General features: G+C 41.2%; 4 protein-coding genes across 8 annotated transcripts; 2 read left to right on the plus strand and 2 right to left on the minus strand.

Annotated features, from left to right (window-relative positions):
- The first annotated feature begins 1,079 nt into the window (after positions 1 to 1,079).
- On the plus strand, positions 1,080 to 19,803 carry LOC111251908 (E3 ubiquitin-protein ligase TRIM71-like). 2 transcript variants are annotated; one of them, XM_086990530.1, is made up of 11 exons: positions 1,080 to 1,463; positions 2,554 to 3,492; positions 4,300 to 4,731; positions 4,930 to 5,228; positions 6,796 to 7,028; positions 8,525 to 8,673; positions 8,920 to 9,167; positions 9,536 to 9,683; positions 11,031 to 11,171; positions 11,404 to 11,644; positions 13,236 to 19,803. In XM_086990530.1, exons 3-11 carry the CDS (start codon positions 4,309 to 4,311, stop codon positions 13,565 to 13,567), a joined length of 2,214 nt encoding a protein of 737 aa, XP_086846656.1. In that variant the 5' UTR covers positions 1,080 to 1,463; positions 2,554 to 3,492; positions 4,300 to 4,308; the 3' UTR covers positions 13,568 to 19,803. The 2 variants fall into 2 exon arrangements, with proteins under 2 accessions (XP_086846656.1, XP_022664754.1); XM_022809019.2 differs by lacking the exon at positions 2,554 to 3,492 and having other exon boundaries at positions 1,081 to 1,463.
- A 5,489-nt stretch (positions 19,804 to 25,292) lies between these two features.
- Positions 25,293 to 26,894, minus strand: LOC111251096 (uncharacterized). Its single transcript, XM_022807385.2, has 2 exons — positions 26,636 to 26,894; positions 25,293 to 26,176 (listed from the first exon to the last, which is right to left on the minus strand). Exons 1-2 carry the CDS (start codon positions 26,878 to 26,880, stop codon positions 25,657 to 25,659), a joined length of 765 nt encoding a protein of 254 aa, XP_022663120.1. The 5' UTR covers positions 26,881 to 26,894; the 3' UTR covers positions 25,293 to 25,656.
- A 14,569-nt stretch (positions 26,895 to 41,463) lies between these two features.
- LOC111252066 (protein Skeletor, isoforms B/C-like) lies at positions 41,464 to 121,594 on the plus strand. 4 transcript variants are annotated; one of them, XM_022809431.2, is made up of 14 exons: positions 41,467 to 41,887; positions 43,070 to 43,108; positions 109,088 to 109,301; positions 109,580 to 109,848; positions 111,383 to 111,625; positions 115,365 to 115,505; positions 115,785 to 116,132; positions 116,246 to 116,605; positions 116,889 to 117,155; positions 117,533 to 117,643; positions 117,931 to 118,107; positions 118,370 to 118,566; positions 118,849 to 119,070; positions 119,269 to 121,594. In XM_022809431.2, the coding sequence occupies exons 1-14, from the start codon at positions 41,731 to 41,733 to the stop codon at positions 119,395 to 119,397; spliced, it is 2,874 nt and encodes a 957-aa protein (XP_022665166.1). In that variant the 5' UTR covers positions 41,467 to 41,730; the 3' UTR covers positions 119,398 to 121,594. The 4 variants fall into 4 exon arrangements, with proteins under 4 accessions (XP_022665168.1, XP_022665166.1, XP_022665167.1 ...); XM_022809432.2 differs by lacking the exon at positions 43,070 to 43,108; XM_086991668.1 differs by lacking the exons at positions 41,467 to 41,887; positions 43,070 to 43,108 and adding an exon at positions 107,391 to 107,555.
- LOC111252068 (uncharacterized) lies at positions 88,085 to 88,961 on the minus strand. Its single transcript, XM_022809436.2, has 2 exons — positions 88,691 to 88,961; positions 88,085 to 88,457 (listed from the first exon to the last, which is right to left on the minus strand). The coding sequence occupies exons 1-2, from the start codon at positions 88,699 to 88,701 to the stop codon at positions 88,175 to 88,177; spliced, it is 294 nt and encodes a 97-aa protein (XP_022665171.2). The 5' UTR covers positions 88,702 to 88,961; the 3' UTR covers positions 88,085 to 88,174.
- Positions 121,595 to 122,198: the final 604 nt, after the last annotated feature.

The raw sequence follows: 122,198 nt of genomic DNA on the forward strand, positions 1-122,198 counted from the left end.
GCATAAAATTAGCAGCCGGTTTGAGTGTAAGATTTCATAGAAGTTGTCATGAAATAAGGTAAGTAGTTCAAAAATGCCATAGCAATATCCAGTGGAGTATCCTACAATAGTCTGAATCTAATAAAATTAAATACGTTTCTGGGATTGGGTTAGTAAACATAAATTGAGCAAGAAGTACAAAGTAGATACAAAGAAATGGATTCATGAATTTGAATATGGCAACACAGATTAAGGATGGAATCAAGGTTTATCTATTGCTTGTAACAAACAGGTTTAAAGTACCTTCTAAGCTACAGGATCTATTAGACTCTAATTAGAATCGTGAATGGTAGTAGTAAATTTGTGTATTCAATAATCACTCTGCCAAGCTTTTAATCGCAAAATTAGTAGGTAGATAAAAAAAAATGGTTTCAATTAAATATCATAAAAAGAAAAATAGGATACGCGGGCTATCGTTAAGAGCAGACGACCTACTCCTTTGGAAAGAGGAGTGAACTACACCAAGTTCGGCGGGAAGAATTCGACAAAGTTAGACTAAGGACCACAAAAAATAGCAGCAAAACCGTTTACTGATATAGCAAGCGTTTCGACACACCAATCTACCTATACAAACATTTTTTACAACCATACCTATTCTTTATAGGCTATTCTTCAACGTTTTGGGACGGCACGTCCAACGCAACCGTATATAACCATGTCCATTTTTGCCGTTGTCCCCCCCCCCCCCAACCTCTGTTTCTATCGGCAGCAGCAGCATCCCCGACAAGCAGTGAACTCCACCCTCACCACCCCACGCTCGCAGCGCCCCCAAGCATAAGAAGCAGCAGGAGCAAGTCGGTTCACATAAAAACTATCAACTCTCCCTCTTGCTCTTCCATCCGCTCCTCCACTTTGACAGAGGCGGCTTTGGCCGATTGAGCCCGCGCGGGCTCCTCGCCGAATCCTCCTCTCCTACTGAAACTACCGTCCTAGCACTGGCACAAGCAGCTGCTGTAAGCCTATAGTAGTCGGGTCGGACCGGTTTTCGACGGGTACGACGACGGTCGCAGCGGCGGCAGCCATCTTTATTTTGCTATTTTTTGGGTGAGCTGTCAGCGGCACACTCTCTCGTTACAGGCAGAGGAGCAGACTCTCCCAGACGAGGAGAGCAAAGGACCTATAGTCCTCACCGTAGACTCGCAGTAGACAGAACAAGCAGAGTGTAGCAGTTAGCTCAAGTCAGCGCAACACTTCAGTCGGTGGTGGTGCGAGCCACGGAGAGCGAGTCGTCCGCGTAGTGTAGCCGGACAGTGAAGTGCGCGCACTTCACTGTCGGCTACTTTACTGGACGGTCGATGAACATGTTGGAACTTCGTTAGCGTACGCATTTGCGTTAGCAGGTGATACGAAGACTGAGCAAGACAAGACGATTCGGATGAGATCCGATTGCGATCGGATCCGTCGGAGCCTCCGCAGTGCAAGCCGTAAGTAAAGTACTCGAGTACTAACCATTCAGTATTGGCAGTTGTACATCTGTCACTTTGATACATAGTATGAACATCGTGTATTTAAACTCGAACGCTCTGACGACGGAGGCTTTAGACTGCTCTAGTGCTCTGTAGCCTCGATAATGAAAGGATAGGAACACCCCGCGCGGACGTTCGTTTCGCGCGGCCATTTCGCGCTATTCGAGATTAGTCCAGAGCTTAAATTCCTGCAGAACGCGACATAATACAAGTTTCGCGTCATGACGGGCGTTCGAGTTGTGTTTCATACCTAGTATAGCCCAGTATTAAACGAAAATTATTACTTATTCGTTCGTTTTGGTGCCTTGGAACTAGAGCAGTACGGCGATAGGTAATGAAATGCTCGTTTCTAATAAAAAAAAAAATAGTGGACCATCCACATTTTCTATTGAGGAGCAAAGTTAGTTGTGTGTTACCAAGTGGGTGAACGAGCAAGCGTGGAGTGTCATCGTAGCGGTGACTGTATTAAAGGCGGTGGCGCCGCTGCCGGTGGCGGAGGAGTAGACCTGAGTCATCAGAGCTCGCCTACTCCCTTGTCGCCCCCAAACCCCCAGTCCTAGTTGACCCCCGCATGTTTCTCTGCCCTGGGTTTTCGCCACTCCGACGCTTATAGAGAATCTACAATAGATTCGCAGTGACTGATAAAGCAAGTAGAGCTGTGCTTTGACTTGCTCTATTCGAATCTCTGTTCCATTTCTGGTACTGAACCTATGACGTTCAGAACTACACCGGTGCGCAACGAGTACAATCTGCTATTGGAACTGCAGCTTTCGATGGCATCATTAGTACCTTGAATATACAACGGAGGACTATATAGTGCAATAGATGTGCGCTATGTCCGTGTGTGTGTGTGTGTGTTTGACTGTCTTTCCCCGTCGTTTGCCGGTTGAGCTCCCGGTCGGTCTTCCTTTGCCGGTCGCTCAGTGGGGACTGGGGGGTGATTTCGCACACGCTTTCGCCTCCCACTCAACTGCACTATGAACACAGTGTACTGGAGACGGATACAGAACATAGATCTACTTGGCTATTTCTTCTGTATGACCTGCAGTCTCGCGACCCCCGCGCAACAGAGAGGCTCAGAGACACTCTCGCCTATTAGCCATCATCAGCATCGCCATCATCATCATCATCACCACCACCAGCACCATCAACCGAATCGCCTACAGAAACGCTTGAGCTTTGCATTACAGTATCATAGTAAGGACTGTGCACTAGTGAGGACACTGAGGTTTGTAGACAAGCATACATACATGCAGACCCAAAGGCAGCATCTTTCTCTCCCTCGTTTTCTCTGTCCTTCCACCCTCGATGTTTATCGCAGTAGACAGCAACTGTTAAATTTGTCCCTCATAAACGTATCGGGTCCTTAGTCCTTTCAGGTCCTTAGTTTAACGGGCTTTTGGCGGTCGTTTCCTCTGCTATCATTTACATTGTTCTGCCTACAAGGCTCGTCGTTTACATGCGACATTCTTTTCTATGTCGCGCATGCCAGTCCTCATCGTGCATGCGACAGGAGCCCGTGGCACATATCCTACCCGCCTACAATTCCGTTAAAGCGACGGCAAAAACAATAGTTGGCCGCAGCGACCTTGATCTGCGTCACTCGTGCTAGTCTCCTATATCGTCACTACCGGTGCGATCTGCCATCATCTACGCGTGGAAACGGTGCAAGCGGCGATGGTTCTCTCGGGATCCCGGATTGTTGCCGAAATTCAAGGCTGAAAGGGGTGGAGGCGTCCTCAAGGCTAACTCGACGGTTGACGCCTGTCAACACACTCTATACATCTGTAACATATGTATTCGATACAACTAACAGTTCTATTCGTTGAACGCGTCGCATGTGGGGGAGTGTGATGCTGTGTGGGGAAGGAAAGGTTGAGGGTCGTCACCGCAAAATTCGAGAGGCCCGACTTGGCGCAGACCCGCGGCAGGCATCTCAAGTTCGACGCTTCGGGAGTGCTTTCGATTCGCCGCCAAACAGAGAAAGGTAAGCTGAGACAGCGAGAGAAATCGAAAAATTAGTGCGATCGAACTTGACCTGATTTGCCTGCGTACATCGCGACACTGGGTCACAGCCGATTAAAGAGCCTTTGGTCTGGACAATATAAGAGACAAGCTTTCCTTGGTCCTAAGAAGAAGTTGACCTATATTTGGCTGGCACAGAACACTACAGTAGTATAGTGCACAGACTGGAAGAGATATCACTCAGCGGTCAGGGTCTTAATAAAGGGTCGTAGAAGCCGTCTGGAGCGAAAGGTAACTAACGTTTTGGTGTGCTTTAGAACGACTTCAAACTTTGTAGCAACTGTCTTTCGTGCGCGTTGGTATTAGGCTATGCCTTCAATTATACTGCGAGTGATTGTCAAGCGTTTCCAGATGAAGAATAGCGGTTCTTCTTCTAGGCTTTTTGAATGTGTAAGATACTGCTCAATTTGTTGTAGTTGTAGTAGGCAGAATATAGGACCAAATGACTGTAATAAACAAAATTGGAGTAAATAAACGGTCGTCCACTTTATACCGATTGTTGTTTATTTCCAGTAATCGCATTCATTAGGTTCAATGCCACATCATTTACCAACAGAACGATAAATGCAATCTACCAATCAATCGTGCCGATGTTTTGCCATGAACTATATGAATCGATTATCCTATTAAGGGTTTGTATACGAGCGTTCACATTTTCGTAGGACTGTCAAGCAGACCACATAAAGACTATTTGATTGTTGGATCGAGCTATTTGTCCTAAGCGATGTACTAAACTAAAATTTTCATATTTATGTTTTGTTCATTGCAGAGTTGCAGGATGTCGCTCCCGTTACACGTCGACTTATTGCCATCGTTAGGACAGCTTGGCAGTCCTCTCCATTCATTACGGGTAGGGACTAGCTTTTTGACATGCTCGTCGTGCTTTGATAGCAACTTGGGAGGTCTTCCCAAGGTGCTGCCATGTTCGCATACCGTTTGCGCAAAATGTTTGGTGGAAAGCGGGCCCTTCCAATGTCCGCAGTGCAGCAAGCTCGACTTAGCCGGATGTTTGAATTTGGCAAGTCTCCGTCTAAACGATGTATTGCCTTTGTGCTCATCATGCGATGATCGGAACCATGCCAAAGGAAGATGTCGAGACTGCAACAACGAGTTATTGTGTGAGAATTGTATCAACGCTCATCAGAGAGTTCGTCTTACTCGAGATCACACTATTCTACGGTTTGCACCATCACCCTCACTTGTAAGTGTTACAGCGATCGGTAGTCCAGCATACCCAATCACGTCCGCTGAGATTATAACCAAACAGATTATCCTTGCCTATTTATCCTATTAAGCGTATGTATACACCTGTGTGCAAACGATAATCGTGTTCTATTTTTCTAACTCAGAAAAACGGAACAACATTGGTGCCTATGAGTAATACCAGATTCGATTTCAGGATCTTAAACAGTACCATCCTCGAGCATGCGTCGAACACAATGACAGCCTTTACATCTATTGCGACAACTGTGACAAGCCTTTGTGTGGAAAATGTACCACAGCCCACAAAGGGCACAGTCTACAATATGTACGAGAGGCAATAGATAATGGACGAAGCTTTGTTGAACGTTCCCTCAAGGAGACCGAAACAAAACTCAAGGTATTGCAGGAAGGCCTCGTGAATAATCAGGCCATGGCCAAGCGGGTCGAACAGAAGACGCATGATGTTGCATCGCAGATCCGTGGGGCTATACGCAGGTACAGTTGCTCAATTATTATTATTACTATTACTAAATTCACTTGTGGTTTAAATCGAAGACAGGTGCATCAAGATAAGACAGAGAGCACTGGCTGAACTTTATATTCATGTACGTTTAGAATTCTAGGTTCGATACTGTCATGAACCACTGCTTCAGAAAGCATTTTTCGTAGTAGAAGGATTATTTAGAAGGAAAGTTTCGATCGAAGTTAGCTGTGTTTCTTATGTAGATACTATGGGGATCTTGTCTCCTGTCAGGAGTAGAGGGCTCATTTTGCATCGTTTACGTTAAGCTTTCCCTGCTAGCGGTTGAGGTTCGTTAACATTTCGTTGCACCTTCTAGTTGAACAATCTGAAAATGACATCTGTTTCTGGCAGAAGTTGAAGGTTCTTATACGGGTAGGCGTGATTTAATGGGCAACTTTTTAGCGACCTGGCCGCGTTCACAAACACAGCACTGGCGCTGTCAGTGGTCCACTCGTGATTTTCTTGGGCACTGCAGTTCACTCGTCTCAGTTATTAAAAAGCTTTTAGCGTATGGCCTTATGCAGGTACGCGTTAAGATCTGGCTAGCCTGATAAGGCACGTGGTCCTAAAAGCGTGTACATCAATTTAATCTTTTTTTTTTTTTTATGAGCAGTTGCTTTACACATATCTGCATTTGGATATGTGCAATAATATAACGGTTGTGACAGTGTCGTTTTCACGACGATGAAATTGACGATGTAGACCTTCATCATCGATGGTTGGGGATTGCCGACTCATTTCCTCGGTGGACGTTACAGCTTTTGTTTTCTCGTGTCATACCTCTTTGCACACGACGTTGTTGGCATTATTATTGACCAATGGAGGCAAATACTCTATACAGCAAAGCCGGTGTTTGTTCTGTTGTTCGTATCGTATTTATATGCATACGTGATCGCCTAGGTAATAGTAGTAAGTAAATTACACGCATGTTGTGTACTGTAACTTAAAGCCACGTATTCCTGTCAGGTTTTCAAACCTTAGCGCCAGATTTGCCTTATATTGATTAGGGCGCTTTTTGAGCTCTTTTTGCTTTATTTTTGTTAGTAGGCTGAAGGCTAATGTTGAGGCGAAACCGGTAACCGATGCGCTACGAGGTCCATTACTTGTGGTAATATCTTAGAAATCTTAAAGTTGACTATCCTACGTTCGTATTAAGCTAAGTTTTCGAGCTGTGGTCTTAGAAAGTTGACTACTAAGTGCATACCTTCTTTTATATCAGTTCATATGCACCGATCATGTACTCGTGCATAAGTCTTCTGCGTCGTTTCTTCATTTCTAGATACTATAATTAGCTATTTAATGTTCTAATAGTCAAATTCATAAAAAAAACCCCAGTAGTAGACAATTACTATTGGTTGGCACATAACAGCTAAGGAAGATGTCTTAAAAGATGTATTGGTACCTCAATCGATCGAACAATATTTACGAAATTCACCGTTGAATAATCAATCAGTGGCGTGTTTCAGACCTATACAGAAAATAAACGTATTCACTACAAGATAAAAAGTTATAGAAAGAGAAAAATCTTAATGGTTTCAGACAACTCTCCTCTCTTGAGGAGCGAGAGAAAGAGTTACTATCAAAGGTGGAGTCAATCCGGCTGCTCAAGGGCAAATTACTTAAGGCGCAGCAAGAACAGATTGAACAGGCGACTCTCGAATTGGGGAAGCACGCGCGTGCCCTCCGTGACTTTCTTGCATCCGCTAGTGAACTCGACTTCGTCAAGGCCACAAAGGTGCTGCCACAACTCAGTGCCGCTGCAACCCAGGCTGGTTAGTAATGTACACATATGTAAAGTGAAGATATTTGGAGTTCTAAGTGTTATTTAGCGTTACAGCCTTCTCCCGAACGTCGGCACGTTCTGAGGTCACCATGGTGGTGCTGTGAACATGGGTAGATACTTGTACCTAGAAGTTGACTGATTAGCATCCCCACTTTGCGTTCGATCACAAACGTCGTTAGATTGACTTGATGTATTAAATTTGGTTTAATCATGTGTAACGCGCTATTATTCGCTGATTTTTGGCTTGAGCTATTTTCATTGTTTTGTGGATATGTGTCATGACAGTAGTTCAACGCTTTTTCTGAACTGCTTTCCGTTCAGATATCACGGCACACGCCCTTACACAGTGTTTATTTGGCTAATGTGTGACCAGCTTACCGAACCCCGACATATATTCTCCATTCTTCAATTTTTCTCTCCATTGTTACTAGGTTATCTATTTTTACATACATATAAGTACCCCCCGGCGGCGTAGCAGTAGAGGTAGTTGCCAATAAAGACGGATGAAATGTCCTTTCTTTACCGGAATGGGTGGTTTGAGAGCGAGCGGTTCTTAGCAGACAAAATGAGTGACCGATCTGAACCGAAGCAGGCCCATCTTTGATGACTCGACTCGACGTGAACTCTCGTCTGGCAGACTTTTGAGACCACTCCCGTAGTTACTGCTGGCGCTAGCATTGCTGTTCTTACTATGCCATGTTGCCCGTTTCTATTCGTTGAACTAGACCTAATTCAGGCTAATTTAGCGAGGTCTACAAACGCCTGACAGCTAGCTCCTCCACATGCAGTCTAAGTACAAGCATTCGCCTACGGTGGCCGAGTACGACCTGGTCGAGTTCACACTAAACCGGCAAGTAAATTTGATTTGAGCTCGGCATGACTCTTAGTGTGTGAGGCTAATGGATCAAAATTAGCGATGGAAAGAAGCGGAGAGGAAAAGAGAGCTCGCTTAACTTCTGCGCATTGTCTCTTACTCTTTTGAGACGTTGATGGGAGCAGGGAAGATCTGTACAGGCCGTCGACAGTTCCGCATGACCAAGCTCTTCTAATAGCCCTGAGAAAAACTCCGAGAAGCATCTACAGATATTTTTCAACAAAAAATGGAAAAACCCCCGGCCAACATACAGGATAGTATTTCTCGCATGTCTAACCCGAGCTCGATTTCTAAAGTAGGAAAAGCATGTTTTTGTATCCGTACCTAAAACTAGTAATTGAAATAAATGGCCGATCTTGACTGAGCAAATTCATTATTGTACTTATGAGGTACAATTATTTTATGTTATGAAAAAACTTCACATTAAATATTTGTCTATTGAATTGAAAGACTATTGATCTTGTTTAGTTGGAGCATACAATAGCGCAAATATCAAGTGAACACATCCAAGAGAGAGAAAAGGCGATCTGTGCTCAGCTCTTAGTTAGACCTGCCCTCGATGCAGCGGTCTCTGACGCGGGACCCTTTTTCTTATTTTATTGGCGTTTCAGTTCTGTCAACACCATACGAAGACGATCGTATTGATTTCACGATAGCAGATATACCATTACTTAGTAACCTCGGTTATATCTCAACTGCGAGCTTTCCCATGCATTGCAAAGTATTTGGGGAAGCTCTCAAGGGTGCCGTTGTCGGGCAGGTAAGCGCTGCATATTGTATATTCTCAGATTGGTTAGGTTAAACAAAGTCTATAGTAGAGAAAATCGCTGTTGAAATGTCAGGTTTTTAGTTTCGACAATAGCTATCATTTTACTGTTTACGCAGAAGATCTTTTCCTGACATGTCAGATTTCTAAATGCCTATAGCAAAACAACAAACAAAGTGGCCATTTCTTTGTATGGCAATTTATTTTTCTACAACGTTACCTTATCACTTGTATGAGCAGACTGCAACGTTTAAGGTTGAAGCCTACAATCACCTGTCAGAGAAGACGATAGTCGGGGGTGAACACTTCATCGCGGCAATCACGACTCCACAAGGCTTCACCCAACGGGTCGACGCCAGCGACCATCGTGATGGAAGTTATTCATTCAGTTATAGACCGTGTATCGAAGGTCTGCACCATATGGTTGTAACGCTTCGGGGTGCTCCAGTTGCGCAATCCCCATACAGTATCAACGTACGTTTAGGCAGGTGTGTATTGCCGCATAAAGACGGCTATTGAACGGCACGTTAAATACCCGTCTTTATGCGGCTTTAAGCGTGTTCTGTGGCTTCGTTACTGTTCGAACTAGAAGAAACATTACGCGGCGTTTACGGCAGGGTCTGTGTGGTTGAATGACACGAAGAGTGAAAATCAAACTTCACTGCAGATGCAATAACTTCGCTCGCCGATGATCCTTTACTTGTCGTTTATACAAAGCTGATTATATAGAGTAATGTGTTTCAAGTATAGCGATCAACTCGTAAGTTAACTCAAATGTTTCGAATTTTTCTTTTCTATATATTGTATAATACTTGTTTGTATTATGCAATTGCTGATTATACCGTTACTGTTCTAGGTCATATGAGAATCTTCCGAGTGAACGACCGATTGTGGTGTTTGGGGGTGAGGGTGAGAGAGAAGGTAAATTGTGTCGACCATGGGGAGTCTGCGTTGATCATCAGGGTCGCATCGTCGTTGCTGACAGATCTAATAACCGGATGCAGGTGAGGAGAATGCAAAAAAATCACGTCTTTTTTTTTTTATCAAGAATACCGACGGTAAAAAGCCAAACAGGAAGATAAAGGACACGAATGCACATATCGAAAAGGGCTTGCCCCTGACGTAGTACGTATGATAAATGGTGCATAACAGCACATTGCCAGCAATCGTCACTGACTCAATAACCGCTTTGGCAAATATAAACATCTTTAAAATGAAACTTAAGCGACATTTGTCCAGCATTGTGCTACAAAAAAACTACACTATCTACTGCGGCAAATCGATTGTATTGTGCCAAAGTATCATACGTAAATAGATTTCCAAAAGGTTTAGGGCGTCACATCGTATCTAGCCAGTGGAATGCGTCTAAGACGAAGGACAATAACACAGGCGGTCGTGATTATTTCAAATAACTTCCGAATCAAGGGTGCTCTTGTTGCGTTGAACTCAGGATTTTTTTTCTCTAAACAAAAAAGTTTGACCGTACTAAACAAAGCTCTGTGATACATGTCGGCAGCGTGAAACGTACGAAGTGCTTAAAGTATATTTCTTAGGTATCGAAACGGAGCATATATTAATGCGGTGAAGTCCATTCGAACATGAGAAAATTTAGTATCTCAGCAGCGTACAAAAAGAACAAGTCTACAAAAGGTATCAACGAACTTTGCTTCATCGATCGCAACTGGGTCCTTTTACAGCTTAACTTCGTGGTGACGAACTGACGCGCTTTGTAGACAATGCTGACCTCCCAATGATTTCTCCCAGAACTCAGACTCACGTTGCTTGTCTCGTTAGTGGTACCACACTCATGAGCTGCGCTCTCCTCTTCTATCTGTTGAGGTCAGAGAACGAGTGCATGGGTTATCCTCGCTCACAGATGCTATGTTATGATCAACGGAGCGGACCAGGTCACATCCCACACCCCCGAGGAAACTGACGAGCAGCTTGACCTCAAACTAGAACCTAACCGTATTAACGGCTCTGCGCCTATATATCTGATGCTTGCTATCGTTTGTGCAGGAAGGGACTGAAAAAAAGGCTGTTGTTGATATAGACGAATCAAACAATCCTGTCCCATTGAAACGGTACATAACCACTGACATATAGTCTAGTTACCCTTAAGTAAAATGCTCAGTTTATGTGTCGAATATTAACCGTGTCATATTGAAATATCTGGTTCTCTCCAGAATTCCGAATAGTGTATCTGTAGTGATGATTATTACTAGCAGCATTCTATAGAATCATCGTAGGGATTGCCTGCACGTTACTCAACGTCTACTGGTTACATCACATGAAATAGATTAGGCTCTGTTGTCTGAGACAGCTATGAGTGACTTGCGCATTTGTTGCAGATTTTTAACCCGGACGGTTCTTTCCACCTGAGTTTTGGGACTCCGGGCTCTCAGGCGGGCCAGTTTGATAGGCCAGCTGGGGTAACTATTGACTCTTCAGGGCGAATTATTGTTGCTGATAAGGACAACCACCGCATACAAGTAAGACATACGTCGTGTAGTTTCGGCTTTACTTCGATTTACCTTTAGTTATATGCTTCCTACTGACTATAAAATGTTTTCTGGTAGAGAAGCTGTTTTTACATTTAGTTGGTATAAAAGAAGCTGCCTAGGACTTCGACGCTGCTCCTGCCAAAATGGATATCCTCCTCCTCCTCCTCCTTTTATACTAAAGAAAACCTGATGGCCGTTTCAAATCATGTATTTGTTTCAGATATTTTCGGGTAGAGGAGACTTCATAACCAAGTTCGGCGAACGAGGTTCGAAGCTCGGCCAGTTCAATTATCCATGGGACGTTGCGGTAAATGCCGATAATCAAATACTGGTGTCGGACACACGAAATCATCGAGTGCAGCTTTTCTCACCAGAGGGCGCCTTCATCAATAAGTACGGTTTCGAGGGAGCACTCTGGAAACAGTTTGACTCGCCTAGAGGAGTCGCCTTCGATCTTCAGGGTATGAGGCAAACGAACCAAACAATAGTAAAATCGATAATCTCTCGATCGCGTATTTTCCACCAATAACTCCTACGGAGAATAAACAAGTAGAAAATATCGCGCAGTTGTTGTTATTGCCTGTAGGGTGTCTAGAGACAGTCGGAAGACATTCTATATCATTATTTTAAGTGAACACGAAAATGAAGTTAGACTTCTACATTTTTTATCTCTTATATCATTTAACAATCACCTCTTAACGAGCTGAAATCAAGGATTTTCTGTTATCCTAGTTTCTGAACCAACCAGGTGGTTGTCTTCTATTATTTCCAAGTGCATTTCACGATAGTTGCTGCTGCTGCTGCTGCTGTAAATCGCCGCACGATGTACCCAAATTAATTACACTTAACGAAGCCATTATATTTCGGTTATGGCTTCACGTAAAGGGCGCTTTCTCTCGCTGGCACTTTAGTTGTCGTGGGTCCGGCAAAGATCATACTAGAAGCTTCCGTTGGCGCTATGGCTGTACATGTTTCTCATAAGCTAACAATACCAGCCGTTCATTTTTAAAACTTCAAGAATCTTTTATGTACGCAGTACATATATAAAATAAGAGACTGGCCTTGAAATTGCTTATAGCACAAGTGGGAAGGTCGACGTCGCTGGTCCATAGGTGAATTTACTCATCAGAAAGGACAATAGCTGTTCCAGCAGCTTCTGTTTACTAGAACGTCGCTAATCAGGCCCATTACGGAACGCGATAACGACAGAGAGAAGGGCTCCAGAGAGTCATGAAGTTCGGCAGAAACAGCTGGCCAACATTTTCATTTATGATGATAGAAACTTTTTTAAAGGCCGAATTGTCCATTTCACGGGAATCGCACAGAATCCGTAGACGGTCGTCGTTGACCGTTTGTAGTTAGTGGCCACTTTAGCGTCGCGTGTTTAGTTGCTAGCTACATTAGTGGTAATTTGTGACAAAGCGGAAAATCGAACATAACGAATTACGGCCACTGCTTTAATGTTTTGTGAATTTTTCTTAAAAAGAAAATGCCCAATAATTTAGACAGATTGAAAGTGACCTGATTTGGAGCCCAGTTTTGTAGCTTTCTGATGTGATTACAACAGGATTCATACAGTAGCCGAACATTTAGATATCTAACCAAGTTTTTAGCTAAAAGAGCTGAAATCTCATCGTACCAAACCTGGTCAATACAACGTGGGCCGCATCACAATGAGACTAAATTTCCCTGCAAAAGCGCCTTAATTATAATCACACAGGTTAATCGCAGTTCTGGGGGTAGTTCTGAAATGTTTTTGGGACAAATTTAGAACTTAACGGTTTTAGAGCTTTACTTCAACAACCAAATAACCATTCTGTTATAGAACATTGACCGGAAAGTGAACGTTTGACAGGGAATGAATAGAACGTTCTATTCATTCCCTGTCAAACCTTTGGACCGTCATGGCTATTTGAAAGTCTGATAGCTATGAGCAATTGTACTTTTCATAACTGTATTTAGCTCTACCTAGATGCGACTATTTGAATAATTTTTCACAATAATAATATTGTAATTAATCTTAGATCGTCTAACAATAACAATCCTTCCCAGGTAACATGGTCGTCACGGACTTCAACAATCACAGGATTGTCGTCATCCGAAATGATTTTCGATCGGCGCAATTTCTTGGCTTTGAGGGTTCGGGTAGTGGTGAGTTCACGAGACCGCAGGGCATTGCAGTCGATTCTGAGGGCCATATCATCGTTTGCGACTCGCGTAACAACAGAGTCCAGGTTTTTCGGCCAGATGGCACATTTCTGTGTTCCTTCGGACAACCGGGAAGCGACTGCGGTCAAATGGATCGACCCTCAGGAGTAGCCATATCACCTGAAGGTCGTATAGTTATTGTCGATTTTGGAAACCATCGAGTGCAAATTTTCTAACGAAAAATGTTTTTGAAGAACGCATGAGACAGATTTGGCTAAGAAACTTCACTTGTTGCAAAAATTGGCTCGTATCAATTTGTCTCGGAGAAAATCAGTATCGAAAACAGTGATGATAAATCATACGAATCATATCCGAAGTATAGTAATCCCAAACAAAGTTATTTTATCCTAAAATTGTACATGTAGAAGTACTTGGTGGATAGATATTTGCGCTTTTTTTTTCTCTATTAGTTTATATAACACAGTTTATTGCCTATTTAGATATCTCAATTTGGAGATAAAATATAAAATGCTTTTTTGCCTTGCCATCATGCTGCTACAGGTCGGTGTATATTTAATATGCACAATTACGATGACAAAGACTAATAAGTCTATCAACCTAAATGAAGTGTCGAGTAACGTTACAGAATTGCAATTAAGGCTCAATGTGTCGTATAGAACTCAATAATCTCATTATCAATACGGAGGTTCTAGAAAGCCTTAACCGTTCAGTAATAGATATCACAATGAACAACTCTAGGTGAGTCACAGACTATTTGCTTACTTGCGCCCCACCAAAAAGGGGCATCTGATAAATTGCCTAGGAGGCCGACATTTGACTACTTCTGCAAGCATTACATTTTTGCAAACGGAATAGTTTGATAAGTGGAGGGTTCCTTCAAAAACGCAAAATCGGCGAACAGAAAATCTTTTAATGGTTTCGAGAAAAAGCGTTAGAAAATACACGATAACTCTAAAAGCAAAGCATATGCCTATATCAAGGTTTTTGCTACATGATATAATAACATTATTATTATTATTATGAACCTTCAAAGAGACCACCCTTGATGTCTCGAAGAAGTGGTGAGGGAATATGTCTCAGTCGTTGCCACAATTACTGATTCAGGTATGAATCGAAAAGCGGGTGTTGGAACAAGTGACATGAAACAACTTTTATATTATAATAATTAACAAGCTAGACTAAATAGCGGAGTGTCGACTAGTCATACTAAGAAGGTTTATAGTCGAATTCTTAATTAGGACATTAAGCGGTTATCGGCGAAGAACTTTAGAGTAACGAAAGATGATATATATATATATATATATATATATATATATATATATATATATATATAGTAAACTTAACGTTATTAGATTTTGCCCAAAAGTGTTTCCATCGACTATGCGTCCAATCAAAAACTAGTAACCAAAAAAAACACTCGAAAATAACATTGTCCTCTTGGAAAACTGATAGCCGTTTTTCCTCATCATCAGTGAGGTTAAATCGGTAGAACAGCATCTAAGTAACGGCGATTCCTATTGTACATACATATGGCATATAGCGCCGATTCTTGATCGTACAACGCGAATGAATGGTACGTCGCATCCATCTACACGGGAATAATTAACGTTGTTAGTACATCACTGTTTTTAATTAAAAATGGTGACGGTAATTCATTTATAAGATGATTGGAGTAGTGGAAGGCTGCAGTCAGGATCTGCAGTTGCGTGTCTTGTCCACATTTTGCACGTTAGCCCCTTTCACTACTTGACCATCTACCTTGTCCAGACCTTACGCCGTAGCATATACAACCAATGATCTCAAGTTGCATCAGAGTAGATCGGAGTTCCGGTAAATCTGAACCCCTCTGTCTAATTTACTTTCAGAAGCTGCAAAAACCTAACAGATGACCGACCCTTAGGAGGTTGATATAATCTGGCGTGTGTGATCTCTAGTCATGCCCAACAATGTAATGATAGCCCTAGTAATTCCATATATAATATGTAGATGTTTAAGACAAAAAGAAAGTATAGGTGAAGGAGAAAAGTTGATGCTGAAGGAGGCTCGGGGTGCTTATGACGGTACCCAGTGCAAAACCGACTCGGTCACAAAGTTCCTACGAACGAAAGTTCCTATTAGGTAGAATGATTTCGGCACGAACAAGCTGATGGTTAATGAAACACGTACAGCCGTTTTGCGGCTTTGAACGCTTTAGTTAATAGGTATACTACTATAATATTATATAATATAATAATGAAAGCTGCTAGAACAACTTAGTTATTGTACTTTACATTATATATTTAGATATATAAATCTGTATAAAAGGTCGCGGTAAGATGATTCGTTGTATAGTGACATCTGTCAAGAGATAAATACTAGTGAATACAAAATACATAGGTCTTGTGTATAGTAAGATTATTATTGCTGGAAGTAACGACAACTTTACTCCTAAATAAAAATTGGCTTCAAGCGTAAGTGAAGGAACTATTTACATCTCGATAGGGAAAACAGTAGCTGAACAGTGATAAGTATGAACTTGACGATGCCACAGAAGGTTTCTACAGCAACTACCAAAGATGGAGAAACAACAAAGTGACAAGACGAAGAATAGGTCCTGCATAGATTTTCTGGCAACTAAATCGAGAAGAGCATTGTCACTTTTCAACCATAACATTAATACTGCTAATGCTAAATAATGAAAATAGTTGTAAATTAGTTCAAGTTCCTACGCTGGTGACGACGGTGATGCTGCCAATGGCCGCAAAATCGCCGGAAATCTAATTTATTGGAAAATTTAACGAATGTAAAAGAGAAAAGAAGAGAGAAGTGTTAAAACGTATGGTTTAGTATCATCCGTCGCCAAAGGAGCAGACTATACAAAATGGCTACCTCATTATCAAAATATTACACCTTTTACATACTTCACAAGCTATCTTTCATCTTTTCCGACTCAGATTTAGCTTCCCTGTTTCTAAGCAACCCCCCCCCCCCCCGCCCTTCCATTCGCAGTCTGTTGACTGAGTTCCTATATTTATAGTATGTAGACAGAGATATATATATATATATATATATATATATATATATATATACGTGTGTAGTAAGTAGAGATCTCCTTTTTGTCCTGTGCGAGTCTGTATGTATATGTCATATTCCATGATGCGTGTATTACACTACAGTGATATATAGGCGTAAGAATTGCATACCTGTTCCGTGTGCATGTAAGTGGCGTGTATGCCTGAATCATGTATGTGTCTCGCATCATAAAAGTAACATACATTACTCTAATGAAAAAAAAAAAGCTAAGGATGGTTACTGTTAAAAAAAAACTGAGTGAATGGTTGGCAGCCAAACATCGCTTAACACTAAAGCTTTAACAATACCAGGTGTTATTGCTTGTGAAGATGAAATGACAAAAAAAGATAAAATGTAACAGAGCATATTTTTTGCTCATTCAAAATCAAACGGCTTTGTCTACCTAATCAAGTCACTGACTAACCAATCAAGTGCCGATGTTCATTTTAGAATGACGATAATCACGCATGATTCTACGATAGCGCCAAGACTAACAAGTATTCAAAAGTACCCAAATGAAAGAGTATCTGTTTCCTTTGATAGGGAGAGCCCTACTATTGTATCTTGATCCGTCGGCGTAAATCGAGTCTATCGTATACGATAGGCGTCGATCTGTAGGTAGACTGACGTAAGTACTGTGCCTTTCAGTACATTGAGTTGATATAATTTTTCAGTGGAAAGAGATTGAGATAGCCTGGTGCAGCGCTTCCTATCCCATAATATCGTACTGTGCTAAGCTGTCGGGACGTTCTGGAGATGAGTTCGTATGTGCCATATATATATATATATATATATATATATATATATATATATATATATATATATATATATATATAGCTATCATTCATGCAGGACACGTCTCCCGACAGATATCAACCGCACAGGTGCTAGATTTTGGCCGCTAAAAATCTGACACAAGTACGAATCTCTCGAAGTATGATAGCCGGCTAGCAGAAGGTGACGTAACAGGTAGAACATAAGTCACAGAAAACGTACAGGCAACCCTAACTACAACAATAATTTTAACCACAGCGGCGACAGCAAAAGGTACATTGCGAGATTTTTCCTTTGCGTGATCTACCGACAATACGCGCTCTATATTTCTACGAAGCTCTCACCCACAATGGGTGTCTAATCTACATTTATACATGTACTAAAAACATAATATATATAATGAAATGGATTGACTGGATGCGTGATTTCCAGATGAGTGATTTCAGGATTCGCCAAACTATCGGATCTGTGAATAGTTTTGCTTGAATCAGTGTTCTGCAATTATGGAGAGGGAACCACGACCTCCCGTATAATTTTTAATGGAAGTAGGTGCCGAAGGTAGCAACGGAACGGCAGACGAAAATTTCCTTAATATACATTTTTAAAACAATAACTAATGCTCAGGAAAGTAATACTTCTTTTTTAAAAATACATTATTTAAACTAAGCTCCTGATCTGCCGTGGTCTACCGCAGTAGCATGTGTCGATTATGAGGCCGTGCTTATCTTTTCTCGACAAGGTTTACCTCGTATGAATGGCGTTTACGTTTTTTTCTTTCTATCCCGCTGAAGCACTAGGTAATATGAAGCAAGTGGCAAGAGGAGCTGGATTAGGTTCTTCCGTCTTAAAAATACTTATTCCATTGCAAGCGAGACCGTAGTCAGCTGTCAGTTTATGTACACTTTGAGATCTGGGAAAGACGTTGCAACGACGCATAAATGAATGCAGAAGGCATCATGAGCGCCATGCAGTGTCACCGGACAATGGAAATCGGAGATGAACGGTCCATTTTTCTTTTAACTAACTCGTCTTAGGAGCTCAAGAAGCTCAACAGAAAACAAGCAACAACCTTGAGACCACAACGCTGTATAGGCAAATGACATATATGTCTATTGATCTTAATGTTATTCTCATGGTAATTTACGAGCACCTTATACAGATGGAACGTGTGAAAAAATTTTCTTACCATACCTTAGAAGCAGAAAGGTAGAAAACGATTGGTTCCGTAGTGATATTTTACGCTTGGTATGGATGCCATCTAATGATAACTGTAGCATGATCTCTTATAATATCACCGACGTAAATGAATTTTCACTGATTTTATACCTATTAGTTGGGTCGATCGCTATGTGCGATGCGGCGACACGAATGCGATCCGCCTTGATCTTGTCTTGGTGTAGAGGTTTGCAGCTCTTCTTTCCCTTCACTCATGTTGTTCATTCATGTTGTTTTTTGCACATACTTACCATATTCCGATAAAAACTTAATTCGTTTGTCAATAATTACAAAATTTCCTTAAGTATCTTTTATATATAATAAGGCTGCAACTACTCATTAAGCACGAATTAACTGATTTTTAGGGGTCGAGTTAAGTTTCCACTTGCCCAATTTGTGCACACACATCTATGTGACGGGGTGTAACCAATGGTATCTTATATAATACATAATTATAGTTTACATGAAAGTGGAGTACCAATCGATATTAACAGAAAAGCTCGCAAACTATAGTATGGAAATGAGAACTACACGGATGATTTCTAACGAGAGGCACTTCAAGACAAGGCTTCTCCAACAAACGATGTCCAATTCAACATAAACTTGCCCTTATTAAATATGGAAAACTACCCTCTAAAATAAACTTAACGCTACACGTTTGAGCGGCTAAAAAAAGCATATCTTATAATATTATCAACATAGTTTCACGCCTGATATATACATTGATAGTCACAATTTCACCATATCTGGGCGCTGACTTGACGCCTCAATATTCCGTAATGTATGTTCACTTTATTTGTTAAAGCTAGACCGTTTTGTGCGATAAGGTTTAATTATTGGATTGAACTGGGTTAGCCCAGGAGCTCTCCTTTCGCCGTCTTTTTTGTTCTAGCTCATCATTTCAGTCCGGCATACTTTGGGCTGTGGATGTGGAACTCTTTGATTGAACTAACCATTTAACCAATACACAAGCGTGGACATAGATACTTTGCTAGTATTACCTCGAATGAGTATAGTCATAATATAATATATAACATGATATATATAATAATAATAATATGTTGAGCGTTCACCTAAGAATGGCGCTGAACTTAAAATGGTCCCCTAGTGACCGAACGGAACCTGCGCCCACCTTGTAAATGGTGGTTAAATAGCACCTGAGTGACTGAATGAACGAATATACTTACAAATTGCGCACCTGTGAAAACACAGTGCACTACAGAATATGAGCAGAAAACAAAATACACAAAAACAGAATCTATTTAAAAATACAAAGAAAATCAACGTATCTATTAAAAAAATGCGCGTAATAAATGTAACAAACGATACGCGAGCGTATATGTGAAATAAACAAACAAAAAAAACTGATATGAATGAAATAAATGCCAAAAATACGTATTGTGGTAATTAACGATTAAGTGTTATTTACTGAAGAAAAAATTATGTATGAAGATATGTGCTTGCCATTAAAGATATATCTATGCATAAAATTTCTAGCAATTGAAATAGTAATTGTGAATCTTATGCGATTCGAAGCGTTTAATGAACTGCTGAGATATATCTCTCTCTTTTCGATTATTCAGCGATTTCTAACAGCTTTTTTTTTTTCGCATGCAATGTTTTGTTTTGATCGCACTATTCACCTTCTCACTAGGCGTCCTATTCGAGACAAGATGTCACAAGTTGCTTTCATAACTTCTTGAGATCATGTGTGGAACAAAGAGTCCTTCTGTAGTTTTCAACACATCGTGAAAGAAAAATTAGGCGCTAGAGGTAAAAAAACAAAAGCTGAAATAATAATTGATTAACCTCATTTTATGCAAACATTCCTTTCTGAGAACCCGAATTTTCCATCCGTTTTTTTTTTCGTTTTAATGATTCAAAATAGCTTTTGCGAGATTTACACCTAGATTGCTTTCCTGTGTCGAAAACCGATATTCTCGATAAATACGGAAAAAGTCCATAAAGGGATAATAGAGTGGAATTGAAAAATACGAGAAGAGCGTATACATATAAAGTATGACCGCAACCAAGAAATACTTAAATAAAAAACATGGGCCAACCCCACTGTAGTTATCTCCCAAAACAATGCGTCTTACTATATGCTACTATACTAATATATATAAAGAAAGCTGGAGAAAAAATAAGTAAAACCATAGGACTTCGTAATAGCAGGATATAATAGAAAACACCTTTCTTCTAAAAATTGTTGAGGTTCCCGTGGCCGTTGCTACAATAATATTCCGTATATATACTCAGCTTAATCAATTCCATGTGAACTTATTAAAAAATGAGTTATTGTACTTTTAAGGTAATTCTAATGATATTCAAACATATTTAGCATTACGTTAAGCTTACAAAAACTTTTATTTGTTCTTCTCTTGACAGACATATGTGGAATATTTAAACTGTTAGGTGGAACTTGGGAATGTCTTTTAGAGGCCGATTTTGAAAAATTTAAACTGACTTTATTAACAGCGGTAGCACCTTTTACCATGTAAGAAAACATTGACCAACAGCAGCTCACTTACATAGACGCAGCGAGTTATATATTAGCTTAACTTAACGCCAAAGTCTTTTGCTACAGAAAGAAATGTTCCGGCAGAGCTCGTTCATTGAATGTAAGACGCTTTTAATGTGTCCAGTGAAGCTGTTGCGCTATGCAACAATGGGTGCTAACGATCAAAAGTAAGGCTGGAATAACTTAGCGGGTCGAAAAGTTCGAGTTGCTTTTGAATTACGCATCGTTAGCAGACGAAATTTTTGTAAATATTTACATTGGGATTCTGGCTATGAGTAAAAATTGAGCAAAGGGGTCTTCACTTAAACAATACTTTGTTTGCATCCATTTTAAGAACGTCGATTAGAATGTTGAAGAACACAAACGAGGCGACCACATTTAAGGACTTCGAGCGGAAAAACGACCTGGTTTGCTCTCGAAAATTGTTGAGTTGGCATGGTTGATGCGTTACTTATCAAATTATTATAGTACGTCTTGAATTGCATGTTATGAAAGGCTAAGAAGAAGAGATGTTATGAAAGATAAATAAGAAGAGTACAAAATAGATTTGTTATGTGTAATGTTATTATTATTATATTGTTATATTAGCTACCACAAGCAAAATGCCCCCCTTTGGAATGCCATTGCTGTAAACAAGAAATTTGCGTCATCAGAGCATCTTGTCCTTCCTGGGATTAGTATATCCTTTCCGTGCTTTTTAGTTTTTCAATTTGATTACACCAGCAGTGAACTGTCCTTTCGCTAAAGGCCGCTTTCCCCATGTTCCTCCTAACTTTTGGCGAGTGTAACCAGCGCTCTCAGCATTGAAAAGTGCCAAATTTATCATTATGCATTGATTTTTGCTATTAAACAGTATCTCTGCTCCTAAACTCATTATTCTCTAATGAGACTGAATCAGTTTGTAGCCAAGGATAACCAATAACCTGAAGTAAATATTGGATGATCGAAAACAGATTGACGGTTTTTAAGCCAAAATTTAGATAGATATGGTTTATGTATTTCAAAGCAATAAGTTTGCCATTTTAACCGAGATCTATCTGCCATTTTTTTAAGTAATAAATATCACTTTATTTATGTGGTTCTTGGGAAAAAAATTGTAGCAAATAATTTTTGCGTTCCCTCGTTGAAACTAGATTAACGCGATCAGGAGAGTGCTGCAAAGACCAAAGCAGAATAAACGATGAATACATCAAAATTTCCTATCGAACTTCTTTTAGTTTTTTTTTTTACAGGTAGCTGAAGACGTATATGATTTGGCATATTTATAGTAACTACGACCCTTTTATTTTATCGATGTTCCAGTCGATATTATTTTTCTATTAGCGTATTATATAGTAGAGATCCGAATCGATGGTTCCTCCAGGCGGCAGCGATTTATAATGTGCTATATAAATGAAACGATTCCATCCATGTCCTATCAAACACTTAGCATCGTCTGCTTTGGCGTCAGTCCTGAGCTTACAAACATCCTTCATCGTGTGGAAAAGCGTTTCGGTATGGAACAATCACTTCGTATAACAGTAAAACAGACGGGCTGTCGAAACACGGACTAGACATAGGAAAATATTTAAACGGATAATTAGAACTAGCATTAGCCTACTAAATGCTTATTGTACAACGACTCGAATGAACAGACGTTATTCGAAATCACAAAATTGAGAAACACTCGTTACCAACTTCAGAAATTGGTACTTCATTGTTAACTCATTGCAAATCAAGCGAAACCGGCGAAGGGGTGTTTGTAAGCGGTTTTCTCAATCGGATTTTTTTTACATAAAAGACATTTGTCCAGACAGTCCATATTATACAAACGTTATAGTAACCATCGTAGTCATATGTAGCTTTAGTCATATAAGTTCATTCTTTTTAACGGAATGAGATCAAAAACACGCTGGACCTGAAGCTGCAGGTGTAATCTATTAGAATCCCGGCTTCGCAAAACAGTCGTCAGACTGGAGGCGTCTGTTTTAAAAAAATATTAGTGCATGGCGGGAAGTTTTCAAAAGATACTATAAATACTCGCAATATAGCATTAGCGTTTGCATAGTACTTCATGCATGTTAACAAAAAAGTGTCTTTCGTTCTTTCAGCGTGTAATACAGGATAAGGATCATGATGCTTTTTTTTTGACAATATGATGCCTTTATAGTTGTATTGAGTAGTTTATGATTTAAAAATAATAAGTAATCTATAATTGGCATTCACTGATTTGAAAGAGACACGCGTCTGCAGAAAGACAGCAAAATCAGAGGTTCTAATCAACTTAATTCGTCGTTCCGGTGTCGTGGGAGCTAGTGGTCGTACTTGCGATTGCATACGTTTAATTCTTTCACAACTGATGACTAATCTTATCTTTTTATTTCATTTATTTCCGAGCTTACAAAGCCCTGCTTCTATATTAAGTAGAAAGAGTTTTTAGAAATAGATGTAGACTCTTGCTATGTCATCTGCGCATAGTTTTTTAGGGATGAAAAATAGTGTTTGCGGTGGACGTCTAGAGAAGCTAGTCTGTTAGCAGAACCTCGACGAACGTCATAAGGCAACCATAAACCATTAGGAATGAGCCTGCTAAAATGTATGTTTAACGAATGTTTTGAACGTCCATCGAGTAACGTGAATCAGTGATTTCCATACATCTCGATTTCTTGTCCCACGTTAAGGACCCCAGGTAAGTAACAAACTCGAAAGCACCTCCAAGAGCGCGTTCTCTTTGTTGATATCCTTCGCCATTATCTTCGAACAAGCCACTAGTGTATTTTTAATGTCTTTCCCAAGCTAAGAGGCAAATCTAGTGCTCATATATTATTATTATTATATGTTAATCGTATTTGAAAAGGACTCAGAACAGGTTTAGGTGAGGAGAACAGCTGCAGTCAATGGGACAAGTTGTCCTACATGAGCTAACTTCACATGCTAGATTTTTCTAATATGGTGTTTAACCTACAATACACTATTTAAACGATATTTTTGCCTATAAAGTACGATTTCATTCGGTTGAATCTTTCAAAAAATAACTAACCTAAAAATTCGAACAGGCGACAAATTCCGAAAAGGTGGATATGGTTTATAACACGGTAGTTACTACTCTATGATAACTACAAAAGAAGAAAAAGACAATAATCGTAAAGGAGAGAAGTTTATGATGATGAAGGCTTGGGGTGCTTTTGACGATAGACCATGTAAAAGTGATCCGATCATAAAGTTTCTATTATATTAGGAATCGTAGCTGAGTCTACCTTTCTGTTTCAAGTTTTACGTCCGATATCGCCATTAACCATTCCACCAGACGGCCGGCTGGCTCCCAATGCGAAATGAAGAATTAGAAATGAAGGATAGAACCTAGATCACAACGTGACTGGCAGGCAATAGTGTCAGATTAACAATTTTTTTAAATTAGCGCTCAGACACTGTTTCTTCGTCGGCTGATACGTGGCCGTTTATGTATTTTGGAAATGAGAATCAAAATCACAAAATGGATGTACGTGTAGATCATAAGATAACCCGTATAGCACAAATATAAACAAACAGGAGATCATATGGTAACAATATCTGTCTACGAAAACCGAAGAAAAAAATATAGAATTACAGATAAAAAAAAAATCAATGATACTCAATTGTAATTGTCGAAGACAGGTTTCGAGGATGAAGGGGTCAGTTTTACTAAAACACACTACACCACCATCAAGGATCGCATTATTTTAACGATAATAATACTAATCCCTTCCATAATGGGAGTTTTGACGAAAATCATTTTTTGTTTCTGTTGCGGTATTTTCTCCAGGAAACGGCATAGTTGTGAATTGCTTAGTTGTGAAGTTCTTCTGGCAGTTAAGAAAAAGATAAAAGCTTGAAAGTTAAGGTAGGTTTTAATTTGACATGCAGAAGTAGCTCAAGATAATGGGTCAGGAATAACTATGTCTAGGAGCACGCGGTACCTTGCACAGAATAAAGCATTTACATTTACGCAGAATTTTTGAGCAAATCTTTTGAGTTCTATGCTCGTATTGCTTCAGATGACGGGCTTCCAACACGAAATATTTCGTCGTCTTATGGAGTGATTAGCTGTAATGGAACACGAAGGAATGCGATTGGGGTACGTGGAGTGCGACAGGGAATGTTCGATTTGATCATCCTAACGAGTGCACTGATGCTACCTAAATTCGACCTGCTACCAAATATACAGGGAAACTGGAACCTTTAAGATGTGTGCGCACCACAAAGTACCCGGATTTTGGTCCTGTCTAATGGAGCAATTCGTAGAGTGAGGTTTTGAATACAAATTTCCAGCTTTAGCAGCAAATGTAGTAGACAGCAAACATGGCTGTCAATCATGGATACCTGGAACTGTTAAATCTAGAGCAATAGAAAACTAAGCATCGTTAAAATGTGATTTGAAAAAGAATTTAGAATAGATTTATTACAACCAGCGAGCTTCTTTCAAACATCATAAGAATTCGGGGATAGCACGAGTTTGATACTTCTTCGATAGAGTACTGAAGCGCTATTGAACTTCACCAAATCATTTGTCTCAAACCCGATCGGCCTGTTTCAAATCATACAACGTCCGCTTCAGAAAGTACACAGGCGCGTTTAGGCAATTGCTATGTACCTCACGTAAAAGTCTACCTTCCTTTTACCAGTCTTACGACCCTAAGGGGCGCCTGGTCGCGCTGAAATGGCGGCGTGTATCTATGCGAAAACTATGCAATAGACTTTCGTTAACTGGCTTCGCCTAACCGTGTTTTAGAAGCAATCATATTCATCATCATTTATATTTATGGCAGGAGTTTGAAAGCGAAGTTCATCCCTTGATGGTTCGATAAATTCGAGTGGAACAGGCATATACGGAAATCTGGGAAACAGTATTCTTTGCAGATATAGTGCTTTGAAATCTATTCCAACAAAGAAAACATGCCTTTTCATAGGGCTTTGTCCCGGTCGCTGGACGCCTAAACGGAACATCGGATCGACCCGAAGTGTCCAATACATGAAGTCTTTGGCTGCATCGCTAACGTCCTTAAAATAATCCTGCGAAAAACCATCTCCTATGGTCTGCCGTAGCTTTTCTTCGTTATACCTCGAATGCATAACCTGGAGAGGTGACTTACCATAGAGAAGTGCATGGGTCGTTATGCCCACCGTCCACCAGTCTACTTCTTTGCCGTAATACTTTCTGCACATAATTTCAGGAGCCATATAGTACAGGGTGCCGCGAAAGGTTCTAGTTCTGCCGTTCGCGCATTCATCCAGACATTTTGCTGCACTAAAATTAGCCAGTTTGATATAGCCGTTACACTGTATCCACATATTGCCTAGTCTGATGTCCCGGTGAATGATATTAGCAGCGTGGAGATATTCGACAACTAATACGAGTTGAGCTATCCAAAAAACTGTAAGATCTTCTCCTACGTGTTTGCAATTTGTGTAGGCAAGCAAAGTTCCGCAGGGTGAAAGTTCCATCATAAAGTAGATATACGCATTGTCGTAGAAAGTTTCATATAACGTTAAGATAAAAGGGTAGTCAACAGCTAAAAGAATATGCTTTTCACGCATTGCTGCTTTGCCATGATTCTGTTCCTTTTTAACTCTTCGTAAAGCGTATGACACGCCATTTTTGTCTCGTTTATCTATACATTGAAGTATTGTAGTGTGTCCGCTAAAACCTAGTACCGCTATGAAATCAAATTCGTTACGGTGAAATTGTCCGGACGGTGGTGCTAACCTTGGTGCTCGCGTCAGCTGCCGGTAACGGGCCGTGAACTCTGCTACCTTGGCCTTTTGGTCATCTTCAAACGGACAGTCATAAATCGACGTACTTCGCTCTCCCACTCCTGGCGAAGGTGTAGCCCATAGACATCCTTTATACCAACCAATATTATCGTTACCCACAAAATCCAACACAAGCGCATTTTTCCAGCCTCTTACTATGGAGAAAATTGTTTTGAATTTTGACACTCTTTCTCCCATCTTTGTGTGCCCGCTATTGGTACTGTTGGTGACAATGATCAATAGACTGGTCGAACGACATACGGATGCTGACGAACTTCCGGTGTGACTGACAGCAGGGTACGACGATGGAATCTCTGGGACATAATTTTAGGTGGGTCTTAAACAACCTCGTCATGATCTTTCCCTCATCATCGTTTCTCTCAGTCAATGGTGACTAGTTAAAGACAGGCGTTGTGTTTCAACAATATAATTGACGACTGTCTCAGCATCACTATCCGTCCTGATAAGTAAAACAACGCGACTATCTATAGTATGCGCGAAGCCCTTCTAACGTAAAAAAGCTTTTAACATCAAGAGTCGTCACCTGTGTATTTTATCTACATTAAAACACAGAATAGCCATGGCAAGTATTTATAGCCAAATAGTACACTCTCTAATCGCTTGACGAAATTGAAGCATTTTGTCTTTAACCTGCAGCACTACATAGCTTTAGCCATTGACGTTTCTCTAAACGTTACTACGGGGGTTGTGAGATGCGGGCTAGACTCCGTAGCCGCGCCATGTACGCGGCCCACTCGTTATTGAAAAACAACTTTTTGGTAACAATAAATGAAAACAGTTGTCCCTAAGACAAAACCACTAAACTACAATGGAGTCATATATGATTGTCAGCCTTTGTATATAGGCCCCTTTTTTATTCAGTCTGTATCTCTATCAGTCTATGGATCCGAAAATACAACGAGTATTCCTCGTACCTAATTAGAATAGCTCACGCTGACTTCATTCGAAGTATCACAAATACAAGTAGAAGACGTATTCCATAGTAGCTGAATATTATCTGAGGCATGTGTTACCTCTGGTGAAATAATTGCAAAGATAATCATAATATATTTAGAAATTCCATATAGTGCATAGGGAGGAGACAACCTACGTGACGAAAAACGGCGAAAAATGTTTAAAAAATCACAATCGCATTTACTAGAAGTACTATTAATAATGATAGTCCCGCCCTTTTTAAGATAATGATATGGATCTTCCTTACCACGGTAGGGGGGTTACCTAGCTAACCTTCACCCATAGATGTACAAACCATAGGTACTTAACTTGTATGTTCGAGAATGAATATAAATAAAATAAGTTATAAAACACAATGCTAACTGTTTATAGAAATGAGTTACAAACATGTTTAGCATTGCTCTAGAAATTGCACTGAACTTACAACGTCTGCTAGTGACCGAAGAAAGGTTGCATTTACCCCCTATACTATACTGAAATTTTGCTTGGATGGCTAAATCTCTGATTGAACATTGATAAATGAGCCATCAAGAAAACAGAAAGGAAACTTAATACAAGAATCTACCCAGAAAAGACAAACGCTAAACCAATTAAAGGAAGAGGACCACAGGCTAAGTAGTAAATGACAGTCGAACGCACACATATTTCGAACAAGGATTCAAATAATAAATCTATTCCATTCTAACATACAGGCGACAAGGGGCCATGTTGAAGGGCATCATTTCGATGATAGCTTGTACTACTGATATTAACAATCCTATCTTTTCAAACCAAGAATTTGCAGACAGATTGCGGAACCTTTCAAAAACAGCGTCAGTGCTTGCTATGGTCGCTTCTGTGTGTAGAATTGGATTGACAAAAAAAACAGTTGCGAAAACTGCATGCCTGGAAAAAAATACAAACGTGGAATAATCCTATAAATAAATGCCATATTTAACTGTGCAGAGCAAAATAAGTAGGGTTGATTTTTCCCTTTGAAAATCCACGGTCTCGATTGTTTCCTGATAAAAATAATCAAACCTTCTTCCAAGGTCTAATTGTATGCCTATTGGATTGCCGTCAAAAAACTAGATGGTCTAAACTGGATCGGATATCTCACATTTGCTTAGAAGAGCTATTAAGCTTTCCCCCCGCTTACACTAGGGTATATTACGGGATTTTTTGTACCTTGTTTGTTTTTTGGAACAGAAGACTAAGTTTACGCTGCAGATATTGCAGTGTTATCATCAATCTTTTTCGTCAAACAAAGTCCACACATAAAACAATCATGAGAGCTGTTAAAGCCATTTCCGAGATCTCGGTCCAGATGTACATATAATAACGCCAATTTATTTTCCGCCTCACAAAAAATACAGCGTTTTACTTACCTTTTAGCAACAGATGTATTTATTGTATATTTAAATTTCTTCCACCTTTCAACCAACTTGCTTGTTCTATAAATCCCATTAACATTCTCAAATCTAAGGTTAATGAACTCATTGTGATAAGATCCTTTCATAATAAAACATTCTACTTTATTTGTCCGTGCATGGGAAATGTGTTGATCTGATGCTAAAAAAAGTTCACACTCCGGCTCTCGCAAGGGCACTTTATAACATTTTCTATGGCTAGTGTGGCATTGTGATGGAGAAAGATGACACTATCTCATCTTGCAGGTCTTTCCTGTTAGACAGTTTTGTTTGCCCGATGAGAGTTAGCCATATCGAGCTGTCAGTTAAGCCTAAAGACGCAGATAGTAGCCTTTCTTGGATGAAGATCTGGCTTAATTCTAGGCTTAAGTAGGCGTACGCTTCGAGGCGATTCATTACCTTCTTTGCTTCATATTAAAACGTAGACAGAGTACTTCTCGTTACCTGTAGCGACTCTGCACAGGATCGTGGTACTATAATGTTAAAGGATAACGGAGAGCTTATTGTTCCTGTTCTTAACACAGTTTACGAGGCACTCAAACTTATAGGTCAATCTCTTTAAGGGAAAACTGTTGATGATAGCCGCATTTCACCTTTTTGGCCAATTCACGAGTTGTCTTCCTTTAAAAGTTCGTTAGGCGATCCCCATCAGTTTCGGATGGTTGACTAGAAGTACATCCTAAAGGTTCAAGACAGTATTTCTGGACTTGAAACACCGCATTTGAATAACCCTTTAGGCAAGGTACCCGTATCATAGACCGAACAAACATTTGGCAGCTTCTTGCTCCAGAAGCGCCCAGTCTAACGCTTAGTCTGAGACAAAACTAACTGTTGAACTAACGTGCTAACGTTACCACCGACCTATGAATTAAGGTGGCTACTCGACTTGTTACGTTCAAATGCGACATTTTAACCCCAAAAAAACACTCTCCCCTGGGCTCACAATGAAACAAACTGTCATCGTTTGCAATTCATACAAGAGTGTCTTAGATAAAGCTAACGTAAGTTTTCCAGAGAGTCTCAGAGTGGGTTTCTATTGCACTGCTCAAAAGGCCAATGAGAAAGTTAGGCGACCTCATAAGATTGAGCCGCCTTTTAGACTTAGCAATATTTTTTGGAATGCCATAGGGTCACGCAATTCTGTGGACGACCGGTGCTCGAAATTTAAGTTCTTCTTTTATCAGTTTCATTCTGAATACGTTATTGTCAGTCGATCAAAAAACGTCTTGTAATATTACATAGGGATAGAAATAGTAAAAGTTAACAGTTTAGCTGTTTGTAAATCTGAAATTCAGTTACTTCAGCGAGAAAACTTTATATGTCATCAAAAGCAATCTGGGTTACGTAAAAACCCGGGCCTGATACGTTTGGAAAGCAATATATTGCTAGCCTATTAAAAGAACTATATAATTCTAATCAAATAGAAAATGATGAAAATTTTACAACTAGGTGTACATATTGTATTAAAAAGTTGTAGGGTGATTTTGACCCGTTTTAGAGATCTTTATACTCGTCTTCGTTCTCTGGAGGGGTAGCTTCAAAGGTAAGATAATGCGCTGTGAATTTCTTTAATTGGCGCAGTGTAGGCACGTAAAGGTGAGAGGTCGGAGGATTGACTCGATATGGATATAACTGTCTGAAATAAATTTTATTAAAAAAATGTACCTTGTTTTACCGTGCTCACGCCAGGCCGCCGGAGAGCTAGAAGAAACATATGACCAACCATCCGGTATATGAAGCCTTCGCTAGTCGCAAAAAAATCGTTTTTTGAAAAATTATTTCTTACTAGCTTTTTAACGCCTGCTTCAGTATAGAGCCTGGGCATAATGTGGAGGGGCAACTTGATATAAGAAAAAGGAATAGGTGGTTATGCTTATGGTTCACTAATTCACTTTCGCGCCATAAGAATTTCTGCAAATGACCTGATCTGGCGCCGTATGTCGTTCTGTAGGAAAAAAGAAGCTGGTCTTCTTTAGCCATTGGTCTAGGCATATTGCCGTATCAAAATCTGCCAAGTTTATATAGCTCTCAGTGCAGATCCAGATATTATCCGGTTTAACGCACCTCAGCAGGGTGCCAGCTGCGTGATAAAATAGATAAACATTTCTTCGAAAAGCCTCATAAAGCTTTATTATGTAGTAAAGCAGTAGCTGAAAGGATAGTTTTTGCACCATAAGGTTTTTGCATGTTCACCGTTTGCAAGGCATGTTGCTTAGAAAACTTGGAACACCTTTACCCACTAAAACAATGCTGAGATCGAAATCAGTACGAAAGAGTTCGGGCGATGGTTGTATTTGCCCCGGTCTTTTTACCGAGCGGTTAACTGGGCTCTTTTGGCTATTTGATAACCATCTTCATGTAGATAGTTGTCAATCGATCCATCTTGCTACCTTATGGGCAAAATTCTATTTTTCCTACTATTCCTGATAGCAAGGTCAGTCTTATACTTTTTTATTTCCAATAAGGGGATTTTTCTTACTGATTTCAACACTTGTTCCTATGTATGCTCACGCGCTACAGATACATGTTATAGTCGCTCCTTATGCCGCTGCTTATCCACAAGGCTGACTGAGCAGGTCATAATAATTAGGAAATGATGATGGGATTACAGATTGGCAGAGTTTGGATACAATAGAAAAACCACAGGGAAAAAGTTTCCAGTATGGTTCTTGGGAGATGTAAGCTTAAATCACCGTTTCTATCATCAGTGACTATCATGATACAAACGCATTACTGCAGCCCGAAGAATCAGTTCCATGTTCCGGTCTTCGGAGATTTTGCTTCAGCTCGTCTAGAGTTGATGGTAGGGTACGTTTATACTAAACGAGTAATGTGGGCCGATTAGAATCCTATGACACGGGACGATAAACGGAACGCACTTGCGGCTATGTGGCTTGACAAATGTCTCACTACGAACGCGGGCGTCGACGGTCTAGTATAAATTCAACAATGTTTGCTCGTCTGCGCTCTATTTAGATGACCCGTTCGCTGTAAACGATTTCCTCGAAAACACTGGAATGAATTAGTACAGATGTTTTCCTTGCACGAAGGGATAATTTTCGAACATTTCTAAAAACAGACTCCCTAAACCATCACAAAGATTGCGCTTAAGTTATGAGATTGTGCTCGTTAAGGCGCCAATATGCTTTAGCGCACCTAAGTCAAGATTGAGCGATTGTGCCTTCAGTTCAAAGCAGATTCAGTTTGCCTAGGAGCTTTATGTTTTACAACGACGGACGCTTAAACTGTTTAAAATAGTGTTGTTGTCCTACCTGCTAAGTCTTGAATGCATGGTAACGATTAATGCCAGAGATGTATTTCTTAACTATAAAAAGAGCAAGCTAAAACACTTATTTATATCCTTCTCGGGCATTATCCGTACTAGACAGACGCACCGCGCGCCATGCAAATGTTACTCTATACCTGTCCTGCTCTAGCCTAAAGAGCGTTAAGGCTCGCTCTGTCTGAATATGAATTCTGAACCCAACTTTGTTGCTGCTCTGTTGCATTAAGCTCACTGTCCCGCCTTGTTGTAGTCCTTACCGTACTATTTAATTACATTACTTCAGCTACTGCGTTACCTTGCTCCAATTGCCCAGTTCCAAACCAAGACCTAAGCATGCGGGGCCGAGAATTTAATGGGTCAGAGTCTCACAGTGTCACACAAATGCTTTAACAGTGATGTCTGGTGTGCATAATCCCTGAGGAGTGTCGTACCCCTCTCTTTAATTATCTCACAACCCTACCGTATCCCAAGTTATTGTTGCGCTAGCCTTGATTTGTTCTTCATTCGCACCATTTTCTTCTTCAAAACCGAAGCTTCTACAAAACGCCATATGAATATTAAGCGCTTGAGAAATGAGCAAGTAGATGATGTTTTTCTTTTTTTTGTGAGGCTATTTTTCTAAAGTTCTCAATTGTTTCTTAATGAAAATAATAAAATCTTCTGCCAAAGTCTATTTGTATGCCTATTGGACCGCCGTCGAAGAACTAGAATGCTTAAACCCGATCGGATATGGTGCGAATTCTCGTTTTTAAGAAAACCGCACCAAAAAGGTTACTTGCTTCTATTTATATAAGTAAATGGGGAAATCATAGGTGCTACTTAGTGTGGAACTGTTGCTTCAGAACTACCATCAAATAAATCTATAAACAGCCATCAACAAATAGTGTCAAAGTCGCTTTCACACATAGCTATGTGTGTACCGATATACCTTACTAACGGCCTGAAAGGTGGTACGATATATCCACATTAGGCTATTATAGGAAGGGGACCAGGCGAGATAATTGTAAACGAGAAGATACACAAAGCTTGTAGTACTAGTTATTGAAGATTGGCATTGTTATGAGTCGAAGAAGAACACTTCTTAATAGCATAGGTTTATTATCTTCTCCTATTTATATTTACAGAAATGACTGGTAGGTAGAGTAGATGTTGAAATTATGTCTTATAGTGCATTTTTCATTAGCGAACACGAATTAATTTACTATGTACCTTCAGTAATATAAAGATAATTTGTTTCGCTCTATATATAAGCTTTCCTTACTCACATAAATCAACCAGCCATTATATTTACAGAAATTTTGGGAAAATATAAGCCTACAAAATGTATTTTAGACAGTTCTTTGTGCAGAACAGAATGCACTCAGAGCCCAAACAATTATTTCTCTACATGCTCAAGTCATGATTTTTTATTTTAGAATATCTTTATTGCATCTTCTGACACGCTATATAATTTCAGATTGAAGATTTTTTATCTTTCCTTTTTCTATAACAAATAGTTACATATTTAACTAAATGTATTGTCCTTAATAATTTCATAGGTTTCGATTGATGTATTAATTGAATTTCTGGCTCGATACCAATAATTAAATATCCTTATATTTTCATTTTATTCTCTTTATAAATTGATTGAATGCCACCAGAACTCATGTATTACATTGTTTTATACTTATAACTCATATATTTTTCACGACGTTTTAGGTTTTCCTGAGAGAAATATCCTGCACGAGAATCAATTTCAAATTTGCCGCCTTGACCTTCCAATTGATGTTTATTAGAAAGTCGCTCAGAACGCATTTTCACACCATTGTTATTTACAATTTCAGCTAAAACTATCAATGATTTTTAGGTTCATCGTTCAGATTTATCGATTGTCGTCAAGGGAGACTTCTCTTGTGTAAAGAATCATATCAAATTTTTACCTTTCGGGCCGAAAGCTTATAATTAGACAGATGAACGTATATGCGGTCCAATTCAACCCATCGAAAGCTTTCGATTGGTACCAGCGAAATATTCCTTTTCATAGACTCCGATGTAAAGATATTTCAGCCCGATGTTACCTAGACGAATAATTCAGTAAAAATTCGGCTTTTGGCCTTTTTCACTTCATATTTACTTTTATTTCTAAGAGAAAGTATTACATTTCCGCTAGGCTCGTCAAAATCTATTAGATGAAGTAAATTACCGACTTTAACAAAATGGTACTTTGTGAAGCAATAGAATATTTCATTTCGTATTTCCCTCTAAAAACTTTTGACAACAACCTGCTTACTTAAACTATTCATAATATTGACAATTTCTACAACTTCCCAATTGAAACTGATCAGACAGTGACTCAAAACAGCATTAAAAATGGGCATTGCCACGTGGGCGAGACGAAACCCTCAGTGGACTTTTAACCCTTTTCCCACCGAAGTATCCCTTTCAGGCACAGAAATGTGCATTGTGTTTATATTCACTTCGCGAAATCCATTGATCAGCGTCACAACATAGAACACCATGTTTTCACCCTTCAGGGGATATTTTCAACCTGGAAACGGACACTGAGTTATGTTGGATACGCATATATTGGAAGATGTAGTTCATTTTGGTTCCGTTCGGCAAATGATCTTGATCGGTATCAAGAGCGACCTCTTTGCATACACCTACATGTAAGTACTCAGCTACCGTTCTGTCAGTGGAAAAATATTTGTCCTGTATAAGAATGGAAAGTATTTCTTCTTCTATAAGAGTATAAAATATTTTGTCTTGTGTAGCACATGTATAAAACGATGTGCAAAAAAAATATCGCCAGAAAAGGACAAACATTATTAAAAACGACCACTGGACATTGCCCAGATGAAGATTAAGGTCTACGGCGCGACAAACAAATTGCCCCTAGGAAAAAATTATCCAATCGACTGCATTTTACGCGCATCCGTAATCGGGTTGACACTCTAGCGATCTGCCACAAAAAACCCAATCCGATTATTCTAAGGGTTGATTTCGGTCGGAAAAATAGACAAAGAAACACAAAATTTTACTGATATATAGATAAATAACGCTTGGTGAATGCTATATTGTCGAACATCTGTGCTGACACTCCAATAGGAATGCTCATCAATGCTACTTGCGCATGCGCTCCGCTATCTGGAAGATACATCCTATATTAACTATAGTCCACTTTTTTTTGTACCTGTTACGTTGGAGCCGGCGTCACTCTGTATTTATACATACATACATAAGCAAGTTGACGTTCGTCACGTATAAAGTTACTATTTATAGGAATTTCCTAACGACAAAAAACGTTATATTCATATTACGACGACAATTTATTATCAACGAATGTACATCGGCGTTATTCCGTCACACTCGATGTAAAAACACATCATATCGACACAAAAACATATCAACACAAATTTCGACCTTAAGGACAGTCGATGTGTCTTCAGGTGCGCAAATAGCTAATTTTAGGGTTCATACTTAACCTTGGCTTTACTACAATCATTTTTTCATCGTATGCATACAAGATAAACTCAATTATTTCAAAGGACAGGTAGCCTTTCAAATGTCCGAACACTCTATTTTCGCATAAACTTGTAATTATTAATAATAGTTGAAAAATCTAAAACCTAAATTTAATGCTATTTTCGCCGAAATAGCCGAATTATAAAAAATGCCAGTTTTTAGCAGAACCTCTTGTTACCAATCTAACCCTTTTCATCTAAAAAAGATATCGTATTTGGCCTATTCAGGCAAAGTGTGATAATGACATTGTTAAACAAGTTCCACAAACTGGTGTTATTAATCACTCGCTTACTGTAAATGATATATTAGAATGACTGGTGACCTCTCAATACTATTAAGTTTCTTGATGTTTACCTGATCTTGCGCAACATAGTTTGACCTCTCCGTTTGTATACAATTATTGCAAATCGTACAGGATATTATTGTAAAAAAACTATTTGTCCACCAAGAATACTCTTTCTACAGACTAGACCATGGATTTTTATTATTATTATCGGATGAAAATAATAGGTATATATGGTGTCTTTTTACGAGCGTATCGTATAGTAGCTTTAAGTGTTCATTGCCGGCCTGGGTCTAAGCTTACTTAAATGGGCGTCCTGATATTCACCACTACTTGTTCTAGCAAATACAATATCTTAAATGTGCTGATAACTACAAGATGTCCTAAATTACTTTATTAGTCATTATTAGTTCTTTCAGACAGTGTTTTAAAGACAGCATGTGACTATAGTCCTAAGGCTGTTGTTGCCGTGCAGGGTTCAGCCTACCTAAAGGAAACGATTGATAGCGTGGCGCTCTTCATGCTTCGTGTCGACAGAAATTCAAATGTTCATATGACCGCAAACCTGACGGTTAATGTATCTGTCATACAATCAGTCGAACTTTGATGCTTACTCATAAATATTATTTTTCGATGTTTTCTGATTAAGGATTTCGAGGCGTATGTATGTTTGTTGATTCTTTGATAGTTTCCAAACTGATTTGTTTATTCTCTGTATGAAGGCCACAATTAAATAAACATATTAATATTTCTTCGTGGCCGACGCTCGCGATCTCGCAACTTCACACCGTCGAATTTCTCTGAACACTATTATAAAAATCATGGGGTGCGCGAGTTCGGTTTCGTAATTACGCGGCTTCCGTCTGTGTACGTCTCCGGTTTCCTGTCACCCTCTCCCTATTATAGAAAAAGCTTCCTATGAAGAGTATCTTCTTAGAAATGTCTACCTGGGCAATAAACACATCGACTCAGGCAAGTGCAAGGCAATTGTTGTCTGCGTAGCAGAAGGAATAAACTTCTTTACACCGTGGCAGAAGAAATTTCTATTTCAACAAAAAAAACATAGGTGGATGACCTCCGCCTGTGCAGCAACTGGTTGAAGTGGCCATCCCCAAATTGTATACAAGGTCATGGAGACATCAACCAGCAGCCGACAGAAGTATACCGAGCGCCGCAAAAATTCCGAAAAGCCTGTGTAGCAAAAGAATTAGTAACGTACTTCAAGTGCCTAGGCTTAGCAAACGTGGTTTGGACCTACCGAAACGATGAAACCTTATCGAACTATGAGCTTGAAATGCACTTCCGTCAGACGTAAATTACACGAATTGACGAAGATGCCACAATGGAAGATGATGATGCTGGTGATAACGTTTCACATCTCAAGTTCATACTAAAGTACCACGAAGCACTAAAACAAGTTTGAAAATTGCAAAGTATTAAGTTACTGTGGCGGAGTATAAGGAGGAAAACAAGTGAAGTTGAGCTATAAACATTATTCCTCGTTCATATTTCACAGGTTGGAATTAGAGAAATATATTAACGCATCCATTATGGGCAACAGAACGCAGATTGTACCCAGTGCGTCCTGTCTCCAAATTGGCTAACACTACCGGAATCTCAAGGGCCACCAGATATCATTTGGATTTATAATTTAGTGAAACATTTGTAAGAATAACTTTATTCGCACAGACTGTAGTATTCCCCGTTGGCGGCTCTTGAAGCAGCGACCCCCTTTCGACCAAAGACTTGGTCGCTTAAACCATTGCATCGATTTTTCTAAATGCGTTGACCTTTCATGCTGGAATTAGCACGGAGAAACCTTTATTTGCCTATTTATAAAAGAAGAATAAATATGCAGCACGCTCGTGCCCTCCTTTTGCACCTGAGTGTGTTAATGGCCTCGCATCCTCGTTGCGACAGTTCCAACCTCACCTCGTAGTGCGTAGCCTCAGTTTTCTAACGGCCTTAGAGCCCCCAAATTTCTATTCATCATCGTATTGCACTTTCTCTTTCTGGGGCTTTTGCTGACCCGATTCGGGAGCTTTGTGTAGTATATCGCCGCCTATCCACCGTACGGCGTACAGCTGGTCTCCTTTCTCCGTCAAGCTTCCGTTCCTTTCTACTACTCCTTTGCAGCCGAGCTTTTTGCGTCGTTTGCTTCAACACCCATGACCCCATAAATCATCACCTGACGTCGCTATGAATACAAACGATTGTCCTCTCTAACATATATCTCTATAATCAAACGAAAGTCGGTTGAACGGATAGCTGGCCGCTTTCCAGGCCTCGTGACTCTGTCGCTTCCACTGATTTTGTCAGGTATGGGTTTCGTTTCTGGCGTCACTGAATAAAAGATGTCTGCCCAACGAGCTGAGTCATTTCGAGTGCGGGGCTTTCTTGAACCATGCAAAAATAAGACCCTGGTCTTTTATGCTGTCAACATTTATCTCAACGCGTTACACCTGTCAACAAGTCAATAAGATGTTCAATTACTGTTTTCTTTTCAATAACTAAGTGTGATATGGTACTTCTTTCATATTATTTAGATAATGGATTGTCATTTGTCCTAAGAACTTATTCGATGGTGTACTTACTACTTTAGTTAATAACAACCGCCCTGCTGGAAAATGTGTAGGTTCATACAGGTGAGTGAGTGTCAAAATGTGGTGAATCTAAACGAGCCGCTAAAGAAGATATTATCTAACACAGGTATTTTATACAGCGCAAGATCCACATCTTATTCAAGCATTGATGGACTGCGATCGATCATTATACATATTGTTTATTTAAAAGCGCAGTCCTTTGTTGGAGCTATTAAAAAATAACATGGGATATTGAGGCAACTTCAGTGAATACGAAGTAGCGAAACAAATGTCGTGGTTTTGGAAGAATTTTATATAGATTTTACATTAATTAGTAGAATGTCAAATGACTACAGAAGAACCTACCCTAAAAAGAGCACATATAAACAATTCAACTGGCGAAACTGGTCTGTATATTTGGCTTCTCGACTTGGAATCTCACTGTATATCAAGGTGCAATAGATGAGTGAGCTCGGAGTGCATTTTTTGAAAGATTGATGGTCCCCGTGTTGGTCTAATGGGTGATATGTATGCGTGCTAGGCTGAAGCGATACGTGGTGACCCATCATATTTCAACTTTTGCCGAAATCAGCGGTTTGGTGGAATGAACCGGACGTAGTGCTCGATGCCAACAGTGATGACCTTCACTTATGCTGCTCCGACGTAACATGCAGAAAGCACAATTGGTCTTCCAATACATTCCTTGTAAATACAACTAAATTACACGAACGTGCGGTAACACTAACAGTGAATGCATGTCTTAATTTTTCATAGTTTCTATTAATATTTTCGTTTCTTAAGGCTTTTTACACGTCCACACATCAACGCTGCGGAGAAGTCTGTAAATCTTTCTCTATAATGACTGCGGGTCTGTCCATCGCCAGGACAAATTTATTCGTGTTCATCAATTGGAAAATAATAATATCACTATCGATGCTTGATTGGACAGAGAATTCCTCCAAAAAAGCCCCATGTAAATATAATTTAAGGCATGGTTTTTCTATGGATAGTCGAACGATCATATGGAGGAAATTTCCGTTTTATAGATGAAGAGAAAAACATCATATTTTAGGATCAACGTATCCGTCATTTTGTCGTGCACGCCGTTATTGGCACAATGAATCGTGCGATGGTTAAATGTAAGCAACCAGTGCTGCATCCTGTTAATGTTGTGACCCGCCTTAACTTACAGTTTAACTGGTCTGTTAATTACTGGAAAATAGCAGGCCATAATATAATAGTACGAATAATAATAACCATAATAGATTACATTGACATTCTCAGTATTAACCTAAAACTAGCATTGATCTAAAAGGAAATAACATATATAAAACCCGATTTTTACCCAGCAGCTATACTTAGGAAAAACCAATAAGGCATTAGCGTTTTTGGCTGCTTACTAAAAACCGTTGCCAACTGAGCAACCTTGGAACATGACGGAATAACAATTACAACATATTTACATGTCGTACAGATACGAATGGCCCGTTTCTACATGTGACGTCAAACAAGGCCACCTCGAACGCCTCTTGCCGCTTTGTCGTGCTGCGAAGAGACATTTCCACGGTTCCTTTGGCGGGCTTTTCCGACGCTTTGTTTTTCTTACCGCCACGAACGTTGCTGTTGCTAAATGGTTCCATTGCCACGTCATATATTATTTTTCTCTCTATCACGATGAGCTGTTCCTGGCTACTCAATATCAGAAGGCGTCGTGCATCAGATTGTCTGACTTAAATTGACGGAGGAGACGCGGCAAACATACTAGAAGGTGAATAATCTGGAGGCGCCCGATTAAAACGACGCGATATTACTTCTAAATATTTCTAGGAAAAGACTGATTTGAATGAGCGTTCATGCCTTTGAAGAGAACAGTTGAAACTGTGAGAAAGATTTTATTTAAATAGCTAGTTCCGACGTCTACGATATACTAGACGCAGGCACTTTACAAATCAATAATAATCTAGAAAATGTTCTAGCTGAATCATCTGGACGAGCTTATGACGGTAGCTGGAAGAGCAACGTGTACTTAGTTAATAAGCGCTATTCCGGAATACAAGAAAAACGTACATTGTAATCAATTGATTAAGTAAATTTATTAAAGAACCGAAACCTTTCAGGACCCATTTCCGGCTAAGCCCACTGCGGCAGTGTATACAGGTACACCACGAGAAGGAAACTTCAAAAAATTACTGCGACCTTTATGCTTCGTACTACTTTTGGCAACTACTAGTCTTGGCCGTACCGCTCTTGGCAACAGTATCATGGTCAACATAATTTCGAGTTGGGAAGGTACCACTTATACTATGGTGTGGTATAGCAGGACGATCTTAAAATGCGTCTTGAGCCCTATGAATCGTACCATTATCTCGAACACAAACAACCTACTTTGCCTACCCGATACAATACCTATATATTCAATAATACATGATATTTTTCATATGTGAAACTACTTATGTTGATTGGCTACTATCTCTTGGCTAGCAGTAGTAAATATGTTTAATTACTAAATGCTTTGATTTCAATAAAACGATTTTACTTGTTAATCATCCCTAGTGGGTATTACAACATAATCTTAGCCTATCAAGTACTGTGCCGTCGTTTCTTTTATGCTCCCGCCTGTTTTCTGTCTCTTGGCGCCCATGTGGGGAACTTGCCAGGGTAGTTCTGTATTCTGCGTGCGTTCCCTCTCCCACATGAGAGAGGGAGTCGACTGCCGACTGGCGTTGGCGAAGCAGTCAACTTTACGAAGCTGGTAGTGCGCGATCGACGATTCAGATGGGTCTAGCACAGTGACGGGTGATGATCGTCCGTGAAAAAGCATCCCGTAAAATGAAACCCTACTGAATGGAGAGTTACGCTGTGCCAATCATCAGCGTCTTCGTCTAGTTACGTTCATTCGTCTTCATTGCTTTTTCCCATATGGCCCATCGGAGAGGTTTCGAGTGAAAGAAGTTTTCTGGTAGACTCAACAGCATTCGCCGACGGTAAAAACGTAGAGAAACATCATATATGCTACGCGCGCTGTGCATTTTTGCGGCGTGGAGTACAGACGTGAACTGGTCTAACTATACATTGAAAGCGGTGCCTAAAAAAACTCAACAGTGTCAATTATTGAAAATGATTCGGATTACACTCCTCATACTCGTGCTCAGCGTTGTCCTACAAGGTATGATTGAGTCAGCGTAGAAATAACGGAAATTATTTAAGCGTTCATTGTTCTTGATTTAGACAGGCGGGCGGGCGGGCGAGCGGGCGGGCGGGCAGGCAGGCAGGCAGGCAAGCAAGCAGGCAAGAGTGGGTTTTATCTGACAAGTTGTTCTATGCGTCACGCATGACTCCTCTGGGGTAGGGTGAAGCACAGGACCCGTTGACACTTCCAAAATACAGGGTCATTATGTATGAGAGAACAGAATAATAACAGTGTACCTGATTCTCTAAGATTTGCACGCCTTCATATCTATACCGTGTCCAAAATCGCTGCTTTGCCATCATACTTTACGATGTTTTTTTGAGAGTAACCGGCACATTACGCTAGAATTTAATAACTTCCGGTTCATAAGTCGATAATTACTTTCTGAACTTCGCTAGTACTGGGAAAAAAGTAAGCGGTGCTACTTTCACAAAAAGCTGGCAAAGCTTCTACCACTAATATGAAGAAAAGTTCCTTTTACTATAATCTCCAAAACCTTCACTTTAGGTAACAGTATTGGCAATCGCCTTAACTCTGTATATGACCAACCCAATCCTTGTCAATACGCTGTACCAGTAGCATGGTCACAGGAAATTTCACTCCTTAAACTACTCTCAAGCTAATACAGATTGAACAAGCTATAATGCTTCGGAAAAGGTGTTTTTTTACCTCTAACTAATCAAATAACAGCAACAAATTGGGGCCTATCACAACCTAGAGGAATCACGGCATAGTCTCAGTGTTGAACTATGGAATTGAACCAGCTAAATGAGATGAGTTCAAGTAATACGGCTCGGATTATGGCATTTATTACCTATTTTTATTTTCGTATGGAGGTACGAAGATGGAATCAACTATACGAGAATGAGAGTAATATAACGTTGCATTAGAAGAATACATGCATCAGTAACTTTTGTATTTACTACTGCTCCACATAAACTTCAGATCGATGTAGTCGCTGATAAATATTTCACAGCTAGAACCTGTTTTCATTGACTTAACGCTCTCTCGTCCTTTGCCGACCTCTAGTTCGAACTTAAATATCCGTATCGTAATTATATTGTATAAAAAACAGTGGTAAGATATTGCATCATCTAACTGCGCTCTTTGTTCGTGCTGCCATTCTGATAAATTTCTGTTTGTCTTTTCTCTTTCAAGCTTGCACAGAAGTACCGTGTTCGGACAAAGGAACATGCAGTAAGCGTTAGCAATCGTACTTATCTGCCTGTTTATATAATATCTTTATATGAATTATTTAAATTACTGTTATAACGTTAAAGTACTACTTAAAATTATCAACATTTCACCTACTTCAATATATTATTCTAGATACGGCTTAATTGAATACACTTTGTTAATATCGTCGATACTTCTTTGTTACTCCCTTAGAGGCTCCGCATGAATGTGGTATGCTGTTATTTTTATAGACGTGTAAATTTAAGCGATACCGAAAAAACATGTTAGCACTCGTTACAAGACGCCTACGAAGGGCTTTCGTGAACAAACACAGTGTGTTAAAATTCAGTGAAGTCATGCACTATTTGAGTGACCTAAAGATTTTCAGGATTAGCGTTAAAGAAATATGGTTCCATGTCCTATACACGCCAAATCTGAAATGTTGCCTTAATTAGTAACTGTTTTCTATGTCTTATTGAGTGTAGTAAGAAAAAATATCCTGGATTCAAGAAACACAACGCACCAGGTGGCGCCTTGTCGATAATACGATTTATCGTGGCAACAATGGAATTACTACCAGCAATACAAACGGGATCTTCTTGCAACGAAACAGAGCTTTTCGTGAACTCACTCTGACGTACTAACTGTGTACATAGATCAATGCGTCACGGGGAAAAGTGGCGACTGCCTATTCATGCATTTTGAAAAAGTATTCATAGATTTGATGGACCTTCCTCACTTGACCACTTACAGCAGTCGCTCGATGCACTACCTTACTTCGATCGAACTAGTTACATGAGGTATACAACATTACACTGTCCGTATCTTATTTTTATCTACTGTGAATATCAAATATGAGCCGAACAAGCAAGAAATGCGTTCACTCATTTACGTGAACGCATGTATGTTTCCTTCTGCTTATTTATCAATCGTTGATTGTTCATCTAGACCGGCCGGTTAAGTGAAGTAACGATAATTGTAAAGTTCTTACAGACAGGAAGTGCATCATTTTCTGTTCAAAATGAAGCACCACGGCGACGACAGCGCCATACAAATCAATACGAACAATCGTATGACATGGCAGAAGCCAAGTTAATATCAACAGTCGCGCCGGGTGGCAAAGTTTCTGTTCTGGCAGTAACGCCACTTTAAAACGACGCTGTTCCTGTCGTATCGTAGGCGCCCCAAAGACGCTTGAATGAGATTATTTCTTTTCGAGCTATTGCCGGCGATGCACGCAATATTTTTTGAGAGGCGCTGTTACTACAGCTCTACAGCCGTGGTAAGTGTCCTTGTTCATTCGCTGTTCACTGCCACTATCAACAATACTGTTGTTTGAGTTGTCTTAACGAAACGGGGTCGTGCCGAAGGCGGGCCGTCGAACAACGGTTCGCAATGGCCTGCTCGTTCTCCGCTAGGTGCTGGATCTGTTCATGAATTGGAGAAGCCATAGCAGCAGCTGATGCTGCCGCCTCTAGCGTCGTTGCCGTCGTCAATAAAACCAGCAATCAATATTTAAGTGCTGATACCTGTTTCTTGCCTATATGCCCACCCTTTCCTCACCCAAGTTATTCTGTAGCAGCTGCAAAATTTGCAGTCTCAGCTAACAGTCCCGTTGTTTCTGGTGAGCTGTTTGTGGGTCTTTTATTTAACGACAGCAGCACTTCCGGGAAAAGGGGAGCGGGGGGCAGCTGAAAGGCAAGAATATATCGAAGCCTCCTTGTCAGGAGGCTGTCCATGCGTGGGATCCTCCACAGTTTGTTGAATGTAGAGTTGTCCTTGTTCGTAGAGCTGTTGATGCTACTGTTAACAGAGTTGTTTGAGTAGTTGATTAATTCTGTTAACAGAGTGAGGTTTTTGGACTTGCCGCATTTAGGTTTAGTCACTGACCTCTGATAATTACGGAAGTTCCATAGCTGCGTGCTAAACTTCTTGACTTACTGAGCGAAGTTAAAAGTCTACGCGGAAACCAGATGCCGGCAGTCTTTCTCGTATTCTAGACACGTCATATGTATTCAGATGCCCTGTTGAGGTTACACGAGAGTTTTGCTTAAGCTTCTTGTAACAGCTATGATGTTATATGTCTATGATTTTGCGGCGGCGGTAAAATTGATGATTTATATGAATGATGCAGCTACCGACCTGACATGAAAATCATCTCATGCGTTACCGGTACGGTACACCGGATTTCGTGATACTCGAAAAGTTTTTAATAGTTTAGCGAGTGAACTTTAAATTATTTGAATATACATATAGGTAAAAAAAGGAAATTTCGGACTGATGATTCAAATAAGTTGTGACCCCAACAGCTAGTAGCGTCCGAAAATTAGTACAGCCAGTGAAGCTCGTTGAGGTTGACGTTTGAAGGCGCTGGTGGGCATTGAGTTGTAACTTTCCAACAAAATAATTTCCGCAAATTTATAAACGATATGACAAATTTCTATATAAAAATTTGAAAATAGCCGAACTTTTGCTCTCTTACCGCAAACTCGTGCGTGTGTCAACTTTATTATTATTATTATTAATTATTATTTATATTAATTATTGAAATGACAATTTACATTTCAACAAGCATTTTACCGATTGCTCCAAGAATGCGGACGATATGGATCAGCTTATTGGCTACCATGACACTGAAAAGTTTATTTTCACATACCAAAGTTACATTGACTAACGGTAATAACAATTCGGTAACGTGTGAACTTCTGTTATTGTGTTTTCTGCAGATAATGGTTATCTCCTTGAGAAGTATTCAGAAAAAAAACATCGCTGTAGCCAGCATGACAGTAGAAATTAAATAGAAAAGCTTCGCTATACAACCTCAATGCAGCCGGTATTTAAACGTCCTAATCAAGGCTTAATGTGAAAAGTTCACTTTTATGCATATCTGAACATAAATAATCACAGAACCATAAGCTACTTCTGCTGTCTTCGTGCACCTTATGGCTTCTGCAACAACACATCGGCAAAAGAAAATCACTTCTCGCCTCATTTTTTTCATTACGCTCGTTCACTATTATAATATGCAGCTTTAGCAAATCCTTAGACTGTGCGTACAATCTAAATGCGTCGGCCGACATCCACTCAATGACTATTTTTAAACAATAACAAGCAACAGGAGCCCTGGCAGCGGCATTTGCTTTTTTATTCACGTCAACGCACGACTATATTAACTCTATCGTTCTATAGATCTCGCGCAATTCCTACCCCTTGGCAAGAATAGCGCCGATTATATAGGCACGGTCATCCATACGCACTACGTACACGTCGTGAAAAGTACCTGGCAATCTGTCAGCCCCAGCGAGGACCTTGTGTACCATGCGCCCAGAAATGACAAACGCCCTTGAAGGTAAACGCTATATATATAGACAGCTAGGTCCGACATCGATGGCGTGCAATGCTTACTACCACGGTAGGGGTCAAGTCGTAATTAGAAGATTTTGGTCGCAGACATCCGGCGTGAATACTGCTGTTACAGTGCGTAAGTCATCATGAGCGCCATTTTGTTGCATGAACATGTTTATTTAGTGGGCAGTACCCGCTGGCTAGATGAAGTCGGTTTACGTGTTAAAAGAGTAATTTGGTCAAGAGATAGATTGGTCTAAAGATGACGGCTTGAGGGGCGGCAGGCAAATGAGCTTTAGAGACTGCATCCATCAGTGTAACGCAGTGGCGTTTTTCCATTATGTGCATTCAAAACACGTTTGTATGAAAATAATCTGTGTACGCCTGCGTTCGCATGCAACAATAACTCACTGTACTTCGACTGTACAATGATAGGCCTTCACGGCTCACACAGATCGCTTCGCCAATTTCGCGAAAAGACGGTCGCACCCCGAACAAATACGACTTCCTTTTCTTATAGTTCCGTTCTAATTTTTTCGGGGATGACCGAGGCAGTGCCGGATTGCAGCACGCAACAGGCAAAGCCGTCTTCGGCACTTTGGCGGGGCCTCGTAACTATGCTTTATCGTTAAATAGATAAAAACAAGTAGAGACCGTAGTTCGGCTCAAGGTCTTCTGTGGGCATATGTATTGCGTGCATAAAATCGATATAATTAGAAATGGGAAAGCTTAATGACTATGTAGCCAAATTAGAGGACTAGAGTAAATTAGCGGGCGCTTTGATACCAAATCAGCGACTCTGGTTCATGCTGAGCGATCGATAGCAACGATAGGCTAGAGCGACAGAGAAAGGTGTCTAGAGTTATTTTGTTTTTCGCGGCTATTTAGCATTGATTGACGTTGCGGACGAAGTCAGAAGACATTTGAGGGATAATGTTATTTGCTAAAAATGGTATTAAGTTCAAAACTTTTGTCAACAAGATATGAACTGAGTTCGTGTAACTTAATAATCTTTGACGAGCACTTCCCGTTGCGTTTGTCTTCTGCATAAGGTTTTTGTAACTTTCATCCGTTCCATTCAACCTTCCGCGTGTTAAGCTTCAGTTTAAAAATCCGGGAAAAAGCAAAGTCCATTCAAATTACGAATAGTCTTGTTAAGAGTCTCTCTTTGGAAGGGGATACTTCAGTGTTTTTTCCCACCTAAAACATTCTATTAAATACATGATTCGAGTGATACGAACCTTTTTTAGAGGTATCAGGGTTGCTCTGACTAAAACTATGATAAACATAACGTTTGCACAAACAGTACAGATAGAAAATAAACAAATAAGACTCTCAAGTCATCATAATACGAATAGAGAGTTTTGTGAACGAATACAGAATATATCTTTCGTAGTCCCGCCCAAGTTTACCAGGGCAATTTTGCTAAATGGAGCAAACAGTTTACTATGAAAGAAAGTCTCTCTACAATATATGAATGAGTTAAATATTGTTAGCATAGATTGTTTTATCATGCAGACAAGCTCTATCACGGCACCATATATATTGCCTTTCCCATATTGCTTAGGGGGCAAATTGAAATAATTCCTTGCGGGTCCCGTGATAATCGATCAACGATATCACCAACAATCTTGAAGTCGGAATTATGGGTGTTCTTTATCGTACGACCGATGCTACGGCCGTCACCTTTTCACTGTAGAAGCTATCGTGACAATCTCGTTTTATGAAATACGTCGAAGAAAAAATCCCAATATATAACGACAAAAATTCAGCGTTTGACTTGGATCGGGTGTTTGTCGCGCGCGGCCACTAACGTTAAACTATTGGATTTTAATGATTACCGCAAGCGACGATATCGCACCGATGATTCTCACAGTAACGGTTCCAACAACAATTAACATGGAAGAAAAAATAACAAATGTAGGAACCAGCTGCAATTTTTAACGTTTTATATAGAACTTACTTTAATAATAGCTGACTAATAGTCAATTTGGATATGAAAGATTATCAGGGTTAATCGGTAGCGAGGTCAATACCTGTTCCATGAATGCTCGTCGTCGACGATCAAGCGAAATCAGAATCTAAACGTGTACGCTTTTTTGGCGCTTTTTACTATTAGCAATTAAGTTATTCATTATCAATTATAGTTATTTATAATGGGTAAGATGTTTTGTGACTGGTTATGTTGTAGCGAGATGTCCTGAATGAAAAACATCCGACGCTCATTTCCACGATCCGCTTATCATGTCCGTTTCCGTACTCTGGAAGCTGAAGACATGGTTATACGATTCAATGAAGAGTCAATTTCTTCAACTCGTGTTTTTTTTTGTTTGCATTGTGTATTGTTTTCTTCTGTTAGCACCAGCTTTGAACCATTCTCGCCATTTCTCGCGTATTCTTTTCGGAGTGGCTTCAGTTCTTTTGGAGTCGATAATTATACTACGGCCGTTTTCTTGTTTTTCTTTGTCTGATGTCACGATAAGACAACAAAGATAGTGTATTGAAACTATCACGTACGTACTATGAGAACAAAACAATATATCTGAGGTTTCAATAACCCTGACAAATCGCTCCCAGACAGATCTGGCCGAACCTTCCATTAACCGGACACCGCAGCCATCGCACCAGGCACGGGAAAAATCTATCAGGCTGTCACACGACGCAGAGTTAAGTTGTTGTTTGTTGTTTCAACGAACCTCCTTCGGATCTATTCGACATAACCTCTTATCCTAATATTGACGAAAAAGGAATTCTCGAATCAAGAATATTTTCCCCAAAAGGGACAGCATTCGTTATCTCTGTGATGAAGACGTGAAAAACATGAGGAAGAGTGACTGCTACCTCAGCGGCCTATAGTTACGAGTTGAACTGGAAGTTCGCATGATCTTCTCATTTTGTGGTGGGCCCCAAATCATATGGCCGTAGCGCATTAGAATAATTACTGATGCGACAACGAAGGCGGATGGTGGCGCAGTTGCCGTTTCGAATCATAAGTATAAATGTATTCTATCGCCGTGACTTCATCGGGCGTCCTACTTGTATCCATCGTCACCGCCACCATAACTAGCGTCGCCGCGACTGTGATTTGAATACATCCGTAATGTATGGCGCTGGTGATTGTCAAGAAAACAATATCTTTGCTTGTTCGCTGGTGGACCATTCTCGATTGAACAACTAACGAACAAGGACAATATGTGCAGGATGTAGGATTGTGGCCACACGCAACGTGCCGCTTACCGCATCTCGCTCGCTCATGCCTGCGACGTCTGTCTGTCTGTCGGCGACCAGTTGCCCGTCAGTCACTGTCTTGCTGTTCGTGTTTCAGACATCAAGCTTCATGAAATATGTGACGCTGTCTGTTCGAAAGACGCTGTAAAGTGTTGCCGTTTCCCCTATCAAGATCAGGAGACTTCCCATCGTCGTGTAAATATAATTACCGGTTCCTTCTATTTTTAATGCGCGGACAAATTCTGGAAGATCAGGACTAATTGAAGGTTCTGAATGTTTTCTTACAAGGCTAACCAAATGAAAAGTTCTTAGTCTTTGCCTGATATATTTAGAGGCTTGTGGTGTCCAACTGCTGTAAAATTGCTACTAGGGCGGAATAACCGTTTGAGAACTCCCCGTTTCGAGTTCTACGCCCGGTACCGTTGTCAGCAATTCCATCATACGGTTGGCTAGTTCCCAGCACGAAACAAGCTCTACGAAACACACGGGCTGACAACGTTTGTCTACGTGCGGGTTCGAGCCTAGACGACAGTCTAAGAGACGATAGTCTCTTAAACTATCAGGGAAATAGCTTACTCGCTAAGCTATCGTGGAGACAACCGTTCGAACCTGCAACACAAACCTGTAGAACTTCTCACCGTTTGTAGCAATAAATATGTCTTCGTTATTCAAAGCTGGCAGTTAAAAATATAATGACATAACATTTTATGCAATTTTAACATTTACAAATAGAAGTATGTGTACGCGTAGCGGAACTTCACGAAGATGGTGCCGTCTTATACAACCACTGAAAACAGATGCATGTATGTCAGACAGTTGAGCCTGTTGTCGGAATGCGCGTAGAGGCTATTAAATTAGTGCACGTCCCTTGCCGCTAACAATAAGTAGCGTTAAAGGCCATGTTCGTTACCTTACGAGCTTACATGATTTGGGCGGTAGTCTTTTTCTTTATTGAATTTTCAACGATGCATCATTATGATGATTTATTGTTATACAGAGTAAATAGCCGTTTTGATCATTCTATCTTTATCATCGTATTATGTTTTCGCATTGGCCGAATATTGGGTCCCTCTAGGCTGCAAGAATATCGTTATATTTGACGATCGTCGTCTTGGCGTAGAAAAAAGACCGTGCGAGAGTTATGAGTGCATAAATGTGTGCGTATAAGTGTTTGCGTTCGTCTGCGTGATCTGAATCAACGCTGATAGACCTCCTAACATGAGTATAGCAATAACTATGCAAAAAATGACTCTAATTCAATAGTAAGAAATCCTTTAGCAGGGGTGCCACTGTGCCTACGTAGCTGGAGCTCCATAGACGGACACAGATCGTGTGACCCTTAAAGTCATTCATGAAGTAACACATTCTATTGTATTCGATTGGAATATAAGGGCTGTTCTGAGATTTCTTAAGAGTCTAAGATTTCCTTTTGTTATTAATACACATATTGGATCGGTGTCTTCGTCCTAGTTGAAGCCAAACTTCGGCCGATTTCTCAACGACGTACGTGAATCGAGTGGGCCCCCATTAAAGAGACGTGCGTGAGACGAAGGTGAGCTTCACTTTCAGCCAGACATACTAGCAGCAATACAAATAGTAAAAGAAAATAAATCAAAGTTTGCCGAAGGCAATTTCCGCACGAAATTCAATCCGTCGAGCGACAGCTTCAATTGAAGCTGGTCAGAATCTCCAAAGTCTTGCCTGTGACTGGTTTTTGCAACTTGCCGTGGGCTTACGATGAACGATCGCATTATATGATGTCCGAATAGGCTTCGTTTAGGAAGTCCAAAGAAGGATTAGCTTTTTATTTGCTTATGCAGGTTATTTTCTTTCTAATCAAAGATGTACACCGGTGTACAACCAGTTTTCACTCACGGATACAAATAGATACTATACGCATGTCTGTTTCCTAGCAGATGAATGGCAGTGTATCGTTAATGTTACCGGGGTTGGAAAGGTCCACTTGAGCGATGCTGCGGCGCATTTAAAAGCTGTGCACGTACGAATGGAATGAACTAGTGATTTACTTATGGCGTAGTTGATTCTTCCTCGTTGACGTGGTTTCTCGTTCATCTTTGTACGCGAATTTTTATTTTTGGCTCGTGACTGGTCCAAATGAAGTATTGTGCGTCCGTTTTCCGCTCAAGTGAAAATTAAGTGCGACCGAGGAGCTGCTGCTACTACTGCTGATGTTACTACAGGAAAGCTGAAGTCGCCGAATCGTATGAAAATCAGCTAAAAACGTAATTCTTGTTGTAGTATCACAGTCATATTTTGGCGGGCGGCTTAAATTGCCGATGTCGGCAAGTGATTTGATTGTTCTGAGGTCATCAATGACTGCCGCCAACAATCACGGAAAAGAGATAGATAGCGATCGCTTCTGCGTTTGCGGATGTTTTAACGGATGGGGGCAACCCCACGTAGGAAGGCAAGGAATTCTGATAAATTTCAACCTTTACCAGCGCGAGGGGTTAAGAGGCGTGCGGGGCGAGAATAGGTATCTCCTTTTACGTGAACGATGATCATTTCAATAGTGGCTTTTTGACGTTGGGCATACAATCGCATAAATCTTATTTGATTTTCTCCTGTAATACACTGCCTATGCGCGAAGTCCACATGCGCATTTAAAGGATAATTTACTCTAGAAATCCGAGTGCGATATATAGAACGATGTTGGTTTATATTCAACATTTTGATTACCAAATACCTGCTCAGTTTGATGCATTGAGGGTATGTACACTTGCTGACAAAAAAAAAACTACGAATTTAATAAATTTTATCATATTTTTTCGTTGCTCTCGCTGCTACACTGGTCGCTTGGAGAGCACTAACATCTATTTGCCCTTTATATTCTGCACAGTCTTTACCGCGGGGTGAAATAGCTTAAGCGTCGTCTCGTTCGAGCTTCTTATATCCGGCCATTTGTATTCATCTTATCATCTTTAAGCAGCATTTTCCCTTTATTTATCAGTCACTACATGTAGTTGAAGGGCGTGCTTGCGTTTGCGCAGTTGACATGTCTATAAATCTAAATAAGTCTAAATTTTAAAATCGTGTTCCATGTTTGTAATCGGCCTATTCATTATCGTAGGAGTTTCTAGAGACCATATACTTCTTCCTCCGGATATCTCTGTAAATACTTTGTGGTCCGATGAATAATTGCTTTGTTCATTTGCTCGTGGGTAATCCATCTCTGATACTGATAATATCAGTATACGTATAGCTGCCATTTAGCACAAATGGTCGCAAGCGATTGTCGTTTGTACACCAGTCGACTTTGCGGTTGATTGCAGTGCCCGGTCACCCTGAATCAGTCAGCCTGGAATCCTTCGCATGTTCCACTCAATAGATGAACGTATCTAGACGGAAACACGGTGCCTAAAACACAGAAACGAATGAGACATTTCGCTGTGGCCGATGTTGCGCTATGGTCTTTGCTCGTTATTCATTTGAGTCGAACAATCAAAGTTACTCACGACCAACAATTCAAAAGTGAGCCCAGCGACGAATAGAAGAACGCACAAAACAGCTGTTCCCATTCCCCAGCGCGACGCAAGAGTGGATAGAGTTACGAAGACGGCTAGAGGTACCAACGCGTTGAAGCGGAATACAGAAAGACCATCGAAACAGGTGGCAATTGCAGTTGCTCGACTTGGAATTGTGGAAAAAATCGTACGCGCAACATCGTAAAGGAAAAGGGCCACTGCCCGGGGAATAGGGGATACGTTTAATGCTTGTTGGCAAAAAAAGATCTTCACGATCAGGGAAAAGCTAAAGCAAGCAGGCTATGTCATGATAACGTTGACAAAAAGAAATTCAAAGCAAATGGAGATAAATGACGAAGAAAGTAGGAAATTATTATGATGCTCTCAATGTGTCAGCTACGCAAAAAAAACAATATGGGTGTCCTTTGGCAACAAAAACGCTTACATATCAAGAAGACGAAGCACCGCATCACAGAAGATGGATTGGAGAATGGCAGCTTCATAACACTCTAGATCACTTATTATCGTGTTTGTAAATGCTGCAGATTCCGTAACTGCCTAGCAGTTTTTTTTGTTTTATTTATTATTATAAATATGTGACGTTTTGGTAATTCTGTAGGCAATGTCTGGTCGGTTAATTTTAGATTATACAGCTTGTTATACATGAGTCAGCTTACTTTAATAAAAATCAAACATTATTTATTTTTAGTAAACGCTCAATTATTTCGGTCTTAAGGCTGTATTGACTCTAACTCAGTCATCAACTACTATAAATATGCATGAAATTTAGATTTTTCTGAGATTGTTTATTGCACGACAAAAAAAAGATTCATAAATCACTGAAGCTTGATTTTTCTGAGTCTGCTTTTAATTATTGAGATGATATTTTTACGTGCTTAAAACAATGTCATAATACGATCCGAATGAAGCTATAGTTTAACTATCTTCGCTAACGTATCAGTGGTAAATGATATACTGACGCGCAGAGGGGTCAGCGTGATACTTTTTTACTACTCTGTATTTGCGTTGCCGTTCCGGAACAGCTGTTTCGACTATCGGCTGACGCTTTTGTTGTCGCCGTTCGCTAGCAACGTCACCGAAGGGTCAATCGTACGATCGTCACATTAGCTGCCTCTTCGCATCTTTATTCTATTCAATTCTATCCACTGTTGCTCACAGCTGTAATTGTGCCATTCAAAGACGACCCATAACCCATTGGACACCGCTGCCTGTTTACCCCGTTGCTGACGCGTTTATATGTTTATATATATAACAACAATTGCAGCAAAACTGTCCGCAGTAATGATAATGGTGATTAGCTTGACTACGAGGATATTTTTGTTACACGTAAACTCAGCTGCTTTTGCTGATTCTGCGGTCGCGACTGCTGAGATTCTCGGAGAGTTTTAAATAGCCAGTGTCGAAATGGGAAACACCGTCAGCGGAAGACGTGGCAGTGCTGTCGCAGGGTGTTCAGCGAACGAAAGTGTCACCGAGTGATTCCGCTGGTCGATACGCGTCGTTCGGCGACAACAGAGCAAAATTTCCGATGACCAACGCCATTATCATCAGTAAAGGCATCGTTAGTAGCAGCTGAACGTCCGAAGAACGTCGGGCAGTAATATTAATCACAACAAACAATAGCAAATGCCCACAACAGCGACGAACACGATACACTAAGCAGTAACTGCGGACTTTTCCCGTCATATCCGAACGGCTCCCCGCTGTTCTCATAGCCGTTGTGTGGGCATTGCCAATGTCGACGAGGGAACAAGGCGCAAAGTCGTTATTTCCCGTCGCCGCCGGCCACATGCATACCGCCGTCATCACGATGGCTGCCTTTAAACAATTATTTGAGATAGAGAAAAGTGGGCAAGGATGCCCAATTTACAAAGAGTAAATCAACTATACGTTCGATAACGATGCAAGCGGCTAGACATGAGAGGAAAAGGCGTACGCATGTAAGATCCTTCGACTGCTACGTTTGCAGTATGACGACGCATCTGAAAACAACAAATTCGACAAAAAAAGTCATATGCGGAAGTGTGTAATTTCGCGACACGAAACTTATGGGTCAACTTTCTTTTATTGACGTGCTGTACGCATGTTTCCTTGGCACACGTGCAAGAATGAAGAGTCCACTGTTATATGCATTTAATCATACAGTGGCCATATCTGCACGTCTTAATTAAGGCGATCTGAGGTAAATGATACGCCGTGATCTTACGGTACGTGTTTCTTGTTTGCTTGAATAACAACCGGTACCACATAGTCGTAGCACAAAACGCAAGGCCATTCAAGCTACTGGCGTAAAAACTCGTTTCTGTTTTTTGTAGAAGCAATCGAGCATGCCATTTTCTCTCAGCGTTCAAAAGTTGCTAAACCTTTGAAACACAGTTGTAAAAGTTCTTCGCTAAAACGGACATCAAATCCCGTTTTCAACAACACATTAATGTGATCTAAATAACGTGCAAAGTTTACTTTCGAGCTAACCACGTTATAAGTGTAAAAAACCCGCAATTATTGAAATAATAACTGCAAGCTGTCTATTTTGCTCGTACGAAGTGAACACTTTACAAGATCATATAAGCACTCCCTCGCCGAAAAATTCGTTGAAGAATTGAAGTATACTGTTTTGATAGGCGTGATTATGAGGGATTGTCGTAGTAAGTGATACGATTTATCTAGCAGAGCCCACAAGTCACAGTAACCTGATTTCGTCGCCTTTTATAGCTATATACTCAACTAAGCCAGTAGTTTATCAAATGAACATAAAGTATAACCTTTTTATTCTATAATTATAATTTTTATCTATCATGAAGATGAAGAACTTCAGCAATATTCCTTGCTAGAAGCTTAAGGAAGAATTGAATTCTCGAAAAAAAAAAAAAACGAAAGTCAACCATTGACTTTTCTTCTGAGATGTACTCCGACGTCCGTCTTCTAATATTCAATGAGAACCGAAACAGAAACACATACTTGAAGCTCCCAAATTTAGAGGTTTTCAGAGACAGTTTTCCGAGTGAACTTGCTTACACAGACTGAAATCACCACCACGAAAATTCGTTCTTTTATAGTGAAAACCTCAGTACGTACCTCGTTAGCCGTTCACCTGTCGTTCATCTTTGACTAATTGGTGAATGCGATTCGTTGAAAAGTGCCTTTTCAAATTTTAGCGGTTTTTAAGCGTGTGGTAGTTTTATATATATATATATATATATATATATATATATATATATATACATATATATATATATATATAAACTGATATACGAATCAAGCTAATTCGTTTTAATTAAAGCAATGCGAACTGAATAATGAAAACTACAATCCTGATAATAAATTAACATTTTATGTCTCTATGGATAGGTTAGCAATTAGTTTTTGGAATAGCATTAAACCTGTGTGCGGAACTTACGCTAAACAGAGTATGGGACTTCAAGCACGGCACTGATCACTCGCACCGGCAGTCTTCTTGCTTTGCGTACTATTATAACTCGGCAGCCAATACATAGTAGCTCATATGCCGTAGATAGTAAGCCAATGTTGTTGAGTGTAGCGCTAGCTGATGACCCTGGCTATTATAAAGACTCAACTTCTACAGGCGCTTCTGCTATTGTCACTTGAAGCCGAACGCACCCGCACTTTGGAGACCACATCGTCGTCGATTTTGGCACGTTGACCATGCAGCTGCAACTGTTGCTAGCATGATTTAAGCCAGCGTTTGATGGAACTTATTCTAAGTTAGCTATCTATGCATAATACATTCAACAACTATAATAGCAAGTAGCGAGAAGTTCAACGGATAATGTCGCAATGTTTGTTACCGCAGTGTGCTGTTGGTAAGGCATATAGTGAATTTGTCAAAGGTACGCTTAGCCGCCTTTGCTAGGCCGGAGGCGTTTGTGCCTGATCACTGAAAAGCTGAAAGAACCGAGTTTGTACTCACGCGGGATGAACGACTGTAGCGCCACCTGCAGCTGGAAGCGGTCACGACAATGCAGTGAATAGCGTCAGCTGAAATTTGTTCTCTCCTACCGACATTCGGCTAGGTCTATTACATTCTGTGTGGTTGCAATTTTATCTGAAGAATGGTTCGTGTGTCTCTGCACACGTTCTCATGCAATTTTCTTTCGCTCAATGCTAGTCGACTTCTTCCAGCAAAGTTGTGGCGTGGAAGCTGTGACTTTACCTATCAAGACAGGACTCGAACAACTGGGCCACACCTAGGCCATTGTTGAATAGGCGGGTTACAGTTTAAGCGGAATAATAAGAGGGAGGTGTCATTTAAATACGAAGTATAGTATGCGTTGAATAATAAAGGTAGAGGTTCTGGCGCCCGTAGTATCCGTCGACTTTATATATGTTACAATAGCCTTAATTAAAACTCATTACACAACCGTCAGTATGGTATGGTAGTATAGCTAGTGAGTGAAACAGTCCAAACAAGAGACGTCTTTCGCTCGACGTAATCGTTGCATGTTGGCGTAGTAAGCTACGTAATAGGTATTTTAGTTTAGAACAGGGAAAGTGACACGAAATTTCTGTCGTCCAGTCCGACCTACTTTTATGAGTAAAGGCAGAATCGTCGGTCTGAGTTCGTAAACAGATCTGGGATTCTCTCACACTGTGTCCCTAGCTAAAAAATCTTTAATGTAAACTTCGAAAGACAGCAATAAATCCACAGTCGGTGAACATTCACATGCAACTGACGTTTTTATATTTTACTGTAACTTAACTTACTTTACCTAAAGGGGACCCACGTCATCACGTCCTAGATCGATGAAAACTAGCTATCCGTATCGTTTGACGCTTTCTAGATTACACTTATGATTCGATGGTTTACAATGAAGAGATAACTTGATAGTCGGTCATGACGGTACGCATTTCCCGCCACTGACTATGCCTGCATATCATAGAACAGCTATGTTTTACGATAGTATTCATGGAACAAAGTACATAAACAGGCATAGATTTCTTTTGTCGTCATGTTCGTATCTGTTTCGTCAAACTGTTTGATCTCTTGCTGCCCCGTTATCCATTGTGCAACAGACTTTTTCAATGTCTCCTTTTGAACCCTTCCGTTTTTTCACGCCTTGTAAGAAGAACGCCAACTGAAAAGTCACAAATTTAAGGGAAATCCAAGCGAAGCAGCGTGCTGATCGTTGACAGCGGCAACAAGATTAACGCTGGCGTCCTAGCAATGCAGCGAAAAAGACGAGCGATTGTCATTTGGTCAAAATCGGCTTTCTCGTGATGTGTCCCTCCATTTCCACAACCAGCCGCATAACACCATTACAGCTTCTGCTGCCTAACCTTTGGTGACGCCTCAAAGATTGGCCTCGCCTCTCCTACGCAGCTGCTGAAGGTGCGATCTTCCGCTGCCCATAGCTCAAGGTAGCTCTAGCCGACATCGGCTCTACTATCAAAAACAAAACGCAAAGGCAAACTGCAATCGAAAAACATACGACTTCTGCATGGTTCGTTGCGGTAGCTGTTCGTTAAGAGCACCGAACCCTGTTGCTAACTGATCATTTGTTCATAGCGATTGTTGTATTGGCGTTGCTACGGATCCTAACAATGCGAGCATTGCTGATGAAGACGAGCAACAGTAGGTACTAAGTTATTGTTCCGATGAGAGACAAAAACGGTTTTTTTTTTTTAAATTAGTATGTGATGGCACAGCGCAACAGTATTCGAGGCATCGTAATAGTCTCGCGAAAAAGTGGCGACCGACCAAACAAGCAATGGACATTGGCCGGAGCAGCGACAAGCTAAACGAAAATTTGTTTGCCTTTTTAATTGCTAATCGTTGTTGTCATTACGGCTGTTTTTACTGCCGCTGCTACTGATAAACAGAGCATTAGAACGCCTCCTGTTATATTGACGATTTCTATTGTGTGGTACTAGCATTGCTTTGATAGTGTTGCTTGGGATTTACTTATATGACTGCATAGGTAATTATAAGCGTTGTTACTGCCTGACGTTGGGAATCGCCTGCTGCGTTCTGGCGCTACTGTCGATCTAGAAGAATTGGGGGCGTTGGCGTTGGTCGAAAGGTAACGCAATTTCTTTGAACGCTTCTTCAAAATGTTGAACTCTATGTAGAAGCCGGCGAAAAATTCGGCAAAATGACATGGGCCACAGCATGGGCCAATTGTATTGTATCTGTATTAGCTGCGACGAAACAACCGGAGGGACAAGAATTGACATATGTCTATATATATGCATAGGTCAGTTCTTGTATTATAATAAAAAAAAATCGGCACCAGCTGGTAGACCGTGTCGGCGAAACAGAAAAGCCACTTTTATAATAATATAGTGGATTCGACACGTGGAACAAAGACCCCGCAACGACCGTATGAAACTGTCGCTTGTCAGTGATCGTAGTTGATACATTGGAGTGAATACTTCCATTAGGCTGCTATCACTATTCCCATTAGCTCTTTAACAGCGCTCACACAAGCAGCTGAAGTAGCCGTCCGAGCGATATAACACTTTGTAAATGCGAATTATACACACGATTCCAGCTATCATAATATCCATGACTATGACTAATGGTAGCTGGGTAAAGGCGTACTCAAAACGTCTGTTTTACTTTCTTGAACTAATAAAGACAGCAGTTCCTCTTCTAGCGATGAAGACCTGGGGCAATTGCTCAAGGCCCTCAATATGACGTCATCATAACGTGAAGTGTACACTCACATTCCTCTCCCCGTCTCTCTATTATGTGGTATATATACCGAAACACTTGCTTTCTTCCATCTGACACAGTGATTTTCGCTCATCCGTACGGTTAAGGACGGCCGCTGCTAGCAGCTTAATGCTCGGCTCCTGTTTGCTGGGAGGGAACGACGACGAAGAATCGCCAGCTGAAGCGTTCCGTTGCAGTGCGCTCTTCGGTTGCGTTCTCCTCTCACAGAAAAAGCGCTAATCCAAGAACAATGTTTGCTCCTTTTCGCGTTCTATAGTGATGAAACAGCCAGTTATTTATAGACATTAGCAGCTCCCTTGTTAACCTAGCTCACTTTCTCTGCGGGAGGCATTCAACGCCATCATCGTTTAACCATTGGCCAGCATTGACACCTTTTAAAACGTAGCGTCCGTGATACGTCTGCTACGTTACATTGACTTAGGCAATGGTTCGTCTTTCCAGTTGTGCTGCAGCAGCTGAAACATCGTGGGCTGTTTGAAGATACGAGTACGAGGAGAATCGGATCGAATCGACATCCGTGGTGTTTGTTAACTGCGTGAACGCATTGTTTGCCGTCATGGTTTTAGTTTGGCGGTATGCCACTAAGACGGTACCGAGGCGTCTGCTGTTTGTACGCAGAATTTGGTTATATTCCACTCCACGCGTGGCGCTTCTGCAAATGCTGCCACCAGTCTCGATGCCGATGATATTTTGCGCAGATCTCACAGTCGATTGTATCCCACTCAGATGGCGCGTCCCGGCTGCTGGCGTCCGCGTAACCATTACTAATGTCGTTGCCACTAGAGCAGAAGATGTGTCTACACAGTCGAAGACTCGGAGTCTTACGAACTAGCTCGTTCTGTTTTCAATGGTTTGTGTCTGATCGATTTGTCCGCTGTTTGTAATTTTGCTCTATTTCTAAATTAGCTGTGCTGGCGGCATTAGAACATCCCACCGCCGCATCCTCCTGCCCCCACAACCCTTCCTGTCGAGAAAGCGAACGAATAATGAACTATGGATGTCTAAAAATAAATCCCTTCATTCATACGAACTATGTGGTATATGGCTTTGGCGAGACGCGGAGCAGTTAGTCTCTTTCCTGCTATATATAGTAGAGAGAAAATTTGCAACGTTGCAGAGGCGCAACGATCCCCAAGTGCTGCTACGTAAGTCCGTCAAACGTCCCTGACAATGGCTCATACTTGCTTGATGTAATATGGCATACACACAAAAATTTACGTACAAATGGACGTTCAGTAGACGAGCATTTGAAGGATGCACTGGAATTATCCCTGCCTAGTCTACTAAATGTAGCCGATGCTATGGACTCTACGAGTCCACATCTAATATAGGAGGACGAAAAAGTGAATTATACATTAATTAATTATACAGTATTCTCGACCCGATGCCTATCTGTTTCAAGGATGCGCCGTCAGTTCCACCTCGCGTCAGTTTCCCGCTATTCTGCTCGTTCTGCAGAACGGGACTCGAATATAGGGGGGAACAGATTAATGTAGAAAAAAACTCATTCAGTTTTTTTAGCCGATACATTTCGCTTTTATAAGCCGCCTCCCTTCGACCCGTAAAAGCGGTGCGTCCGTCTACTACCACGTTGTTCGGTTCGATTTATCGGTACGGTAAAAGTGGCTCTCCCAGAGCGCCAAAATATTGCTCCGTAGCTATACAAAAGAAACGAATGGATCGATGCGAATCATAATTATATAATAAGTAAATATTTGCAGAACATGCCCAGTGCTATGGGAATAATAAAGCACAAGTGATTTTAAGCAATGGTTAAGAAATAGAAAATAATTTATCGCATGGGCTTCAGTCTCCATCTGTCCTGATAGCATCTACATTAGGTAGTACGAATCATCATCATGATTATGGTACTATTGAGCCATGATGATCGTATCTAATGACCTATGTAATGCAACGGTTGGTCAAGAGGATGCTTTTCGCTTGTCTAAGAATTGAATTAGCTTCGACAATGAATCAGATATAGCGTCCGTCGGAACCAAGAAAAACGCCACTCGCGTGCCTTTTAGTAAGGCGGCTGCTGCTGCTGCTACTGCTGCTGCTGCTGTTATAAGCCACGAATGCTTAAATTTGTATTGGCTGGTCTTATTGGCATGAAATCACAATCCTGGCCAATTGCACATCGTGCAGTCGTCACAGGCTGAGATTAAGAGGTATGGACCGTCGCACCCGGCTCAGGACAGCGGCATTGAAAAACGGACAAATTGCTTAGGTATAGCTACTGCTGTGTGTCGGTGCCTAAGACGAAGGCAGCCAGGACAATATCGGACAACGGCCAATTGGACAGTCCCAGCTGCAGGTGTCCGTCTCTTAGCCACTGACTGACCGCTCTGTTTTAAGTGTACTGTGTGTGTCTGAGTATGTATTCCTATGTGGATACAATTAGTAGCCAGAGCAGTTGGTTGCTTACTGCTGGTTTCCGCATCTTCAAAAGCCTTACTTGTGTTAACTATGGCCGTTTTGGCCAGTAGTGAAAATGAAGTACATTAGCCAAAGCTGTCGTGACACAATCCCATCAGAAATACACTCTTTGGCGCTGCTGAAGTCGATCACGGCTTCTACCGATTGAAGCGGTGCTTCAACAGTGGCTAGTAAGAAAGTCGACCAACTTAAACGCTGGCTATTCGAGCACTGTGTTCTTCTCGTTGCTACGATCATATTTTCTAGTATGGGGATTGTATTCTACTATTGAACAGGTTCATTCAGTCTCTATTCACTTCGGTCGACAGTGAGCATCGTAGGCATCATGTCACTTCGGCAGTCTGCTCCACGTTGAACCTGCGTTCGTTAGACCAGGGTGGATTTCGCTTACCCGCGACATTTAAACGAAGTCGAGTATTTGAAGCACAGTAGTAACGGCATACTGGCACAGGAGAAACGACAGTGGCTTAACAATCCTTTCTTCACTCGCGTTTCGCGCCCTGGTAACTCTTACCGTCACGCCTATTTTCTGTCCTGATTTTGGTGTTCACAGATGACCAGACATCGATGCTGGTTTGCTTTGTGTATGCTTCCCACTAACGGGCCGATGAGGGCGAACAGCATAGACCCATCCGTAGACTCGTCGTTGTTGAGAAATTGGTTCTTTACCAGTCCCGATTGTGGCCGGCTTCTGGCACTCGCGAGAGAAAAAGTAACGATCGATCGTTTTTGTCTCTGTTCCAGTTTTTCTTCAGGCGACTTCTACTTCGTCTGCTTTGTCGGCTGCGTTCCTGCTGTTGCCAACAATCCTGTTGAAATTGTCCTGCCGGCCGTTTTCCAATAGCTCGCTGTGTCTATTCAGTACAACGCTGAACGGCTATTGTAGTGCGAAAATCGTGCAAGATGGAACATCCTTAGGCGCTCGATCGACAAGTAACAAGTTAACACTGAGGATTTTTCGCCGTTGTTGGCCTTGGCGCCAACATGTCCTGTTGTTGCGCACAGTATTTGAGATCGAATACAACGGGGGTCTTACGTAGACTGCAGCCAAAACACAGTCAAGCATGTAGGAAACCTTTTGTAGGCCCACTGTGGGTTTAAGTCGATACAACGAACACGGACTAACTAGAAGAAGGTAGAAGAGAAGAGGTCGTTTGTTATGCGACTCACCGTTGCGAGCTTCCGACTGACCAATCAGTATGAGCCTATTGTGATTCTAGCGAGAAATCGAAGTGACAGTTTTTTATACTATGCTATTTACAGGACATACTGATCTGGACAAAAGCACGGCGCGTTCCTCTGTGTCGTTCGTGGCCGAACGAGTAATTTTTAAACAAGAAAAAGGACAAGCTATTTGTGTGAGTACTTAGGGTTACAGATATGAAAATAACTGGCATGAAAATGGCTAACTCATCTGAAGGCTGCATTACATCACTGTGACTCGCGCAGCATCGCTGAAGCCATTGCAGACTCCCAGGTAGAGGTCGAATAGATTGCAATGCGCTATTTTATGCTTGGGTAAAAGTAGTAGATTCCAGCGAAGATACTTGCGACCTAATTTTCTAGAACGATTCATTTTCTACTTCATTTTAACATTTTCGAATGTCTGTGATGTGTGGTCCGAAAGTGGTTGTCCTGACCCCGTTTTGGGACACTGAAGATCAAAGCTGCCTTGTACTGTACCTTTGGTCTCCCATTCGACTTCTTACAAACAATCCAGTTTTGTCACGCGGATAAATAATGTTGAATGATTGGCATCATTCTTTCTATGCTCGACCGCACGAAAAAGTGTTTCTAGTCTAATAGATAGTCGACGACGGTGACACATAATTACGTCAAGTGCCCTCAGTTACGCTCAGTGTTACAGTTTTCAGTTAAGTTGATACATTTTCCTAAAGATGAACTATTTTCGGTAGGGGTTCCTAAATCGCTACGGGTACACAAACGTCAGTAGCAGCGAAAGCTAATAAATCGACGATGGTATAGCGAACCTGTCACAGTATTGCTCAGACAACAGATCTTTTCTTGCATAGCCCGCTTCACCTTATACGCCCATGCACTCCTCGTTTATCTGGCGCAATGAAACACTCAAGTAGTTTGGTTTTTGTCCAGGAAATTGTCGCTATTGGTTATACCGGCATTACCAGCTTTGACCGTAGCTACGGCGTCACAAATCAGCAGGATAGAATCAATACGATACAAACAACGCAAGTGTCAACAGTTTTCCTTTATTCTCCGCTGTTCCGGTCTTGCTGTCCTTTGTTCAGTGTTCGAAACTATCAGACAGCTGTTTTCGCTCGCGCTGTAGACGTTTCTAACTTGACATGCCAGGTCCTATACGAAGCAGGACAAATCCGCCAGCATCAGAGCATCCAGAGAGAGCTACATACTATATATCCATTTTTAACCGTGCATTCCGGTGGTCATCAATTGCTTATATTATAAGTAGTTCTGTAGTATTACTACGTATTGAAGGGTGCGATGGGGGAGATCATTCCGAGGGAACAAAAAGCTGAACAACACAAATATCAATAGAAAAGTGGCTATTATAGTTGCTTGTCGTTTTTTTTTATACCATTGAAAAAAAAAATGCGTTTACGTCGCACGCCAACCGCCGGTTAAAAATACAAGTAGAGAAGACTGCATTCTGTCCTTTACTGTCAGAAATTCTGCTATAGCCCTGAGAATATACGACAAACTATGGGTAATGCTTATGGGCGCATTAAGGACGAAATGACCGTAAAGGGATTTCCTACCTACTGCGATCTATCAGTGAAGCCATATGAAGAAATTGTTTCATCACGGGGATCAGCGTTGTCCGCAGGTTGCCAAGATCCTGCCTTTGAGGGACATCGGCGCATAATTACTCTGTGTCATCTTGTAGCCTCGATTGGGTGACAAGTGTACTTTTAATACTTACTTGATGTCGATATTGATTTTATTCCCCGAACTCTCACGTTTACGTAAGTATTTAATGGCTTTGAACATTGTTTTATCTTTTTTAGGTTTTTCACAGGCAGCCGTTTAGTAGCCCGTGGTACTGGTTTGCATCGCAGTGCACTTTTCTTCTTATGAATTTATCAATCATTTATCTACACTCTAACTAAGAAGAGTATATTATTGCCTAATGTATTCATTTGTCATTTGTTCTAGCATTGTTTACCGATTCCTGTTATTTTTTCTTAGCAGGATTCGGACGAACGCATTTGCAAGCCGTCTGGGATCCTAACCTGCTAGAAGTCTGCTTGCGTTAGGCGCGTAACTCACGATTATCTATTCAAGAGTAGCAGGCATTGTAAGAGTAATGCTATCTTGCTAAGGTGCCTTCCTGTACTCGGGCAGTTTCAAGTTGCCGGGCCTTAAAGTTCCTGCCAGTCCTCGAAGCAGTCGAAGGTTCTACGGCGAATTCCTCGCATTGGTTTTACTTATACTGTCCCAGTCAGCTTAACTAGCTGGCAAACATTTTTTTCCAATGTCAATTCCCGTGTACGCGTTATTCCCCTAATATTGATTAGAAAATAGCCGTTTGATAGACTGTGCATATCAAATAGGCTATGCTCAGGATTTCTACGTTTCGACTTATAATTCAACCTATACGATACTGCTATGACTGTTTGTCATCTTGTCACTTTTTTTAAACGCTACCGCGTAGAAAGCGGCGACATTGAATGCTGCGGTGACTGCGGAACGCTCAAATTTATCTGGTTCATACATCCGTTTTACTGCTCCTGCAGTCAGCTGCCAACATTCCGCTATCGTAAACCACGAAGCGCAGCCGAGGTAATTCCGCTGAAACTGCGCTCCATCTACCACACTTATAATTTCTCGCCTATTTTCGTTATCACTGGCGGATAAATCGATGTTGTCGTCGATGACGTTGTTACCATTGTGGTTCCATCGTCTCGAGTTCTAGCTCAGCAGCAAAAGTACACCGATCTATTGTACCAATAGAGTAACTGTAGCGGGCAATAGGAGACTGCGTTAGATTGCTAAATTTGTTGGCGAATTTTAAAAGGCTTCGAACGGCTTCAAGCGAACCGTTGCCGTCATCGCGAAGCCACTCCTCAGGATCACGACCCACTCAGTTGATTGCCAGCTATCTAGCCCAGCGCATTTAGTACCATTCCTTAGCCCCCTCAAGGCAGCGCAATGCATTTGATAGAAATATGTCACACATAGATACATACGTGGAGCCATTCCCCACGTGCGCAACAGCCAAACGGAGATACAGTTTTGTGAAGCTCTATCTCGCGTGGAACTCGCGTACACCGAAAACTAGATACAATATAGATAAAAATAAATCTGCTCAATATAACTACGAACATATGTGCCTTGTTACAAATAGAATGATTACTACTAGAAGTGTCAGTGCTGAAATGGGAAACGATAACAGCTCTGCTAGTATTAATCCTAGCTAGCGAATGAGTAATAACAACAACAAAAATAATACATTTTATGATACACATCAAACAAGAATAAAGGACAACAAAAGGCCGATAGGGCCTTTAGCGCGGTTTCGTGTACGACGTAAACAAATGAAGATCGGTGTCATCACTGCACACGGCAGCTGATCCGATCTTAAGTGTGTCCGATCGCTTCACCGTATGAACAGCTGGCGAGAAAATCAGCAGAAGCGCGCGGTCTATCCGTTTAAACATATCAGTTTTTAGAGACATTGTCACGTCAATGTCCTGCATTAGGCTTAGTCACACAATTCCGAGTAGCGCGTCACCTCATTATTTCTTGTAGACAGTGGACGATCATTTCAGACGGCATTTGTATAGGTTCGAAATCCTTTCGCATCGTACACCGTTATTAGCCATGGGATAAATGGTATTGTAAGTTGTGTCAATGTGTAGGCATAACTGGGTAGGTTACGTGCAGTGTACATACTAAGCAGCATTGGGTTGGCGAGAGCACCAGGGTAGCAGGGTATGTTTGTTCGCTTGTCCAAACTATTCTGTCTTGTCAGGTTCGCGAACGATACGATTATTGGCTAGAAGAAAAACTGAAAAGCTTAACAGTGTTTACGAGCGTTATCCTAAACTGAAAGATCCCTGCCGCGGAACTCCGCCAAACTTACTAAGTAAGAACATAAGCGACCAAAATAAGAAATAGGTGAAATAGGTTTTCATAGGTAGACAGTGATGAAGTGACAAAAAGAGCACGTATCTCTGTATTCATCAAAAAAAAACTTCTAGTAATCAACGTGATGCCCTTGTCCGGGCCAGCTCAAAACTACGTAGTAAAAGCATTGGAAGTATTGCTGCATGCACTTATCTAGTACTATTGCCACGATGTACAATTATTAAATTCGGATATAGCAGCTTCGTTAATACATGTCGTCACAGAAGAGGCCATAGAAAGATACGTTGCGTTTGTCGTGACTTGAAGCCCACGATGTCAATCACCGAAAAAGACGGAACCTAATTTTAGTGTGGAAGCCTTTAGACAACAGGCTTCCTCCGTGAAAATGCGCTATTCTCCCCTCAACGACGCTAAATATATCGATATATATAGATCGGAAAAATGAAAATAAAAAATATAATTCTGTTAAGTTCTCTAGGACGATCGGCGCAATACCCTTTACTACAAATGCGAACATGTTTCTGACTACTTATAATAGTAGTATTAGACATAAATGAAGAAACAATTGTTGTTACTAGAGACATATTGTACAGCCAGTATCATAACTCAAATTATATAATATATTATAATAATTGTCAAATAATCCTTTTTGCTCAACATTGTTACTTTAATTTCATCTTATTTTCACTAGAGGAACTTAATGTAAACAATATTGTAATAAACACATGTATTCGTGTACGGAATCTGTGGGGGAATTAGAAGAAACATCATACTTCAGCGTTCGCCGTCTATCCTGGTGGGAAATCTGGCAAAAACTGAACCATCAGTATACTCAAATATGCACACGTAGCGTTTACCTTGCACAGTCTGAATCGCTTCTGCAAGATCGTTTTGTTCGCTCCTTTTTGTCCTGGCGTCCGTCTCTCCTGAGTGCGTTCGGCGTGGGCAAATATTTGACCAACAGAATGATGATTATATACTCAGATAAAAACGTTTTGTCCAGTACTTTTGTATCCGCCGCCATACGTTTACTTTTCGACCGATTCTAATCGATTTCTTGCTTCCCCTCACCGTCGCTGTCTGATGTCCGGCGACTCATCATCATGGGTACGCATTTCATTTTCTCTTGCTTCATTGTAACGGGCAGCTATACGCTCATAGGCGATTGCACCTTGTTGAGAACTAGAACCGCCAGTCTGTCATCCAGCCATCAAAAACAACATAACCTTATATAAGGGTATAAATAAAATGATCTAACTGGATCATATTATTTGTGGTCTATGGCGTTTCGAGCTATAGAAGCAAATAATAAGTATCTTTAGAGCAAACAGCTATCTTTAGATAGTGGAAGATTGGCAGAATAGTCTGTTTGTCCTTTGAATAGTCATTATTAGGGTGCGGCCTATATTCTGTGCTATTGAATTTTTATCTTACGCTTATGTGTTATTTTTTTAATAATTATACATTACGTTTAACAGACATAAATCTGAAATTCTCTAGTCGTTTGATAGATTTCATATTTATCGAAAGATGCGTCTGCTAGCGCCCTAGGCTACCCGCGCGCACCGCAGCTCAACTTTTGCTTATCGTCATTGCTGCCGTAATTAGTTTGACGCTCTAGGAATCCTAACCATTATCAGCTAAAAGCATATTGTGAACTGAGCACTCTACGCTGTCTCCCTATAGGGCCGATCTGCGCTGCTGGCTGATGCCCCGTTGGCCATATACCAAATGTCCAGATATATTTTCTAAAAGAAAAATATATTTTTTAAATGCTCTGATTTTTATCAGTTTTTTTTTCGAATAATCGTGCCGACTTAGACAAGATCGATCATGGTTGCTATCCGCTTAATTCCGGACGGTCGTTTTTCCACCAACTGATACTGTCAACCAACTGTGATTAAGTTATCCGCTATCATATGCCTTTTGCGTACTCAAAGGTGATACTTTGCCTGGTGCGCCTGCCAACGTGTCCGACGAGAGCTGATATGTTGATAGCTATGGGACGCTGAAAATTTTTTTGCAAAATAGCACCTTGAGTATCGGCCGAATAATGTAGGTCCATATCGACATTGGTAATCGCGTGTTTCTTGTCTGAATTTAAAATTAAGTTTTGCTATAGACCTTCAACAGTTGCTTCTATCGATTTGCGCTAGCGGCTACCTCGTGACATTCCCGTATACATAGGTTTTTCCGTACGTCATTTACATCTACGTCAATTAGTGAGACTCATTGCACGTATTAAAAAAGCAAGGTTTTACGAAGCTCTAGGTAAAAATAGTTTGTGGTCTACTGAAGCGTTTACGAATATAATGTGAGCAGATAATTTTTTTTACTTTCGTCAAGAAAATTTTCGAATTTCGAATTCTGTAATAATTTCCAGTAATAGAAAAATTGTCCAGTCTTTATAGTCCGGATAAAATATATTTTATATAATATTCCGTTTAGCTCACTTACTATCTTCGTTACCCTCAAGCTGTGCGGATGTACGGGTACCTTCACAGTCGATGAGTCATTACACATGCACTTTTTTGTGTTTCTTTTTTTCGGCAAGTATAAGATACGAAAATTTGCAGACTTCGCGGCACAATCGTATGACACTACGTGCCAATAAAAATTTTTAAAAAAAAACTTAATTATTGGCTACGAGCGCCAGCCAGTCGCTTGATGCGCGCAGACTGCTAGCAATGATTACGATACTGCTCGCCGTCATCTTAACAAATGGCCGGAACATAACACAGAAACCAAGCACACATCCACTGCCTCAAGGCTTCTATCCATTAAACTCGCCTCAAACGAAAATTAACAATGATGTAAAGACAAATCGGGATTTTTTCAAATCGGAGTCTTTTCAAGCCCAGTCCCTGTGGGTGCTCTGATACCGGTTCACTAGTTAAAAGCGGATCTGCAGGGATAAACTGCAGCCAATTAGGTTTCGTTTACGAAGAGCTAGTAGCGACACTAGCGGCAGTTCTTCACGCATATAGATCTCCGCGCACGAAGAATATCCGCTGTTTTTGTTGTTTTCGATCTGTTCAAGGTTTCCTTGCGGCCAGTACAATGGCGTCCAATAACGTGACGAGCACAGTTGCGACCCTTCCCCGTATATACTCGCGAATGTTGCCCGTCGTGCAGCAAAGAGGCGCTTCATAATTTTCTCCTGGGCTATTCGTGGATATTTTTATTTGGCACTAGAGTGTAGTATAACTGTGGTGTATAGATGAATGGCATGAAGCTTGATTGGGTGCGTGATTACGCAAAATATTAGATATTTTTTTAACTAAAATTATGTTTAAGGTACATTGGCTTGAGGTATATATATATATATATAATTTAGGCAAGCATAGTTTAAACTTCTATTAGTATACTACGCTAATGGCACAAACACTTCGCTTTACCTACAGAACGTAACTAACTATGGTGAAGTACTCCAATACTGGCCAAAGTTGTCGACATGGCAAAACTTAGTTAGACATTATACATCTTTAGAAAAACAGTCACCATAACGTTTGCCACCGATACGGGTCCGTTGCGACCAGCCGCAAGGCGCTTTCTTTCGCTCGCTAGGAGACTGTCCCCACGAGAGACCCCCGATGCGGGAACAACTCATGAAGGGAGAAGCCCTATTCGTGCTTTTCGTTTCTGAACGATTTTCACCTGTTGACCAAACTGGATGGGCAGAAGGAAACAGTAGGCTTCACGGCCAGCGCTCTTGGCCGCCGCAGCCGTATTGTCCTCTTCGCCCTGTTTAATTTGTTGGCTCAGCAGTCGCTCGTTTAAATTAGAAACCTGTCCCATATGTACTGTAATGAAACAAGGCGGCAATTTTCTTTGTAGAAAATGCATAAGCCTTTCCACTAACGTACAACCACAAGCAACTGGCGCCAATCACCTGCGAAAAATATCAAGTTGGTGAGATAGTAATGGATCAGTCGGTAAGGTCGTCATCTCGTCGTGTTTATTACTCGACCACTTCCATTACATCAGAGCATCTGCTGCAGTGGCCTGGTGTGTAGCCTTCCTGTCTTGTGATGCTGATGCCTGAGCCCGCTAGGTCCGTTGCGATCTTTCTACTTCGTATGCGGACGCCAGAGAAGAACGCCTCAGATTCACTCGGAGGCGCAGGCGAGATATTTATACGAAGCTAATTTTTTCCCTGTTGTTAAAAGTAGCGTCTTTTCCGTAAGTTGTGTGTTGGGTTTTTTTGTTGATGTTTGTTCTTTGTTTTCTCACTGTCGAAAAATCCACTTCGTATATAGATGTATATGTATATAACTGAAGCTTGCGACTTTAGCGGCCGCTGTATTTCATACGAGTCGATGAATGTGTCTAGTCATGCCTAGAAGCGCAACGTTCGCCATCAAGCGACCGACAGTGCTTTTTAATCGTGTTCTCGACGTCACTAGCTGCTATGGCTGACCAGGATAATGATAATCTATCGCCATAATGAGAGCCCGTTGCATACATACACATATACAGGGCTTAAACTGCACGCCTAGTGGCCAACGAGACGAAGAAGCCATAAGAGAACTTGCTGACGGCGCTTAGAGACCACCGTTGTAACTTGTTTGTTGGGAGACGTGTACCCGATAAAACAGAATACCATGTGTGTGTGTGTTGCTACTGTTATTGCGCGGGTAGTAGGCTGCAGTTGTAATTTTCTCAGCGGCGTTCGGTCGGTGCCTTCTCGCGCGGAATTTCGTCCTTCCATTTCGACCGCCTCAGCGGCAGGTACTCAAGCCTTATGAGTTTGATGATAGTTTACGAGCAGAAAACGTATATACGATATGTTAAACAATCTCAGAACTCGATTCGTCTGTTTTTCGTCCGAATCAACGATTGAAGTAGTGTAGAATGATGTAGCGTATGCTCAACCGGTGCGATTCAACTACGAAAATTTTCGACCTTAAAAAGAGCCTTCACAAGAATATGGGTTTTATAGAAATGAGCCTATCTGTGGGCAACAACTAGAAGCGAATTTGTTTTTTTCGATAACAGCTATATAGGTTTTTATTTAATGTGATATGGGACTTCGTCGTTCAACTGTTTGTCTGTTTATTTCGCGTCGATCAGGTTTACCATTGGTGTAGTTACGGATCACTCATTGAGGCTCTACATAGACCGGTGTCTATTCTAAGATCAGCAGGAGGGAATATTTTGATTTTCAACCCACGTTTAATCGTGATGATACGTCAAACTTCATTCATCCATTAGTCGGGAATCTGAACAATGACGTAGCTACAGGTATTCATGAGAGCAGTGACTGCAGTGCATCACAAAAAAGTAAAAACGAGCAAGGTGCCATTTTAATAGAGCGGCGAGACGGACAATTCCTCAGCTTGACGGTCGCCTCCATATTGTCGGACACTTGTTTAGATTTTAACGAGGAAGGGACCGTTGTTTCTCATTCTAGTTTGCGTCTAGCAAGCAATTCTACTGGTACGACCATGCTGTTACTGGGAAGCACCATATTCTGTCCAAAACACCGATAATGTCGCTACAAACGTGTGTGATTGCTAACGTAGGATAATACTCTGCTCCATCTTGCCAATTATTTAAACGGCTATGTTTATTTTATTCATGAACAACGACATAATTATGATTCTGTTCAGGTTCTAAGAATCAACTTATTTCAAATTTCGCCACCGTTACATGGAAGTTTTTTGACGAAGCGCAAAAGGAAACAAAAGGGAAATGGGCAGACGCAGAGGCACGTTAGCGTCATGCTGGTAGGAAACAGTTCGATTAGCTAACTTCTTTGGTATTGTTTATCACCGTCACCTTATCACCGTCGTGATTTAGCCGTAACTAACCCGATTGCGGGTACTGACTACTACTATAGCATTGTTCTATGATTCTTCAGATTGGCAGTTTTGAAAGTGTGTCGAAGCTCATATCCAAACGACGAATTGTCTAGCTTTGCTCGTTCAGGACACCATTTGAAACCAGCTATTAATGGTAATCAATCCCTTTCACAGCAACTGAAGTTCCATCAAACACTGCTTTTTGATTCTGCAGCTACGAAATTGATTATACTGAGATTAGCATCGATGTTCGGAACCCTTGAGATAGATGATTTGTTGGGAAGAGCTTCCTGTTGTCTTCACGCCGGGTCAATTTGTTTTTGATTTCGCTCACTTTTCACCTTTTTCTTCCCGATCCCCCATCTAGTCCGTCTTCCCCATGAAAGAGTACGAGAGCCTATTTAGTCACAGTCACAAGTAGCGAAGTGACAAGCACGTTGCAGGTCACGGCAGACTGGAAAATAAGGAAGGCAATGGTTGCTTTAAAGTGGTACGGGTCTCGATGAGCTGGTGCAAACTAGTGAAGCACGCCAACGGTATAACTGCCTGTCCGGTCAAATAGTCTTCTCCCAGTGAAAAGCTATCTTGATGGCCGGTATTGTTGCGTTCACTGCGATGACGATCCGTAGAATTAAAGCTCTGTTTATGTTATTGTTGTTGTTATCAGATGAGCATCTCCTTTTAGCTAGGCACAATTATCATCTGTTTCGTTACTCAACTCATAGACGTCGTAATTTATCGTAGTCCAGGGCTTTCGGACTCTAAAAATGCTGCCATATAGAATAGTGTTGCTATCACCAGTGCGACCTAATTATTATTAAACCTGGCTCAACTATGAACTGTCCACGGTGAATGTCAGGCTTTTATGTCTGTTAGCCATTTTACCAACGCAATGGGTGCGGTGCGGTGCGATGCGGTCCGTAGGGTGCAATAATGGAATGAGTTTATTGTGAAAATAGCAAAAGCAACAACATCGTCATAACTGACGCGATCAGAAATACGTCCCGTGCCTGCTAAATCGCTACCCGTCGCCGTCGCTGTTACGTCGCCTGACCTACCGTTGTCACAAACCTGATCGGAAACTGCTAGCAAGCGAAGGTAAAGGGCAGGTCAATGCACATAGTAATAATGTGACACTGACCCGAAGTCAGTTACCGCGAGATCTAACAATTCCTGCTATTCTTGATCTCGTTGAAAGGCCGATATAGCGCCAATATCATATACACATATACAGATGGCTGGCTGGGATGGTGAACTACTGTTTAATATGGTATACCTGGACGTAGGCTTTAACACCAGATTTTGACAGATAATGAAGCAATTCAATCAAATTGTATTGATTTTGACAGTGGCATAAAGACCAGCACTGCAATTACGATCAAGAGAAGCCACTACTTGCACGATGACTAACGGCAGCAGACGCACTAATTAAGTATCGAAATGGCCGTGTGCGGACCGGGTGCAATATCTAATAATATATATATATATATATATATATATATATATATCTAATAATAACAAAATGCCAGCTAAATAAATCAGCGTGATACGTCGATCAAGTGCATTACGTGGGGCGCAACGTCTCAGTCGTTTCGGTGACGACGAGGCCAAATGAGATGGCCATCTCACGTGCGACCTTCGACCGATTCTTCTGTAGCCGCCGCCGCCGCTGCTGCTGCAGTAAGTAATCTGCAGAAAAACAAAGAAGTCGTTAAGTATGTGCTTCGCTTTTCGTCCATTTGTGGAAGCACGTAATAAATAGTAATATATTATCAACACATATTAACTGAGCACGAGAAAAAAGCTGGCAGCATTACTTCCACTGCCCGCTTCACTCGTTCATTGCTCACATTTTTTTTCAACATTCAAGATTAACCCGTTTTTGTTAATAGTAATCACGATTCGTTTGATTTGTAGCTCTGTCTCCAAACTTTGCTGTAGTGGTCGAGGCCGATTCTGGGCAAAATACCATTGCCTTGCTCCCGTTGGGGTTTTCCCCATTGATGACTTTCGTGCTTATCTCGCAGCACATATCGATTCGGTAACGTGGCTGATTTGAATCCGAAAACAGGTATGAGGTTATTATCATCCTTGTTATTATCAGTGCGTCGTGATATATTGTAGTAGTCCACCCAAATCATGATAAACATGTGGCGTCTCACAACATCGACATGAGGTATGTAATAATAGAATTACAAAGTACTCGCAAATGCTTCGTTAGAAAGCTGAGATCTTTTGACGCAGAAGATGTGCGTTCGCGACTTCGTTTCGCCACGATCAAAAGCGTTAGTTATACGGCATAAACATATCCATCAATGTTATTAGCAGAAGATCAAAAGCAAGCTGCCAAGTGTATGATACTAATTGTATGCAAAAAAAAAAAAACCACACACGAAGATGAAAGAGCTACTGAGATAGATAGGCTGTATTGATGCTATGATATCTTCTGCTATCTAAGCAAACGCCATCAATCACAAGTCTCTACTATATGATTAGGTGTTTGAAAGATCACATGCTCCACCCTGTCACATCGCTGGCTGATCTGCATTTACGATAACAGTAACAGAGTTTATTGTTATTATAATTATCATCTGGAAACATTACAGCCAGAGGACTGCACTCCACAATGGCTTGCGATATATATATATATATATAGATACATTGCTATATTAAATGAAGTTATTTATAATCATTTTTACCGGATAATGAGGTTAGATTCGTCAATGCGAATAATTACGAAAGTCTTAACAACTGGCCATAAATCATGTATGTCCTTCAACTAAACGCACACAGGAATACTTTTCTAAGTTAAAATTTAAGGAAAAACACAGTTGCCGTCGACATGTTTAAGGGTAGAGAAGACAGTGGTAAATAAAGCAGCAGAACATTAATAATTGATTATGGCTGAAAAAAATAGCTATAGATAATAATTCTCTCCGGCGCAACTGCCAAGCTAGCTACTACAACCGCAGAATGCCACAACGCGCTTTAAGGGTGATACCTAATATATGCCGGAAATCAGTGTCTTCTTAGAGGATGCAACAGCCTAATTCATACAGGGCTCTTTGAAATGCGGCAATGTTATCCACGATTGTGGAGATTGCCACGAAGTGAAGTACGTGACAGTGCGGAACCTACTTTTGGAAGTAAAAAAAGTGCATCGATGATGAAATTAGACAGAATCTAGGCCACGTGAGATAGGAGTTCAATTCCATCGGCCAGTCGAACGTAGCCTGCGGATAGCCGTGATCGTAGGTGCATGTCTTCACTGAGCGCCCTTTCGCTCATTCTTAGACAACAGGGAAGATCTTTTCACGAAACGAATAGCGTCCTAGCATAATAGGCCTAAGAAATCGGAGGAAAGTCTGCAGGGCAGAACGTTATGAATAGAGTGTGTATGGTAACGCCCGGCTACGTTTGCCGAAATGGCTACGCGAGCGTAAATATGCAACTGACCTGACGCGGCTTTTAACCTGATCGCAAACAACTAAGATAACAGGTAAAGGCCTGATGCACAGAAACCGCTCTGTGGCGTGGTAACAAAGATCGGATGCGGGATGGTTCTGCAGAAAAAACAGAGCTCGTTTCCGTTTCTATCGTAGAATCGTTGGAGAAAACTATCGTGAATTGGATATCAATTAAAATCCGTTGATCATATTTTAGCACTACAGCACTAAAGCTTTCATTAAGGGTAGCAATTTTTGCCTTATACCGGGCTATTTGTATCATCGCATGAGCTCTTCGGACTTTTGTAGGATTCACGTTCTGATCTGGAGTATTTTAGCGAGGCAGCAATTCGTTGAATGCATCTTCGAGTGCCGCAGAGTCCTCACGGACAAATTACAGACATACATTAGAATACATGGATTTAATGTATGCGATATGTAACTGGTTGCCGTCGTAAGCGTATTTACCAAGCTAGTACTCATTTGCACCAAATAAATAATTAGCAAAATATGGGGCGACATAATTCTCCAGGTGGCTGTGGCAGAACTGCCATTACAATGTCCCTATAAAAGTCATCCAGAGAGTGGCCATCGAAGCGATTACTCAGGCGTAAGTACGGCATCGTGCTAACGTCGCCGGCACTTTCGACAACAGTGATGAAACAAAACGACATTGCGTCTACTGTACCTCCAATGGCTTCGCAGCCCACCGCTAAAGTTCCTGTCAAAATGAAAGATTGTGGTCGAATAGTCCCTATGCAGGAATGTCTATGTATCACTGTAGACAATTTAGGCGTCTGATGTGACATGGGAAACAAGCGACTGCCCACGTGTGTTAGGACATTGTATATAAAAGCATATGCGCTTCTTTGCCGAATACGTGCTCGATATATATGAAATATATGAGAAGTGCCGATCGCATAGACGAGTAATGTAATAGGCACTTCGAACCCCGTGATCCGACTTCATGCTTTAGTGGCGAAAACTCCCATTTAGGAAAGTGTTCAAAATAGACATGCTTACTTTCTAACACGACCATAATGGCGTGTCAATTCTTATTAAAAACATGTCATATTCGTTTGAATACGCAAAGACGCTGATGGCGTTACTGATTAGCCTGACAGACTACAATACATTAATTACTCTACCATCTGCTCGAGCTGCTCTTTAGTATCAATTTTACTATTCCGACTATTAATTTTTGCGATACGACATCTTATATAGAAATGACAGTTTTTTAAAAGCAATTAAAAGTAAGTAGACTTAGTATATCATTGTAGGGATGTCGAGATCACTCCGCATTCAGCACCTAGTAGAAAGGTCCTCTAATTGTAGCGGCAGATAAAGCTGATTAAAGAATAATAATACCAATAGGTATACTTTCATGGCGCTAAATGAATATCATTTGTTTGCGGAAGCGTGCCTTATCGACTAACAATAAATTAATAAAATTTCTTGTTAGCCCTGAACCAAGTCACGATTCCGAAAACTATTGGAATTGAGCAACCAATTTACCTGAATGGCAATCAGGACAGAAGTTCGCAAATTGCCGAAAGAACCTGCACTTGCAGTTAAAAGTTCCGTTGTTGGGGTATTGACTGGCTTGCATGTCAACTCCAGCCTACCTTAACGATAGGCGTAGACGCAGCCGCTTACCGTACATCGAGTTCTACCGGATTGAATCCTTGAAGCAGCACTTGAAAACTCGTTTTCGATATGCTGAGGCTTGGCTCACCTTGTTTGTCGAACGTCATCCCACTAGTGTTACGCACAAAACCATCCACCCCTGAAGACCTATTAATGAGTAGCATATTTACGAAGCGAAAAAGCAATGAAAGGAAAAAATGACTGAATTTTGACACACATATAAAAAAATGTCGAAATGCTTCAGAAAGACAACAAGTTAGGTGGAATTATTTACTGCCTGTGCATGGTCGCTCGGGTCATAGGCATGGAAACACCGATCATAAAGCTCAACGGCCGATCAACGGCCACAGGCAACGTATTTAGCACGTTAAAAGTTAACAGTTATCTTTCCCTTCCTTAGAAGACCCTTCCAAACGAACCGTGTTGCCTGTTGTGCCATCGTTAGTTGTAGCACTCTCGGCACCTGAAAAGTCTGCTTACACTAAATCAACGATCATATGCGATTTGACAACGCCTTGTTACTTTTACAATGCTTCCCTTTCTGCCTGATCCGCTTGTCGTCTCTGGTGTCGGGGTACTGACCCATGTCGCCGCGTGCACCGCTACGACAGATCGGACTCGTACAGCGGGCCATCGTTGAATATCGCCACTTCGAAAACCCACCTTGTCCAGCACACGAAGGGGGCCTGTGTTTTCTGCGGAACGGATTTGACAGCATTTTTAGGGATGCTGCCTTACCATCCATCTCCATGTTTTAGTCGATTTTGGTCGTCTGCTCGTTGCGTAAACAAACCTATATCTCCTGGCCATGTTCTAAGTGCCAGCAGCCTTACTTAATCGCACTAGTCGATGGTAACTTCAAAGTAATGCGAAGCGTTATTCTATCAGTTGCACCCGCACCGATCGCCGAAGAAGCCGAACTCGTAACAATGGCAAAAAAAAATGTTTTTTTTTTTAACTGGAAAGCACGCCACAGCACCTACAAAACCAATACAACGTTGGCAATTTTCTAGAAAGCCTAAAACGAGAAGAACGTAATAGAGACATGGAAAATGATTGGTACGAGCATAATGATAGTTGGGGACTGCATTCGAACCAACATGGCCAATTCGAATAAAAATGAATCTATAATATAATCTATGGAATTAAGATTGTCCAGCAGTCATTTTTTTTGCATTTCGTAAGCCGATTTCCATTTGCCCTAAAGTCTTCCTGATGCATGTGCATCTTTCATCATGATTGATGCGGCATTTAGATAAGTTTTCGCACCGTTCGAAACACGATGCATAATCGCTGCAGCTTGGGATATCGAAATGATTCCATTAGACCAGCGAGATTCAGTCATGTCCACTGGCATCACAGGTACAGACGACTGTTTAAGCACCATTAGGTCACTAGGGGCATCGGCGGGAAACCTTCTGAAATGACATGACAGTTGATAGATTTGAGAAATACAACAGGTAAACGAGATGATTTTGGGTGCTTTGTTTCCGACTCATTTGCTGAAGCTTGTGAAGATGCTGCATCCGCGTTACACATACACATAAACATAGGCCCTTCGAGGAATTCGTCGAAACGAAGTAGAAGCATTAGTGGACATCTACGGTTCGAACGAACTGGCCTCTTATGCCAAACTACAACTATGAAGCACTCTCGTAACCGGGGCATGTTTGCCGTTGGCACAATCAACAATCGATCCCCAGCAGCAGCGACGGCCATAATTTGTGACTTTCGTTGCGTCTCGAAAATGTTCCGAGACGAACTATTTTGAGACCTATGGCATTTGACGAAATCGTCTTGTGAATCGTATACAACCCGCTGATGCTTTGACACGGAGGTCTCTGCATCGCCGGCCGTAGCATATCCATATCGTTGTAGGATATAGGACATTTATTTTCAAACTGAACGTAGACGTTTTACATCAGCTGCATGCTTATTTCGTATTTTATTGAGATTCAATTTGGACTCAAAGCTTAGAGTCACCGTTGTCTGAACAGTCAGCTTAGCGGGGACACTTAGTGATAGATGAATATTATTCCATGCTCCAGCATGTGGAAGCCAGCAAACTTGAGTTCTGTTCCTGCTTTAGGATGATTCCTGCCCGTATGTGGAGCACTGACGGAACGGTTGTTCTTCATTACTGCGAGATCGCCACTCTCTCATTTCATAACAAGAACGCTCAGAGAAGATAGTGTGTATGATTGTGTCGTAAATGCGTCTTTCACCGTTTCAGGCGGCGGATTCGGCCGCGCACACTACAGCCGTCGCAGATTCCGCCGCCAATGCTGGGCAATCTTAGGCTATTTGTCGACGTTATCAAGCTGTTACCGCTGGAAATGTAAGGTCTTGTGTGTCCCTGTACTTCATTGGGTATGTATTAATTCCAGACCAGCCTTAGCACATACGAAAACCGCAAACTGCCCCTCTCTTTGTCGGTCGTAAGGCTCGATAGCCGGCCCTGCGCCGTGCTACCTGTGTGATGTCACCTAATCTAACCGTTATCACTGAGTAACTCAACATGCGAGAGGCTAATGCTGAAGGCGTACTGCAAGATCAGAGGCAGTATGGAAGGCACCTTTGACACTAGCACACCGACCCTAGACCTACAGTATACTCTATGTCAATATTTGTATGCAAAAGAAAATATAAATTGTAGGTATACGTTTTTAAAAGGAAGCTCGACTCCAGTACTTGGTGTTGGTGGCGAATTCATCCCAACATGATCACGAAATTACGGAGAAGGTGACTACATTGGTAGCCCGTTACGTAACGAGGGCAACAGCAAGGATTCCAAAGCCCCCGACCTAAACAAAAGATGATGCGAAAGTGAATTCATAACGGTGAACAATGAAAGGCGCGGCCCAATCAGCACAGCCTAAAGAGTAGGCAGAACAACCATTGTCCACCGCCAAAAGATACGTTTTATAAGATCCCATTGAAAAAGCAACGAAGCGCTCCCGAGCATACTGGAAGATGGTTCCGTGCGAATAACAGCGCGGCCGCCAAAGAAATGTCTAAACATTGTAAACAAGGCTGTGAGGATATTTGCTGATCAAACCTTGATCCTTAAGGGAGACTGACTCTTAACGGTTGTCCTCAGCGAAGATCTATCAGCGAAAAACGTTCGCAGCCGCAAGTAACGCCCACAGCCGGAAGATTTGTGACTCTATTATTAGTTCGAGTTTTACATTCATCAGTCTCTTGGCTCCCAGCACGAAACCAACTGTGTCTATGCCCGGATTTGAACCCAGAGCACAACGTAGCCTTAAAATTAGCTCACAAAGCTATTACTCAGTTAACCTGGAATTCGCGAGATATCCCAGATACCTAAGTATTTTACCAATTATAGGGGAACACGGGCTTGATACAGCTGTTAGACTGCTGACGATGCAGACCACGCCTGTAGCTTTTCATTGCAAATAAGCCGGCATCATCTCTTACAAAAGCAAAAAAAATGGCCTAAATAAAATAAGGCCTGACATTTCAAATGGATTCAAAGTCTATACACATCGTATCGCATCGTGGCTGACGTCTTTTAGCTGATATGCTGTTTTTTTTTGTCGAACATCCCAAAAGATTTCTTCTAGTGACCTCAGCTTACAACGGGTTCCTCCGCAAATATGGAGCCATAAGATAGCTGACATAGATTCTAGCTTTTATAGAACTAAGGCCATTGCTGGAAGAATTTGAATCGTTACGTCTTCACACATTTTGACGGTTATGGATTTCATCATGTCATACCCGTCACTAGCGGCTTCACAAGCGTCGGTCGGCGTTCCTTATGCGTGGCAACGTTGCGGGGTCGCACAAACAAGACACCTAGCAACAACTTACCTGCAAGTTCCACTTCTGAGCAGGTTCGCAATCTAAATCATTATTTGATAATTTCTGTTAATAATATCTTTTATAATATAATCGACAGATATTTAAGAATGATGCATGACAAAGTGTTGTGCCACGAACCGAATAACGAGAGGAGCGTTAATTAACAATTCGATACGGACCATTGCAATATCGCCTACGATTGCATGTAGTCGACCATGAGAGTATCAATGATCGCAAAAAGAAACATGGTAATGAGGAAAACTAATAATAATCTGATAACGAGTTATCTAAAATGTTGCGATGGCCAGTAATTTATTCAAAGTCAAACAATTTCTGCTGAACTACGTTGTCCGCATGGTATATCTATCTATTTATTCCAGCCTGTGAAATGTCCATAGATCTTTTTCAGAATACATGACGATATCGTACGCTCCTTCCAAATGATCTATAACATCTTGATTATACGGCTGTGTTCAGAGTATAAATGTCATCTGGCCAGCTACGCTCTGTCCTGCACCTGTATCTGCAGGGTAATTTTACTAGCTTCGTAAAACTTTGTGACGAGATGTTGTCTAGAACTGACTAAGTACGTAGCAGTATTTCCTGCTTGTTTTTTAATCTTACTTGAAAATGTTACGTTACATATGTCTGTTGTTGATACAGTTAATGCTGTTGTTAAATAAACTTATTAAACAGGTTTCCGCGGGTCGTCCCTGACCGTAGCTTATAATATGCTCTTTTTTTGCTTGACAAAATCCCATTTAGCCTCGCCAGCTGAAAATGCACGAGGCCCTAAGCCATCAGTGGGAAGAAACTAAACGTTTAATTCTGCTTCACCGTAGCGTTTATCAGGACTTGAGCGATGTTTCCAACAACTAACAACCGCTCGACTGCAACGCTCCCGGCGCTGATGCGCCATCAGCGTCATCACTACAGAGAACACTTACGCGGTCTAAGTGCTCGGTCGGCAAACAACAGCCTTTGCAAGCAGAACCAACCGACCCAGAGGAAAGCAAGTGGTAGAAAGCGAGCGGTGATTGGCAAGAAAAACTAAAAGCGGCAAGACAAAAAGAAATAAAAGCAAAACATTGAAATCACCAAAGTAACCTTATAGCAGAATGTGGTCGAAAACGTTTCGTCGTTACTATATGCCAGCGGCGGCTAACAGTGCTTCTTCGATCTTTGCTTTCTCAAGTGTCTGTCAATGTATAGCTCGTAATAGCTTTACGTTGTATGCGTGCACAATTTCAGGACACACAAAGAGCCAAAACTAATGCGTCAATAATGGAACTAAGTAAACGAATAGAAGGGAGTACGTACGTGCGACCGAGGTTAACATAACGGTCGGTCATCCACCTGCGCCTGCATTCTGTCAAGGCATATTTATATATGACAATGTCCAGCTAGAGACAAAACGCGATTTTTTGCCGCGGTTAAGCCTGGTCACCAAGTGGGTTACTCTCGATAGACTATGTGTCGCAATTCGATTACGTACTACTTCGCGTATCCACAATGGCCGTCGCAATAAAATATTGCCAACGGTAATTGTCACGCAGGCTTTTAAACGAAACTAACTAAAAAGATAGGCCGTGATTATTCCGGTATTTTATGGTATAGCTCACCAGAAGGATAAACGACCTAGTGAAAATATTCAACCATGTGGTATTCTGACGACAGGACAAGCTCCGATAGTTCGCAGTTGTTTCGGGGGATATTTTTCATAAAGCATAACATCTGTATGAGCCGACACTTTCGGGTGTATTTTTTGCTACTGTTGACCGAACCCGCGTTACGCACTAGGACAATCTCACTCCGTATTTTATAGTTTACAAACATAATTCTTAAGGTCAACTGAATGATGATAATAAGGACACGTCAAACCTCTTGTCAGAGCGATAAGTCTGATCCCAGACGATTAGGATATTGTGTTATGTCCATCCATTTGACCTGACACTTTCAGAGATATTTCAGGAAGTTAGGGCAAATGCTCTTTTTGGACAGCCGTGCAGTGAGGTTCCAAATATTATTGCAAGCTTGTATATCTCAAGTGGCTGCGCTGTATTGAGAAGCAAAGAAAGAAAAAGAAGCCATGATGCGAAGGGCAACACGGTTACAGAACACGTATTTAAATGTAAAACATGTTAAGACTAGAAAGGGGTAGAGCGCTCGAATAAAGAATTAAGATGATTTCCCTTGATTTAATATAACATCTTGTAGCTACTGATCTTTATAGTCAGGCAAGCATTGAACAACAGCGTTGCCCTAATGAAATAGTGAAGACCCAAAGACCACACAGAAAAAAAACACTCGAATTTAATCAACGAAGTCCTCGGCTCACTCCAGTATCGAGTTATATATTATACATAGCGTACTATCTAGAAAAAAAAATCATACGAATATTGTATCATTCGCTGAACAATTTCCACCAACGTTCGATGGAGTTTAAGTCAAACGATGTTCAACTCTGGCCAGTTATCAAACACTACTCTGCGTGTAGCACGTTGACACTTGGACGCACGAGGAGGATCCGTAGTTGGAATATTAGCAATAATGAGACACGCTCGGAGTTGTAGTAACGTTGTTGTTTTCTTGCTTTTCCAACGCTAAACGTCATTGGCTGTTTGTGCTCAATACCAAGGGCATCCGTTTGTATATCTCCACGTGCAAACTTGACGGATAGACATCAACTTCGACGAAGTCGACTCGTAACATTCACGCAGGCGGCGCGTCATATCCGTGGTAACGGCCAATTTACAAAAGTACGAGCGAAACTTTTGCGTAACTGCCGATCGTTCGGTCCGCATATCTAGTTCGTGAAATAAGGATAGGCTACTGCGGCCAACCTTGTTGTGCGGCCGCCATTGTGATCCCGGTAGTCATATACCGTGCCGATGTAAAATAATCATATAAAGAAGATTAGTATGCTACTCACGTGGACTGAAACCGTACGAGGCGCAGACAACGAGCTTTGGCTAGGAAGTTTTGTCGAGTTTACTCCATTTGTGCAATACAACAGACTTCCTGCAAAGGCTGATTTCGTTCGAAACTACTTAATAACGCCGCAAGCTTCACTTCCGCCGCGAAGTCGGCGAACGGATACGCCTGTGTGGCCACCGGACTAGCGGCTATTTAATGAAACACACAATTTCCTAGAATTAAAAACCTTTCTTTGAATATCATGTCTTCGTTTCCTATCTATTACAAGTCCGCTTTTCAAGTTCTCTTTTTGCTACATGATATTTTAGGACTAACTTAAGTTAAGAAGACTTCTTTTTCTATCCACATAGTATAATTGCTTTTTAATTAAAGTCGTCCTCATTCACCACCGGTGACCTGGCGTAGTCTAATGAGTTTGCTCTGGTTTTCATCCATTGGCAAGCTTCCATTTTACCAGAAACATTTTTAACTACCACGAACACGCGCTGAACGTAAACGTATTCATTTAAGTGGGCCACCCTATATAAACGAGTAATCAAGTGTTTTCTCGGTATCGAGTAGAGGAAAATATCTTTCATGTTTCGTCCATGTTCTCCGGATTCTTCTTCATGAACGGATCGCAACACTGACCCGCGAAGAGGCGCAGGATACGATATACTTCCTGGAAAGCGTCACTTTTTTCAATACTTATGAGTTAGATAATATCATTTGGAAAAGGCGAGGGATGTACTGCTGCAACCTGGCTGATTCCCACCTGACTGGCTCGTAGTTAGAAACCTAAAGTGTAAATACATAATAGTAGGCTTGGCAGCTAAACAGGTATATATGCATGTATATACGAAAAATGTGTGTGCATCCACCAGGATGATGACAGGCAAACTAATTTAACGTTGATCTGTCTGGATTCCAGTTGGGACGTATGTTTCTGAGTCATGTACTCCGTGACATTTCCAATAGGGTAGAGAGGAGACTCTGCACGTTCTCTATTTCATACGTGCGTTAATTACGCTCATGGAAGGCGCATCAATTCTGGATCAAACTTAGCGCTCTGCCATCACCGATCTCATGTTATCGGCATGACTTACAATCACTGACTTGTAAGCATCCAACTCTGCTTAGTATCTGTTCTGCGTTCAGTGCGAGCTTTCAGCTTCGTCCCAGCTCGCTTGCGGATATACCTATCCTCTATTTATTTTTAATTGATCTCTAGTAAGAGATGATCGCTCGTTATTGATCACACATTATTTACGTACAGCCGACGCGATTCGTTAAACAATCCGTATCACGACGCAATTACCGGAGGTGGCCGCAGATTTCTACTGTTTAGAGGAGCCTACACGAGTATATATCTGCTTATTTCTCGATTGGCTTATAGGACGCAGTGGCATAATAATATAGCCCACAGACGCGCTGAGGCCGACGTCGGCTCAGTGCATTACTGTCCACTTTAGCCAGGCGTTCTATTGTAAATTCAAGTCATTGTTGATGTGCTCTACAGAATTCGACAGGGTCGAGTTACAAGCATTAGTGGAGGACGGACAGCACAGCGAGCGCATCGTGTCCAAAAAGTAGGTCATCCCCACCGGCTAGCCCCTTAAGATCCCTTCGAGCTTAGCCCGGATGCCTGATATAGACCCCTTGTGCTCCTCACATTATTAAATTTGACCCCGTCTTCCCTGTCGCCGAGTTCCCGGTCACGACTAACGTTCGTAAAACGTTACTCGTAATTCTAGCAGTGCCGCAGCCGCAGCCGCAGCCGCAACTGACTGGTTGAAAATCCTGACCAGTATACGCACGTAGCCTACCCATCACAAGTCCTTTTCCCTGGGGATTTCGGAGAGTTCCTCGGCCTAGCATGTTCCACTCAGGCCACCCCGCGCTAAACCGTCCTGTGACCCACGAACAGCAGGTCAGGCGTGGAGCGCAACCCAGTTTTGGGTAGAGCACTGTAACAACCAATCGGTTTTGATACGAACGCGTTGGCGCGTAGCCTTTAGCACGGGCAAGCAGTAACGATACCAGCACCGTCGGCGTCAGACAGCCTAAGCTTAGCGGGGACTCATGATAATTGGGGTGGTCCTCCTTGAATATCGGACGTACGCGCGGACAGTGCTCATGTCAGTGTTGCAATCGCAGCTATTGGCGTGTTTGTCGGTTCGCAGGACGTACTGCCTGCTTCCGATCACGGAGGTCAGAGCTTGATTGCGTTGGCAACGAGTTGCTCAGGTCAACCGTCTGCGCACTCCGTCATTAAAAAAAGAACCGAAATAAAGCAGGGGGCGTACATGCTTCCGTTAGACTGATGATCTAATAGTGTATCAGACGACCAGATCGATCACGCCTAGATTTATATATCCTATTTCTTATGATGTATTTGTTAAGTAAGTACGACCTGTTTCATGTCAATGATATAATAGAATGAGTCAAGGCTGACTTATTTGTTCGAAATAACCATGGGATCTTTTTCATATCGCTTGCCAATAACGACATAGTGAATATTGGCGGTATAGCCCTCGATTTCTAATACGCCACACCTGTTTGAATTGACTTGGACACGCTAAGAAGCTATGTAAAATGAAACATTTAATTCATCCTTATTCCATCACCTTCGGCAATTATCGTCTGTAGCAATGCACGTGGATATAGCTGATATACCTATCGCAAGCCGCGTTCGCGCCGCACCGACATAGAATCGCTGAAACGATTTATTACATTCTAACTTGAATGGACCGGACCGATCAGCTGGCTGGCTTCCGCGTTTGTTTAGGGGCTATCGTCTTTGACCAGGTCTTGTAGTAGAATGGCCTTGATCTTTCATAGTCATTCATTTGTAGTGGCGTTCTTTCGTCTTTCCTTTCTCACAGTGAAAGCCCTGGGAGGTCCTCGGCCTAGTAGCAGCCTGTCAATGAGGCTAGTATGCTTCTGCCCACTTACTCTAATGCAACTGACGAAAAGTAATAGCCGGTAAATTTAGGTATCTCTGCAACTGGGCTGCAGTTTTATTTAATTTTACCTGTAGAGAATTGTATAGTGCTTGTTGCCTAAACGATTTCAGCAATGTTTACGTTCGTCTACGTTAAGTTAGGACCAAGTAATACGTTTAAGAAATAGGGTCGGTCGTTAGTCTGTTATTCCTTCATGCTTTTGTAGTTCATTGTGTGTTGCTTTTCATTCTTCATGTCGAAGCCACCGCATAGCACCTCTTTCCCGCACACGGTGGGGTCACACGGGAATGACCGGAACTGAAGCCGTCCACCAGGCGTCTCTTGCGGATAGCTATATTGCACCCAACATTTTCCAAGACAAAGATTACATTCACGGGTCATTTCGTTGCCTCGACAGTGCCGGCTCTCTTTTAAACAGCGGGCGGGATCGCAGTAACGAAAATTGCCTTCTTCAAATTCCCGTAGCCTATGTTAGGTTCAATTAGGAACGAGAAAAAATATTCATTTAACCATGATGAAGGTTTTTATTCTTGACTGACATTACCTATTCGCATGACGAAAGGTAGCCTTTCTAACTTTTCCGGATAGAATATACTTCAGGAAACATCTACATTGTGATCCGTGTATCTTTTGAGATGCAGATATTACTCGACCTATGCATCGCTCGTGACAAACTACACTTAAGTTTTTAAGGCTTACCTTTGAACCATATTAAATATTTTTGTACACACTCTAGCGTCCTTATTTTTTTCTTGGCGTACTCGTCTCTTTTCCAATTTTTCAGTCTTAGTGCGGGTATAACAGAGGATCTTCGTTTGATTAAATCTGGTTAATCGCTCACAGGCGATTCCGTCTGCAGGCTCGCTTTTTCGAGATGGATATTCAAACAGTCCATTGGCTATCCCGATGAGCAAGACGATACTAGCTAGGATAATAAACCTTTTGATTTGCGGCCGAAAAGTCGACTCTGCCGACATCACAATTTAAGCTTTGTTTTCTCTTTGCTAAAACTTCTACTTGGGCGCCTTTGCAAACATCACGTTACCACTGGAACTCGGTTCACCTATTTGTTGTTGTAGAAACAAAGGTTTGTTTGATGTTCGCTAGTGGAAAGACATGTAGCATTGTGCAAATAAAAGTATAGTTACGGGACAGCTGGCCAATGTGCTACTTGTTTTCGAAAGGATCACTAGAATCGGCATCCGAGACTTGTGGATTTTGAACCCTCGAAATCAGTGGGGCTTGCATTTATCTACGGTATGTGAAAACCACAACTAGTACGTTACTTTATCATTTTGCATGATGTACCGTTTGCACTTCTTGCTAGGTGAGTCACGCGATGCGATGACCGACCATGTGCACGAGTAGGTCATGCGTGCTAAGGCCAAATCAAAAAAGCCACCCCGATGCACGTGGAAACTTATTGCGGGACACTCAAAACGTTTTCGGTCCTCCACTATCAACGATGAGTGGATCATCTACCAATTCTAAATAACGCAATCTTTCATAGCCTTATAGATGATGAATTTTTGAAGATAGAAATTCTTCAAATGATGCTTAACGTCGTAAAAGAACGAAAATTAAATTAGTCTTCATCTTTTGCCTAAGATATGTTGTCGCAAGTTATTAGGTACTAGGTACGGCCATGTCAACATGGACACATAAAATAGCTGGACGGAGGCATAACGATGAGACAAGGTCCCTACACGCTACCGATCTCGTCTACCAGTTTCGTGGTCAAATACAGTGCAGCGAGCGACTACAAAGTGATATCGGCCTACTTATAATACGCGTAAAAAATACATAACGATATAATTAGTAGAAATTGGCGCTATTTCTATTGGTCATTGTCCTCGTCTTTACCATTTTCGACAGCCTTGACTACGGAACACAGTTCCCTCGAAAGCATCGGTGGTGTATATTGTTATCATTATTACAAGAGCTTCTGTAGACTCTGCTCTGATTCTGCTGAGCAGCGGCGATCGGCGCTCAGTATCCGTGCAATAATACAACTACCTTCATATAAACGAAAGCTCGTATATAAAGGCTAGCCGGTGTCTATTTGATTGTTACTCTCGTCCGGAGAGATCGGGCGCGCGTCTGTCTTCATTGTTATTGGCATCAGCTACAACAGTTCCTGCTATTGCTGCTAATTAATAAACTTAAACGAATTCTGATCGTTGATTTGAATTAACGAAAATAAAATCATGACCCTCACCAATAATGGCCATTTCGTCGGTCATATAGCATCAGACACAATAAATGGGTCGATTCCTGGTAAGGTGGCCTAATTTTTGTTTCAAATGCAGAACGCCTACCGCGTTATGGCTTCGTTCCTCAGAGTCGTGCGCGTGAAACAGAATAACCGAGCAGTAAACTGGCCAGCAAAGCATAACAAATTCAGGTAGAATAGTACGGACGAAAATGACAGACGCTCTTTGATTTAGTTCATGACCTAATAGCAACTAACCTAACTGTGATTATTGCAAATTTTGCATGAATTCAAAATAGGGCTAGGGTTAGATAAACTTTTGCGAAAGGCAAGCCCGCTTTTCATGTGTTACCATTTCAAAAGACCGTACAGAGCACTTCGTAAGAAACACATGCATATATAAACATATTGGACGCAAACTCCTAATTAATATAATTAATAATGTCGTTCGTTGAACGCTCATAAACAAGTTATACATACTTCATTCACTCCGGTAAATATGGGTTATTTTCGAGAGGCACAGCGAAATATCTGTATCAGTAAAAAAAACTCTATATGAAGAAGACATGCAGATTAACTAGTTGTGATCATCGAAGCGTGTTTCTCAAAATACAAACATTTGCCACCGAAAATTCTTGGCCATTTTTCACACTGGGAATCGTATAATTAAGAGCGTCCTTGCAGTCCTGGATTTATACTATCGCTTCATTACAGAATGCCGAAAGCAGTCATGCAATAGATCTTCAGCACAATTAATAACACTGCTAGGGCAAAGCTCATCACAATAAACAAACTGATAGACTTTTGGTGCCGCCAATCAACTTAACGCACTCCCATCACCAGACCGTAGAGTTGAAAGTACGGTACATTCGCCAAGATTAAATTCGGCAAAGGTGCTCGTCCTTTCATTTCCTATTTGTTTCAGTTTAAACTCTCAGCAATTTAGGTGTCCTGTTGCCAGAGCCATTCATATGGCGCTCGTAAGGGTTGCGACAAATGGTAAACGTACGATTCGTTGAATTCATTACATTTTTATACACGAGCATTTGCTACCTACGCCAATGAAACGGTTTCGCTATGGCTAGTCTTGGATTGGCCGATTGCCCGTCTTGGTCAGGGCATAATCGTAGAAGTTGAGCTGAAATCAATTGTAGGACCGCAGCATTCAATGTTGACGTTTTGCAGCTATAGAACGCCGTCGTACAGCTGGCGTTTGCCACCGCGTCATAGTGCGGGGTCTATAGTACCCGAGAGAAGCCAGAACGCTTTTGTTAATTGGCAACGATGACGATACCATTCACAACAGCTATAACAGAAACAGTTTGCCAATTCAGCCACAAATTATCACTTCCCTGACTATACGATGTGAAGTATGGTGCTGAAAAACGGGCAAGCGAGCCCGCCCTCGCCTGTCCTTTCGTTCCGCAGGGGCACAAGCTGAACTCGAGACCCTTATGACCCAATAAGTAGAGCCGGCCAGCTGACTAGGCAATTGACGCCGCACTAATGTCTGAGTGCGTGCTCTCGAGTGTTACAAAAAAATAACAGACGCTTGCCGCGAAAGCTTTTCTTGTTGTCGTCGTCGTCGCTGCCGATAACGTGATCAGTATGACCGGGCAGCGGTAGAGCTGGCACTGCGCTACCTTTGCATCAGCCCTCTGATCTGAAATTAAGGGAGATGATTCGGAACAAGACCAAAGCAGTAATGAATCGCCAAGGCCCATCCATATTGCCTCTGTACGTTTTTTTTTTTTACTCGAGCACAAGCCGCAACTACTATTTAACGATAATAAATTTAAACATTCATTTATTGATCTATGTCGATAAACGAGAACTGAGTGGGTGAGGGGCGGGCAAACGAAGTGACATGGCCATATAGAACGAAGCAGCTAATCGAGACACTTGTATCACTGCTAGGCAATGCCGAAAAATGTGGGGTCTAATTTACGAACATTAAGATTTTCACACCCAAGTCGTACCGTACCGCAAACAACGCCCAAAACCGACAACGTCTAAATAATAAGATAATGCCAGTACTTTCGGCGCCATGGTGATTATCGCCCACGGCGACACTATATCGCCATGTTGTGCAACGAATCCTGACGGTGTTCGACACATGGGTGACTGCCATTTGTAGAAAACTGCGCATATGTGTACATAACGAAAACGACACGAACAGAGAAAGCATAGCGGGGTGCATTACCAAATACTGATCCTCTGACGCACATATAATCAGGCAGACCAGTACGTTCTGAATGAAATTTAAATTTGATCATAGTATAATTATAAATATATACAATGCCTTTCCGATTACTACACAAAATTGATTTTTTCTGCTTAAGGCATAGCCATTACTACATTATGGGTTCAAGGTCAAAAAGGTGCATGCGCACATAGACTTCGCAAGAGCATACTTCGCATAAGCTTCGCAAGAGAAGCGAACTTTCTTTCTGCCTTTGTTTATCGACATGCCATACGCTACCAATTTTTAATGGGCATCATGTGTCTTATGGCCTACAGAAACGACTTGCGACCTAATAGGAAATTCCGAATTTAACATGTCTTAGTTTCATATTGTGTCCCATAATAAACGTTTGTTTAAATGTTTGAAGGCCCATAATGGCACCAATGGAGGTCTTTTCACCCTATAACGATACTCGTAGATTCACTGTATTTGTGCAAGTTACGTTGACTTGTACCGTGCCACATACATTTACCGGTACGATTTCAATCATCATGTAATCAACCTTTAAAATAGGACTGCATTGCGAAGGGCAGTGTGAATGTGGCAACGATACTGATTTATAGCAGAAGCGTTCCGTTAATCCTTTGGATAACTATACACTTTGTCCTGCTTTAGTTTTATGTACAACTCATCACGAACGACAAATGGACATACAGACATGATGGCCAAACTCGAAAATATCGATAACTGCGATGGCGGAGCGGCAAAGGAAATCAATCTTGCCCACCTATTTCTGCCTGGTATTGTTTCTGCCGTTGTTGCTCTCATTCGTTTCTATTATTGCTACTTTATCCATCAGTTTCGTCCTATACCTTTGATGGATGGAACGTCTAGCCATGGCGCGCCGATCGCGGCGACTATGGGTGCGGAACCAGATACGTTGCCTGGCTCGGATCTACTGTTATATTATACACGCACACGTATACGTGTAGTTTTTTAAAACAGGAAACCTCGATTTTGATGAACCATGGTCGTTTAAGCGAAGCTTGATCAGATTATTGCTTATGTCCGTACTAGTAGAAAGTGCAAACAAGCTTCTATATTGTGTAGAACAGATAGACATATCGATGAAGCTACCTAGCGCGACGCACTGCTCCTGCCTATCAAATTATGCCGGTAGCCATTTCTAAAGCATCTGCCGCATAAGTGCCATTGAGTCCCGTCCATCGTAGTCAAATGTGGGTAAACGTACAGAACGAACGCGTGTATTTATCCTAGTTGATTAACTGTTCCAGTATGGTGACTTCTTCGAAAAGAAGTCACTTTTTGAAGAAAAAACCTGGTGCCTTTGCGTTTCGTTATCGTCCTTAGATTGAGTTATACATAACTGTTATGTATAATATTCGACCATGTATGTATTTTGACGCGTCAAATAAAGCCCGCAGGGTACAAAGCACCTACGAGTCCCAAAAACCAAGTGGATTAAGAGCGAAGCGTGGTGACATGTGTCAGCTGAGGGTAAGACTTTGATAACGAAGTCTGTCGCTTTGGCAAGGCGTATGCGTATGCGTATGTGTACTGTGATATAATATTAGATAAAGGTTGTAGCATTTTAAATTGGCAGATTTTCATTTCGTTGTCATTTGTTTATAAAGTACGGCATATTTATTTCAGGCTATTGTGGTGGATGATGGTATGTGTTTTGGGTGGAAGTTATTGCATGGAACCGTAACTCCTATCTGTAGGATATCATGTTTAGATCAATGCAAAGCAGTGTTCATAGGACTATGTTAAATCGGTACAGATAATCATAGAAATAGAAAATACAGCGGCAAGTTTCATCAATCGCAGGCATCAGACGGTGACACTCCCTAGAACCATTGTTCTTCATTCGTACTGATTGCAACCTACCTATTTAGCTAAATCCGGAGCGCCAGAAACTGAAATGTTACAGATGCAAAGCAGATAGAAGCTGACTCTGACCACAAACTTCCTACAATTAAAAATTGTAGAAAGTTGCTAATGTCAACTGCTCGTGACATGTTTCGTATAACGAACCTTCGAAACTGGATCGTCCCTGGTTCCCTAGTGTATATTTGTTGCTCGCCTGAGGCCATCAAACAATAGAGCAATCAAACTTTTCATTGCATCGGGTTAGTGTTGTGTGGACGTCCTCTGCCTCATTACTTACTATTGCCGTCCTTATTGTTTACCCGAACTGACTGTATTTCACACTAAGCGACATCAATCGTCAGGGGTCCGGCAATACCTCTCGTTCATAATGCAACGCTATCCCTATAGTCCCAACATGGCTACTGTTCTGAGTTAGATTTCTTTCTCTGCCGACTTCGTTTCCAAGATTGTAGCTAGACTGCTACGCAGGTGATTGCGTTTACAATAGCGCTGAAATGCTAACATTCTCAGTTAACCGTATTGTCATAGGCCAAGCCCCTTCTTCCCTTCGCTGAAAGTGACCGCAAACGCGGTAAATGTCAAAATTTGTCCTTCGAAACAAAACGAAAAAAAGAAACAACGAAAACTAGGCAAGATTATCCTTTGTGCGGCAATTTTTCCTTCTTTGGGAAACGTTGTCTGTACACCGCGAAAAGCGATAATATAGGGCGGAATGAGGAAATCACCGTCATATTAAAAGACAAGGAAAAAAAGTCTAGTGGAAGTGAAATGGCATTGAGCTGCCCGTGTACTAGATATTCTAGGAGAAACTAGTAGATGACGTGGAATATTGGACTATAAGCAGAAGGGGATGGCAGGATGATCTTGTGGGAGCAGTATGATAGAGCTTTTCAGAAGGGGAAAAACATGATGCTATATGTTCGCATCGTTAAAGGTTGCTCTGGCAATTTGCAATAGAAACCAAATGAAGGTTAAGTGAGAATAATGCAGATGTTGTTGAGTGGAGAAACTTTAAACAGATACACAAATGGCAGAGAAGCATGCTGTCGAGCGTTTGCGAAACATCACTTAATATAAAAATGTTCAATGGAAGGCCTAGCGAAATGTCTAAATGCGACCCTGTAGCCTAGATCGACCCACGATAGCGTCCAGCGTCAGATGCATGAGTGGTAAAGCGATATGGCATCAGTGACGTAACTTAGGGAATTCATCAATCGCTAAAGACGGAGCCGAAGGGCACATATTTAAAGCACTCGAATTATTGCTAAGCAAAATTTATTTCTACCCTCTCGTAGTCTACAAATGTAAAGGGCTGTTGACGGGAATACGAAAGCTCAATCGCGGAAGTTATTGATACAATTAAGAGAGCTGCGCAATCAAATGTGTTGTAAATTGTCTGTAATAGATTACGCTTACGTGGATTAAATGTTGCGAACATTTTTTTCGGAAATTATAAAACTAACAGACATCCTCTCCCTCAACTGTAAAAAACCTGGCAAACGAAGTCCGTTTGCAGTGAAGATGATCAACGACATCGAAGCTACTCCACAAGTGACGGATTTTGAAAGCGGGTTCCACTAAATAAGCGAATAGATCGCGGCCAGTTCAGCCAACAGATCGCTGGGCTGTGCGTTGTGACCCACTTTGGGTTGAGGACAGATACCGCCACCGCCAACGCCAACGCCAACGCCAACACTGTAGGTTACAGACGACTATGGAAACCCAGCTGATGCGAGCCTTTAATTCCGGTGTAACGGCTAAGCTTTTAGGGACAACGGTCCATCCTACGGAATAATGTGCCGTTATCTACATTGGTGTGCAGTTTTTAATTAAAAAAGTTTAATTTTCTACAGTGTTAGTATACCGTTCGTGCAGGGTATGTTCTGATAGTAATCTAGCTCTTGATTCTGTGATGGCATTATCCATATACTGAGCATAAGGTGAAAGAAGGCAATTGTAGAAAGATTGCATAAGGTGATATTTAAAAGCTCCTATGTCTGATTTATTCACTTAACGAAATAGGTTTGTTGCAGGACGACAAAGAAAGTCTTCGCTATCGGATAAGACTAAGTTACCATTATCCGCGGTAGAATCTTCTAACGTTCTATGAATATATACAGCTTTGCGGCTTCGATAACTGCCATCAGTGAACGAGAGGATTGTGGTGCCAGCCACCAAATCAGTGAAACCATTTCGTAGCCCTTACCCTGTTTAAGGAGAGTGCTAAAGCCTAAAATGGCAAACACGCGGGATATAAATCAATGCCTTACACAGCTGTACTATGTTTCTAAAAGAGGTGCGGTCCACAACGGTTCATATATTCTGACAAAGTGCAATAGTGTTATTTCTGAACCCATTTTTTACTCTGTTTTGCAATCGGACGGTTTGCACATGAAATTTCGGTAACTTTTTTCTTCGTAACCTGTTTCATTGTAAGTGGCCCCCCGTTTGCTAGAACATCTATCTCACGCTTAACGTAGCAATGCGTCGATCCAGCATGACCGCTAACCCATGTCCAACAGTCCAGTATCACAGATAAACGCATTTTTGTTTCACTGACAGTGCCGTTTACATGTAGGACCCAAGGAACAATATATTAGAGACCTTTAGTATTGTAGATCCTTAAGTGACAGGCGCCAGTTTAAGCCGCGCGGACGGTAAGTGTCTCAAAGCGGCCAAAATGTTAGCCTATGCATTTTCATTCAGCTGAACTTAAATAACAAAAAGTTTTTCAAGTGATGGATTCATAAGTAGATGTAATAGAAATTTAGTTTCACATGGCAACTAATAACACATTATCTGTAGCGGCAGAAGTTAGTTATGGTGCATTTCTAAAAGAACAGATCATTGGATATTGTTATACTTCCCTTTAGCGGTAGGAATACCAATATTCTAGCCAAGACAATGTGGCATACTATCTCCTCAGGCCTGTTGAGGCCTTATATCTACCAGCTTACGGTCTTGATTAAAGGAAAAACAGCCGCACACTTAGCCAGCCAAGATTCACGATAACTCGCAGAAACTTTGGGCGTATTTGCGCGCACAATAACACACAAAGGGCACATTCACATAGCTGATTTCGTAATCTAACATATTTCTTAAAATAACTAGCGTAGCTTACTTTTTTTCATTGGTACATCAGCACATACGACTGCACAAAAACACGTTTTATTTTTAGATACGTTAATTTTAATAACGGTATATATATGAGCATATCGACTATCCCAATAATTGCTTCTTAGAGTAATTTAACGGCACAATAGTGGAAAGGATACTCAAGAAAGCCTCAAAAGCCTCAAGAGATAGGCAGAATACGTACTACTTTCAGTCCAGCCTGATCATTTCGCACTCGATCTAGGGCAAGATGCTTTCACGGTGTCAGTACCTCCATGTCAGCCAATCTGTCGGATTGGTCAAGGTACAGGTGTATTCTAAAAGTGGTTCTTCCGGAGATACTTGCCTGACGCGGATTCCATATCAGAATCAAATCATCTAGTATATCCGGTTGATCTGTTTGTTCTATTCCGCATCTTCCCAAATCGTATCGAATCTTCACCTCGATTGCTCTCGTTTTTTCTGTTTAGTTCTCGCCTTCACCAACCACTGTCTACGGCCATTTTTATCTGGATGAACCGCGATGCAAAATCATATAGTACACCGCACTTCTTACACTGTGATTTCGTTTGATGCGAAGAAAGACAGAGCTAAATGGGCGAAAATCACAAAGAAGATTGATTTCGCTTTATGATATCTGACCATCGATGTCGATCACGTTTGGGAGACGCCATTCGGCGATGGATATGGCATAGATTTAATCGGAACATCGTGCGACCTTTCATTGTCTGCTGCTCTACGTAGAATTAACCTGCTCGGCGTGCGGCGCATAGACATCTATGAGAGATACTCATATATAAATGATTTTCCTTCATCTCTACCTACATCACACTGTATGGTGCATTACGGCGTGTTGTACGAGGCCGGTAGAAGCGTGTTCTTATATCAATGAATAAACGTGAATAAACTACGCAAAACAAAGTAGAGTGAGAAGGCTGCATCTCACCCTGCCACCGGTCATTGTGGTCAATTGGTGTCGCCACCGTAGCTTTCGTAATCTTATTTTTCGGTTTGTTTCCGTTGACTATTTTTCGTTATCAGTTCGCTACTCGTGCCCAATGCTGTAGCTTTCGTTGTTGTTAGTACTACTTTTGCTAATGCTAATATTGTGGTTGCTAGTTCATTTTTTCCCACTATTTATAAATCAGCAAATGGCCGAACTCCTCATATTTACATTATTGTAGTAGCGTTGCCTTCGCAGTCATCAGTGCCGCTATAAACAATCGTGCTCATGAAGGTCTGAGGCACGGTCCCCGCCTACAGTTTTCAATGTGGGAACGCAGGTGACAGTGGGCATCGTTCGACGTTCGGTTTTGTCGTCACGCAGCTCTGGGCGCTGACGAACCCTAACTCTCGCGACACCGGATCAATTCCTCCAATGAGGCGCGGTGTAATAAACCGAAAAGCGTCGGAAAAGCCGTCGAGACTGCTGGATTCAAGCTGCGACGAACGAACGAACGAGACGACAATCAATTGTAGCTTCGTCAAAGCTCCGCAGGTCAGAGCAAACGTCAACGTAATCTACCTCGTTGTTGTCGTCATCGCTGCGGCCAGTTCGAAACGGAGCGTTGTACACTGATGCAGTAGATTTATTTTATTCGATGCTTTCACCACGATACCGCACCCTGTGATCTGCGTCACCCTTATGCTGCGGAGACGCACCGTAGATAGAATAGTCTGGGTAGTAAAGAAGTTGACCAAATTATTTTTTTTTTATCTACGTTGATCGGAGAAGTTGTGTTACAGCGAAGTAACTATGTAACTAGTCTGTAGATTATTCCCACTGGTAATCGTTAGAAATGTGTGCGTTTAGATCAAACTGCGCGATTCCAGGCTGTTCAGAAGTAATGTTCAATAGAAAGCTTTCTAAGCCGAGCGTCCGCTAGGTAACAACTTCTTTCGAGTCTAAATATATTTTTTGTCGTGGATCAGTTACCGGGCTTAAATCGCAAGAGGACATGTGTCCTATAACTGAATCCCACTGTTGTGCGTATTTGAGGCTGCGACATGTGCCACTATACATGGTCAAATATAATAGAAATTTGCTGGAAGGCACCACTGAACTAATTCATTTTGTTCCTCCTGTGGACTCCTAAGCGGAGCGTCCTTAGTGTTTAAGCAAGGACATGATAGGCAACAACTGTCGCCGCAAATTGGACATCTCCTTATAGCTACAGCCATACGTTGAACTTCAGGGAGAAAAAACAGAGCGTATTTCCGGCATTTTTCGGTGCACGTTTGTCTTCGTACGGTAATCTCATCGTTGTTGGCTTGACAATCGTTCCAGGTAGCTTCAAGCGTCAAATTGGCTACTGACCTTCCAAGGCTGCGACTACGCCAGCGACGATCATAGTAGAATATCATGCTAAATGTATTAGATTTATTTACTCATTTATTTTCCATAAAAAAAGTAGCACTTAAGGAGCGGTTAGATATGCAGTGCTTAGAAGCATAGACACGTGTGTATTGGCTGAAAGAATATCAGCACGCGGCGAAGCAAAACAGAGAGACCCGTTCAAACGCACATTCTACTTATTAATTTAATTAACTGAACTTGAACGTCAGTTGCAGTTAAAGCGACCTTCTTGAAAATCGATACCACTCCGTTTCAACGGCCCCAAAGCCTGCAGCAGGCCCACGCTTCACGATACCGAACAGCCCGACTTTCCTCGGATAACGCGTTTGGACTTGTTGCAGCCTTTGGGATTGACGGAAGGGATAAGACGTATGGCGTATGCTTTTTACTTTATGCTTCTGCGAACATTACAGTTGTATTCTGGACAAAGAAAACAAATATGGCATGTGTTCTTCGGCTTATTTTATCTCTAGTACGTAATGTTTCGTAAGGCCCAGCTTATCTTCGGTTATTATTATTTTTTTTTACTGTTTCTGACTTCTCGGTGAATTCAGATCGACGTTCTAATAATAACACGTACAAATCGCTGAACAGTAAATTGATAGTATTTGTTGTTAGATCTTGTTGTACATCACTTTAGTCACTGGCCGGCAAATCCGTCCTGGTCTAGCCGGTATACACATACGATTTGTCCTTGCTTTATAATCACTTATGTGCTTCGTCCAATGATCCTTCCAGCTGTTTGTAGCCTGAAGCAATTAGGGCTGGAGTCCTAAGTGGTGCCTGGGCGTGGTCAGGATGTGTAGTTTTTGACGACAACAAAACAGAAACTGCGAGCTCACAGGGAAATTCACCTATGAACCTACTTTTGCCCTCAGCGCACTATCGATGCATGAGAAACACAAACACGGACAAAGTAGACGAAGAAAACTTAATAGACCGGTTTCACAGGACAAGTACTACTACCATAATATATATATTAGAATTGTGAAAACGGGTAGTACATTTTTAGTAAATATAGATATAGTTAACGCGCGTCTTATGCGCTACCTTCAGACAGATTCTGAAAATGTGTCCGTACCTAGGAACGTGCCAATAGAATGAATATATACAATAACTGATCGATGATGGGACGTCATTTATTAACGAAATCGCAAGGCAGCCTTGTTCGTTCTAAGCCTAACGTCATCGCATCCAGACCTAGAAACTGCGCCACTGTGATTTATTTAGCTGCGCAAAACAGCATTTACGCAGACGGGCGAAACACTTAACGATCCGATGTGGTATCATCCGCTCTTCATGAGCGATTCTGTTTCGCGTAGGGGGAAAACATCGATCTCGAGAAATGATTGTTCAGGAATGTATCGATCGACTCCTTGCGTTCAGATTGGCAACAGTGAATGATGATACCACGCACGTATAGGTATCTGTAAATTGTGTTTGCTTCCAAAAAACATCTACATGATTCTAAACATTTGTAACAGCGTCATAAAATGAATTTATTAACGACTCTGACCTAAGCTAGTAGTAACTCGCCTTATCGAACGTCGCCGAATCGTTACTGTGTCTCTCTCTCTTTTGAGAGCTGGCGTAGCGAACCACCTAACATGTTTCTAATACGAGGTAATATTGATTGTGCCTCGATAAAAACGTAACATTCACTCAATCAGCAGACTCACTAAAAGGTGTGTTTGGGCCACTGGTCATATCAACCGTAGCGCATTTTCTGTGTTTGATTTTATTACATAAAAAAATATTTTAATCAATTATCGCTCCCGGTAGATTCTTTTTTTGGTATCTTAGTCAAGTCTAGTATTAGGTCTTGAATAACTAGTCAATAACCCTGCAACTCTTCTGGGTCAATGAAATACACCGGTTATGTTAAGCTTTCGTAATTGATGGCATCCGCAAAATAGAAGGACAAATCGTTCAGATTACTTTCAAGTTTAGTAGCAAGCCATAAACCGAGAAAAGATAATGTCGCTTCTGTCCCAGACCCAATTTTAGTATAGCATCCCTGCTTTCAAGGCTGCCACCGTGATGACCTTGTACGCTATAGACAATAGGTAATTTTCAATATAGGTCATGATAACACAGTCTATATATATGTGTGCACACGGAACTTTATTTACATTACCTTGATAGCTCAGCGTTGACAACGGCCTGGCAAAGAGGCAACTTTGCTTAGAACGAAAAGCTATTACAAATGAAGGCCTGCTCCTTCGATGTGAACGGCTGGCCGTACGATTCGAAGGCCCTCTCCCGGCGGTTAAGCACGCTTTACGATGCTTCTTTGGCAACTGTTCTTAGAGTGCACCTATCGCTCGGAAGCCTTTTCGCCAAACTTAGATTTTTGCCCAACAGATCTAAATTAGTTAGACAAATGCTACTGAATCTGTGAGAACTCATTTCTTATCCGCTCAAATAAGTCGCAATTTGAAGCTAAACATGCCTTTCCTAGGTAGAAGGTAGAAAGTTCATATAGATTTGTATATAGACATATGCGCATCAGGATGTGTCAGAGGATGTTTATACTGTCAGTCAATTATGTATTGACTGATATCACTTAATTAATTGCAATAATCTGTTTTTCTAGGCGTTCGATAGAGCTTCGTGACATCGCGGACATCATTTTCAATAGGGCGGAACATCTATAGGCATATCTTGATGAGCATTTTTCAAGCAATTTTGGTTTGGACAAAAAGGTTTCGAATCAATAGACTTCTCTCTGCGGATACCTTTGAGATGTCTGTTGAACTTTTCGAATGAATAGTTCACCGTTCCCAGAAATGTCCTGGCAGAAACGGCAGTAATTTTAAACATTTGCGATAGAAAGGAAAGTTACACATTTATGTACGATCGTTTGAAATTCTAATGTTTCAAACTGTGATGAGCGAGATGCCTACTACATATATCTATATATAATTAAAACACCTGTTCGGCCATTTACTATCAAAGGAAACCATCGGAATTAAAGAGATAAACGAAAGAGGTCTATTCAAATTTAACCGCTCCTGTTACTGAAACCTAATGTTCGCCTACCCGATCAGTTCAACAAAACTCATATTCAGTCATTTCTTGTAGAGAAATACGAACATAACATGCTGCCTTCTACGTCTATGTATCGAAGGTAATAGAAAAATAGAGGTTTCATAAGATGTAATATAGTAATGTAGCTTTATCGTTATCCTAATATATTTTCGGTTAACCTTATGTTCCGCACCACTTAGGTTGCCATTCGAGTGGTAATTATATCATAGATCTCTAGCAATGAATTCGCTAAAGTAGACATAGATGGCGGCTGTGCTAGAAACTAGAAAATGTGAAATAACTGATGAATTTAGCTACCTGCGCAGTACGTCTAGTATCATAGAACAGCATGGCAAATACATCTAACGTGCATATCCTTAAGCGCCATCTGGTGCTAAACTATCCATTGTTGACAGTGAGGACGCATGGTTAAGATCGAGCAGACGCAATTCGAAATAGTTCCGCCATTATCAAAAACAGCTGTCGACACGAACAATTGCAGTTACTTCTGCCTCTGTTATTGCAGCTGTCGGTCTCGATGTACTGCGTAATCGTGTTAGGTCGTGAGGGGACTCGGTACAGAGTAGGTTTACTTTCGTCGCCGACGAACAAAAGCCATCTGGGAAGCTGCTATGCCGCTTCTCTGGCATTCGTGCGATAGTATATTTCCAGCTATACCGTTTAATCGTTCAGTCTACCAGTTGACAGTGGACTAGTAATGGTCGTTGTATCATCTTTCCACCGCTGCTGGCCATGATGCATGGTTTGCTTTATTGCTAACCAATATTTCATCGCTAAGGGTATCACTGTTGTTTTTGGCATGGCTGTTGATCGTTCGCGTCCCCCTCCTCCGTGTAGCCTCTCGCCCTCAGTTGATTAGAAATTTCGGGATCTTTACGTATCGGCTAGCAGAACTATATATGCATATATGGAAAAAGCTAGAAACGATAAAGGATCATTGAGCAGCGTTGCTGGACAGAATGCCATTTCGTCGACTTCCTTCCATAGCTTGGGTGTATGCAGCGTGTTTGGGAGCGAAGGGAAGCTGCCCGTCAGCGTCGTTGACGCGCCGTACCTTCCCTAATTGAACAAACAGAGGGAAAGCGTTTGAGAAAAACTGCATAGTTAAAAACTCACTCGGCAGCCTCTTGTGCATCAGATGCTTAATCGGCATCGGTACATTATCGTCAACAACAATAACAGTGAACGTACGTGGCGTCATCACCATTATCGGTGTGTTATTGCCGAAACATCAGCTTACAAACCTGACGATTCAAATCAACCAACCACAATAGAACAAAGGAAAGAAACATTACCAGTGATGAGTAATAATGCTTTCTTGTAGTGAAACATAAGCAGGTTTACTACTCCAACACAGCTTTTAGGCATTTTCAGACTGCACCGAACGATGAGTGTCTAGGTTTCGTAAAACGTAATTACTGATCTGTCTGGCCAGATTTACCTTACATAAGGTAAAAATTGTCTAGGTGGACCTGACGTTTATGGGGCGGCGATGTCCAGCAGTAGATGTCAACTGTGCTTTTTTGTTGACTTTGACAATGGACAATCGTACGAGACACAGCACAATTATCATGGACCATGCATAGGCATCATGCGAGCCTTTTCTACGTTACTTGTAAAAAACGTCTACGCATTGTGCAGACTGGGGTGTCCCCATGCCCATGACGAAACCAGTGGGCCAAACCCGCATTGTCATCTCCGATCTGTCATACATCGTCGTCACTTGGCATTTGGACACAACTGCTGTTAATGCCGAAAGAGGTAAAAAGTTGACGGAGAAGACCAGCAGCTGCCACAACAACAGCAACTATTTACTTATTACGTGCTTTGTTGCTGTATTCCTATGGTAGTATTGGCCAATGGACTAAGTTTTGCGCTGTTTGTCTGTGCATCCAGCAATTTGTCGGGCTTTCCTTTTCGCTGTCACGTTTCAAGGGCACGCACGAATCGTCGTCATTATGGACGATCGTAAAAATTGGAAGCTTCTAGTGTTCCGACATACCAGAACAACATGACATTCAGTGGACGAATGAAATATTCTATTACATTTATGGAAAATAAAAATCTGCCAGAAGTATATCGGGCCACCCTATCTGCACCAACGGACTTGATTTGCGTTTCTGTCATGCGCATGATGTCTAATCCTATGTCCCTTCAGTTACGTGAACACTTACCTTCATTGAATTAGAACAGTGTTTTACTGACGAATTCATTAGTGGCGTAACAGGTTCGTTTGCGGATACGCGGTGGCTTCAGACACAAATGGATCAACGTACGAACAAATCCTCCATTGTGTGAGGTTATTCCTGCGCACAGCAAGAAAGGAACCCATGCCCAGAAAAACAAAGGCAGAAGATGCTTCTAGCGCGCACGCTCGATGACATATTAATATAGTTAAGCGCTTCGCATCTGTTGCTATGAGTTCCTCTGGCTCGCGCAACGCTGACGCATCCCTAATGCTTACCAGTAACCCGTGCTCTTGCATATGTATGTGTGTGCGTATGCATGTACGTTTCTGTCAGCTTGCTCAGTTGGCAAGGCAAAAGGAGGCGAAAACGAACTACTTCAAACATAAATCGATTGATTGACCGGCGCCAGACCGCACAGGCTTCGAACGGTCATTTCGATGACGACAGTAACAATCGACTGCCCTACTTTATATCTATCCTTTGTTTCGTTCTAGCTTTATTGCGCTATTTATTCGGTTCCTTATTATTATGGTACGCTAAAACGATTATGACGCGTTGCTTCTATTGACCGCGTTACGGCAGCAGTGCAACTAAATCGAAAGTACAAATTCATACTTCGGAAAAAAGACCAAAATAATATATGGAATGAATATTGCCAGACAGAGGTACCCTGACGAAAGATCGGATCTATGTAGATTTGCATAAACAAAGAGAAAGTGGGAGAACGGCCACAAACATGTTACCGAAGCGATTGCGAGCGAGACAAGCAGAAACCGCAAACTCGGCATTCGGTGTTGTTTCTAGACACCTCAAGACCAAGCGATGGGCACAACTGTGCACTCGCGAAAGTACGCGGGTGCCGACGGGTACAGGAGCAAAGCTGAATTGCCATTACGTAAATTACGCCTAATTCGTAATAGAAAGAGCCGAAAAGGCTCTTTTTCTTTCTTTCTTTTTTTTTTTTAAATTACAACGAGAATAGAAAATTCAGTTTGTAGTCAATGTGACGGTTGACATTTAAGCACCGAAAACAGTAAAATCTAAGTTGACAAGGCGTTTGCTAAAATAGTCAATTTTCATCCAATAGGAAGGTATATGAGATATCCTAGGGTACAATATTAACAAGATTAAAAAAAGGTTTTTAATATTGATATTGTTTATGAGTTGGCTGTTTTGGCATCTCATACGTTGATATTTTGCTTCGGTCTGACAAAGTCAGAGTTGTGTATATTTTCGAATAGGATTTCTCGTGTCAACTATTACGATGACAAAACATTTGATCGTTCCCGTTGAACCACCGAAGACTTCTGTAAATCGGACTGCCCAAATAAGGAGGAAACTGCTTTTCAGCCACGCTGACCAAATAGAATCACTGACTGGTATTGTTATCGTATAGCAGCAGCACGGTCTGTATCGAGAGCAGAGCGGTACTGGATTGACGACGACAAATATTTCAACCAATGCGTTTTGTGCGCAAAGCGAAGAGTGCGACCTTTGGCTTCTTTCGGAAATTATATTGTACATCGTCAATCACAGTCGTTTGTCGCTTTGGACGATCCTTTTCGTTTGTAAACTTGCCTTCTAGTAGATGAGCCCCTAGACAAGGCTCCATAACCGTGGTCCATCAGAACATAATGAGCTGTACAAGAGAGTACAGTGGTAACGGATTTGCAAGTATTCCAAAAGGTAACTCATCCAGTTAGTTTTATCTGCGGAGTGCCAACTCGAGTAGAGAGAATCAGCCCTATCAGAACTATCAAGCTTCGTTAGTGCATAATATAGAGTAGGGGTGTACATGTGAAATAGTATGAGGTGTTCTCAGTGATCTATTATCTATCTATCTCAGTGATGTTGACGAAAAATGACTGATCATATACTCTAGATTTTGCTCCGATTGTGTTCTATAAGCATTGCAACAACTTTTACGTTGCTTTCACCCGATCGGCTAGTCTATGCAAAGCTCTGAAACATACAGAGCCTATTGTGTACACTTGAGAAATTATCTCGATCCCGACGTAGCTTCAGATTTGTTATACGAATAATATATAGTAAATTCATGCTTTTCTTAGTTTAGATCTCATTGCTGGTCTGTAAGGAACAACAAGCAAGAGATAAACTCGAACTGAGCGAATGTTAGCTCTACGTCTGGGACTGGCACTAAGGGTTGTCTCAAAAATCCTAGACTGATTGAACCGGACGGCTGGCCGAATACAAATCCGTTATAAGCGGTAGAGGAATAAGGTTAAACGACATTATCTTTTCTGTATAGGCTAATTATCCTGGCACTACAAGGTAAAAGCTACAGGTCAGCGAAGGCTGTCACGCGCCGACATAAGTGGTAATATCAAATTTTGCAGATATTATAATACACCTTCCGTAGCGTACGTCAACAGCGTTTGAATGAATCTACACAATTTGTGCGCCCGGAAGTACAACGTAACTTTCAGGAAAGGGCAAAACCAAATGTTTGTATCAGCGGATTATCTGCAGCCATCCGTTTAATTCGAGACCGAACGTGCCGTGCACCCAGAATATAAAAGAGGGTAGGCCAACGTTTAAAGATCTTTAATCTCTTTTAAGGCTAGGCTTTATAGGGACTAGATATCTTGTTTTATCGCTCGTTCTTTTCTTGTAATCTATAGTTCAATGTTCAATTTTGCTCATCTTCATTGGCTTAATGAGTTCTTTATATTAAATTCAAAATCAGTTCGAAATCAGTGGAATGGTGACGCATGAAAAGTTTCCATTTTTTACAGCTCACGCTAGGCGATCACGACTAAGTCGTACATTGTAAATACGATATTCTCTGTTTTGAGTAGTGAGAGAATGTACGCTGAGTACTATTTGTAGTGCGTACTCAGAACGTGTACGCCTGCGTACGGCGTTGCACCGGATTCGATACCATCTATTGATCCCGTAGGATACTACCGCAGGATTTAGTAACTTGAATGTATGGCTGAACCAGTCAATCGACGAAGCAAGCGTTTTTCTGTCGAAGCGCGGAGTTAAAAAATTTAACTTCAGGACATGTGATGGTTTTGAAATTAAGTAAGCTTTTTCTAATAAACAACAGTTGTTCTCCTGCAGGCAACATCTACCGTTCAATTGCTCCTTTTCTATCTAGCATTACTGGCGGCAAAATAATTTCCCGAACATACGCGAATCATATCAGGTTTTGCAGATATAAATCTGCAACCAGGTAAACATGCTTTGGACGAGATGTATTATGTTCCTGTACTAACAACCCTTTATCTCCTCTTTCGAGAGCCAATCATAACGGAACGCCCAATGAAACCGTTGCTTTTTTGGTATATGACGGTGTTGTTTAACTACTTGAGCCAATGGTAATGAGTAATCGTAGTCCATCATCAAACAATAGACGAAACAGACTTGAGAAGGAGCAATAACCGCGTCAAGGAGCTAGACAAGGATGTACGTAGGCCACAAATCATCAGCCATTTGTTACTTTAGACGGTCGTCGTCGGTCACCGTTTATTCAAATGGAATACTCGGACATTCAAAAGTCGCTTTGGCAGCAAAATCAATAATCAAAAAAAGAACCGTCTGTTCCTGTTACTTTTTTTTCTCGGTAAAACCAAAAAATAGATATCGATCCAGCAAACCGCCACTGTTAATTCTACTCGGCTAATTGTTATTGCTGCAAAAGCTTGTTAGTCAGTTGCTGTCAATGGCAGCCTGGAAATTTTGCTGATATACACACACAGGCGCCGCTTGTGTTTGGACGGAAAAACATTCATAGATGTGATCAAACTATTATGGACTTATCTAATCTATTGGACTAATCTCATTGTAGACCTAGGCTATCCGCGCCAATTTACCTATACGCTAGTTGCATATAATGACAAGCAGAGATTTTTTTAATTCGTTAGTAGCGCGATGCTCTGCAGTATCTGAAAAACCAGCAAAGCGAAATTATACTTGTTATCATATCGATGATACATATGCAGGACTCTATTCTATCTATCTTATACGCAAACAGGAGCATATTCATTTTTAATAAAATTGTCGCACTAATAGCAAACAATAAATATCAGGTTTATTTTTGAATTTTTAGGATCGCACGGAGCTACTTACCATGGTATCTACCTTGGCGAAATTGGTGATGGCAGCATACATAAAGTTTCCGGAAAAGTCTACCTGTCCAATAAAAACGAGCTTCATTTAGTCGACTTCAACTACGACGGAGCTGGTCCTGACGCCTTCTTTATGATCGTCAAAGAGGGCAATCCCAGCGCGGAGGGAATCAAACTTGCCGATGAGAACGGATCGTACGTTATCAATGCAGCATTCGCTTGCCCCACATTGGTTACTTTTCCGCCACACCCTATCGTTCCAACACGATTAGTTACAAAGTAAAAGCGTAATAATATAAATGGTGTAATTCTGCCCAGGTACAGGCTCTCTTAACCAGCAATTCAACTGTCAGATACAGATCATGCAAACGGAACAGACAATTTATTTCACGTAATCGATTTTGCTTAGATGCGACTCAGATGGCTATTTTAGAATATTCGATACTTTTAATGTGAACATGGAACTATTGCAGGACCGCAAAGTTAAAGGGTTATCGCAGCGCGAACTTGTACCTGCCACTGGGACCGCACGACATCCGTGATGTGAAGTTCTTCTATGTGTTCTGTATCAAGGCCAATCAACTGTTCGGAGCGGTACCCATAACAAATCCACTAGTTCCTTCCGAGCAAAAAATTAGCGATGGAATTCAAGGAGCTCATGGCGTTAGCACTGGAGTAATTACCCTTAAAGATTCCCGTACTATGATCATTAAGGATTTCAGCTATGATGGAGCCGCTCCCGGTACGACCACTCAATAGGCATATCGAGCTGCACAACCTATTCAGCCAGTAATAAAATTTCTCTTGATTAAAGGTCTAAACATTTTACGTAAATACAAATATTATAGGTCCCGAATTTGGAACCATGTAGGCCGTTTTTGAGAAGCTCGGATTTAATGCTCGTGCCAGCTAGCAATAGGAAACAAGTACGCTGAGCTCCAAATCGATAGTTCTATCATTTCACTTCGATTTCCAATATCTACTATCTTGGGCTGTCAAAAAAGTATTGACTATTTTTTTTTTAACTAAATGGATCCAAATTTACATATCTCAGTATGAGACACGTCGGGCCGATGCTGGTGTCATTGGAAAGCAATCGTAGATGCACTAAAATTGTCGGGATGCCTTTATTCAGAGTCGGACTGCGTTGAAAATGAGTGAAGTTTCAGTTCCGCAGAACCCCGCTATATTCTACAATTTTATTACGATAAAGTCACGGGCCCATAAAAAATGTATACTGTCTATGGTTAAAATGCTCTATCAGAAGAAGAAACGGCTTAAAAATGGTACAGCCGCTTTCGTTCTCGAAAGTTCGATGTGACGAATTCCTTTCATGGTGGTCGATCAATTACGGAAAAAGTTGATGAAATTATCGTGAAGATCGAGCAAGACCAACACGTGAACAGCCATCATAGCAAACAGCTGTAAACGATTTGAAGAAAACTAGCTACGAAAAAGTTCCAATGTTTAGATACTACACAAGTTGACGGAAAGGAATTTACCTGATCGTATTAGAAACTTAACAGAAAGTCAACAAACTCAAGTCATTTCTAAAGCGGTTGATTACGGGTGATAAAAAGTAAATCACATACGCTGCGCTAAAGCGTTGGCCGACGCCAAAGAACATAACGCTTTGTATTTGGTGGGACTAGAAATTGTGCGTTGCAGCCTGCTGCTGCTGCTGCTGCTGTCTGGCCAGATGATTGGCTTGTTAGCAACTGATAAGATTACAACAAGGCATTGAAAAAGCCATCGACCAGAACTGGAGAACAGAAAAAGCGTTTCTCTGCAGGGGCGATGGCGGACCACGTATGCCTTCAGCTACCCGACAAAATTTGACAAAAGTTGGATGGAAGATTCTACCGTCAGACTACCATCGTTCCACATAGAGTTATTACAAATAGTGTTAGTTTAGTTTCATAAAGAAATACAGTAATTGCTTACGAATCTTCGTCCAGGAACCAGCGAACCTATACAGCGATGTAGATTATGGTTTTACCATGCAAATGGTACAAGTTCATAGATCAAAAATGGCCCATAGTTACTATGCTAATCCTATTTTAGAACATTAAAAAAATCTGCTTCAATTTGGCCTCGAGAACGGTCAATACTTTTTCGGCAACCCAATATGTCAGATTGTACCACACAGAATAATTGTTTAGTAAGAAAGAAGTGAAATTTGTAATGAAAATTTTCATGCAGTTATAAAATCATTAGTTTATGCTTTTTCCTTAAATATCACCTTATTTAACTTTGTCGAACTTGCTCTTCCGCAGACGCTTTCTTCACTGTTGGCCAAGGCAATCCGTCCACCGATGGCGAGAAGCTGCCCAACGAAAGAGGCAGCATCGTCAAACTTCCCCGGTACCAACGGCAGACCATTATGCTAACGCTTCCGCAGGATAAATCCTGGGCAGATTATGACTATCTGTCCGTATTCTGCCATCGTGCGCGACAGGACTTTGCGCATGTGCGTATCCCCCGAGACCAATTAACCATTCCGGTTGCGCGTGGATCAGGTGCGTACCGGAGAGCGGCGGCCTCTGCGGCGATAACAGTAGCGGCGGTTGCGTTCGCCTTGTTCAGAAACACCAATTGTAACTAAGGGCAGAATTAGGACAAGACGAAAACTGTCCAAGGACAAACGCAGGCTTCGGACACAAACAAAATCCTCTTCTTAGAAAGCCCGTTAGAACCTTTTTAGCTTCATATCTCCTTAATTATTGTTGCTTAACTCGGTGTCTTATCCTACTTATCCTAACAATTGGATGAAATAAAGGTTGTCGGCGAAAAATTCGACGTAGACGAAGCTAAAACTTAATTTTTAGGAAAGAACTATTTGCTTAGGCCGTATTTCCTGCAATGAATACCTTTTTGCTTTAATGTTAATTTAAAAAAATTGTGATAAACAGTTACAGATATACTCTTGTTTATTATTAATGAGATGACAGAACGTCTGTTGTTTGTTATAATGATATCAATTACCGCCAGAGTTAAACGGTTGCTATAGATTACAAAAGACCATTGGTGAAGTTGTCTGTCAGTTGTTTATATGTATAAACAACTGACAGACAACTTTAATTTAAACACGCTGCTGTCTAACCACAGAGCCGCGACTCAAAAACAAATACATATTTGTTTTTGAGTCGCGGCTCTGTGCTTAGACAGCAGCGTGTTTAATTAAATATTTCGGTTGATGTATGAGGGTACGACTCGAATGCGTCTGCTGATACGATAAGTAGTAATGTTGAATTCGGTGTTAGCTGTTAGCGAATACAGCCCATTTTCTCAACTGTCCATAAGAAAAGCCACAGTAAAGCACTTGTATTCTCCCTTCTTAGATTTGAGGCATTGACATGGGCAGATATACCATGTGTCACTAACTAAACCCAACACGCAAGCCGTACATTGAAAAAAAGACCTCACTAAAGTATTGGCGGCCGTTGCAGACGCCAACAAGGGAATCGCTCGAAAAGGTTCCATCATCACCGCGACCACTACAAAGGGGCCCAAAGCGCGTTCCGGCGAAAGCTCACATCTGGGCCAGCCCAGATGAGATGGCTCGCTTGTGTACTCGAGTCCAGCGTCAATTCGTACCACGAGAGAGAGAGAGAGAGAGAGAGAGTCTGGATCTCTTTATCCAAAGAGACCAATGTGAACTCTATCCAGAGTTCGTATTTTCATTGTGGATCAAAATATGAAAGAAACCTCTATGCAAAGAAACAATAATGAGTTATTTTGTTCACTCGGTGTCTGATCATCGTAAAGTTGGTGTTGGGGCTTTTTTGTCCAATGTGCATCTATGATTTTTGCTTGTGTACGTTTCGGAGAATGAAGGCTTCCTGGACTTAGAAAGGTCACTCGAGGGTCATTTTTGCTTTATCGTAGACAGATCAGCGTAAATTAGCCATCCATTGCACCCAAAGTAAAGCAGATAGGCCGATTGCAACACTGACGCATAGATAAGTGACAACGCATATATAAGTTACTTGGTAAACTAGATTAATCGGTTCGACGCCTTGTTGTATTTGATGTAGGTCACAGTTGACGCTTCAGCACCTCATTCATGAGTGTGTCCCAAACTTTTCCGTCGTACCTATTCTTTCCACTCTAGCGTAGTACTAACACCAAATACAAAACAGCTTTCTAAACTATCCATACAGAAAAAACAACACACAAACAAACGTTTACATATAAGATGAGCATGTATGATTTGAATAAAGTATCTTTTTTTCACAAAATGCGTGTCCTCAATGTGGTTAGTGTAAAGGTATAACAGAGGGAGAATAGAAAGTTAGCCGTGATGACCCAAGTAAAATTAAGTTCAACAGGAGCGCACAAGGTAATGAATAATAAGTTCAGCGCTCGTCTCAACTATCGTTGACTTAATCTACAAACTCTCATTGCTTCTACTTTTTTCTTTAACAAGAATATAGCATGCTCTCTGCCATTAACACCACTGTTGTTATTTATACACTTTTTACTTCTTCCTATCCTTAGACGCGGAGCTTTTTGCTTGTCCCAGCAACTAATGATACGAATCAATTAACAAACATCTCTCTCCTTTGCCTTTACACTGCCACTTTGAAATGACGAAAAGACTCATTTGATTACCAAACTAGTGAGTTTTAGTTTAGTGAGTGAAATTTATAATACACAAAAAAATTAAAGTGAACAGGACAAAAAATCACTTGTTTAATTTTACTAGCTTCGACGTATAAATGACTGGACGTATAATTTCATAGGTATTAGGTATAGGTATAGGTAAGTCTCAGTATAATCAAGATTCAGAAGCCTTTTTTGTATAATAGGTAGGATGCAAAAGACATATACTGCGGTTCTCACTCTTAGTGGACGTATCCCTTGTTGTGGCTCGCTGATGTACAAGTGGACGCACCATTATACCGATTTGACGATAATGCAGGAAGCCCAGAATCCAGAGTCCGATTGAATACGTTTGATAGCTACTTGAGCTACAAGTCTTTTTGTGTGCCTTGTACAACAGAAAGATAAGCACATTTGTCAATTGAATCTAGCTCGTTAGCATAGCCGGTGATGATTTTCACTAACGTAAATCACCATTTAATCACCATAACGTAAATACCACCCATTGTCTAAGTGCCGTAAGAGCACCAACATATTGTAATCCATCTGTCCATTATCGTCTTCTTGTTGTAATTTCTACATTTAATTTAGGACCATATAACATGAGCAGGTCCGTAATACTTATCCATCTTTTTATAGTGAATCTTAGGTGACGTACTAGATTAGTGCCTACTAACCCACGCATTTACATTACTAACCTTATGCTGGCAGACAAGGCTAGACTGTTAACAACCAGAGTTGTTCCCCCTACAATGACCGGAACCACAGCACGACCCACGATAAAAGTCACAACTCGTCCTGCGACCAGGACGGCAACACGAGCCAGCGGTCAAAACAGACCCTCAAGACGAAACTCGAAGTTTACTTCTAAACCTAAACCTGAACTGGCTGCATTTAACGAAATTGACCATACATCTGAATTAATCGGCAGTGAGTGACGAAATAAGACGCTGAGCTTGAGTCGCATATACTACACTTTTAACTCGCTACATTGAAAGCAATCGAAAGAAAATGCAAGGCTTTATTTTTGCGAGACATCTGATCCCGCCCCAAAACGGGCTTTATTTAGGTTGCTGCTCATGTTGGCGTGACATGCAATTTTCGTGTTTTTATTCGATTTTCAACTCATAGTGAACTGCTTTTCTATATCGCTTCACAGGCTGCAAAAGGGAAATATTTATTTAAATCTTTGGATTCTTTGAAACCATTCAGTGACTAGGTGCAGACGATCCAACATAATGAATTTTTACTTGTTGGCAGCATGCCTAGATTCTGGTCTGTAATAGGTAGTTGCGAATATAGTACTAGTTGTATATCCTTGCCATTATTATTTTTGAGAGAGTTTTGTGTGACAGGTTGCTTTATTTGTGTTTGTGTTTCGCTTCTACACAGCGATCCGCGAAGGTGTACCTAGGTGACTACCTATTCTTATGAAGTAAATCTTATACTATGTGGTAGAAGGCCTATTTTGTCTTCGATCGTTTTATAGATTCTTTTCAATTTCCTGGAAAGCACGCTTTTTGATGACTCGCTTCTTGCCAACTCTAAACACTGGCTGACAATAACTGGCTGTCTTCCATATTTCGGCATAAATGCGTTCTGCAGGAATAACTATCGGCTAATGATAAGCATTATCGTATACCATTGTCACAGGGCCGACGCCAAGTATCAAGTACTTCGGTAAACTACTTGGAGAGCTGCCCACTTTCGCCCATGAAGTTCGCGGGACAGTGTACGCCGCCAACGAAAATACCGTCGTTATCACAAACTTTTACTACGACGGGGAAGGACCAGGTTAGCGTATCTCCAGTTTTCGGCATGCGAAATGGTTGCATCATGCGGCCGCTCGACACTCACATAGATTTCAATCTATATGAATATAGAAATTACATCCACATTGCACAATCTGTTTGTAAAAATGAAAATTCACGGCAAATGACGTTCATTAAAATTTTCACGAACCGATACAGAGAGTTGAACCCTCTAATTGAGTTTTTTGACCTAATCTACTTTAGGCATTCGTTCTCAAGTTACTTTTTCCGTCTACTGATTTTAATTGGCCCGATTTTTTAGATGCGCATTTCTGGGTCGGCACTACTGGACGCCCGACAAGTGCGGGAATCCAGGTGGCCAATGAGGTGGGATCCCATCAGAAGCTGCAGCGCTACCGAGATGCCTACCTGGTTCTCACTCTTCCTGAGGGAAAAAAAATCACAGACTTCAGCTACTTTGGTGTTTGGTGCAAACAGGCCACGGCGGACTTTGGCCATATCAAGATTCCTCACGATTTTTCCCCTCCTCGAGAGGTGTCCTTGGGACCAATTCCAACGTATGCTCATGGAACGAGTGCCGACGACGTCATCGTGAAAGACTTCAAGACCCTCTTCATCAAAAACCTCAAATACGATGGAGCTGGTCCTGGTGAGTAACTGCGGTCGCATTTGGAGAACACAAGGCAGATACGTACGATCATTAAGTAAAGAAACTGTTGTAAAACATATTCACGATCTTGGTATCCTTACTTTCCTCACCAGATGCCTTCTTTCTGGTGGGCCGGGGACAGGCTCCAACTCCGAATGGCATTAAGGTGCCTGATGAACGCGGCAGCCTGAGCCGTCTACATGGCTATTATGGCGAAGACATCACAATCCGACTACCTCCAGGCGTGTCCGTCTTCGATATCGACTACTTCGGCCTGTACTGTATACGTTACACCGAAAACTTTGGTCACGTGAATTTGCGCCAGGAAATGTTAAATGTCCCTACTGATATCATGGCTCTCAAGTCCGAAATCCTGACGTTCGACAACTGCGAAGACATCATTCCCGATCACCTCCAGGTTTCCTGGAAGATCGATGGACAGAATATCTTCTTCAGACTAAACGGCAGGGCGGGTAGGTTTTTGCAAGGCTTGATAAGAGCCAAAAAGCAAAACAGTGTTGATAGCTGGCGTACTGATACTGATATTTATTAACGCAGGAGGGGTCGCCTAAGGAAGAGCCGCTTTAAACTTAATTAGTCGAAACGAGCGAAACGTAGTTTTAAGAATTCTTCAGAAAATGTATACAACTTTCGTGCCTCACACGCAAATCATTTGAGGTTTAAGCACATTCGTGTCTTCTTTTGCTAGTTACATGCATACGTGTTCTTTTATGTGTCATTATCTGTCGATCTCAGATCCGGAACAATACATTTCATTTGGAATATCTGGTAAACGCGACCGTACGACGATGGAGCATGCCGATGTCGCTGTGGCCTACTATGACAAAAAGATCTCTCTTATCGTCCTGAAAGACTATTTCCTCGAATCTCGAGCGCAGTGCTCTACAAACGGTGGCGTATGTCCAGACGAGCACAATGGCGGCAGGAACGATCTTACTTTAATTTCGAGCGAATACAGAAACGGCATCATTGAGGTCGTGTACAGCCGTCCCTTAGCTACAAGTAGGTGGATAAGCAATTAATCGATAATCCTAATCGCTTGCTAGAAGTCCTCTTGCACACATCAGCAAAAATCTTGGTTCGACATTCAAATACTTCTTCTAATCGTTGTGAAGTATCACAACGACGCTTTACGACCCAGCTCGCGGATCTATGATACAAGTGTACTGGGACTTCACTCGCAAATGTGATATTCGCAACGATGCTATTAGACATACAGGTTTATGTGCTACAAAGCCGTGTAACAATAAGTACGGGGGTACTTTTCGGACTTCGCGATACCAACTTGCAGGTCCTACCTACCACTAGGGTCGATCAGTTTGGCTCAGCTGGCAGCATGTTAAATATTTTTAATTTCCCGCTCTAAAACAACATTTCAGATGATCTCAACGATCGAAATATACCAGCATACGGTGACACGGCTATCGTAGCAGCTATTGGTCCTTGGAGCGATAGCATTATACTCAAACATACAAAATATGTTACCAGAGGTATGAGCATAAGTATAGTGAACTTTAAGTGCTAGGAACACATCATCATGTCGCAAGCACTCACTGATAGTTTTGATTCCCTGTTAATTATTTAGATACAAAATAGAGTACGTCGATCTAGTTCTACTTTTCACAATGGGCCGTGGCGTGACGTAATTAATTCGTATATGTTTGTACATTTGATATCCAGAAGTGTCGTTTGCGTTGGGTTCTTTATATCTAGAAAAACATTGACGACGGTTCGAATCGTTATTTACACTATATGTCCTTATATTTTGCTATTTCAGATACAATCTTTATAAATTTCGGTCGTCCACCGATCAATCAGTGCTTACCTCTAAGCAATCGCAAAGATCCTGCTGTAGCTGGCCAGCCTTTTGCAGCAAGAAAGATTAAGAACGTGAATAAATTCACTGCCCAAATCGGGCCCACGGGAGGATCAAAGGGTTACGTGAAAATCACAGGTAGCTTTATATGTAATTGGTTTTTCTTTGGAAGACCTACAACTATATTGTGTGAACGCATGAAATTGTTTGAGATTCTAGGCCTGGTTCCGGAGACTTCTTAACGATGGTACTGGGACGCATAGAGTATTTGACACATATTGCTCAATAATCGTAATGATCATTTCGTAGCAAACAATACCCGTTATAGTATTGGTAAAAATTTTAGCCATAGCAAAAAAATGGTAACGAAAATTCCCGTTCTTTTCATTCGGGCTCACAGGCCAAGAAGGCTGGGGTATCGCGTGGTGGATCAACGGTCAGCTGATTCCAGAGCTGCATGTAGTTCGGGGACACAATTACACGTTTGTCGTCGAAGGTGGTCTTGAATCGACAAATACGGCTAAATACCACCCTTTCTATATCACGAACAGTCCCGCTGGGGGTGGAGCTAACCATATTGAGGAACTAAACTCGGACGTAAGTTTTGCGCGCTATCGGGATGCCTGTCAGTGACAATTTGAACGGTTCACACTTTGCTCGAAGTTCATTAATATTTCATATGAAACCAGAAGCAAACATGACTTCGATGTGGATTCATGGATTAACTGAATTATACTCCTATATCTACTTTATAATTACTGAGTACCTAATTACTGACTCCAAATCTGTGGTTAATTAATAAGAAGCGGAACTGCCTAACCGGTCGTACCACTTGATATGTATAATGTTCTTTCGTGTCGTGCTAATGAAATCTTATAGAGCCATAAGGTATACGCTGGAATTGACATATCACCGGAGGGAAAAGTGACTCCCGCGACTGGGCGATACTGCGAATGGAAACATAAAACCATAGATCTGGCGGAAGAGGTAGATACGTTTGAGGAATACAAGGCGACGCTACGTCTACAGTGTGATCCTGGACAACCTGGTACCTTTTTCTGGACGCCTGATGGCAATACACCCAACACAGTGTACTATCAGGTGAGAGAATTGAGGAAGAAAGTCCTCAGTAACACAGCATCAATATATAGTAGCTCAGGCCTCTTTATAAGATAAGACATTCATCTTGGTGATGTTATACGAGGGGTTGTCCGTTCTTCCAATATAGAGGTGGTGTGGCCTATTCTGCTGACTCTAACATGCTTTTGCATAATTGCTTTATTTCTGCTTGTCGTTTAGTGTTTTACCCATTCATATCTGGGATGGAAAATCCGTGTTCTCAATGAAGGCGAAAACTCGTCCACTTCGCGCTCTGCCGGGATCTCGTTGCTAACTGTCGCTTTGATCTTTCAACGGCTACTGAGATAATCACCGAAGTTCCGTGATGATTCGTGCCGGTTTTTTATTACCATTATTATTAGTTTACCTATATCATTTTATATACTATTTCTTATAGTTAGATTCGTCTATGCATCCACAAACTATACAAAACAAAAAAGTATAAACACTAATAATAACGACATAATGTCAATTACAGCCTGAAGCCGCTCACATAGATGAAGCGCCCGTATCAATTTTCTGGTGAAAAAGATTTGTTTGCTGAGCATATCTTTGCTTTAAAAGCGTATAATCGACGTTTATTAACAGACATAAACAAATCATAGCAAGGGCTTTTCCTTCGACAAAATAGCTTGGAAATATCGGTCAGTGTTTTCGGAAATTTTAATAAAAAATAATATGAGGGGTTTAAAGATCGTCCACACAACACCAAAGATTCTATTTGGACATCAGCTGGATACTATGCATCCGCTAACATTATAGTGCCCTAGCTTACGAATAGCTAATTGATTTTGTCTCCTTTGCAAGATATGGCCGTCGTCAGTGACGATTTTGTGCGGGCGCACATGTAAAAACAATGGGCGGCTGGCTTGAAACGCTTCTTACCTTCCCTTTAAACTGCGCTAGAAGATCAAGCACAAGCACAAGCACACCTTCCTAGACGTCTATATCCTTCATTTCAGTCTGAGGGAAGTGGTTTCATACTCAAGCGGAAAATCAAAACAATGTGCAAATGATCTGCAATTCAAGTATATATATGATCAGAAATGTTTGTTGATTTCCACCTTTGTCAAACACCTTGTATTTAAAAAGCTTTTGTATTGTCAGTACGCAAGGTACCTGATAAAGGTGAAAATCGATGAATGTAATTAGGAGAGTTTGCGACAGTTGAGTATGGGATATTCGGCTCTGCCTCCTAATTGCTGCATAAACGGATCAGACCTTAGACATCAATTTCCCGTTCAGACAGAATAAAAATAGCTGGGTCTCCATAACACCGGTTTGTGCTGTGTCTCCATAGGAAGGCATGAAGTGTGGCACTCGAACATTTTTCTTCTAATCGATCCCCTCTTGTTCCGAAACCTTTTCCGTATATATCTTGTACATGACTTTATCCATACACACACATGCCCATAACACAGCAAAAGATGAGTATATAATTAACAGCACAACCAGCGTAAATACACATTTGATATAGGTTAAGAAGGAGCAGCCGTAGTGCTTCTCAGTGAGCAACGGCGCAGTGAGGTGATGCCACCAGCTTGACAAGCGACATCCCCTTGCAGTGTCTAATTTTCTAAGGATAGCTAATTCGATGGTATAGGATGCGACAACTATTTAGATAGTTCTATATAAATATGCATAGCTAGATAAAGGATTGCAAAAGAACAGCCAACGTGAACTTGTGGAAAAGCGAAACAAAGCGAAAAGACAAGTGAGAATGGGGCAATCGATAACGGACTGCCTGTGCCTGCAGGCCCTGTCCCGCCTTCGCGGGTGAAGTATGATTGATTATTAGTATGTTGTGGTATGGACCTTTGACGACAAAATCCAGTTACGGCAGCAAAAACAGGTGTCCGATATAGATTTCGATGACCGCCTTCAAAATGGACCAAGATCGTTAAGCGTAGAAGGGCTAAGCAAATATGTTCATCTTATTTATGATGGTTATCGTTGAATCGAAATGAGTAAAACATTACTGAACAATGATAAATGGTAAATGATTTGTAGAGCAATCAGAAAACGACGGGGCTCGTGTCCTGAAAGCGGTTCAATTATAATCCAATCATGAGTAACGTTATTATCATTATTAACTATTTTTATTATGATGAGTATGTTTTTAAATTTCACATTGAATAGGCCTGTGATAATATGTTAAGTTAGATGGTCACATAATGTGTATGACTGACTCATTACTATGATTACGGCTAAGTAACAGACCTTCGTAAATACATTACGCGGACCCATAGGTATGTTAAAGCTGTGGTAGGAAAAAATCGTCACTCGACACTTGAAGGTTGTTTATAGACTTGGCCTGATTTTTTATCATGGCTTTTCTAGGACATTCATGTATTTTGCTTCACTCTACTATGAATAATGCTTATATATGTGAAGGCGTATTAGAGTCGGCGCAGTAGAAGTGCCATAAGTCCGTAAAGGAAATATTTTTCTTGCGTTTTTTTTTTTTATCTTTAACAATCTCCTTCAATAAATGATGTTATCTATAGTTAATCGTGTGCTTGATTGAATTCGGTAAACTTGAATCTTCTAGTAAACCTGAGAGAAGCAAAAAGTTTTTTGCTTCCTAGTTATTTCTTAAATGTCTTTTTCCTGCATAATAGGATTATGTACCATCTTTCATATGATTTTCGGGCACTTCATGTTCTTTTTGTTCCTAGCCTAAATATTCTTAAATGTACCAGCTTTCAAAATGCGACAATTTAGTATTTTACCATATTAGAGCAGCATTTGAGATTGAAAAATATAAGATAGTTGATTGAAACTATTCAACAATAAAAAAAAATCGATTTGAAAAAATACAATAAAAATTTGAAGATTATATAATAAAAAATTGAAGAGTAAAACTTTTTGTCAACAAAATTGTATTCGTAAAAAATGCCTGTATAAGCATTGAGCAGCTAACGATGTGGAGAAAACCTAACCTTGTTCAATTGTAAGCGCACAACTTTTTGTCGAAAGAGCTTCAGCGTGCAAAATCTATTTGATAAGAGCACGAAACATTCGTCGTCAATAAAGAGGCAATTTTGGGAAACGCCTCATTTAAAAGCAGTAAATCACTATAAGGAATTATGTATTATCTTCAATACAAG

This window comes from Varroa destructor, unplaced genomic scaffold (genome assembly GCF_002443255.2).
Source record: "Varroa destructor unplaced genomic scaffold, Vdes_3.0 BEIS01000005.1, whole genome shotgun sequence".
In the NCBI taxonomy this organism is placed as follows: Eukaryota; Metazoa; Arthropoda; class Arachnida; order Mesostigmata; family Varroidae; genus Varroa; species Varroa destructor.

Bases quoted from the DNA above. Each gene is read 5' to 3' on its own strand.
- LOC111251908 (XM_086990530.1), top strand. From the start codon at position 4,309: ATGTCGCTCCCGTTACACGTCGACTTATTGCCATCGTTAGGACAGCTT. The intron at 7,029-8,524 runs GTTAGTAATGTA...TTGGCGTTTCAG, and splicing joins TGCCGCTGCAACCCAGGCTG to TTCTGTCAACACCATACGAA. The intron at 9,168-9,535 runs GTGTGTATTGCC...TTACTGTTCTAG, and splicing joins ATCAACGTACGTTTAGGCAG to GTCATATGAGAATCTTCCGA.
- LOC111251096 (XM_022807385.2), bottom strand. From the start codon at position 26,880: ATGGGAGAAAGAGTGTCAAAATTCAAAACAATTTTCTCCATAGTAAGA. The intron at 26,177-26,635 runs GTTAGCACCACC...GGCTAATTTTAG, and splicing joins CAGCTGACGCGAGCACCAAG to TGCAGCAAAATGTCTGGATG.
- LOC111252066 (XM_022809431.2), top strand. From the start codon at position 41,731: ATGCTACGCGCGCTGTGCATTTTTGCGGCGTGGAGTACAGACGTGAAC. The intron at 109,849-111,382 runs GTACGACCACTC...GCTCTTCCGCAG, and splicing joins CTATGATGGAGCCGCTCCCG to ACGCTTTCTTCACTGTTGGC. The intron at 119,071-119,268 runs GTGAGAGAATTG...CTTGTCGTTTAG, and splicing joins CCAACACAGTGTACTATCAG to TGTTTTACCCATTCATATCT.